Consider the following 128,646-nt stretch of genomic DNA (forward strand, 5'->3'; position numbering starts at 1 on the left):
GCCTTTTCCAAATGCAAGATTTTATTAAAGACAATTTCTTCCTTCTACATCACCGTGTTCGAAGCAGGTATGTTATCTCTCAGTTGTAGGCTGTTGCACTTTAAGAATCTACATAGAGGGGCGCCTGGGTGGCGCAGTCGGTTAAGCGTCCGACTTCAGCCAGGTCACGATCTCGCGGTCCGTGAGTTCGAGCCCCGCGTCGGGCTCTGGGCTGATGGCTCAGAGCCTGGAGCCTGTTTCCGATTCTGCGTCTCCCTCTCTCTCTGCCCCTCCCCCGTTCATGCTCTGTCTCTCTCTGTCCCAAAAATAAAAAAAAAAAAAAAAAAAAAAAAAAAACGTTGAAAAAAAAAAAAAAAAGAATCTACATAGAGACATGGTGGAGATTACCAACCACCCAGAGATTGGGGATTTGGCGGTAGCTGTAGTAACTGAGTGATTCTGTACGTTTGTCCTCCCATAGAAAATGGGTGACAGCATTCCATCCACAGTGGCTATTGGGGAGGAGTCATGTCTAGAGATGGTGAGTGGCCAAAGAGATGGATTCTGGTTAACACTCTGGCAGGCCATCCACAGGCATGTCCAACCTTCTTTTCCCTTGTATACCTTCCAAAGTAGAAGCTGAAAACAACAATGGATATTCTCTTTATCAGCTTCCTTTGCCACTGAGATACAAGGGAAGTCTGGAGGGAAGGCTTCTGGAAAAGTGATCTTTCCAATAAAAGAGGTACACAAGGAGAGGTCTATTCTGCTTCCTTCTTGTGGTTACAGTCATGTGGGGAGTTGATATCTGGAGCTACGGTGGCCATTCTACAACTGAAAAAGCAAGAAAATGGCGCAGATAGAAACCCAGGCCCTGAGACTTGTTGGGAGAGCAAAAGGTGTTCTTAGGATTTCAGTCATTGGGCTTTCAGTTAGCTGTGACTGAATGCGTGTAACTGATCTCATTTCAGACTTCTTTGAGACAAGCATCTACAGTGTCTCCAGTTGATTTGGTTACCTATGTTCATCTGTCTGAAATTAAAAACAACCCAATCTCTATCTTCATATAGATCATATAAAATATTGGAAAGTAAATAAAATTTATAAGACCGTGAGCTAATTATTTCCTTAAGGCTTCATAATTACTAGGTAAGAAATATATCATCTATTCACTCTCGTCAAACTCCAAATCGCTGGTACAGTTGAAAATGCTACTAAGATAAATATCCAGCCTTATGCATTAGATTTAAGATAGTATGCTAGGCCTTGAGATGTTTTCCCAGCCTTCTAGGTAATGGAAGTGGCCAAAGAATGGCAGCAGGACAAAGCCCTGAGGTGTTGGGAAAGGACCTCCCATTTAACCTAACTTTGCACTGGATTCTTCCAACATTTGCACCATGAGAGGGGACAGTGCTCTCTATAGGTACAAAACGAAAACAAAAACAATAAAACAATACTTTGCCTTCCTGCCAAAAGGCTCTAGTTACTGGGGAGAGTCATCTGGCTCAATGACTTTCTAATCTCTACTATTCTTTAGATATCATCCAGTCTGATGCCCTAATTTTACAGATAACAAACTGACGTCCTGAGCTGTGGGGAAGACTTGTTAAGTTTGCTTTGCTTCTTAGTGACAGAACAGGGGTGGGAATTAACCCCAGATCTCTTGCTGTCTGTGGGGTGCCTTATCTACTGAACTTTTCTTTCCAAATGGGCAAGGACAGCATGATCTCTTCCTCTGTCTCACTCCTTCCAAAATATCTAATCCAGAGCTGTTATGGACATCTCTAAGAGATGTCCAACAACGCCTTATGGAAGAAAGGAAGGGATGGAGGGAAGAGGAAGGGCTACGCAGTAAACTTGAGAGAATCACTTTGTGGATTGTTCCAGTTGGACTTGGGAGCCCAAACTTGTTCAGAGATTTTTTTTTTTTAATCCCAAATCACCCCACTGAAATGAAGCACTGTACTCCTACACTATGAGCCTTGGACATCATAGGCACTCAATGAACACTTACTGAATTGAATTGAGTGAATGGAATATACTCTTTATGAGGTCAAAAGTAGCACAGACATACATATTTAGATAAACTTCTTTGCTTTTGAATTACATTATTAACAGAGTCAGTGGAAATGAAGCTTACTAAAAATATTATTAATGGGAGAAGATGAAGATTCTTACATTTCTCAGAAATCCATGAAAAAAGCAAATGCTCTCAATGATCCTTTGAATATGACTCAGTTCAATAAACTTCATAGAGCACCTACTATCTACAAGAGCATGATGGGGCATTGTTGGGTACGCAAGGGTGAAATAGATACAATATCCTCCTGCTCTCAAAGAACTTAAGATCTGATATATGAATAAAACATTGATGTCTGTATCAACAAATAATTGTTTTATAAGCGCTATAGAGAGCAATAAAAGATATATATGTATTTGTGACTTCCCAAGAGAGGGCAGGGTCCTCGGAAGCTATGTTAATGATTGATCTTCATCAGAAGAGAGGCAGAGAGCTATTGACGAATTTTAATTAAATGGTGTTTTGATGTGTATTTTAAAATGCATATTAGTGAAGTGAGGCTGAGATTATTTATTTCACTACATTAGAAATCTACTAATAGCACTGGAATACTGGTGATAGACCTTGCAAACTGTTCTCAGATGAGATTCCTTCTCCAGATTTGATGGTTGTGAAAAACCTCAGGCCCCCTTTGCTGTTCATCATCAGAAAACACTTGAGGAGCACTGACAGTGATCTGGTTGCTGATCTGGGCTGGATAAAAGTCTAGGGCTGTGTTTGTATAATGATAGATTTAATATATGCTGGCTCACGGCATCAACGCTTTATCAGAGGAATAAATGGAAAGTTATTCTGGGCTGAGAGGGTAAAGAGATCAGTTTATGGAAAAGAGAGCCTCCTTATGCACATATTCTGTAAACTACAGATCAAAAGCCAGAAGAGGAGTGCCAGCCATGAATAATGAAATCATACATCCAAAGGTCTGGATGGAGTCAGACATCCTGATGATTTCTTTTTAAGGAAAAATCAAGACTTTTGCCTAGTGCTGAATGCTTTGAAGATAAGTGCTCTGAAGGCAGAGCAAGATAGCTATCATATTTAGTAGAGATAGGTGAACTTTCAAATTGGGTTCATTTAAATGGTGTGCCCTAGAGTATCCTGCCAGACAAGAAAGGTCAGAGTGGCTTTCACTGAATTTGAGGGACACTCTGATCCCCAATAATTTGGTTGTTCCATGATGTCAGGTGGTTAGAGACTAAGCTGACCTTACTGAAGATGTCACTTTGGACTAAAGCCCAAGCCCACATCCTAACCAGTGAAATTCCCAATCTAGTAAAAATTGTCAGAAAAAACACAGCACAACCACGAGAGCCACAATCATACCCACAGGAGTACATTTCTTGATTCCTACGCACTCCCCAACCCATTAAACTTTATCCCTGACTTCTCTCCATCTTCAGTTCCAAAAAACTGCTGATGCTGAGGTAGGAAACCGGCCATCTAGGTGGGCCTGGCATTGCTCTGCAAGGGCTGCATCCAAAGCAGCTCCCCACCCCCGCAGGCATGGGTAAACGAAGATGGTTGGTCACCCTACAGAGGTCACCACTACTTCCCAATGGACACATGCACTGACCCATTTGAATCCCTCGCACTTGACCTCTCAACAACTATGGATGTGGGTTAGTGATTGTGCTTCAAGAAGACTCTTTACTCCTCTGGCTTCCTTGCTTCCCTGCTCTCACATTTTTACTTCCTCTATCTCTCCTCTCATCTCTCCGCTGACACTTCCCTTCTAACCTCCAGAATGTTAGTGCTTCTCAGGATTCTGCCCTTAGCTTTCTTTCATTCTTTTCTTTACCTTTATACTACATTGAATAATGCCTCGCCACACACAATTCATGTTCACTCGGAACTTCAGAATGTGAGCTTATCTGGGACTAGAGTCTTGGCAGGTGCAATTAATTACGTTAAAATGGGGTCATACTGGATTAGGTTGGGTCCTGAATCCAGCACGACTGATGTCCTTATAAGAAAAGGGGAGGACCCACAAAGATAGACAGACGCAGAGGGAAGGCCATGTGACAACAGAGGCAGAGATTGGATTGATGCAGTTGCCAGCCAAGAAAGACCAAAAATTGCCAGCAACTATCAGAAGGTAGGAAGACGCAAGGAAGGATTCTTCTCTAGAGCCTTCAGAGGGAGTGCGGTCCTGGCGAAAACCTGATTTCAGGCATCTAGCCTCCTGCACTATAAGAAGAGAAAACATTTCTGCCCTTTCATGCCACCAAGTTTGTGATAATTTATTCCAGAAGCCCTAGGAAACTGATGCAAGCATCTTGAAATATTTTATCCGGTCTTCGTGGTCTCAGTTCTATCTATTTGCCTGTGACATCTAGCCCTCTCCCAAGTTCTAGAGCTGTGTTCTAAGCATCTGCTAAAACAGCACAACAGTGGATCCCGGGGTCTTTCATGCACTGTCTGTGGTTAAGTCCAACTCTGAATTTATCTTTTACATACCTGCTCTCCCCCTCAATAGGTTTTCTATCTAGGCTTGTGGCCTCACCAAACACCTGCCTCCTCAACCTTAAATCCTGATGTGACCCTTGATTATTTCTCCTCCTTCTCCCCTTCCCCCTCTTCCTGCATTTATCTGGCCATTGAGACCTCACAAACCTCTCCATACAGTATTGAGTGAAGTAGACGGTGTGTCCAGCCAGAGCCCAAATGATCTCCACGTTTTAGACATGTGTCTGAGCTTGTCTGATGCACTCGGGCACCAGCAGGTGGGAGAGATCCAGCCAAGAGCCAGTCTGGGTAAGAGATTTGTGTGAATTTGTGATAGTATAACCTACATGTTTCCTGGTTTCACACGCCTATGATTATAAAACAAGGTCATACTTCCCTTTTACAATCCAAATTATTATGGCAGGAGACCTCATCCTGCTTGCCTGCAGGAGGCAAGTCTTCCTCAAAGTGTCCTCATGTTACTTCCCGAAGTCCCCAGAGGGAGGTGTCATCTGTACTCACAAATCACACTGGCACCTGCTGGCGTCAGAAAGTGCATTAGTCGGGGCCATTTTGCCACTTGTGTCAGAGGGCATCACAAACGAGCTTATGCAAGACGAGAGAATAAATGGGTCCCATGGTTAAGAAAGATGCTGAAGGTTTTCATTTAATTGAGGTGGCAGTGGAGGGCACCAGGGCCCCAAGGACCGGAACCCGTGTTTGGTGCCTCCATAATACTTCTCTCTCCTCCTGTCTCTCACTTCTGCCATCTTTGTTCTTCTTTATGTACTGGCTTCATCTTCTGTCTTCACTCGCATGGCATAGACCATGCCTACGTGAATCAATCCCAGGGACAGACTCTGATGAACTCTATACGGGTCTCATGCCCATGCCTGGGCTCATCACTGTGGCCAGGGAAAGGGAAGCTATGATTATTAGGCCTGGTCCCTTCCCCATCTCTGCAGCTAGGGGACAAAGTCTGTCACTGGGAGAAAGAGAGTGGCAGGCAAAATCAGTCGCTACCCCAGGCCACTACCCGTGTGTCTTCCTTTGTCATCCTTTCCTGCATGTCTGTGTCCACTGCTTCCAAAGCCTCGTGGTAAAACTTCGTCACTACCAATGCCGTCACGAGACCCGGAACACAAGCAACACTATTTAAGGCCCAGTGACGAACTGCATCCCCAAGAAGAGAAGAAGGGCATTCTTTCATGTGAAAATTCATAGTCTGATACCCAAGGACTCCCAGTAAAGTCAGCAGTGCTATCTAGCATTGGATGAGGGAGGAAGTAGGATGAAAACGGTGACAATATCCAGTGTGTGACTCTGCAAGAAGAGGAGGTGAAAGTTTTAGAATCAAGGTCAGTGTCCCAGGACAGGCTTTATGGACAGCTGTTCAGTTAGCACCAAATGAGATAGAGATTTGTGAACTCAGAGATCAAACCAGCAGACGAAGACTTATTGGCCCAGGGGTTTCTTTGAAAGGTGTGTGTGTGTAGGGGGGTGTATCTGTCCTTACAGGGCCAACTAACCCAATGAACAAGCCAGTTATCCTACACAGGTTCAAGATTCAGTAACCTTAGCATCCCTGACTCTTGACGTCTTTCTCAAAACATCAGGTCACAGAGCTTCTCCGGGGGTCCCATTGCAAGTGTTTGCCTTTTGCCTTCAGGCCCCATTGCCACTTGTCCTGGGTAATGACAGTGCAGCCAGATGCCCCATGCCGATTAGGGACAGTAGAGAGCCAGGTGGGGCGGAAATGGAGGTGTGTGAGCAGCCCTGCCTGCTCCCGGAGGGGGAGCCCTGATTCGACCCGCGGCCTGGGTGGGTGGCCACAGAATGTGAGGCAGGTGGTTCTGCCGCAGCCCATTCTGGTCTCGCCAGCCCACTGCAAGCCTTGCCGTGGCCTGAGCCTTGACTATAGACAAGTCAATGGAGCCAAAGTTAGCAGCCAAGGCTGATTTAAAGCTACCATTTAGACTGATTCTCACTTGCGGTGTGAAACACAAATGATCGTTCTTACCGAGAGTTGTTTGGGGAATCGAAGTTTGGGGCTTGACAGAGTGTAATTAACACATCATCGGCACAAAGCCCAAAGATGGACTCCGTAGCATCACCGTGATCACTCCCAGGAAACACACGGTAATTGTATCATCGCATCCAAATATACTGGGACAAGCATTTTGTGTCTGGATGAAAGTCAAGGCAGATTAAGAAGCGCTTATGCCAGAAGCAGCTTCCCTGACCAGCATGAAGAAGCAAGAGGTGAGAGGAACTAGGAGGGCCTGGTAAAGTAAATAATTCCACAGCCACACAATAGAATGTGCTGCATAATTAGGAATTACGTTGCAGGAGAACATATAACAACATGGAAAATTTCCACAGTCCAATATAAAAAGGGAAGAATAAGAAAATTGAAGAAACCATATAATCGCAAGACCCTCAAATGTTTATTATTTTTGTGTGTTTTTTCTGTATTTCTACAAGTTTTCTTGAAACCAACTTTGAACCAACTTTCTTTGTATAAGGAGAAAATCTCAATTGGCCTGATTTGAAAAACAACAGTGAAGGTCAGAAAAACCTTTCTCAAACTAGGAATTTTTCTTTTTCTTTCTTTCTTTCTTTTTTTTTTTTTTTATTCCTGACCTTCTTCCCTAGTCCCTGGCCTGAATCCTACCCAGGAGTCTTGCCTGAGAGGTCAAGGCCTCCTGTCCCCTTTTCTGCCCCTACTAATAGTTGGAGTCACCTGGGAGCAGAAAGTCCCAGGGTCTAATTTGATACGGGACACACACAGAGACAGTAAATAGACAGCCATTCCAATGGGGACTTGAAAAATAAACCCTTTCACTTAATGATGTTCTACAAAAACTGATTACTAAAGAAAATAAATGAGGGGCGCCTGGGTGGCGCAGTCGGTTAAGCGTCCGACTTCAGCCAGGTCACGATCTCGCGGTCCGTGAGTTCGAGCCCCGCGTCGGGCTCTGGGCTGATGGCTCAGAGCCTGGAGCCTGTTTCCGATTCTGTGTCTCCCTCTCTCTCTGCCCCTCCCCCGTTCGTGCTTTGTCTCTCTCTGTCCCAAAAATAAATAAACGTTGGAAAAAAAAAAAAAAAGAAGAAGAAAATAAATGATAACAAAAGCAACACCACAAAGGATGGCCATCTGCTGTGAAGGTCGTTAAGGGATTGTCTGCATGGGGAAGGAGGTTGAGCCAAATTATCTCTAAGGACTCTTCTGGATCTCAAATTCTATGAAATAAATGGTGAGCCCATAATAAAGAGAGGTACAGGGGAAAAAAAAGAGGAGCCACCCCATTCTGCTTTGATACATATTCTGCGACTTCTGGCACCACGGCGTGCTCAGCCTCAGACTGGTCAACTGTCCCGTGTTTCAAAAACACTCCCCCATAGATGGTCTGTTTCCCCTCGAAGGAAACGTGGGCACCACCATGCTCTAGCCCACTCTCCCTCTCTGCCCCTGGGACAGTTCTGATGACCACCCCTCCTTTGTCTCCACCAGCTTCTGTCAACCACCAGGTGCCCAAAGGAGGGCGTCCTCTCTGCAAAGGGCTCAACTTCAATCCTTCTCATGCCTCTTCCCTCATCCCTCGGGCTGAGATATCAAATCCCAGAATGTGGCCGGGGTGGTTTCTCACCGCGCAGAGCAATGGCAAAGAAACAAGCACCGCTCACACTGGAAGGGTTTAGGCCTTCGTGTCACATGTTTTAGGCCAGTGCATTTATGTGTAGTATATGTGGGTTTGTGGCATCATCAGATCTAAAACGGATTTGGGGGGGGGGGGAGGGGCCTGGGTGGCTCAGCTGGTTAAGCATCTGACTTCAGCTCAGGTCATGATCTCACGGTCAGTGAGTTTGAGCCCCGTGTCGGGCTCTGTGCTGACAGCCCGGAGCCTGGAGCCTGCCTTGGATTCTGTGTCTCCCTCCCTCTCTGCCCCTCCCCCCCCCGTCTCTCTCAAAAATAAATCAACATTAAAAATTTTTAAAGAAAGAAAGAGGGGCGCCTGGGTGGCTCAGTCGATTAAGCGTCTGACTTTGGCTCAGGTCACGATCTCACCGTTCATGAGTTCAAGCCCCGCGTTGGGTTCTGTGCTGACAGCTCGGAGCCTGGAGCCTGTTTCAGATTCTGTGTCTCCCTCGCTCTCTGCCCCTGCCCCACTCATGCTCTGTCTCTGTCTCAGAAATAAATAAACATTAAAAAAAATTTTTTTTTAATAATAAATAAATAAATAAATAAAAGAAAGACAGAAAGGAAGGAAGGAAGGAAGAAAGAAAGAGAGAAAGGAAGGAAGGAAAGAAGGAAGGAAGGAAGGAAGGAAGGAAGGAAGGAAGGAGGAAGGAAGGAAGGAAGGAAGGAAGGAAGGAAGGAAGGAAGAAAGTGGATTTTGTCCCTGGCTCATTTGTGAGAAACGAAGGATGAAGGGGTGCTGACACTGGCTGACCGCCAGGGACACCTGTTAGGTGTTTATCTGAATTCATCTTGCTCTTCTCGAGAACTGCATTTTATAGAGCAGGAGCTGGAGATCCTAGAAGACTCGAGGATCTTGCCCAGAGGTACGCAGCCAATAAGTGGCAAAGCAAAGGTTAGAACTGAATTTGTCCAGTTCTTACAGTTTATGTAGCTGGTTGAAAACATACGATTTTGTTAAATTTTCCTGAGTGTCACGCCATTTGAAAAAAAAAAAAAAATAACGCGTGGATGTAAAGGTTATGCTTGTACCTCAACAATATTTCAGTTTAAATTTCAAGTTACATGTAATTAAATTGTATAATTTAGAATATAATGATGCCACTGTATTAGCAAGATAGACACACTTAGTGATGCTTACTACTGAACACAAAAGAGCCATTTAATTTAAACAAGATAATTCAAACATTTGCTTTGCCTAAAGCTCATAAAATGCCATTTCATTAAATCATGTTTTCATTTCTGTAAGATGACTGTCATATCAAAGCTATTTTATTGTTATAGGAGTTAGAACAGTATGGCGTATTGTTATTAAATTATGAACATATAATGAAAAATACTTTTTAGAATAAAATAACACTGGGCTATATTAATTTATTTAGTCACCTAGTAAATACCAGCTGAGTATCCGCTATGTTGTGGGCACAGTCCTAGTTGCCTGGGGCATAGCAGATTGCTCCCACTGAGCAATCGAGGGAGACAAATTGCAGGAGGCACGATAATGCCCCTCCCCCCTCCCCCCTCCCCCAAAATATCAGGCCCTAAATCTCTGGAACCTGTAAATGTCAGCTTGCAAGGAAAGAGGTTCTTTGTAGATGTGATTGAGTTAAGGGTCTTGGTATGGGAGATTATCCTTGATTATCAGAGGGGGCCTCAAATGCAATTATATGCATTCTTCTAAGAGGGAAGAGAGGGAGGTTTTGACACAGACACACAGAGAGGAGGTGACGCGGCCGCGGAGCTGAGAGAGCCGGCCTTGGGGGCTAGAGGGGTGCAGCCGCAAGCCAAGGAATGCTGCCGGCCACCGGAAGGTGGAGGAGAGGCCAGACCAGGTTCTCCTCTAAGAGCCTCCATAGGGAGAATGACCCTGCGGACGGACACCTTGACTTTGGCCCAGGCCCAGCGCTGATTTCGGACTTCCGGCCTGAGTTAACTGTGGGAGAATAAATTGCTGCGGTTTCAAGTCAGCAAGCATGTGCTAATCGGTTTCCGCATCCACAGGAGACGAATACGCACATGTGCAAGTAAACACGAGTACGTTGGTGGCGACTGACAGAACTGTGCATGTGACAGATGGGGACGAGAGGTGCCAGCTCAGGCGACACAGCCGGGGCAGGCCTCGTTTACCAGTGAGCATTTCGGGGGGAGCCCGTGAGCCTGGAAGGATGCTGAGCGAGAGCAGCTGGCACTTGGCGGGAGAGGCAGGGCTCCGTGGGTGTGGGGAGGTGGGAGCCAGGCCGACCAGGGCAGAGGGCTGTGACGCGGGGTCAGACAGACTGGCTGGAGCCACTGCGGGTAGGGTTTTGTCAGCCAGAGTCGGGAACCCAGATTTTTAGAGTTGTGAGCCGTGGAGACGCGCTTTCCATTATGTAGAGCTCCCGGGGGTAAAGGGTGGCTGGTAAGGGGCAGGTGAAAGGAGGCAAAGTAGCAAAAAGCCTCTTGCAGGATTCCAGCCCCAGGGATGCTGGTCCCGGCCACCAGTGCTCCACTTTGCTCTGGGTGCCACCTCCCCCTCTGGGCGTCCCCATTCCAGCGACACCGCTGCTGTTGCCCGGGGTCTATGGCAACACGTTGGATGGGCCTTTTCACTTTTTCTTCTCCCAACCCACCACCCCCCCCCCCCCCCACACTGCCGTCACACAGGACCAGGTGGCCTCTGGGCCCACGGTATCGCAGCCCGCCTCTAGCGCTCCCTACTTTCGCTCAGGCCCTCGATGTGTTTTGCCTGAATAAACAGCTTAGAGCATCTGGCGGCACCCTGGGTCTTCCACCTCTTCGGCGGGTGACCCCAGACAAGTGACTTAACCTCTCTATCCCCCGGTTTTGTTATCTGTAAAATGGTGAAAATGGCAGTCTCCCTCCCAGTGGTGGTGTGGGCATTACCTTAGGGACGCGAGACGTGCTTGAAACAGTGCATGCCATTCTAAGGCTTACCTGCCATCCTCTCCCTCCTCCTCCTCCTCACCATCCTCCTTCTCATGCCTGCCAACCCCGCCGGTCCCCCTTCTTCCTGGCCTTCTGTCCCCCAGTCCGGCAGCCGCCGCTGTGGGACTTGTTTGCGGAAGCACTGCTCTGATCCGGCCGCTCTCCCCAGACACCTTCAATAACCGTGGGGTGTCTCTTGTAGGGCGGCTGACATCCCTAGCCTGGGCTTCCGGCCCCCTGCACGGTCCCGGCTTCCCACGTCCCTACTTACTTCCGGCACCACAGCCTAAGGGTCAGCCCCACCTTTCCCGAACACGCCCGGGATCTGCCTTTTCGCCTCCAGGCCTCTGCCCTCGCGCGGGTTCCTCTGCCTGCACATCCCTCCCCGAGAGCTGCCTCCAGGGTGCATCCTCTGGGGCTGGCCTACATTTAAGCTTTTTTCATCTTTGAAACCTTCAAAAGTTTCTCAGCATTTCCCACGGAGCCCTTACCCTCTATTCCTTGAATCGGTTCACTTATCTACATGTGTATCTGGGGATGAACCAGGGACGCTGCTTCCGGCCTGCTTTTATCAGAAGTCCCGGATCAAGACAGTTTAATCCGAGACAGTGCCCCAGGCCTGGCACCTCGTCTCCATCTCCCTCTGCACCAGCGAGCACCTCCTGATGGCCTTGGAAAGGCACGGGGCCTGGGGGAGTGGGGGAGTGGGGCATGCGCTGTTCCGAAGAAGCAGGACCAAAAGGAGACAAATTGGAAACACGCCCCTTTCTCCAGGTGGGTTCTAGGATCAGGCTGTGTGCTCTCTGAGGAAATCTTGCTAGGTGCGACATCATAGATGGCCTGGTAAAGCGGTCAGCCTGCCCACAGGTTCCCCTGGGCCAGTCAGCAGTCCCCAGCGCACCTGCCCAGCGGCTGTGATGACGGAGCTGGAGACAGCACTGCACATGGAGGCAAAGCTCTAGGTCAGAGGATTCTTGAAGAAACCCTTTAGAAAGGCAGAGCATTTTCCCAGTGCACCTGCGGGGCCCCTGCACTGAGATCTGGGGAGGTGGCCGTAGGGTGGATGACCAGAGGGAAGAAATCCAAGACCAGCGGTGGGGAGGGGGCGACGTGAGGGGACAACCTCCATGTACAGCCCCAAGTCTGGAAGGTGTGGCAGAAGGACACGTCTACCTAGAATTTCAATTGTAATCCTCCCTACATATTTGCAAACGCTCATCGGAGATTTTGTCTGGCAGTTGTTTGTCTTGCCAGGAACATTCCCGGCTGCTTTCCTGCCCCATGCACGTACACGTGTTTGTGGAGGAAAGGGGATTTCCATCCCAAGATCAGAAAGGAGTATTGGAATGCCTATTTTGGTCCTCTTTCTCACCCTTTCTTCACAGTTCCCAAAAGAGGAGGGATTGACCTGATTGATGAGTGGACAGAGGAAGAATTCCTGGGATCCTGTCCCATATACCAGCGGGTAGGCGTACATGGCCTTAAGAGTGGGAAACAGGGGCGCCTGGGTGGCGCAGTCGGTTAAGCGTCCGACTTCAGCCAGGTCACGATCTCGCGGTCCGTGAGTTCGAGCCCCGCGTCGGGCTCTGGGCTGATGGCTCAGAGCCTGGAGCCTGTTTCCGATTCTGTGTCTCCCTCTCTCTCTGCCCCTCCCCTGTTCATGCTCTGTCTCTCTCTGTCCCAAAAATAAATAAACGTTGAAAAAAAAAAAAAAAAGAGTGGGAAACAGGCTCAGCCCCTCTCTTGCTCTCCTGGCCCCTCTTTGCTCAGGCCAAAGGGTCCTTTGTATTCCCAAGCTGCACAGGGATGAGGTCACAAACCAGACAGGCCTGCTGCTGGGAGGCCTGGCTAGGTGTCTGCCCTCCTAGTTCCTTTTCCTTCATCTGTGACTCAGTGGGGGGTCCACTGGCCTTCACCGCAGACCTTATAACTTCACTTCTGGGGAAGGGCGTAAGAAAGCACAACTGGGCCCTGGGTGCCCCACAATGCTATAGCCCAGAGTTGCCCAGAGACCTATATTGTCAGGGTCATTGAGCACCTTCCGGACCCGCAATAAAGCGGATCCAACTTTTTACTTACCAAGGTGGCAATGTGTACCATTTCTGGATTGATTAGAACCTGCAAACAAATAGCCATGCGGTAAAGAATTTCACATATCTACATTGTAGTCTGAAGGAGTGGACCCGGAAGAGGCTGAAGCATAGGTCTATCTCACCTTAGGTGAGACAGACCTGGTCTAGCCCTTTGGGTGGGTTCCTTCTTAGATAAACCATAGAGCCAGCTGCAGAGAAGAGACTCATGACCAGGAGATGCTGGATAAGACTCCAGATTTGGGAGGCAATATGATTAACCTCTTGACTGTCCTCCAAGGATTGGTAAAAATCCCCCTTACGAACAGAAAATGAAGGGACCCTACCACACCTATGCAATTTATCTAATCCCTCTCCATATTATAACCCCCTCATCATTTGCAGCTATGTTTTACTTGTCTTTGTATTCAACTGTCAAGCACTGAGTCTGGCATAAGGTAGGAGATCATTCATCTTTATTGGACTGAATTAAAGCCAGACTGAATAAGACGAACCTCTGGGTGATAGATTTAAGGATGAGGTTGAAGGGCATGGGCTCTGTCAGTATCAAAAAAAAAAAAAGCCACTGCTCATCTCACTTCAGTAAGAAGTAAATGACACCACTAAATGGAAGTAGGATCTTTAAGTACAAAGAACAAGGGGTTGTGAAAGGAGAAACAAAATCATTAAAGGAATTGAGAACCTCTCTAATTAGTTCAATTTTTCATTCTCTTGCCTTCAGTGTATTTTCTTATACATTCTCTAAAAGATTGCAGTGTGGGTCCTCCCTAGTCCTTCAGCTCTGCTGGCTCTGGTTCATGCATGAACACACACACACACACACACACAGGCAGCTGGTCCTCTCAACTGAGTATCTGCTAAGTTGCTATTCAGAAAGGAATCCATGAAGAAATAAAGACCCAATGAGACTAACGTCACAAATCTCTTCCAAGGCACTGGGTCCCTCCTGTCATGGCCTCTTAGGTACACAGCAGTCATCCAGATGCCAGCTATTTGCAAGCGATTAAGAACCAGGTAAGTTAAATTGATGATCTGAGATTCTGCCTTGGGGCATTAACTTCAGTCAATTATTGAAGTTACTGCTAGTTCTGAAATAGTGTTTGCTTTAAATCTCCAATAATGTAAATCTCACAGGCAGGAAGAGTCCCCCAGCAGCCATTCCAGCTCAGTGAGTAGCTGGAAAAGATGCTGAGGAGTTAGGACGCGGTACAGACGAGGGTCTCCCGTTTGACTAACACGATGGCCATCTTTGCCACCCAGAGAAGAGATGAAGACTTTTGTTTTGTAGCATTCGTGCTGCAGAGAGAAGCCACTGATGGGTTTCAGCTGACAGCACAATAATTCACTTCTGCAAATCATAAGTGAGATCATATCATGTCGTAATGAATAAAATATACACACCGATCCAATGCAGGCAGGCATCTCTCCCTTGTTAATTCTTGTATTTTGTTTGTATTTAACATACCATTAAGTTCTAAACTTCTAAAATGTGTCCACTCAACCAATATTTACTCGCAAGCGCTGTGATCTGTGTCGGGGAGTGGGCTGTAGGGAATCTTTGAGCTTTCAGTCTACTGAGTGAGATCGGGTATGCTCACAAGCAAATGCAATTTACAGTCACGCTGTAAGGACCCTAAGAGGCTGGGTTGGTTTGCTAGGACTTCAACAGCACAGTGCCACAATCTGGGTGGCTTAAAACAACAGTGTAATTTTTTCCCTTAGAATTCTAGAGGCTAGAAGTTTAAAATCAAGGTGTCAGTAGGGATCCGGCTTTCTCTGAAGACTCTAGGGGAGGATCCTTCTCTTTCTCTTCCTCGTTTCTTTTTGTCATCGGCAAGCTTTGGCACTCTTTAGCTTGGAAGCTGCGTCGCTCCAACCTCTGCCTTTGTGGCCATATGGCATCACTCCAACCTCTACCTTTGTGGCCACAGGGAGACCTGTGTGTTTCTGTGTATACGTAGCTTTCTTCTTACAAGGACCCCAGTCATATTGGGTTAGGGGCCCACCCTATTCCAGTATGACCTCAGCTGAACTGATGACATCTGTAATGACCCTTTTTTCCTCGTAAGGTCATAACTGAGGTATGGGCGTTAGGACTTCAACTCCCATCTTTTCGGGGTGGGGGGCACAATTCGACCCTTAACAGAGGGATCTCGAAAATGATGCCTTCTGGTGAATGACAGCGAAGCATTAAGGTTTAACTCTTACTCCACTCGCAGGGCTCAAGCATGACTGTAATGTGGCTCATCTGGCCAAAGTGTCAGCAATTGACATCGGGCCCAGTCAGGCATCTGTACTGTGAGTGTCAGGGCTGTCCTTCCAGGGGAGGGCTGACCGGGAGGAAGGAAGGAAACTGTTTATATCTTCCTTCCAGGTTTCTGAATCGGGCTGGAGCTAGAGAGAGGGGAGCAGTTTAAATACGGTGACAGATAACAATTTTGATATCAGATTGTGGTGGAGTTTTTAATGTCTGCTAATAAGAATGGCTATTGTCACCTGGAAATAACCAGAAAAGCTATGCACTCTATGTATCGTCCAAGGGCAGGGAAGAGCGGGATTGAAAGAGAATGGTAAGAAACCATTAAGTGGCACCCCGTCGTGTGCAGCTGAAACATGTATGGTAGTAAGAGGTTTACGATGGAACTGGTAAAAAAGCCTTCAGTGAAGGGTCAGGTGTAGCTCAGAGTAGCACTACCATGTTGGAGAAACAGACGTTCTCTGTAGATTTCACTTGAGCATTGGCTTGCCATGGAAGGAAGGACCACAGACTTGAGTCTGGGAAAGGTTCTGGTAGAAGAGGTGCTTCCCATGGACACCCCCACCCCCGTCCCCCGGCCACCTTCCTTTCTCCCCTGCTCCTGACTCTCCCCGTTGCCCCCACACAGCCCCCTCCTTACAGTTCCCCAGTAAGGGGAACCCCCTCCCCCCCCCCATTCCACCTTGGAAAACCCTACCCTTCCCCAAAGGTGTCTCAACCCTTTGGTTTCTTCCCTTGTGTTGCAAAAATGAGTAGCCAGGGTGCAGCCAGATCCCAGAGGAGATGCCCAGCTCAGTCCTGTTGACACCAGAAAGAGAGGTTGCGTTTATCTTCCTGCGTGAGAGAGACGGTGGGTCCTGGGTGTGCAGCCTGAGCACTGCCTGGGAGCTTGATGGTAAGGAAATATCTTGAGTCTCACCTAAAAACCACTGAACCCAAATCTGCATTTTAACAAGATCCTGTGGGATTCATATGCAAATTAGCATTTGAGAAGCAAAAAAATCAAAACGGCGCTAAAATCTTGTGTTAACAGACACCCCAGATGATGTCCGTGACATTAGGAGAGGAACCCTAAGCCAGACAGCACTTCCTATATCCCATATGTTGAGGGGGAGCCTGTGTATTCAAAAGTCTTGCCCTTCTGGGTCATTCTCTGAAAAGCAACTTCTCAAAATCCAGATGGTGATGATGACGATGATGATTTTTATGTATAATATATCTACATTTTTTTTTAATTAAAATTGTTAAGGTTTCTGTAGTCACGTGCCTTCATCCACCTAGGAGGGCCCACAGCCCTTATCACCTCACAACGGGCTATTGAAATCCATTCTCTAGTAAAGTACTCACACACCACTCAGCCACCTTCTAAGCTCAGTGCGTCATTCAAAAATAGCAGGTTGTGAGGAAGAAAGTTCTGGGCACAGTTGGTGCCACCAAAGCAGTAGAAACTTGAAAATTTCGATTGGATGTTTCTTCAACATTCCTCAGAGAATGCATTTCACAGAGTGACTAGTTTAAAAGAACAAAACAGAACCTCTGGAGGCCAATGTGACATTCTCCCGAATTCAAAATGTGTACAAAATCTAAGTCTGACTTTAAGTTTTGGAGGTTCCCCCCCCCACACCCAGGAAATATCCATAAAGGTCTCAAGATAGGAATGGAGAACTGTTCTCCATTTCCTCCTAGCATATTTTAGCACTTTATTTTAAAATTCTGAACTTTGTTAGGATCTCCTCCCCAGCAACATACAGCATTAAATCAACAGAATCAGCGGTCCCAGCCTCAAACCCCTCATACAGGATGGGGAGCAAGATACATCCCAGATCTACTCCGAGATACATGACACACAAGAACCCCTTGAGTAATCCATGCTCTCACTCTCAAGATGGACTCTAACAAAATGCATGCCCAGACATAACGAGCTCATTTTTTCTCGGCCAAATTGCAATTCAAGTCTAAGAAGTGTATTCGTTTTGCATGAAATATTCTTTCCAAGAAGTTCCTCCCAGGTGAGGAATTTTAAATGCGCCTGCCTCGACTGAGAAGGCAGACAAATGGCTTTGGCTGGTCAAGGGTTATATTTCTCACAGCCAGGATATTCCAAATGGTTTCTTATTCCATGGGATCAATAAACAGCCAGGCTCATATGCATAAAACTGTCTTAACCTCGCCAATGTTAACACAGACCATTTCTTGAGCTTCTCCCAAGGTGGAGCCTTAAAAAAGCCTGACATCACTGAAATATGTACAGTAACAAAAACAATAAAAGGTTGAAGATGAGAGAGACAAACTCAGCTCTGGACATGCCCTCAAGACAGTTGTTCAGTGCAATTCAGGCTTTCTTCTTGTGCAGAAGGAACACAGGCCAAATTTAACTCTGTCAGCAAGAACAAGCCCAGATTTCTGTCACAGTCATCGTCGCCCCAGATAGGACCTATAAAAAACCAGCCGATGTGAAATGAATTAATGTGACAGGGCAATCACTGTTAGTCATAAAACTCCTGGAAGGACCTCAGGCCTGCAGAAGATCACAAAGATCAAAAATGTTTAAATGCCATGATCTCCATTTATAGACCTCGCTAAGTGCTTGAGTGTCAGGTGGCTAGGCTCAAAATCCATGCCACCCCCTCAGCCATAGCCTGTCTGTGAACATCAACCATCAGCTCCACAGCCTGGCCCCTGAAGGGCCAGCGTGCACGTGGGATACCACACTTCCTTTTATACACATATTTCCTTCTGGAAGCAGAACCATGAGAAAATTTTGTCCGTCTACCTCCTGGAAGGTTTTGTGGGAACGTGTGCTCTTTTCAAATATAGGGTGACTTTTTCTATGAAGCTCTTGTGAGGAAATAGGATCAGAACTGATCCGTCATTCTTTCATTGTGTCTTCTAGCCCCTTCTCTTGGTATCCCATCCCTGTATCACTGTGACCGAAAAGACATTGGCCTTAAGATCCTAAGTCTAGGGGCGCCTGGGTGGCGCAGTCGGTTAAGCGTCCGACTTCAGCCAGGTCACGATCTCGCGGTCCGTGAGTTCGAGCCCCGCGTCGGGCTCTGAGCTGATGGCTCAGAGCCTGGAGCCTGTTTCCGATTCTGTGTCTCCCTCTCTCTCTGCCCCTCCCCCGTTCATGCTCTGTCTCTCTCTGTCCCAAAAAAAATAAATAAACGTTGAAAAAAAAAATTAAAAAAAAAAAAAAAAAGATCCTAAGTCTAGGAAGTTAGGCTTCCCGTTGGGTTTGCTTCCCTCCAAAACCTCCCAACAGATGGCAAAGAAGGACAACGGGGAAGACTAGTTTGGGCTTCTGCAAAGATAGCCACTTGTCCATCATTTGACCGCGGAAGAACCTTCTCCCAGTATTGATATTGACCAGTGAGTTGAGCCCTCGGTAAGAACAAACACATATAAAACTCACTGTAAAAAAGTAGATAAGAATGCAGAATACCAGCAGTCACAAATGAGACACACGAACATGACGGCATCCTTGGACATCACTGCACAAATGGGAAAAGACAATTGGAAATTATAACGGCATTCAGTGGCACACATCTATTGAGTCTACCGTGCACTGACCAATATCCGAGGCCATGCAGGTAGAAAGGGACACACTTGATAGAAACACACTGATGCTGACCTTGAGGACCTCAGGGATAAGTGGGAATACAGAAAAGCGAATGTTTCTGCGGCACAGCGGGGTGGCGGGAGCCAGGCGTTGTTTAACAACACAGGTGGGAAGGAAATCGTGCGAGCGCAGAGAGAGATACCTGATCATTTTCAAAGCAACCAGGAATGGTTTCTCAGAGGATGTTTATCACTTAGGAATTTTAGAGGACAGGTTAGTCTAACAAACCAGTCGTGTGTGTGGCATATCTGGCTCCATGAGCAGTTAAAAGCAGTGTTAAAAGTCAAATCGGCCTGGGTTTGAACCCAGGCTCTGACCCACTAGCGGGATTTGCCCTGAGCAAATCACTTCGCCTTGCTGACTCTCTACTTCTGAATCTGTAGGATGGGCAGAGTACTGTGTATCTCCTAGAATTCCTATGGGGATAAAATACCACCATACGTCCAAGATGCTCACTACCGTGCTCGGCACATTCTAGACTTCCAACACAACTTCTGTTCCGTTTCCCACTTTGCGCTTCAGTTCTTAAACTGAGTGGCGGACCACATTCGCGAGAGACCGAGTCCTGAAGGAGAGAAGACTATTGATTTTCACTGCTGCTACCGGTCTGTTGGCAAAAGTCAGGACTGCGATGCTGAACTCCAGAAGGGCAGACTTGGGGAGCTGCAGCTGACCCTTGAGGGGACAGCTGGGGGTCCACCAGTTCTTCTAAGTAATTCAGACTGGAGTCATCAGAGTGCTGAGGGCCAGCACCCAAGGTGGCCAAGACACAGCTCTCCAGGCCAGTTAGTGTCACCGGAGGGGGTTCGGCCCCGGCTGGAGTCCACAGCATCGAAAAGCAACACTTAGTCAATACTACATATTAGGGTTGCCAAACTTAGCACATAAAGACACCCGATGTCCAGTTACATTTGGACTTCGTAGAAACAATGCATGTTTTTTCAGTATAAGTATGTCCCAAATATCCCATGGGACATACTTCTATTAAAAAAAAAAAAAGTCCATCGTTTATCTGAAATCCAAATTTACCTGGGTGTCCTGTTTTTATGTCCCAAATATTTCATGGAACATACTCAGGCTGAAAGATTATCTGTTGTTTATCTGAAGTCCAAATTTAACTGGGTTCCCTGTATTTTATAGCCGGCAAGGCTACAGCATACATATACACAGGCCTAAAGGAAAGAGATATGGTTCTGTCTGCTATAACCCTGCCGTCCAAAGCAGAGAATCGCCCTGAGGAAAAGTCCAAACTTCTCCATCTGGCATTCCAGGATTTCTGCTATGTGCCCTACTCTTTGCCAGCCCTTTTCCTACTCCTTCCCAGTAAAGCAATTCCATTCTAGCCTGGGCAGTCTCCTTCCTGAGCCCTGAACATGTACAAAACAGCCTGCTGTCCCTCACATGGGGACATAAATTTATAGCGTTCTCCCTCCCGCTCACGGGTCCACATCTCAGCCATGCGTCCCAACCTACTCAAATCCCCCCCTCCTCTATGTGTTCCAACATAATCCCTTCCCAACACTCCCTGCACGCCCCCCCACCACCACCCTGAGGTCACCTTGAGGTCACCCTCCCTTGCGTGGAACTCAGGGAACATCTGCTTTCTTCCTCACTCATTTGGCCTTGGGTTGCCTTGCCAGGTAATTTTCCTATTCCTTTGTCAGCTATGAACTGGTGACTCTAACTCTACAGGGCAAGAAATGACTCATTCCCTTTTCTTCTACATCTGCTCTGAGCCATCCCCCCCCCCCCTTGCCCAGCTGGTGGGAAAAGTAATCTCAGTGACCTCGTGGAATTCCACCACAGGACCATACGTGATTCCCAGGCTTGTTAGCACAGACGCACTTGGGGACAGGGTGGGGCAGGGGTGGGGCAGGGATAGATGCTGACTCCGGTCAGTCTTCCAGTCTGCAAACACACCCTGGTACACGCAAATGTCGCCTCCCAAACCACACGGTAGGTCTGGCAACACCTCTTTCCATGGGAGATTGCATTAAGACTACTCAGCCTTTAAGACCAAGCTGATGAAGCATTTTCTGACTTCTTCAGAAAGAAGCCAACACCCACACAAGTGCCTGTAGACCCTCCCTGGTACCCCATCCTCCCTCCCTCTTTGCTGCATTGCCCATTGCTTCCGCTTTGCTCACTCTGCTCCAGCTACCCTGGCTTCTTTGCTCTTTTTCAAACATGCCGTGCATGCTCCCTCCTCATGGTCTCTACCCTTGCCGTTCCCTCCGACTGGAAGGTTCTCCTGCCTGTTATTCACACAGTGCCCTCTCTCTCCCCTGCCGGGTCGTTGCTGGCAACGTTCACTCTTCAGCCAGGTCTGTGCTGACCTCCCTATTTATAATTGCAGCATCCTTCCCAGCCACCCCCATTCCTGTTCCTGCCTCACTGTTCTCCTTCACACTTGTCACCAGGTAACGCACATCAGCTTGTCTTATTTGTTGTTTATTGGACCCCATACTGGACTATAAACTCCCTGAGAGCAGGAATTTTTCAATCTGTTTTGTTTCACTGCTGTAGCCCTAGTCCCAGGACATAAAGATAATCAACACATTTTGTTGAGTGAACAAATGATTTTTTTTTTCAATATGTTCACAAAACATTATACAAAATCTGTAACCCCACCTAGTTTATTTTCTGGTGTCCGTAGGTTGTACCCCCCCCCCAACAGAGCCTTCAGTTTTCTCTAGTGAATGAACAACGAATGTGCCAGGGAATTGAAGCAAAGGAACTATGTCACAGTCCTTAATGTACGGCAGGTACTTGGCAAATACTTGCTGATTAAATAAAAAAGGAAAACGCCAAAAACACATGCACAATTAGAGAGGATCAAATAGGGAATCCTGGAGAAAACCAGCGTTGACCTTTGCAGAGGGCAAAGGCACCACAGGACGTAGCTACATTCTCCAGTAGAGGTGTAGACAGTGTGTTGAACCGTCTATCTCCTGCTGCTCCCTCCTTTCTGTTGGCGTGCCCTCCCCCTAGTGTCACACACACAGGCTCTAGCCAGAGTGGCTGGGCGCAGCCCCTGGCAGTGGAGGAGAGTGAAGTTAACTGGCCCCCAGGGGGATTGAACCCAGACTTTGGCCTCATTAGCACCAGCTGCAACCCACCAGTCACACACAGACTCCACAAAACAAAGAGAGATCACAGGATGGTTGGGCCAGGCCCATGAATAAACCAACACACCCGTAAAGAATGAAATATTTACACGAGCCACAGGATTTAGCAAGACTTCGTGAGGAGAGCATTGAGTGGGAAAGGGAGAGCATCAGGGTTCTTTCCTCTCAACCAGGAAAGGCAACGCCCCCGCTGTGTGTTTTTAAAGTAGGCACCAGGTCTCTTCAGTCTGCGACGGGGTTTTGCTGCTGTTGTTCTTGAGATTATTAAAATACATTTCTTTTCTGTTTTAAGAGAAACTGATTGCAAACACCTTGGGTGCAAAGACGCTTAATTTTCTCCTAGTTCAATGCCTTTGTTGATGAATAAGAAAGGCCCATTACGCTATTTCTTTTCTTATTAAATTTTTTAAATGTTTATTTTTGAGAGACAGAGTGCAAGTCAGGGAGGGGCAGAGGAAGAGGGAGACACAGAATCCGAAGCAGGCTCCAGGCTCCGAGCTGTCAGCACAGAGCCCAACGCGGGGCTCGAACTCACGGACCTCGAGATCATGACCTGAGCGGAAGTTGGACACTAAACAGGCTGAGCCACCCAGGCGCCCCTCATTACACTATTTCTTTTTTTTTTTTTTTTTCAACGTTTATTTATTTTTGGGACAGAGAGAGACAGAGCATGAACGGGGGAGGGGCAGAGAGAGAGGGAGACACAGAATCGGAAACAGGCTCCAGGCTCTGAGCCATCAGCCCAGAGCCCGACGCGGGGCTCGAACTCACGGACCGCGAGATCGTGACCTGGCTGAAGTCGGACGCTTAACCGACTGCGCCACCCAGGCGCCCCTTATTACACTATTTCTTAAGAGCAGTTAACCAACCCTTTCTCACACTTCAGCCTTTAGGAAACTTGCAGCTTCCAGAAATCACTGTAGAGTCAGGGATCCTGCAGCAAATGAAGGCGGGGTGGGCAGGTGGTCTATAGACTCACTGAAAGAGAAGGGTTGCGCTTTTCCCCACCCGTTTATTTGCCTGAAAGCTGTTTAGAGAACATTGCCACAGCCCTGATGACACTTCTAGGTGATTTTCTCAGTCACATCCTCCTTGCAGAGCCTGAGACAAGGATTATAGTACAGCTATTTTCTTTGGGAAGTAAAACCCTAGAGAGGTGGGGGTGAGAAGAAAAGGGGAAGAAGGGCAGAGAAGACAAGAAGCAATGTGATGTCATGGCCACCAGAATGGCTTCTTAGTGGGTGGCCAAAGACATGGGCTGCTCTGTGGTGTGTCCCCTCAGCCTGAGGAACGGCTGTAGGTTTGCCGGGAGACGCCACCCCTCAGAGACAGAATAGGTTCCCCATCTCCAGTTACCTGAGTCTACGTTCACTCGCGGGGAGGCAACATCCTGCTCTTCTGGGTGTCTTCTGGTTCCTGAGCAGCCACTCCAGAAACCAGGTCCCATGCCCCTGGCTGTAGCATGACATCTAAATCCTGGAGTAGACGGCATCTGGAATGAATGTGCTCCACAGTGAGGCTGTGAGGCTTAGGGCCTCAGCTTGGCAAGGGGTCCATTCCAGAGCTTGGCAAAAGCAGCGATGCCATTGGTGGGGGATGTGGGGACGGGCGGCCTCTTCAGAAACAAGGTTCTCCTGAAGGGCATCTGAGGGCGCCTCCGATGTTTGTGTCCCATACAGGGGGGATCTCAAAGAGTTCTTCCTACTTCCAAAGTGGGTGCACAGTTTCTTCACAGAACACTTTTTTGAAATCCGTTGTCATCCCTTTTGGCTAATCTGTTCGCTTAAATCCAAGTCGGGACACAGATTCACTTGGAACAATTCTGCTACCTTCCCCTTCTTAGGCCCACGTTGTTTCGCAATTTTTCAATACCGTATTCCCAAATTCCTCTTGCTTTTGCCCAAGCGACACCTCGTTTTACTCTCCCACCCAGGCCCTTTCCTCAGCAGAGGACTAAAATTCTCCGAGACGACACCTGGGAACCTGGGTTTCAAGACGGTGACTTTGAACGATACACAAGCCTCAAGAAAGATCGTTCGGCCTGTCAAGGTAGCAGTTGCAATTAAGTTGGCTCCCGTGGGAAACGATTCTGAGATGGGAGATGGGGAGAACGAGACTTGGAGGCAGCCCCTCCAGGTTCACGGTCTGTCTCTCGTCATCATTGTCCTAGTGTTCCTTGAGGCTTGAGTGCCCCACTTCTCACTTGCAGAGACTGGCGTCACAGGTAAGCACAGCATCTCTGCGAGGTGCTGGTGAGATGCTGCAGTGACATTTTAATCCACTGACGTCCAAGGCTTCCAGAGAACTCGAGATCTAAGATGAGAAGTGGTTTGGATCCAGTTAGCAGTTTCTTTCAAAAAGGCGATAGAATATGCATATTTTCCCAGATGGAACGCAGGCATGTTCCCACCATTTTCCACAGATCATTGATTATTTTGTACTTGAACGCAGCTAAGGTAAGGGTGTGTGTGTGGGGCGGAGGGGGGGTGCGGTGTACATGCACACGTGTATGAGGGGTTATGAGGCCACAGAATGAGGCAGGAATAAGGTCTGAAAAAGTCTCCACCCCAGCCCCGTGACAACACAAAGGAAATCAATGCAACGCAGTAGGCTATTTTAGAGGCAGCCGATGAATAGAAATCTCTGCGCCATCGCCCTATGCTCAAAAGAGACAGGGACCCCTCCTGCCCTTTCGCTGTTCTGCCTCCAAGACCCATTGTCATGCTTTTTTCGGGAGAAGTTGAAAATTAATTTGGTTTCCCTGCATCTTGTCCTATTTTTGTCTAAGTGCGAAGTGTTCACTCAAAAATAAAAATAAAGGATCACGCAAGATGCATGCAACTGCCTTTTCTACGTAAGGATGAAAACCTGGTTATGAAGGAGGTTAATGCTGTTATTCCAGAGAGATAACCCCGGTTGCTATGGCGAGGAATCTTCTGTCAATCACCCCGATGAAGTTGGCTCTTCTTGTAAGAACAGCCTCGATCAGAGCTACAGTTTGAATATATTTGCCGCTGAGCTTTGACTCAAATGTTTAACTTAGTGGACAGGTCTGTGTTTTAGCACTTGGAATATTGTAGACTTTAAACGTGATGCCTATAGAATGTGGCTGAGTGAAACCTCATGCTCTCAGAACGGGCCAATTTAACCACCAGGCCGGAAATTCTTCAATCTCTGAAAAAGTGTGTAAGGATTTGGGCAAGAATAGAGCTAACCGTTGACCAACGGAGGAAAAGACCCAAAGAATATGTTACAAGATGTGGTGCGATTTGGTTTGTAAAATGGGAGTTCTTCTTCATGGATTAGTTGATTGATTTTTTTTTTTTTTTTTTTTTTAATTTCAATGGTTTTGATCTGTGGTGTTCAGGGCTTAATGATCTGCCATTCCTGCTGAAATTTATTCAGGCAATAATCCACAAGAAATTGGTTGTTTTCAGCGGTTTATGACTTGTTATTTAACATTTAACAGAATGGCTATTTATTTTGGAAACAACCAATTGTGAGAGGTTTATTGCTATTGTAAACCATAATCAACTGCTTGTATCATTGCTAGTTTTGCACGAGATAAAATGGGCAGCTGCGAGGGGAAATTGTTGAGTAGCTTTAAAACATTTGCATCTCCCATCGTACAGGGGAGCCACTTCACCTTGGAGTTCGCCTTACATTCGCGGCAACTACGCACTTGCCTTTGGTGCGAAATATTTGGCCTTCCGGTTAAAATCGGATCCAAAAAAGATAATGCTCCAGAAGGTCTCTGCGATGTTTTTTTTTGCAATCACTTACATGGAAAAAGAAGATATGATTTGGATGAGCTAGGACAATGCTGTAGATTACATTTTGTTTATCCCAGTATCATAGTAGGAATTAAGTTTCACGGCATCTCGAGAAACCCAAGCGTTTGAGTAATTTATTCCACCAAACCCTCAGAGAGCTCCCACTGCCACCAGGGTTTCTGCTTTGGCTCTGGCCATTCCACTTGCTGTAGATTCACTGCAGTGACTAAAACTGCAGACCTGATTAGATCTCTGAGCGGCACTCAGTTTGGAGCCCTGGCCAGCGCATGTGGCCGTAGGTGACAATTTAGAGAGAACACTGTGTGCATTGAAGCCACCCAGACTCTCTGGGGCAAGTTTGGTCTGAGTTGTTTGGAATTCCTTTCTTTCTTTTTTTAATGTTTATTTATTTTGAGAGGGAGAGAGAGAGAGAGAGAGCACGTGCGTGAGAGCAAGCAGGGGAGGGGGAGAGAGGGGGAGAGAGAGAATCTTAAGCAGGCTCCACATTCAGCCTGAAGCTTGACCCAGGACTCAATCTCATGACCCTGAGATCATGACCCTCAGCCAAGATCAAGAGTCAGATGCTTAACCGACTGAGCCACTCAGGAGCCCCTTATTTGGAATTTCTGATGGGAACCAGAGAATCTGGGAGCTGGGGCCATGGAGGGGAGTAAGGGCCTCAAGGTCCCCAGCAGATGGGGGTCCTGGGGCAATGAAACTTCGTGAGGGTGAGCAAATCACGGCATCTCTCTGAGCCTCAATTCCCACCTTCAAAAATGGAGACGATAGTAATAATACCACCTCTCCTACTATAAAAGGGTTACCCTAAGAAACAAAGAGTAGGGTAATAGATCAAAAAATAGATTATGAAAGGGCTAGGATTTTAAATGCAACACTATAATTAAAAACATTTTATTTGTAGTTATTCTGCATGTTTCCAAGCAGACTAAATCAGTTAAACAGCCACAAAGATTTTGTTTCAATACAATTGATATATTTGAAAGTTTGTTTTGTGATGGGACCTCCTCACCCAGAAGGTTTCCCCAGCAAGAGCCCATGTACACTATTTCTCTTTAGGAAAAAGGGCTGTCAGAAGGAAGGGCGCATTTTTTATCTCCTGCCTGGGAAAGAGGAACCATTTGCTGAGGTGCAGCTGCTCCTGCAGCAAATGTCTATCAAGGGTGTGGTGGAGGTTGGGGGGTGGCATGGGTTTTATTAGTAGTTCCAGACCACAGTCCCCAGAGGGGCTTTGAAGACTCCAGGGACACAAGGAGCCAAAGAGTGATAGGCAAGGGAGGAGGGAACAGAAAGAGATGCACAGAAAAAGACACAAATACAGAGAGAGAGAGAGAGAGAGAGAGAGAGAGAGAGGGAGAAGGAGAGGAGGCAGCTCTTTGGGTCCCCCCCAGGTTGCTGACTGAGGCCCTTATTAATAGCTGCTGGATGTGGGGGCACCTGGGTGGCTCAGTTGGTTAAGTGTCCAACTTTGGCTCAGGTCATGATCTTGTGGCTCGTGGGTTCGAGCCCCGCGTTGAGCTCTGTGCTGACAGCTCAGAGCCCGGAGCCTACTTCAAATTCTGTGTCTCCCTTGCTCTCTGCCCCTCCCCTGCTTGCTCTCTCTCTCTCTCTCTCTCTCTCAAAAATAAATAAACATTAAACAAATTTTTAATAAAAAAAATAGCTGCTGGATGTGAAGGGAAAGGAGGAGACAGGGCAACAAAAAGAAAACTGGAGAGTGTGTTTGCTTTGAGTGGGATTGCTGTAAAAGACAAAATCATTTGCAAAAATGACAGACTTATAATTAAAAAAAAAAAAAAATCCCTCCAAACCTCCATAGCTTAAACCAAGAAGTGTAAAATGGTATGAGAAGCCTGGCAGCGTCCTCGTGCAGGGGGCACGCAACGGGGACTTAGCACAACTGCCCTGTGGGCAGAGGGCTGGGGCTTTCAGGATCCAGAAACCACCCCCAGGCCCAGCATCTTCTCATCCCTGTCCCACAGGAAAGGGGACCAAAGTCATAACACAACACGGATGCCAAGGCTCCTTGATCTTTTATTATCCTGAAGATTTCTAGAGCAAAATAACAGTAATTCCCATCTTGTATTAGCATATCTGATGTGCCGAGGACTGTCCTAAATGTTTTTCATGCATTATCTCATTTATTCGTCATACAACCCGGAGAGTAGGCACTATCACTGCTCTCATTTCACAGAAGGGATCACATCTGTCTGAACATATTCTTAACCACTCTGATACATATATATCAGATATATATAAATATATATATCTGTATAATATATATGTGTGTATATATCTGTATATAAATATATATATCAGATATATATAAATATACATATCTGTGTATAAATATATGTATATATCAGATATATAAAAAATATATATGTATATATTTAAGGAATTTTATTTTATTTTTTTATTTTTTATTTTTTTAAAATTTTTTTTTTTTCAACGTTTATTTATTTTTGGGACAGAGAGAGACAGAGCATGAACGGGGGAGGGGCAGAGAGAGAGGGAGACACAGAATCAGAAACAGGCACAGGCTCTGAGCCATCAGCCCAGAGCCTGACGCGGGGCTCGAACTCACGGGCCGCGAGATCGTGACCTGGCTGAAGTCGGACGCTTAACCGACTGCGCCACCCAGGCGCCCCTATTTAAGGAATTTTAGAAGAAAAAAATCCCGTAACTCTCTTTCTCTCTCTCTCTCTCAGGAATAAAGAAACATTAAAAAAAAATTTTTTTTTTTAATTGGGGCGCCTGGGTGGCTCAGTCGGTTAAGTGTCCGAATTCGGCTCAGGTCATGATCTCGCAGTTCGTGAGTTCGAGCCCCGCGTCGGGCTCTGTGCTGACAGCTCAGAGCCTGAAGCCTGCTTTGGATTCTGTGTGTCTCTCTCTCTGTTCCTCCTCCACTCATGCTCTTTCTCCCTCTCTCTCTCTGAGAAATAAAGAAACATTAAAAAAAAATTTAGAAAAAAAGTCCCCGAACTCACACATGCAACCTACTTTTCCATAAGCCCAATGATAATAAGCTTATACCAAATACTCCCATTTTTTTCATACATCATCATGTCATCGTTATTACAGCATCTCCCTCACCCCTAAATGAAAGATATTTGGCATGAACATTATTTGACTGTCCTACATAAAGTTCCTTGGGGTCTGCATTAGCTCTGTGCCAACCCAATGAATGTTGGCTGGGTACTTCCAATGTCAAGTACTGTGCCAGGTCCTGGGTAAGCACAGGGGGCCCCACCGCGAACACGTGTCTCTACATGAGGCAGCCTCTGCCCCTCCTGGGCTGCAGAGCACAGTCCAGGTCCTAGAACCGTGAGCATGATGGTCAGGACTAGATTGAAAGTTGCCTTACTTTTGTTTTCCTAGGAAGCAGCCAACAACAAGCAGTACAAAGGACATAAACAAGACAAAAATGCAGGAGGTTAACTGGGGCTCCCCATACCTCTGCCTATTTCTCACAGGGCACACCCGGCGTTTCCGGATCCTGCCAGCCGGTGTGGATTTGAGGTCCACCAGGATGAAGAAGCACAGAACTACTGCCTCACTGCCTTTGTACTCCTAGCCTCATCAGCCACCAGCAAGATGGATGTGACCAAACAAGGCAGTAATCCTGACACTCAAGGGTTTTTTCAAGGGTTAGGCCAGCATGGTCCAATGGAACTTTCTGCAAGGATGGAACTATTCTGTATCTTTCCTGTGCAAAATGGTAGCCACTTGGTGCAGGTGGCTATTGAACACTGGATATGTGGCTAGTGCACCTGAGAAAATAAATGTTTAATTGTATTTAATGTTAAGTAACTTAAATTCATATTTTAACCACCACGTGTGGCCATTGGCTACCATATTGGACTGTGCAATTCTAGGCTTTGAGATTTCAGGTGGGTCGGTGCTGGAATAGTCTTTCCTCTGTTCAATTCTTCTCTCCATGCCTCTTGGGGACCCTCTGTGGGCAGACCTGAATCATGTCCTTATGTTTTTATACAACCCTGATTTTCATAGTAGGTCAACTTTCCTTCGCTCTGTGTGCAAGCAGCCAGGAGGCAGAGTCGAAGAGCTATGCAAATCAGGCAGGCCCTTTCTTGCAAGCAACCGGAACGAACTCAAGCAGATTTAAGCAGAAAATAAACTCATGACGAGGATATCAAGAGGCACACAGAATCACCAGGAAGGCAGAGGAACCAGGTTCAGGGGCCTGCAGCCAGGACAGTGCCTTGGATCAAATGGGGAGGTCACAGTCTACATTACAGATACTGCTAACGTCAGTCACTGGGTGCCACCAGTCAGGGCCGTTACCAGCGCTTGCCCTCAAAAGGTCGTCCTTCCGCAGCTACTACCAGCACCTACGTTGTCGTAACTCTGGGGCGAGTTAGAGGTCTGCCCACCTGCCAGTTGTAAAGAAGGCTGATGGAGCAAGTAGCTGCCATTTTCAGCTTCTCCAAGGGCAGGCAGGATTTGCCCCAGCTCAGGGAGTTCAACAAGGCTAGGAAGGAGGCTCGGATGCTCGGTAACGAAGACAATGGACATCCTTCACGACCACCACACAACACGTATCCAAATCTCCACTGAGGCCAGAAAGCCCTGCAGTCCCTCTGATTCGGTAAAGCCCATCTGTGAGTCTAGCCAGGCCAACAGAGCCCGTGTAGCCAGATCTGATTGTATCGGCCTCCCCGCAGAAGCGCTTACCCTGAAGGGCACTCGGGTGTGATGCCATAGGGGGACAGTAAAGGATGTCGCATAACACAGCCCCTGAAACATATTGTGTCCGCTCTGAGGATACTGCTGAGGACACTGTTCGTGACCCCTAAAAGGGTTCGGTTGGCTGCTATAAGGCTTAGGGCTGAAGCCGTGGCCCATCTGAAGCCTGAGTAGAAGACCCCAGAGTATGTATTCTACGCATAAACCTCATTCTTCGTTTTTTTTATTCCCTCTCTACCCCTTATTTCCCTGTGCCCTGATTTTGTCACCTACTTTAAAGTATGTGGCTTATTTTACATTTTAATTGTATATTTGAAATCCACCTTACCTCCCTCTTAGAGGACGTCAAAATTAAAAATATACAATAATGAGAACTCACAATTATGTCAAGAGGTCATTTCAATATGCTAAGGATACACAAAGAAGCACCAGCGGGCTCTGCCGGGGTGGGTGAAGGAGGGGCAGTGCTGGGGAAGGCTCCTGAGAGGGGGTGACCTTTGAAGGATGGAGAGGTAGACATTTATTCGCAAAAAGGACAAGGCAAGGGAGAGCCTTCCAGGCAGCATGAATAAAAACCAGTATTTAATTTTGTTGTTCGGCCTTTTTTTTCCTTCTAAAGAATTGCTGTTGCGGTCCGGAGGTGAGTTTGCAACGCACAGGCTCCTGGATGGTTTTCTCTGACTCAGGTTCTTGCCTTCCACGGTTTTCCTATTTCCCGGGGCCCTCGGAACAGAGTGGGAAAGGACTCTGAGGCTAAATTAAGAGGCTATCTGTTGGCCCTGTTTGGATTCCATCTGCCCCATTTGGCCGCCATCCTCTTGACAGGTGGGCCTGGCACGGCACGCAGGCCTTTTGGCTAATCGTGGGCAGCTCTGAAAAGGCCTGTTCACTCACTTCGGAAGGAAACACCCAAATAAATCCACCCTTTTGGGGAGATTTAGCAGCCAAAGTAGCTTTCCGGAGAGCAAGTGGTGCCAGACCTACTTAATTTCCTTGTCTGCTAGAATGAAAGGACACAGAGATAAGGAAGCAACAACAGATGCAATCTCCAAGGACTGCAGGAGAGCTTTCAACTCGGCCCCATGGATACTCCCATCAGCAGAGCAAAATGGCAGGCATGCAGCGCAGTGAAATATGGAGCCGGGTCAAGTGGAGCTTGATGACCAACGTGCCTGAGGCCCACAGAGAGCCCAAGTTCCACGCCAAGATCAAAGTGGGATGCTTCAAAGACTCTCCTGAGACTGGAGGGCTCCTTTCTTTGACAACTTGGTGACCCTGATGGACCTCAAGCAGGCTACAGAGGGTCTCTCACATGCGGGGTTGGTGTGGCTACAGGGACCCATTGGTGGTAGGAAGCACCTTCCGTGGGAAGCAACACCTGTGTTTTAAAGAGCCTGGCCTTGGTTGTCTTGGGTGTCAGGCAGACCCATCAAAGTCTGGATGCCAACTGTGTTCCTTGTTGCTAGCTGGGTGACTGCCAGAAAGTCATTTACCCTCTCTAGCCTTCAGGGTTTTTTTTGGTCTGTGAAATGGGCAGAATTCTTTTCTGTAAATACCTTTTTGTGTATTAATAAGTAGAGGTTAAAGTGAATGTAAAATGCACCGTGCCGAGCACTCACTAAATGTTATTTCCTTTCCCTCCTAACCCCGGGCTTCTCAGTGCTCCCTAAATGGTCTGTGCCCAGTAAACCAGTCAGTTTACATTGACCTAGTTAGACCATTGTTATGAAGGGTCTGTAATGAAATAAAAATCTCTCAGGGGCCTAGAATCCTGGAACCCCAGGCCAAGAACCACGGAATAAGACACAAACAAAAGGTAAAGCCCATGGGTGCATAATCACGTGTGGATAGAGTCAATTGGACTTAATGATTTTCATTGTTGGTTTTTGTTGTTATTGTTGGTCTGGCTTTGTTGAGATATAACTGACATACAACATTGTATATATTTAAGGTATATAAGCTGATAATTGGATCCTCTTATATACTGTCATTGCAGAATAATTACAATAGGCTTAATTAACACTTCCATCACCTCATATAATTACCGTTTTATATTTTTGTGGTAAGAATATTTAAGGTCTACTCTCCTAACAACTTGCATGTATACAACACAGCACTGCTAACTATGGTCACCGTGCTGGACATTAGATCCCCAGAACTTATTCATCTTATAACTGAAAGCTTGTGCCCTTCGACCGACATCTCTCCATTTATCCCATGCACCAGCCCATGGCAACCATTCTACTCCCTGTTTCTACGAGTTTGGTTTTTTAGATTCCACATATAAGTAAGATCATCCAGTATTTGTCTTTCTCTGACTTAGCAAAATGCCTCAAGGTCCATCTGTGCTGTTACAAATGGCAGGATTTCCTTCTTCCTCATAGTTGAATGATTTTCCATTATATATATATATATATATATATATATATATATATATATATAAACCATATCGTCTTAATCATTCATCTGTTGATAGACATTAAGGTTGTTTCTGTATCTTGGTTATTGTGAATAATGCTGTACTGAATAGAGGAGTGCAGACATTTCTTCAATATCCTGATTTCCTTTCCTTTGGATACCCTCCCAGAAATGGTATTGCTCGATCATATGGTAGTTCTATTTTAAATTTTTTGAGGAGTCTCCATATTGTTTTTCTTCACTGCACATTAATTTACACTCCCACCAATAGTGCTCAAGGATTTCCTTTTCTCTACATCCTTGCCGACACTTGTTATCTATTATCTTTCCATTAACAGGTGTAAGGTAATATATCATTGTGGTTTTGATTTGCATTTCCTTGATGAACCTGCTGGCCATCTGTCTTTTCTAGAAGAATATCTATTCAGATCCTCTGCCCATTTTTTAATCAAATTGTTTGGGTTTTTTTTTTTTTTTTTTTTTTTTTGCTATTGAGGTACATGAGTTCTTTCTATATTTGGGACAGTAACCTCTTCTCTGATAAATGATTTGCAAATATTTTCTCCAGTTTGGTAGGCTGCCTTTTCATTTTGTTGATGGTTTCCTTTGCTGTGTAGAAGCTCTTTAGTTTACGTAGTCCCACTTGTGTGTTTTTGCTTTTGTTGCATTTGCTTTTGGTGTCAAATCCAAAAAACCATCACCAAGAGCTTTCTCCCTATGCGTTTTCTATGTATGTTCTATATATGTTCGTTGAATGTATAAGAACTAAGAGATTATAGGTGTTTAGTGAGCCAGCTGATATCACTTCTGCTGCCTTCTTGAGCCAGGACGATGCAGGAGCCCTTAACCTATCCCCCTACACCTGGAGTACACATAGCGGTGTGAAGGTTGAATGCCTGCTTTCCCATTCCTGGCTAGGGTGAGTCTCGACAGCTTTCCTTCACCTCTCTGACACAGAGCAGAATAATTTTCATTCCATAAAACCAGAATAAACCAGAAAGATGCCTGCAGGGAATGCTGACTAGACACAGTGTACAGGGAAAGGCTGGGGGATCCTTTGGTCCGAGTATAGGACAAAGCATGATGATGCCAAGGAGGGCAATCAGGTTGCTTTCATTCGCATCCCTGCTAAGCGTTAGACACATTGGATTCCCTTGTGTAATCATCAAACTTGCAAGGCAGGAGAGGGGTTTCTTAAGCTTTTCTTGTGCCCTGAACCACTAAACCCCTTTTCAGAATAAAGTTTTCAAACACATACATAAAATAAATAAATAAATAAAATTCCAAAGGACACCAATTAGTTTAAAACACGATTTTCAAAAAGATAAAAACATTTACGATGGAGTAATGTGAGTGCCTCGTTATAGTTTAAAAAAAAAATTTTTTTTAAATGTTTAATTTTGAGAGACAGAGACCCACAGTGCGAGTGGGGGAGGTGCAGAGAGAGAGGGAGACAGAATCTGAAACAGGCTCCAGGCTCTGAGCTGTCAGCACAGAGCCCGACTCAGGGCTAGAACTCGCGAACTGCAAGATCATGACCTGAGCTGAAGTCGGAAGCTTAACCGAGCCACCCAGGCGCCCCAGTGCCTCATTATTAATACATTAAATACTGAGAACTAGCAGTGAGTCTAACAACTGTAATTTTGAAGTAGATGAAAACAAACGCATGTAGAGATATCTGCAGCAATGGTAATGTGAGATGTGAATCTCTGTGCCTTCTACTGCTGACAAAGTTGTCGGTTGCTAAAACGCCTGTGGTTTGCTGCCTACATTCCTAGTTAAAAAGCATGCTAAATTTCAGGTATAGATTAGTGAAAATAAAAATGCTTTTGTTCCTACCCAAGTTCACAGACCCCCTGGACTCCATCCACAATTCCCTTGGCAGTCCATTATTATGGTAAAAATATTGACCACCAATTTTCAGATGAGGAAACTAGAGTTCAGAGAAGTTAACTTTTCAAAGATCACTCAGTAAGTGACAGGACCAGGGTTCAAATTCAGAAGCATGTTCACCTCTAAAGCCGGTTTTATTTTTACTGTAGCGGTGCTTCTCCATCTTTAATGAGCGCAAGACTCACTTGGGAACTTTGTTCAAATGCATAGTCCTAGGCCCCATCCCTAGAGATTCTGATTCAGGTTTGCCGAGGGATGCGGGTTTGAGAGTCTGCATTTCTGACTAGCTGCCCGGTGATACCTCTGGTCCTGCGACAGACCACACTGCACTTCCCAATAATGATTTGGAGAGACCCCATTCAGTGTAATGAGTCTATCAGCGGTCCTTGACTCCAGAGGAAGAAAGAGAGGGGAACTCTGGGCACCTTCCACTGAAAGTCAGAGTGCCTGTGATGTCAGGACCTGCGGGGAAAGGCTTGCTCTCACCATCTCCTTCTGCTGTCTCTTCTCCCTCTTTGCATGCCATCTCCCCTTAAGCAGTCTGCTTTGGCCCTGATTCTTTTCCAAGACGCCCTCAAATTCCATGTGAAGCTGGTCTCACTTGGATAAAAGCACTGTGGGGGAAGGAGAGGCCCCAGGGTGATTAACCTCCACCAGGCCCTGGGGACAGCTCTGCCCGCAGCCTCCAGGGAGAGCGGAGAGTCCCTCCCACACTGCACTGCGGCCCTCAGGCCCCACACCTGCTGGAGCTGTGTTCCTACAGAGCCTGGGCACAGGCTGGGTCACTCGTACTATACCCAGCCCTGGGATGCCCAACCTTGGCTGGACAAGGAAATACCAGAAGGGCTTTAAAGAAACTGTTGCCTGGCTCCCATCCCAGAAAGTCTGATCCGGGGTGCTGCCTGGGCATTAAGGGTTGTAAAAGCTACAGACGTGATTCCAAGGAACAGCCCAAATAGAGGAGCCCTGGCTTCGTGAAAGGAAATCGATGATGTGCAGCTAGGGAGTGCTGGCTGTGCACCAGGAGGTTTTGCTCGCATCACTTTCTTTCATCCTCATGGCAATTGTGTGAAGTGGTGACACGATCCCCATTTTACAGATAAGGAAACTGAGGGCTCAGAGAAGTTAAGTAAAGTCTTATTATGATGAGCCCTGAGTAATGTACAGAAGTGTTGAATCACTGTATATTGTACACCTGAAACTAATATAACACTGGGTGTTAACGACGCTGGAACTAACATTTTTTAAATAAATAAATAAAGACCTTGTCAATAAAACAAGAGTGATATAATGGTATATAGCAATAATTTGTGATCTCCTTTTACTTTAAAAGAAATAATTCCTTAAAACTGTAGACCTACATCTTTAAAAAAGAAAGAAAAAAGAAAGAAGTAGTTAAATAACTTGTCCAAAGCCACACAGCAAGGAAGTGTATGAGCCAGAATTTAAAACCACATTAGTCTGTCTCCAAAGCCTGAGTTCTTGGAAGCCTGCCGTTTCCCAACGGAGGGGACTTAAAAGTGGTACCACTCTCTTTTGCCCCCAGGCCTGATGCTATCCCTTTTAACTCACAATGTTTATCCTCTTTGCTGTGATCAAGTGCTTAGAAAATGCCATGGATCTGGAAATCCATCAGACAGCGCCTGGAGGAGGCCTGCAGATCTACAAGGTCTTTTCCCGCTCCAGCTTCAGCTCCTTAAGTCTATTTGTCACAAAAGGGCCTCCGTTCATTTCGCTGGATGCCTCCTCTGGCATCCTGAACGCAACATGACAAGTGACAAATGTCTTCAGAGGTAGGGAGGCCCTTGGACTGTGATCATGTTGGAATGAATGACCACCCCGAGGAGACTTCATAAAATCCCCAGCATCCTCTCTAAGCCAGGACTGAAGTTTTCGGGAACTCAGGCTAAAAGTCTTGAGGGCGAGTTTTGTACTTGGCTGAGAACGCTTCCTGGGAGGCAGCTGGACAAGGGAAAGAGGACAGACTTCGGGGTTAGTCGGATTGGAAGCAGAGGCAACTCCATTCCTTCCTAACTGGGATTCTGAGCAAGTGCTTAAACTCTTGAACTCCCCTATTTATGGATGAAATGGGGATAAAAATACCTAGTTGAGTGGGTTGTTGTAAGGATTAAAGACATCATGTATATAGCATGTTTTGGGGGTGCGTGGGTGGCTCAGTCGGTTAAGTATCGGACTTCAGCTCAGGTCATGATCTCACAGTTCATGGGTTCGAGCCCGCATCGGGCTCTGTACTGACAGCTCAGAGCCTGGAGCCTGCTTTGGATTCTGTGTGTGTGTGTGTGTGTGTGTGTGTGTGTGTGTCTGCCTCTCCCCTGCTCACACTCTCTCTCTCTCTCTGTCTCTCTGGAAAATAAATAAACACTAAAAAAAAAATTTTTTTTTTTAAATACTGTCTGGCACAAATATCAGGCACTCAGTAATTACCAGTTGTCATACCTGGCTTTGCCGTAAAGCTGGCCAAAGGACTGTTTTTTTCTCTAAATTCTCTTGGATCGATTTTTCAGCTGTTAAATAAATAAGAATAAATATTCTTATTTAGTCACAATTATTGATAATCAGTTATTCATTTCAATAAAAACATTCTAATTTTATTACCATGTCATTGTAAAATATAGTTTGATTTCCCATCTAGAGATCTGTGTATTTGTCCACAGGGGTTTTCTAGAAGATAAATTCCTAAGGCTCTATATTAAGATGCACTCGAAGGGGCCCCAGAAAAAAGAAAATGGTTGATGTTCAGATGTTGGAATTATTGGTAATTTGCTATTCATTCTTTTATTCTTTTATTTTTTGTTTGTTTGTTTGTTAAGAGAAAGAGACAGCGCAAGCAGGGGAGGGGCACAGAGAGAGGGAGACAGAATCCCAAGCAGACTCCGCGCTGTCAACCCAGAGCCTGACATGGGCCTCGAACCCACGAACCCTGAGATCATGACCTGAGCCGAAATCAAGAGTCAGTTACTTAACCAACTGAGCTACCCAGGCGCCCGTTATTCATTCTTTAAAAATCATTTAATTGTTATTATGTTTGTGTAGTACTTGAAATAAAAAACTAGTGAAGTCAAAGAGACAAGCAGTAACAATGAACATGTGTGGAAAAGCTACCGTGCACGGGCGCTAACAAGCACGCACATCCGTATCTATGACATCTTTAAATTCTGGAAATAACCCTCTGAGGTACGATATTATACCCATTCTATGGGTCAGGAAACAGAACTTCCACAAGATCACTCTACTAACAGAAGGTGGAGCAGAGATTTAAACTTAGGTCTGTGTGACTCGGAAACAAGTGCTTCTCCATATTGCATGCATCTAAGAAAGCAGCGGATTCAAGTATTTCGAAAAGGCTGTGTCCTGCCCAAAGTCACATAGCTCATTAGCTGCGGAACCAGGGCAGTAAGAACCCAAGTCTTCAGTCCTCAACGTTACAGGAACTCAGGTGTGTTCTTTTCTTGGAGGAAAACCGCCATCTTCAAACACATTGTCGAAAAAGAAAACACAAAATCCTCAAGTAAATCCTTACTGGGTAATTTAGGTCAGACCCACAGGATTATCAGAAATTGCCTTGATAATTAACATAAGGATTTGTCGTCCCATCCCCTCTGAAAGCACTCTGGATGGGCGGATAGTTTTCCAAGAGGCATCTACAGAAATATTAGCATCAGGAAGAGAAACTCGAGGCACCATCCTCGTCTGAAAGCAAATCAAATCAGCAACATGTGTGGGTGCGTCTGCTTAATGGAGTGGGTGGAGAACAAGACCAGAGATGACTCAGTGTCAAGTGAAAAACATCTTCATATAGGGCTGAACATATGCAGATCCCATCAGAGCCACGCGAGTCACTTACAGATGTTACCTGGCAGCTTTGCACCTGGCTCTGTGAAAAATACTAATTGGCTTCCAGGTATAGTTGGACACCTGACTGGCTGGGTTGCCAAGGAAAATTTTAAATCCTTGCGCCTGGCGAGTTTGCAGCATAGACGCACGGAGCATCCTGTGCACAATGGTGTATGTGCTCGACATCAGCTCACACACCCAGCCCTAGGTAGAAAACTTAAAATAAGGCAGTATTATCTCCCGGCCACCCACAAAATGGAGCAAAGATTCATGCCTGAAGCTGGAAATAAAAAATAGCAACTTCAAAGTCTGTGCTATTAGGCGGTGGGCAAGGTACTTCGCCCATTTATAAGAGAAAGGTTCAATTCAACATTCCAACTCTGTACACATGCAAAATGGTTCTCAGATGAAAAAAATCAATGTTGCCATACTTTGCAAAAAATATTAATAATGACTTGAATAAACATCTCTCTTCAAGGTGTCCAGAACATTCAACGTGTCTCTCATTATTTCCCACTCGTTTCTCTTTGGCCTCACCGTCTCACTCTGTGGGCAGGTAGGTGGATGGTATTCCAGCAGGAGCAAACGTGGCGAGGCAGGCTGGGGTGCTGGGCTGTGGGCCCAGAGCTCACCGACGGCCCAGCAGGAATCACGCCCCAGTGCCCCGATGCCGGATGCTGCGGTGGCTCCCAGCCTGATGCAAGTGTGACTGGTATGAAGGTGAAAAAGAGGCCAAGAGTAGGAGATGACAAAGGCAGTTTGGTTTATTAGGAGAAAGAAAAACTCTGACTGCCGCGTTGTGGACGTGTAACTCCCAGACAGCAAAGACCAAAAGCTCGGTTTCAGGCTAGGCAGCCTAAGAACCAGAAACAGATGCTACTGGGGGAACACAGGGGGGACACAAAACCTGAAGTCAAGCAGTCAACTGCTATGCATTTCCTTACTGAATCCAGAAAGTCGAAACCGTTACTGTAACACCAACACTGAGAAGCTTTAAACCTCTTTCGGTTGATCAATATGTCCCCTAAAGTCACATTATTCTATGATTATTCCACCACCGCCGATGAATGGGGCTCTGGACAATTACTGCCTAAACTCCTGCTGATCTCCACTAACTAGGTTGTTTGTGGCTCCAGATGATTCCTTCAAACGGGTGACAGATTTGTCAGCCAGGTTCTTCTTCTTTCCCCAAGAGTAACTTTCAGCCAGGCTTTGGGGGAAAGCACACTATTCCCTGGATAGTAGGAAGTAGGAGAGACCCTCAGACCTCCTGACACCACACTTTACTCACAGCCCTACGGGAAGAAGCTGTTAACAAACTTGAGAGTGTTACTGAGCCATACATCAGACCCTAGGAACTGCCCGCTAGGTATTCTTGCTCTGCGAAAAAAATCCAACCCCAAAAGGAAGATGGTAACATATTAAAATAATGTATTTGTCTTTGTATTTCTGCATAGAACATACGTACTTCACACGTATTCTGAGCAAAAAAATTCAAGTTAATGTTATCAGTTGCATTGTTTTCAGGTTTCTCTGATTTTCCCCTTCGTTACATTTCTTAAAACTTAACATCCCACACACCATACGCATTCTTGCAGTTCTCATACCATGGTAATATGTACTCAATTATGTCTGTACAGAAAATTGATGTTCCATACATAAATCCTATCGGCAGAGCCAAATATAACACGTTCACCGTATGATTCTGTATACTGTTCTTAATTCACCAGACTGCTGTGAAAAACATCCCTCCCCGACGAAACAAAATTCAAGCTTGTATTTTGTGACAGACACACCCTATGTTAGCTCAACACCGTCAGTCCTGGTTCCTCCACCGATCTGAAGAACAGATCACAGGATGGGGCCTCAGGACAACATGAGACCCTCCCAGAACACTTACTTAAGTGACTGCTGCACGCTCTGGCCGTGGGAGGTAATTACGAAGCGACCACTTTATGGGGCACGGCATGTGTGGGGGCGGTGGGATGATGAAGGGCGAGATTGGAGAAACAGAGGGTCCACACCTATCTGGACTCCCCTCCTGTCAGAAGCTAGAAACTGAACAGTAGTAGCCTTATCCTTCACTTACACTAAGTACGGAATCAGGCATCTGTGCCCACATACTCGGTAATACATTCTAGGGGTAACAGTTCGGGTTGTGTCAGCATTTCCACTACCAATGCCTACGTTTCGAGTTGTTTAGGCAGTTAGAAGTGCCGCAGACCAAAAACTGCTAGGGATATACCCGAGGCAAGGAAGAAGGAAACCAAGGGAACAGGCACTCTCTTTGGTATTTGCATTACAAGATACCTATAAAAATAAAATTTAAAGTATTACTGGGCTGATTTCCATTTTTTTTTCCCCCTTGCTTATTTTGGTATGCAGGGTAAAAACCCAAGTTTCACTAACGGCTTCTAAGAAAATCCACATGTTCACAATTTTGGTGCCTGACAGTTATCCTTAGAAGTAAACCAATCAATACCGTGTCCTGAGGGACACCCGGCCAGGCATCTCCTGAAGTGGAAATAAAAGAAATAAAAGCAGCGCCTGCATGAAAGCTCAGTGTAGACGAAGTTACGTTACATATAAGATTAGTGCCTTTTCTACAAGAGTTGTACGACAGAAAAAAATTGAGTGTAAATTCAATTTTAGCAAGTCAGACTTCATTTTAACTGTGCTGGGAAAATGAGACAGCTAAAAGTATCCCACAGTTTATCCTTTACAATTTTAAAGCAAAACAAACACAACAGTGTGTATGTATATATGTATGTATGTATTTAATTTTTACATATTAGGTTAAAAAATCTGCTTGCAAGGGGAGAAAAGCCCAAACAAGTATATAGTATGTAAGTGTAAACCGGGACAGAATCAAGTGCTAACTGAATACCTATGTCCCAAGAAGCTGAGGAACAAGGCATAAAATCGGACCCAAGCAGGGTTAATTAGGGAAGGTTGCATTTCTGTGTGTACATGCGGCTTTCTGCAACACCGTACTATAGAATGTGCCGGCACAATTTGAAAGATAGAGACCACGCAGATACAGTGTGGCATCTCACCATCACAGGACAAACACTATTAGATTTCATCCTACTCCAGAGGCAGAGAAGCCAAAACGTAAACACTTCTGAAGTCAACTCCTGATTATCCACATTTACAGAAGGAAAGAACAAAGACAAGGGTAATCTAAGAGTAGATAGATGGAAGATGCTGGAGTTGGCTTTGGAATGTACTTATTCTTGAATACATGTGTATCTAACATTCAAGGAACGCACAAATCTCCTATGAATAGGAGAGTCATGCATAGTTATAAATCTCTGGAAATTTGAAACCTTTTCACCATTTGATTAGAGCACCTTTCTGAAAGCATAGAAAATTAAGTGATAATCTCAAGACACATTCTTAGATTGGCGACTAAAGAACTATGGGTCCTACTAGACAAGCCTATAACTGTGCAAAATGTAATTTTGGAATTTGGCATAAAAGCGTGGCATGAACAAATAACCCAGTCCACAGCTGGGAATATTGGCAAATGATTTTGAAATGTTCTACTGAGCACTGGCAATTCTCTTTCAAATGCTGTAAGTGATCTTTTCTTGGTTCAGTTGTCTCTCTTGTTAACCTTAATTTTTTCACTACCTCTCTGTTCCTTTCAATAAATTCAGCTTTCTTATTCTCATCTTTATTACACCGAGCAATTTCTTCATTTCTCCCCCAAGGTCTGCTGATTCAATTTCACAAGCCATCTTCTGAACGTTGCTCTAGATGTTTTCGTAGGAAACTTCTGCCCATGAAAGTTTCAAATAAAATCTCATCCCCACTGAAGTCAGAGAAACTCACGCTGCTAAACTCTATAAGTGAACTTTCAGTATGTGCAGTTGGATGGGTATCACAAGCTTCCAGGGCAGAATAAAAGACATTAGGCACTCCTTGTTCATAACGCCAAATGTAACGCCAAATGACACGACCCTTCCCATAAGCCTTTCACAATCTATAACCCAAGGTTCACAAGCAAAGAATGAGTCAAGTCCCTTCATTTTACAACGATTCCCATGTGTCCAGAATTAGTTTAATACAATAGAGCATGTAAAGAGCATGTGCTTCAGAGTCAAGCCAGACTGGACTTGGATCCCAGTTTCACTGCTTACTATGTAATTTTTGGCAAGGTTCCTAAACTCCTCTGACCTTACCTCTCTTTCTCCATCTGTGAAATGGGGGATACAGATAGTAACTATCTCTTAGGGGTACTGTGAAAATTAAAAGAGAAAATGTAGGTAGGAGGCTTGGCACATGGCGTTCAACAAATATTTGCTATTATTAATAAAATCTCTTGAACTTACACTAACAAGCCGATTCTAATTTCTTAGTCTCTAGCACTACTGCCTAGATGTCAATACTGAACCAATATCTCAATGTGATTTCCATCTTGTCAAAATTGAATTAAGTTTCCCACTGTTGATTTAAATTTCCAGGGGCATCTTCCCCCCTTAAGTTGAGGAACTAATGTGAAATTTATGGCCAATTTTAGCCTGAGTGATCATACTCTGCCCATCTGAAATAAAACTCTTTCTTGATGTTGGAGATTGCATATCTATATTATATAATAGTCTGTTCAGACTTAAAGTGTTGACCAGTGCGGCTAGGCACTATTGAATTGAGCAGAGGGGGACAGGGGGTTATTATGGCAGGAAGAGAAATGAATAGTACTTAATGAACTTGCATTTCAATTGAGCAGGATTTTAAAAAAAAAAAATAAATAAAAAGCTTTTTATAAATTCTTTTGCTCAGCAACAATAAAAAAAGGAAAAGAGCACTCAACTGGGAACAATAGCTGCTCAGCTCATAAAAATCATTAGAAGGAACATTTTCTTTGTCTACCATGCCCAGCAATTTTACTGGTGGGCAATGATCCAAATCACTTAGATTCTACCTAAAAAAATGAGTCCAGAGAACTTCTCAACTTTTCCAGCTAATAAGTTAAAATTCTAATTTCCTAATGTGTATAACTCTGCCATAAATAAAATTCAGCTCGTAATTGACGGAATGCTTTTGACAAGTAGATGATACTGATCTAGCGTTAATGGGATATGCTCTTTGGGTTGCCTTTCTGTTAGGAGGGAAGCACAATGCTGACACATTCACTTTGCTATCATCAAATCCTCCTTGGAGCCAGAGGCCTTTAAGGAGATGACTGTGGGCAAGGGGCTGAGTGCCTGTGGATGGCGTGGTTGCCAAAGTGCAAAATGAGCTGATCTAGTTAGATATTTAACTTTGCACCACGGCCCCTGTAGTTCATTCTAAGTGAGTTGAGTCAGGGAAACTTCAGTATTTTTGACATTAAGGGCCTAGCTGATTCATCTTCTCCTACGTATGTCATTAAACCACCTTAAGCTAATTGCCAAATGTGTCGGAAATATGTCATTAAAGGCTCTTTTCTGTGTTCAAGGTTCCCCATGACAACAAAAGAATTTCTGTCCTTGGATATGATACGTTATTTCTAATGACCATGCTGGTCATCACAAGCATGACTGGTAATACGACTCTTAATATTTCTTATTTCAAAAGTATCAGGCAAAAAAAAAAAAAGTTCTCTGTTTTTAAGAATCTGTTTTTCTATTTAGTTTGAGCATATTACACATTTTAAGAATAAATGTATTTTATAACTTTACTGCCTGACATAATTTTCAAACCAAATCAAGGAAATGGTTTGAAGACTAAAACAATGTCTTCCAAAATCACCATACTTTTTTTTTCCTTACTAGACTTCTCTCCACTTTTGACTTTAGGCTGGAGATTGCACCACCAATTATAGTCTAAGTGGCATTCTATGCTCCCTTTAATTAACTGTCCATGTGACTTACACTTTCTCTGGAATCTGGGAAGTAATTGTTTTTTTTTTTTAAAGGTCTTTCCTGCTTCCTCAGATTGCATCTAAGATGTAAGAATAAACAGAAACTGCAGTATCAACAAAGAACCTAATTAAGAAGAATATGCAATGACAGCAAATATGTAAAAGCCATCTTTACTGAGGATAAGTGACGATTCAAATAAGCTTTTTAGATAATAAGAAGTTGAGGGTGGGTAGCTTTTAAAATTCTATTCCATAAGTACAATGCCATTTGCAGAATGACTACTAAATTAATATCTACCTAAAGTAGTAGTTGTGTCATCGGAAACTACTCTAGCTAGTTTACTTGAATTCTACACTCCTGACAACATTTTGAAAGCAATGCCTTAACTGACAAGGAGAGGAAAATCTAAACCCTGCCCTGCTACATATTAAAAATGGCCACTATGGGGCGCCTAGGTGGCTCGGTCGGTTAAGCGTCTGACCTCGGCTCAGGTCATGATCTCGCGGTCCGTGAGTTCGAGCCCCGCGTTGGGCTCTATGCTGACAGCTCAGAGCCTGGAGCCTGTTTCAGATTCTGTGTCTCCCTCTCTCTGACCCTCCCCCGTTCATGCTCTGTCTCTGTCTCAAAAATAAATAAACGTTAAAAAAAAATTATTTAAAAAATGGCCACTAATCCACTAATTCTTTCACTATCCTCTCTATCCTCTCCCTTTGAGACTTGGCATTCTCTGTGCCTATCGGAACCGCTGCCGGTTTTCAGACCCGGCCTCAGTTTGCAGCTTCTACTTCCTGTCTCTTCACTTTCTTTGTAACACGGCCACCAGAATGTGATGATGCTTCTCTCCACAGCTCCATGGAGAAGCCTATTCGGACAGCAACTGAGGCTCCTGGCTGACTTGTCCTGGAGAACTTCCCAGCCAAAGCCGGTCCCGACTTGCCAGCCACATGAAGTGGCTCCTCCAGAGACAGCTGATACTGCATGGAATAGAGACGAACTGTCCCCACCATGTACCCAAACTGCAGATTCAAGAGTAAAATTAACGATTACTGGAACACACCTTCAAACCTTAATTCAAGGTATTGTGAAAGATTTTAAATTAAATGGGCAGTGAACAAAGCAATAATTCTATTTTTTTGAGCATTTGCTATGTGACTAAATGCTTTACATATCCTTATTTCCTACAATAACCTTATTAAATAGGATTATTTTCTCTGTTTTATAAATGAGGTCACTATAGACTTGCAGATTAACTGCCCAAGATCACGTAACAGAAGGAGAGTATTCAAAGCTGTATCTTGTCAGACTCTTAGGCACATGCTTAGCAGGAAAATGGGATGAAGGAAATTCCAAGCTAATGCTACAGGCTCAAATTCTCATAAAATACAGTATGGATTAGAAAATAGCATGTCGGGGCGCCTGGGTGGCTTGGTTGGTTAAGCATCCGACTTCGGCTCAGGTCATGATCTCACGGTCCGTGAGTTCGAGCCCCGCGTCGGGCTCTGTGCTGACAGCTCAGAGCCTGGAGCCTGTTTCCGATTCTGTGTCTCCCTCTCTCTCTGCCCCTCCCCTGTTCATTCTTTGTCTCTCTCTGTCTCAAAAATAAATAAATGTTAAAAAAAAAAATAAAAAAAAAAAAAAAAAGAAAGAAAATAGCATGTCAATTAAAACGTATATCCTGAGGGGCGCCTGGGTGGCTCAGTTGGTTGGGCGTTCGACTTCGGCTCACGTCACAATCTCGCAGTTGGTGGGTTCGAGCCCCGCGTTGAGCTCTGTGCTGACAGCTCAGAGCCTGAAGCCTGCTTCAAATTCTATGTCTCCTCCTCTCTTTGCCCCTCCCATGCTCATGCTCTGTCTCGCTCAGTCTCTCAATAAATAAACGTTAAAAAAAATAATTTTGTTTTTAAAAACCTGTGTCCTGAGAACACCCCAATATTGCTTAAGATAACTTTTAAAATTAGTGGTAGCAGTTTTTAAAACACATTATTTGGAAAACAACATTTTCTCAGTGCTCACAACTTCGTATCTGCTGTGTGCAAGTGCTCCATACTAAAAAGAGGTTATGAAGATGAACGACAAGATTCTTGCTCCAATGGTTCTTGCATTTTTGAGAAATAAGGCATGTTACACAAAGAGTTTTTTTCCACAAGGTACCAAGTTGTAACTATCATGAGTGAGGAATAAAGTGCTATGGGAATTTATTCATTCATTCAACAAATATTTATTGAATGCCAACGCAGCAGTGAACAGATAGATATGGTCCCTGCTCTCAGAGAACTGACAACTCATGGTATTACTTTTGCTGGAAACGCCAGAAAGACAGGGATACATTTTAGCTTGGCCTTGAATATTCCTGGGCTTTTGGCAGGTGGAGATGCAGGGATTAGGGCATTCAAGGTACGGGGATAACAATGACCAGAAAAACGAAAAACCCTAATGCACAAGAAAATTAGGACATCCATGGGGACTTTAAAGTGAGAACAATATTTTAGTGATCCTAAGATTCAACTGATTTTCAGTGAGATCATTATTTTATGTACCAAAGGAAAAAGTACTTAAAATTTACAGCAGTGGCTCTCAACCAGGGGCAATTTTCCCTCCAAGGAACATTTGGCAATGTCTGCAAACATTTCTGGTTGTCACCTGAGGGGGTGCTATTGGCCTTTAGCAGTTAAGGGCAGGGATGTTGCTAATTATCCCACAATGCACAGGAGAGAGGAATTACTCAACTCAAGATGTCAATATTGCGAATATTGAGAACCATCAAACTATATAGGATGCCATAAATTGAGAGATGCAACTAGAATATTAAAAAAGTATTTGAAGACAGATGAAGTATAGTGGCTCAGTTTGCCTGGGATGACCCAGGATTTATAAAGGATTACAGGAAAATATTGCTGGTACCCTGTATCTGAATCCGTTTTCTCAACTTTGGGATAGTAAAGTGATGATGACTGGGGCTCTATGAGATAATAATTCCATGCAGTATAAAAGGCTGGCCCTTCATGATCATGCGTCCATCTATTGCTTTTGAGAAACCTTGTACTGTAATCACACTAATAAATCTTATTTCTGCTCATTGTGACTGATCTCAGGGGAAACAACACTGACTCACCAATCATGTGGTGTATTTCTTACTAATTGTATTTAAAGCCCAGCTCTTAAGCCACTTATTCTCTGAGGCTCCTCCTTATGCTCTCAGCTTAAAATATTCTCTTTTTCTTTGAACTTCTTTAGCATTATCACCTGTACTTCCCTAATAGTGTTCCTGTGATTTATCTTTCCTCTAAATATAATTTTTGGGGGGTCAAGACCCATGGTTAGTTCACACCTGTAACTCTCAGAGGACCCACTATAGTGCCTTCACATCATAGGTGGTCAATAAATACTTGCAAAATGAATAATTGAATAAATATACAGTACTGGAAGGCTATAATTAAAGACAAATTCCTCTGGGGCGCCTGGGTGGCGCAGTCGGTTAAGCGTCCGACTTCAGCCAGGTCACGATCTCGCGGTCCGTGAGTTCGAGCCCCGCATCGGGCTCTGGGCTGATGGCTCAGAGTCTGGAGCCTGTTTCCGATTCTGTGTCTCCCTCTCTCTCTGCCCCTCCCCCGTTCATGCTCTGTCTCTCTCTCTGTCCCAAAAATAAATAAACATTGAAAAAAAAAAATAAATAAACGAAAAGACAAATTCCTCAGACTTTTCCTACGTCTTTTCAGCCTTTCCTCACAGGGCTCATTTTGCAAATCTTTAATCATTTTAGTAGCTCTCCAAGTTCTCATGCTTCACTTACAGGGTCTCAGAGAGAACAGAGTTCTTTAACAAGTCCTAACCACTACTTTACAAAACACTATTTAGTAAATTCGACGGAGTTTCCGATCATTTCCCCATGGGATGGCAGTCAGTGTTTGATCTCAAAACATGTAAAGCACCTTACACAGGCAGAGTACTAAAGTCCTCTGAGGAAACAAGGGACAATGTGAATATAAATAGAAGCAGTAAGAAAATCTCTACTAATTGCTCACAAATCCCACATTACTGATGCTGACACTTGAGTGAGGGAGGGGAGCCGGGGGACCTTAGGACTAATGAACAAAAATCTTACACTGTGTAACTACCACAGAGAAAGGAGGAAAATAAGCAAAGTGTTCCTTTAAAAGATAATGAACAGATAGATTATTAATATTTTATTATTATATACCTTAATATAGAAATAAATGATTGTGGTCAATACAATACATGTACGGAAATTGTGAAGGTCGTGGCTTAGATTAATTTGCAGGACTTTCGTGCTTTAAATTCCCCCTTCTCTTCCTTCAGAGTGCTTCTTGGGCATCAATCAATGTTTGGTGGTTGCTTCCAGCAAGTCTTTTGCTTCATTTATTTTGGTTGCTAAGTAAGGAGATCCACCTAGGAGGACAAAGAAAAAACAAATGGATTAAAACTTCATCACTGACATTTTTAAAAGTCTCAAATAAGGAAAAACACTCGTAAGTGGAATCCTCTGATATTTTCCCACACATTCATCCTGTTGACAAATTATTTTACAAGCTAAGTAGAAATCATAACAGCATAAATTAAATTTGTTTAGTGAAGCGCTACAGATACCCAACAATCAAAGATAACCTCTGAGGAAAATAATGAAAGAAAGCTATGATCAGGAATAATTTGAAAAACACTCACACATTTCATTGGTCAGACACTGCCATTCAAATATTTGATCACAGAATTTTCTGAAATTAAATGGATGGTTAGGTAAATAAAATAATGGTCTCTGTCCAAGACTTTTTTTCTGTAAAGAGAAGAATATTCATCTATGAAGGAGGGTATCTTTCTGAAGGAGGTAAAGCAATCCACAGGAACTTTCAGAGATGTATCAAACCATACATTTCCACAAAAATGAAAAACATGTTAGAAAATCAACTATGTACTATCCAATCCTAAAAATCATATTTACTAATGTAGATGAATGAACTAATAAATGAGTGGTAATAAAAATAATGTTTAAAGGAAATGCTCTCTGTTCTCCAAAATAATCCTATTAGGATACTTATGTATACTTGAGTAGTCTTAGATTCACTGTACCCTAAAATAAAATTACATCAGTTCTTTTTTTTAGAATTCTTTCTAATGCAAATAGTAAGAAGGAAATTGAGCTGATTTTCAAACTCAGAATCATTATAAATCACAAACAGAACCTAACTGACATACAAAAATACTAGCCCCAAACAGTCACATTAGGCTATTTAAGCATTATATGCCTTCTCATTTCTACCCCTGAACATTTTTACTGCTTAACGCTTGAGCTAACAATCATATTATGGTTCACCTAACTCTCTGTGTTTGTTTTTATTTTTTTACTCTCCCCTTGAGTACAAACCATCTATGGCTTTTGAAAACCTTATAAGACCTCACTAGCTTACAAAAAAACAAAATACACCTCGATAGCATTGGTGTGTAAATTGTCCAGGTTTTATCCAAGCCTTTCATTAATATGATACCACCCACTTTATATAGGAATGAAAAAGCAGGGAAACAAATCAACAAACATGGTTATAGCAGAAAGGGCAATGCTGGAGGAAGCTATATTTAGCTTTTTGCCCTTGAGGATAATACTGACATTTTTACATCAAGATTTGAACTGCTATAAACACTTATGGAATATATCAAGGAGTGTCCTTGAATATACAGTAAGAATTACAAGCAACGTTGATGAAAGTTTCCATATGCACTTGGTTATGAAATAAACTGATTTCATGATTATCTTTGAAAATGATCTTAACTTAGGTAATGTCAATCTTGGAAAGCTGTTTAAATGTTTAGAGTTACCAAGGCAATGCCAGGCATTCTGCATGTCCTCAACAAATATTAAAATATTAATTGAATTCAAATATAACCTGTAATTGATTGATATGCACTCTGGATATTGAAATCGTAACATGCTCATTTAGCAATTAGCAGACAGAAAAAAGCCCACACTGGGCTCTGCACAGGGCGTGGAGCCTACTTAAAAACAAATTGAAACTTTCCCCTTATCTCACACCATATACAAAAATTGATTCCAGTTTATTACAAATACAATTATGTCAGGTAAAAGATTTCAGAAATTATCTTCATGACCTTGAGACAGGCGAAAATTTCGTAAACAGATAAAAAATGCACTAGGTATAAAGGAAAAATCTGACAAACTGGACTTTATTAACATTGATATTTTTTCCTTAAGTTTATTTAATTATTTTGAGAGAGAGAGAATGTGTGCAGGTGTGCATGAGTTGGGGAGGGACAGAGAGAGACGGAGAGAGAGAATCCCAAGCAGGCTCTGTGGTGTCAGTGTAGAGCCTGACACGGGGCTCAATCTCACAAACCAGGAGATCATGACCTGAGCTGAAATCAAGAGTCAGATGCTTAGCCAACTGAACCACCCACACACCCCTAAAATTAAGAATTTCTGTTCAGTGAATGGACACCATTAAGAGGCAAAAGCAAGACACAGAGAGAAGATATTTACAACACAAAAGACTCATGTCTAGAATGTTAGAATATATAATGTTCTCAAACGTCAATAAGAAAAGGAGACAACAAAAAATGAATAAATGGAGAATATATATTCGTACCATGGAATACTATACAGCAATACAAATGAATGAATCATTTCTATAACATTCACTGCTACATAAATGAATCTCACAAAGATAATAAATGAAAGAAGATGAATACAGAAGACTGCACACTACAGGATTCCACTTACATGACATTCAAAAAAAGGCAAAGCTAATCTATGGCTATAAAAGCCTGACAGTGGTCACCTCCGAAGAGTGGGGAATGACAGGAAAAGTACCCGAGGAGAGATTTGTATGGTTTTATTTCTTAATCTGGGTAATAGCTGCATAAATGAATTCATTTTGTGACAATTCATTGAGTTGTATACTTATCATCTATGTACTTTCATGAATGTATATTTCAATTTTGAAAAGCTTATTGAAAAATGTACTGAGGTATGTCGACCTCCTGCAGTCTGATGACACTACAAATTCATACTGTCCAAAAATCACTAGGTTCAACAAACCTATGATCAAGACCATGATGATGAGGGTAGTGACTAGGCGTTATTTGGTGTTTCCAATTCTATTTTCATAAATTAAAGAGTCTAAATCACAAAACAAAGTGTAGTAAGTTGCCCAACACCAGCCACAGAGTTCATATGAAGTGGAACCAGGATTCCTAGGAAGCCTGGCTCCTGAGCTGCCCATATTCTTCTTTTTTAAAAGATTTTAAAGTAATCTCTCTACCCAATGTGGGGTCAAACTGACAACCCCAAGATCAAGAGTCATACACTCCACTGACTGGGCCAGCCAGGTACCCCAAGATGGCAATCTTCTTGATCACCATACCACACCATTTTGTTTACAAGATTTCTTGGGTATTAAATTCCTATCATATCGAACATGTGGTTGTTGTAGATCTTTTCTGCTTTCTTCAAGCCCATAATCCCATCCTAGGCCATCCCCTTCCTTCTAGAGAAGATTGAAATCATGAGTGTGATTTATCATTTGAAGCATATATCTATGTACCCATTAGATAATAAATACCTTGAAGAACAACCTTATATCTCTGTATTATCAACACAGCTCTGAGTACACCAGTGGGGCTTGAGGTACTCTTTGTGGAGGAGTAGAAAAAGTGATGAGTTACTATTATTTTCTTAAAAGTTTTTCTTTAAGCTTATTTATTTTGAGAGAAAGAGACAACAAGGGAGTGACAGAGAGAGGCAGAAAGAGAACCTCAAGCAACCTTCACATTGTCAGCATAGAGCTAGACACGGGGCTCAAACTCACCAACGTGTGAGATCATGACCTGAGCTGAAATCAAGAGTCAAACACTTAACTGACCAAGCCCATCCAGGCACCCCATATTATTTTTCTTGCATCAGGTACCAGCTTCATAGAAGAAAAACCACTCCAAAGACCCAAAGATACGGAAAACAGTAACAAGAGTGTCACGAGTAGGTGCTTTAAAAAATAAATGTCTGCAAAACAGCTGAGTAAGAAATCCTAACAAGCACAAAAGAAAATAAATATTCTATAATTAGTAAGTGTTTCAAAGTTAGGTATAATTAATAATTATATATAACTAATAATATTAGTTATAACTTAATAATTATACCTAATTAAGTAGAATAATTGTTACTAATGTGAGTTTCATAATTAGCACACCAATCTGAGGATTAAGAAAATACAAGTTCCCTTATATCCTTGGGCTTTCCTTAGGTAGATCTTTTCATGGGTTTTTACATATTCTTCAACCTTCATTAAAACTTATGAATGTCTACATTCCAAACCTGTAAGACAGAAGTAAAAAGTATTACCATCTGCTGATTTGAAGGATCCTTAAAGGCTACCCACAATTCTTAAAAGAAAGATGTTAAAATCATGTGGAGACAGATGGACTTCTGGCATGAGGAGTTCCACTGATCTGCTCCCCAGTGGAACTGGTGAAAACTATGTAAATAACCCCAGCCACTTAAAACCTCTGAAAATGGTCTTAAAAGCAAAAGTAAAAAAGAAACATCTATTCAAGAAAATCTATGACAATTCAGTAAGAAAGGCAGGAAACTGGTATTTGAACCAAAACAGCTTCCCTCCTCTCCTCTCGGCTCAGCCAGACAAACACTTCTGCTGGACTGATGCAGCCAAAAACACAGGGCTCCCCTCTCTCCCTACCTCCTGGACAAAGGGTTTTCTTTCTGGGAGGAGCATGATCTCCATTATTCCTCTTCCTTCCCCCAGCTGCCTGCTGCTGAGGCTAAGTGCTAAGCAAGTGATACAGAAGCTCTACCTTAAGTGTGGCTCCTTTAGAATACTGGGCCTCAAGAGTCCTCCAGTCCATGAAGCGTGGTGGTTCCACACAAGAGAGGCAAGCTAAGAAGACCTCAGGCTACTGCTCCCTGTGTTGCATGCTTAGATCCTACAGCGGGGGTTTCATTTGGAGAGAAGACTGCCATAGTTCCCAGTCTCAACTCCAGAGCCCTGGCAGATATTTTTCCTATGAAGTAAACAGGCCATGAAACAGAGAGCCCCAAACCTCTTTCCAAAGGAACTGACTTCATTTACAACAGAGCATGGAGGGTGCTCTCAAGGACAGTACAGGGAGGGACAGCAGAGGTTCTGAAAAGCAACTGGGAGAAGATTCATGAATCTAGTGAACATACACAGTGACTGTATGTTCACAGGACAGAAACAGGGAACAAACAGCAGAGAGGAGCCCTCCTGGGTTCAGAACAAACATCAGACACTGACTCCAGAAACCGTTTCATCAAAGGTGCAACTATTTGATTGTATTCATTCGTAGAGAAATTTGTGTCCCAGGGCATTGTTGAGAACAACTGAGCAACTGGTCAGCAATTAGTGGAGTTTACAATTGGGTGTGATCAAGAAAAGAGAGGAAGAGTGCCCGACCAATACCACTGTTATCCCACAGTGGCTGAGTTGCATACCCAAAACTATGCCACCTTGAGGAACAGTGTAAAAAGCTTAACAAGGGGAGGTGGGGGGGGTGAGGGTATCAACTTCACTAAAATAATCCAGTTACTAAACAAATAAATAAAAATAATAAGCCCTCCCTGGGGTGGACAAATACCCTGAGCTGCTACAATACATAATCTAAAATGTTCAGTTTCCAACAAAATACTATGAGGCATACAAATTAACAGGTCATGACAGTATGACCCATACATACACAATGAAAAAGCAGAAACAGAAACTACCTGTGAAAATAATCAGATGTTGGATTTATAGGAAAAGATTCCCAAGAAGCCATTATACATCCACAGAACAAAATTGAAAAATCACTAGAGGTGCTCAAGAGTAGACTTGAACTGGCCTAAGAAAGAAGTAGTGAACTTGAAGGTAGAGCAATTGAGATTACTCAAGCCAAAGATCAAAAAGAAAAAAGAATGAGAAAAAAACAACAGTCTCAGACAAATGTGGGACATCATTAAAACCACAAATATACATGTAATGTGAGTGCCAGAAGATGAGGAGAAAGAAAATGAAAAAAAAAAAAAAATCTTTAAAAAAAATAATGGTTAAAAATGTCCAAAGTTTCCTGAAAAACAATAACCTACTCACCGAAAGAGCTCAACAAACTCCAAGAAGGATAAATAAAAAGAGATCTAAACACAGACCATCACAGTAAAAATGCTGAAAGTCAAAGGCAAGGAGAAAATCTATAAAGCAGTGTTAAATTAATTAAGTAAGGTGGCCATTGTACGGAAGTGGCTTTAATGCCTTAGTAGCCTACATAACCAAACCAAAACCTAAGCCTATAAATCCCTCAACATTAAGAAATTGAAACCTGAGGGCAACTAATCACCAACAGCCAACCAGACTCTTCCAAATAAAGCAAATGCTTAAGCTGTAGTCAATCAAACAATTTTTGTTTTGCTTCTGCCTCTTCTCTATACATGTATTTCCCCTAGCTCCTGTCAGTGGCGTGTTCCTAACCAATTGCAGTTTGGTGCGATTCAAACAGATTTTTGCTCAAATAAACCTTTTTAATATGCCTAGGTTTATCTTTTAATTTTTTAACGTTTATTTATTTTTGAGACAGAGAGAGACAGAGCATGAACGGGGGAGGGTCAGAGAGAGGGAGACACAGAATCTGAAACAGGCTCCAGGCTCTGAGCTGTCAGCACAGAGCCCGACGCGGGGCTCAAACTCATGGACCGCGAGATCATGACCTGAGCCGAAGTCGGACTGACCCACCCAGGTGCCCGCCTAGGTTTATCTTTTAAAAGTAGCAACAGGAAAACAATGTGTCACTTATTTAAAAAACCCTCCAATAAGACTGATAGCTGACTTAACAGAAACAATGGTGGCCAGAAGCAGTGGGATACATACTCAAAGTCCTCAAAGAAAAAAACGGTAGGCCAAGAATCCTAAATTCAGCAAGGCCTTCATTCAGAAATGAAGGCAAAACAAACGCTATCCCATATACACAAAACTAAAAGAATTTGTTGTTAGCAGACCACTTGAGAAGAAATACTAGAGGAATTTCTTTAGGCTGTAAGCAAATGACCATAGACAGCAATCTGAATTCACACACACAAAGAACACTAGGTAGAGATCACCATAATTATAGAAGACAATATAAACACATATTTTTCTTTCTTCTCTTAATTCACTGAAAAGGCAATGAATGGTAGAAGATAATACATACAGAATGTATTGTTGAACCTCTAACATTTAGAAACATATGCAAAATATATTTGCTAGTAATAGTACAAAGGAGGTCTGTGGGAACAAAGCTAATATGGACTAAGGAAATAACATGAGATGATGAGGTAGTAATACTAAGCGTACTGTTGGGTTTGTAACATTAGTAGATATAATACGTGTAACAATAATACCACAAAAAGGGTACACAAGGAATAGAGCTATGTAAGACTAATGTTTCTAAATATTACTGGAATCTAGTACAAATATGAAACAGAGTCTGATAAAGGAAGGGTACATATGAGAAACCCTACAGCAATCACTTTTTAAAAACCTCAGAAACAGTGAAAAAATAATGAAATTAAAATGCTAGAAAATATTCACTCCACGTAAAAGAAAAAAGTAAAGGAGGAACAGAGGAGTAAAAAAAAAAAAAAGACATGAGACATAGAAAACAAAAAGTAAATCAGACATAAATCCAACTATATTATTAGTAATAATACATGTGAATGGGTTAAACAATTCAATTAATCAAAACGTTGTCAGATTTTATTTAAAAAAACATGACCCAACTATATGCTGTTTGCCAGAGACACAAAAACACAGATTGAAAGTAAAAGGATGCAAAAAGATATATCATGAAAAAACCAACCATAGAAAAGCTAGAGTGCATATTCTCAAAATAGACTTTAAAAATGTAAACGAGATTTTTAAAAGGAACACCTAATAGGATCAAATTCATTAAGAAGATATAACAATTATAAACATGTATGCATCTAACAACAGAGGACCAAAATATATGAAACAGAAACTAACAGCATAAAGAAAGAAGCAGACAATTCAACAACAAAATTTAATGCCCCACTTTCAATAATGGATATAACAACTAGAAAAAAGATCAAGAAAACAGAAGAATTGCACAACACTTATACCAACTAGATCTAACAGACATCTACAGAACAAAACACTCCGCCCCCCAAAAAGCAGAATATACATTCTTCTCAAGTGCACATGGAACATTCTCCAGGAGAGACCATATGCTAGGCCATTAAACAAACCTCAATAGGCTAAAAGGATAGAAATAATCACATTATGTTTTCCAAACACAATGGTATGAAACTAGAAATCAATAAGGACAGATTTAGGAAATAAATATGTGGAAATTAAACAACATACTCTTGAACAATCAATGAGTCAAATGAGTCAAAAAAGGGAAATTAGAAAGTACGTGAAGATAAATGAAAATGAAGACACAACATACTCAAACTTATGGAGCACAACTAAAGCAGTGCTTACAAGGCAATTATAGCTATAAATGCCTATGTTAAAAAAAGAAAATCTTGGGGCGCCTGGGTGGCGCAGTCGGTTAGGTGTCAGACTTCAGCCAGGTCATGATCTCGCGGTCCGTGAGTTCGAGCCCCGCGTCAGGCTCTGGGCTGATGGCTCAGAGCCTGGAGCCTGTTTCCGATTCTGTGTCTCCCTCTCTCTGCCCCTCCCCCGTTCGTGCTCTGTCTCTCTCTGTCCCAAAAAAACGTTGAAAAAAAAAAATTAAAAAAAAAAAAAAAAGAAAATCTTAAATCAATGACCTAACCTTCAACCTTAAGACAATGTAAGAAGAAGAATAAACTAAACCCAAAGCAATTACAAGGAAGAAAACAGTAAAAATTAAAACAGAAATTAATGAAAGAGAGAATAGAAAAAAAGGAATTACAGAAAAATCAATGAACCCAAAAGCTGGTTCTTTGAAAAGAAACCTTTAACTTGTTGATCAGCAATAAAAACCTTTTTCTTGTTTGACCAAGAAAAAGAGAACAGATTCAAATTATTGGAATTAGAAACCAGTATTACTATCAACCTTAGAGAAATAAAAAAAGGTTATAAAAGAATACTATGAACAGTTGCATTTCAACAAATTGGATTACTTAGATAAAATGGACGAATTCCTTGGAAGACACAAATTACTGAAACCTGACTCAAGAAGGAATAGACAATCGAATAGACCTATAACAACTTAAGAGATTGAATCAGTAATCAAAAAACTATGCACAAAGAAAAGCCCAGGCCTAGACGGTTTATAGAAGAGGAGGAAACACTTCCTAATTTTATAAGGCCCACATTACCTTGATACTAAAACCAAAGACATCACAATAAAACTACATATCCATATTTCTTATGAATATGTATTCCAAAAACCCAACAAAATACTAGACAACTGAATATAGCAACATATAAAAAAATTATACGCTAGACCAGGTGAAATTTATCCCAGGGATCTGAGGTTGGTTTAACAACTGAAAACCAATTAATGGAATCCATTACATCTACAGAATAAAAAACAAAAATAGAAGGGAATTTCCTAACCTGATAAAGGGCATCCATAAAAAAAACCTACAGATAATACCATACTAATGTGGTAAAGACTGGATGTTTTTCCCTAAGATCAGAAACAAGACAAAAATGTCTGTTCTCACAAGTTCTTTTCAATATATATATATATATATATAAATATATATATATATTCAAACATCAATAAGTACATTAAACATAAAAGAACTAAATACTTGTATTGAAAGTCAAAACCTGTTAGATCTCATTAAAGAACTAAAACCTGCTGCTTAGAAACGTCAAACTTCAAAAGTTAAAAAAAGGCTGAAAGAAAAAGACAGGAAAGGATATACCATGTAAACACTAACCAAAAGAAAGCTGGGGAAGCTACAGTTTCAAATAAAGCAGACTTTATGGCAAGAAGCAATACTAGATATAAAGAAGGATATTTCAAAACGAGGAGTCAATCCACAAGGAAAATATAACAATTCTAAATTATCTGTCCCCAAGTTATATAACCATACCATCACAGTAAGTGAAGCAAAACAAAACTTAAATGGAGAAATAAACAAATACACAACCATAGTGTAAACAAAACATAGGTAAACAAAACAGCAAGGATATAGAAGATCTAATTGACAAAACAATTTACCTTACTCATATATCTTTAATACTGATTTCAAGAATTACAGACTATACAATGTGTTCACAGATTACTTACCAAAAATTAACCATATATATGCTGGATCATAAAGTAAGGTTCAACAACTTCTAAAGAACTGAAACCAGAGTATGTTCTCTTCCCAAGTGGAATGAAGACAGAAATCACTAACACAGATAACTAGAAAATATTCGGTCACTAGGAAATTAGGCAATATATGTTAACACATGAGGGAAAGAAAAATACTTTGAACTAACGGTAGCTAAAACCAATGATCTGAATATTCAGTTTAAAAAATAGAAAAAGAACAGCAGGGTGCCTGCGTGGCTCAGTGGGGTAAGCATCTGACTTTGGCTCAGGTCGTGGTCTCATGGTCTATGGGTTTGGGTCCCGTGTCAGGCTCTGCACTGATAGTGCGGAGCCTTCTTGGGATTCCCTCTCCCTCTCTCTCCCTCTCTCTCTCTGCCCCTCCCCTGCTTGCTCTCTCTCAAAATAAATAAACTTAAAAAAAAAAAAAGGAAAAAGAAAACGAACAGCAAATTAAAACCAAAGTTAGAAGAAATAAAAATAACAATTCATGATACAGAAAATTAACTTACAAATGCAGAATAACAAAATACGACCCTAAGTTTTTAAAAGACTAATACACATATATTGACCTTTAGCATGACCTGTCAAGAGAACAAAGGGGATGATACCAGTGAACAAATTACGTTAACACTGAGAATGAAAAAGTAGTGAAAACCACAGCTACTACAAACATTAAAAAGGTATTAAGGGCAGGGGTGCCTGGGTGGCTCAGTCAGCTGAGTGTCTGACTCTTCATTTCTCTCAGGTATGATCTCACCGTTTGTGAGTTGGGCCCTGAGCTGATAGTGCTGAGCCTGCTTGGGATTCTCTCTCTCTCTGCCCCTCCATCGCTCTCATTCTCTTGTTCTCTCAAAATAAATAAATAAACTTTAAAAGACAAAAAAAGGTAACAAGGGGATATTATAAACAACCTTGTGCCAATCTGAAATTTTAGGTGAACTGGAAAAATTCCTATAAAAACGTTACCCAAAACTAGGGATAAGGAGAAACAGAAAATCTGAAGAGGTGTGTATTTTTTAAATGCTGAATCTGTAATTGTAAACCTTCCCACAAAGAAGTCTCCAAGCCCAGATGGCTTCATTGGTGAATTCTTACAAATATTAAAACAAGAAGTAACACATCTTACACAAACTCATTCAGAGAACAAAGGAGAACACTGCCAATTCCTTTAAGAGGCTAGAGTGACCCTGATAGCAAAATCTATTAACTTTCTAAAAAAGCAAAACTACAGGCTAATTTTTCTCACAAACAGAGGCACATTTTTCCTTTTAAATACCTTAAGTACTATTTATGCCTTATTTAAGAAATCTTTACCTACTCTGTGTTTTGAAATATAGAGATGTATTGCTGTTTCGTATCACACATTTACATTAAAATCCATTAAGAATTAACTTTCTATATGATGTGAGATGGAGTCAACATGCATTTTTCTCATATGGGTCTATGGACACTTTGGTGCCATTGCCTTTACTGGTGTTAAGGCACTAGCAGTTTACACACCAATGATGTTTTTGCAACATCATTACAAATGTCCACACAGGAAAAGGAAAACAGTTTCACCTAAGAGCTCCTGAAAGGGTCTCAGGAACCCCTCGTGGCCCACAGAGCCCACCTTGCTAAGGCTGCTATGTATCAGTGAGAATGAACACACTATTGCTTCACATTACAATATGGATAATTCTCACAAGGATAAATACTGAACGAAAGCAGCCAGGTGCAAAATGACTACACACATTCAAAAGAGGCAAGACGTATTTGTGATACTATGAATCAAGACAGTGGTTCTTTTTAAGAGTGAAGTAGAACTGGAAGGGCTCCTGAAGAGGTTTCAGGGGTGTGGTGATGTTCTAGTTTTTGACGTAGGGCATGGTTATACAGGTGTGTTTGTAAAAACTTCTGTAGATATATACTTATGATTTGTGCACTTTTCTGCTTGTATACTTCAAAACAAAGTATATTTAAAAAAAGAAAAAGAAGCAGAGATTGAGGAGAAAAATTTCTTAAGAAGTAAATTACATCACTCTACTGCTTAAAAGCTGACAGAAACTTCCCACTGTGTTTAGAATCAAGTATTACACACCACCTACAGCATTTCATTATCATATAGCATACCTGCAGTTTTCAAAATGTGGACACCACCTCATCTCCTGCTCTCTCTCCCCTTGCATATTACACCCCTATCATTCTAGTCTTCTTTCAAGTAATTAAATACCCCTAGAACCTTTGCTTATGCTAGTTCCCTGGCCTCGCAAGCATTCTTCACACAGCTGGCTTCTTTTCATCCTTCAGGTCTCCTCACGGAGGCCTTCCCAGCCACTGCATGCAAAGCTGCCTCTTTCTTACACCCTTTACTACAGTAACTACGATGTGAAATAGGTTTACTTCTTTTTTGTCTGTCTCTCCAGTAGAATTCTTGCTCCATGAAGCCAAAGATCCAGTCGTCCTGTTTTACAGTTAAAGCCCCAAGATTTACCACATCTGGCACATTACAGAAGTTAAATAAATACCTTCTGAATGACTGAAAGAATAGTTACAGATGGTTTTATATCAATCAATAAGTATGTAAAATATTTCATATGATCATTATGTATTATCAATCCCAATTCTATTTTACCTGTAAATTTTATTTGTATGCTTGCTTTTTATCCATTTTCTTATTCATTACTCATGAAAAAAAAAGTTCAAGTGTCAGCTATACAGACTATAAAGATGAATAACCCATGTTCTTTTTGTTTTAAAGATCACATCATCTATTTACCAAGGAAAATCAATGTGGATAAAACAAAATCATACATTTACTAAAAAAGTTATTAACTCAAATACACAGCCTTAAATCTAATTAAAATTGTTGAAATAAGGGGAAGAAAAGATGAGCCCTTTGAAACAAGTATGAGTCTAGTACATCTATCAAAAAAGGAAATCAAGCTAATTAAGCACCACTTTTTCTCAGTGAATCCATTTTGACTCTTGGTGATCATGTCTTTCTTTTTATGAATGTTTGCAGTACATCTTCTAAGTGTAACATATTGTAATAAATTGTAATATCTTATTACTAGGGCTATTTGTCAAATTTAGCTTCTTCTACAATGAGAGTAATTAGGGGAAATCCATTCAGTGGTATACTTTGATTTGTCTGTAGCCCCAATATTTAATTTTTATTGAAACACTGTGAAAGAAGAGTGACAATAAACAATGTTTATTGAAAGAGGGCATAAATGAGAAAAGACAGAGAATCTCTGCTGCAGGCAGGTAAACTGCAGCTAAATGTAAGAACTTTCTAGTAGGTAGAGCTGCCTACCAACAGGCTGCTTGTAAAGCAGAAAGCTCTCCATCACTAAAAATCTTTCAGGAGAGCTAACAGGCCATTTTCCCCAGGATGAGCAGAAACAGTCCTGACTTAGGAGGCAACATTGATCAGATCAGTGTCTTTCAAACTATGGTAAACAGCACCTTTTAAAATATTTCCAATTTGTAGTGGACCGATACTTTCACAAATTACAAAAGTATCACCCATTTGGATGTCACCACAATGTCAAATTGCTACAGAGGCTTCTAAATGCTTACTTTGATTTTTGTTTGAAACTCACTGCATACAGGTGACAAGCCGGCCTGCATGCACGAGCAAACTATCCTCTGAGTAGCACTGGATTAGAGAGTTTGTAAGAGATCGTTGAGGTTCTATAGTTTTTCAAATTTACCTAGTCTGTCTTCCTTTCTATATTCATTCATTAGGCATAATATCAAACTACTTATTTCCAAACATCTAGCCTCTCCAGCAATTTCAAAAAGAACATAATCTAATCTGAATACATTAGATCAACTGAGATCTTATCTCCCTAAATTGAATAGCAAAATTTACTTTTTACCAAAGCACATCTGAATGCTTATTTAAAACTGGTTACAAAAAATGTATTTTCAGCCATTACCACACCTACTTTTCTGGTGTCACTTTCTTTGCATAATCTGATAATGAAATGTGTGACAAATTATAGTTGATCACACATCTGAAGTTCTAACTTTGTTTTACTAGCTGGCAGTAAAAGTGACTTGGGGATAAAGTGGGGGTACATTCATGAATTTCAGAAGCATGGAGTAGAGGATTTAAGTTTTTTCAACTACCTATGTAACAGTCAGTGCTGATCTGGCCAAAGCAATATGGTGAAGAATTAGAAAAAGAAGAGACAAAATTAAGAGTTGCCCATTCTCGTATTTCCCCCAATACTTCTGGCTTTCTCTCTCTGAGGACAGTGAGGCATTTTTGTTTAAAATCTGTTATCTTCTTCTCATTCAGAACAAAACAAAACAAAAAAATAAAATAAAACAACCTTCCTTCTCAAGAGACAATTTCAGGATTTATGGACTATTATCTCCCAACTCCATCATCTATGAATATTCTCCCTTCAGTAATTCCAGTATTCCTTAATTCACACTACTTGTACTAGAGCAGGAGTTCTTTTTTATGTTTATTTATTTGAGAGAGAGAGAGAATGTATGTGCATGTATGCAGAAGAGGGTCGGGGGTGGGGGGTGGTACAGAGGATACAAAGCAGGCTCTGTGCTGATAGCACAGAGCCCAATGTGGGGCTTAAACTCAGGAATTGTGAGATCATGACCTGAGCCAAAGTCAGATGTTTAACCAAGTAAGCCACCCAGGTGTCCCTAGAACAGGAGTTCTTAACTGTGAGCATATGGCTGGGTGTTGAGAGGTCTATGAACTCTCTGAAACTCCAAATGTTTTTTAAAATTGTGGGTGAATGAGCAATTATACGGACAAAATGTACACAGTTGCCAACATATTCTTAAAGGGCACAATAATCCAAAATGATTAAAAGTATCTTTCTTAAAAATGTGATCTGGGGGCACCTGGGTGGCTCAGTCGGTTAAGCGTCCAACTCTTGATTTCAGCTCAGGTCATGATCTCACGGTTTGTGAGTGTAAGCCCCACATCAGGCTGTGCTGACAGCATGGAGCCTACTTGGGATTCTCTTTCTCTCCCTCTCTCTGCCTCTCCCCATTCTGTCTTTCTCTCAAAAATGAATAAACTTAAAAAAAAAAAAAAAAAAAGTGATCCGAATAGAAATACAGAGCACAAGGGCACCTGGGTGGCTCAGTCGGTTAAACGTCCAACTTCAGCTCAGGTCATGATCTCACAGTTTGTGGGTTCGAGCCCTGTGTTGGGCTCTGCACTGACAGTTCAGAGCCTGGAGCCTGCCTTGGATTCTGTGTCTCCCTCTCTCTCTGCTCCTCCCTCATTCATGCTCTGTCTCTATCCCTCAAAAATAAATAAAAGTTAAAAAAAGAAAGAAAGAAAAGTACAGACTACAGGTTTTTCATTAATTGAATAGGTATATAAAGATATTACATTCTATAACCAAAAGGACTTTAGAAATAAATCCCTTCATCTTCCAGAACATAAAATTGACATTTGGAGAGTTTAAGGAAGTGTTCAAGGCCATATTGCTGGCTGAAAGGCAGAACCCAGAGAAAAATGCCAGCCACCTCCTTCCAGGTCCCTTCCCTAACATCCTGCCTCCTACACAGGGCCAGACAGGATTATCAGTAAGCATGCTACAGGCAATCAACAATCCCACCTCTGATAAATATATGACCTCAACACAAATCAAGTAATTTTTTGAATACTACTGTATAAGATACACATTTTCTTTTTTCTTTCACTACAGGTATCTAAAAATAGATGTTCTCTTAGATCCATTTTAGAACTGGTTTCCTTGCCAGTAGGCACCGTCAACAACTTGTCAATTGTCTGAAAGACCTGAGTGCCTGATCCCACTGCAATCAATCAGAGAAGGGCACACACTTGACCTGGAAGGGACAAAGGATGTTTAGGAGAAAGAGGGCTTTAAGGAGGCACTTTAAACACGTTTCTGCTTGAGTCAATTACTCAGAAACCCCACAATACAAAGTAATAGTTGAGTAGATCTTTCAGTAACTGTTAAAGCTATTTGGAAATTTTAAGCAAAACCTCTTTTCAAAGTTTATTTTCTGTTTATTCATACTAAAGAATAGCAAATGCAAAAATCAATGATGATGTTTAGTGAAAAGAATTTTTATAGGAAATAATTAAGTAAGAAAACTCAAAAAGAATGCCCTACTTTGGTGTGAGTTAGGATGTGCAGAAATCCAAAATTTGTTTTTAATTTTTTTCAAAATAATTAGAAAACCGAAATCCTGTAAATAAGAATCCAAAAAACCCTTCACTCCCCCCTGCCACCCTTGACTTCTGAAATACAGTGCAACTTTCTACCATCTGTTATTTTAGAGAAGAAACAGTAATGAACATATGGGCTTTCTCTCTCAAGCAGCTGTAGTGTAGTTAAAGTTATAATAATTGTCTTTCTGTAAGATAAATTTACATTAAAAACCTGGCCAGTTAAAAACAAATGGCTCAGTCTCAGAGCCTTCCAGAATAAAATTAAGAAATACAGAATTATCTATGACATATTACAGAGATTTAGAGGATATCCTCTAAATCTTATGTTTTTATGTTTAAGGTTAAACCAACATAACTCATGATGCCCAAATCAGTTTATACAGAGTCTACAATTCATGTTTTCTCTTTCCCAATCAAAATGCTAGGAGCCTCAAACAGTAGTTAGGTACACATACATAAAAATCAGTAACTAAATTCTTGAAAGCTTATGATGGGTCACCCACTTCTGTGGGTCAGTGAACTCTAACCCAAAAGCATATTTATTTATAAGAAAAATCACAATACATGTGGCACATAATCTTCCATTTCAAATATATGTATGTATGTGTGTGTGTGTGTGTGTGTATATATATATCACTTATAATGAGTTTAAGTAAACTGAAAAGAAATTCAGAGCAGATTCACATCCACATATTTTGAAAATTAGGAATTTTGCTTACCTTTATCTGGGTGATTCAAAATCATAATTCTCCTATGAGCTGTTCTAATCTTGGCCTTGCCAGCAGATGGGCTGTAAAAAGAAATTAAAGTGCTTATAATAAATAGTGTCAAATGCAGATTATAAATTAACAGTTTATATGGGTTTTAAGGAATTAAAAACTAATGAGAATTTCACCATCTTGTGGATAAATATGAAATTACAGCTTGTCACTTAATTTTACTAACTATCAAAATAAACCATTGATTCAATGTCACATGCATTTTTCTTCCTTTGTAATGCCAATCTCTATTCTTAATCACTTTAAAAAATAAAACACAATATATAGGGTAGGACAGTCACAGTCTATAGATTATACTCAGTTTGAAAACTTATCCTTCAAGTTATTTGAGGAGAAGGTATTTTATATAGTGTGTAATAGACACATATTCAGACTCCAGAGCTCCTAGACTACCAGATTTTAATCCCATTCCTATTTAGGATAGGGGTAACCTTGGTGAAATTTTTTAACCTCCCCGTACTTCAGTTTTCTCATTGTAAAACAGGGCTCAGAAAGACATATTCCTCACAGAGCAACTGTTAAGGACTGAATCAGTTAAAGCCAACAAAGTGCTAGATCAAGTGTTCCAAACTAGTTAGCTTTTATTATTATTACGTTTCAACAGAGCATCTCAAAACTCTTCATAACTCATAATTTTTTAATATAATTTATTATTAAATTGGTTTCCATACAACACCCAGTGCTCATCCCAAGAAGTGCCCTCTTCCATACCCATCACCCACTTTCCCTCTCCCCTACCCGCCATCAACCCTCAGTTTGTTCTCAGTCCTTAAGAGTCTCTAATGGTTTGCCCCTCTCCGTCTCTGTAACTTTTTTTCCCCTCTTCTCCTCCCCCATGGTCTTCTGTTAGATTTCATAGCTCATAATTTATTTAGCTTGGGAGAAACCTATGGGAAAAGCCTAGCTGTTAGAGCCTATGCTGTAAACAAAAATTAAAGGAGAAAGTTAAATAAACCTAAAATTATTTCAGTAAAAACTAATCTATCCAGTATTGGAAATGTTTCTCACTAGCACATTCTCCAGGCAAGGAAACAAAATTAACACTAACAACAACAAAATTCTGGTATTGCTTATTAATAGCTATATTATCTTATCTAAGCTACTTAGTATTTATGGGTCTCAAATGGGGATAATAGCAACTGACTTAAAGTATAGCATGGCTGTTGCAAAACTCAAAGTAATTTAATTCATATGAATGAACCACACTGCAATAGCTAAAAAGCAGGTACTTTTAGAGAGATATTCAGACATAGGTTTAACATCCAGATTCCACCACTCATTAGCTACAAAACTCTGTCTTGCTCACTTAAACTCTCCTAAGTAAAATGGACACAATAAACCACCTCCCAGGATTATTCTAAGGATATATTAGATAATGCAAGTAAAAGGATTAGCATACCATCATATACAGTGTTCAAAGTGTTCAAAAATAAATAGTTTTTAGTAATTATTATGAAGACAAAGGATGCTTATGAAAGTACATTACATATTTCCTTTCAAAAGTGGGGTATAAATAACCTAATTTGACGTCTCTTGAAGGACTCAAAAGTATTATCATGAGTATAAATTCAGTGCAAAGAAATTCTTAAGGTCTGCAGAGATTTGCTTACCCTTGTTTTAAAGAGTTCTAGAATGCTTTCCATTTAAGTTTTTCTATTTACTTTTAGAACTGCCTCCCTTGCTATCAGCTGTCAAGCCTTGATTCTGCCATTGTTCCAGTCTCTAGCTATTCCTTGACCATTACTTACTACTTCTAATCTTCTGAGGTTAAATACCAGATCACCAAACATGTTAAAGCAATAAGCATATGAAACATTCTTCTATCAATAAAAAATGTCTTGAGTCAAAGACGAAATCAAAAGAGAAAAAATATTGAGACAAAAGAAAATGGAAATATAATGTAACAAATTTATAGGATGCAGCAAAAGCAGTTTTAAGAGGAAAGTTTATAGTAATAAATGCCTATATTAAGAAAAAAGAAAGAGCTCAAATAAATAACCTCCTTTATCCCCCAGGGAACTAGAAAAAAAAGGAAAAACTAAGACCAAACTTAGCTGAAGGAAGGAAATAACAAGGATTAGAGTAAAAATAAATGAAACAGTGACTAAAAAGATGACAAAAGATCAATGAAACTAAGTTATTTTTTTTTTAGATAATCAAAATAGACAAACCATTAGCTATACTCACCAAGAAAAAAGAAGACAGTACTCAAATAAAATCAGAAATGAAAGAGAAGACATTAAAAGTGATACCACAGAAATACAAAGGATCATTAGAGACTATATTAACAATTATACATCCACAAAATGGAAATGTAGAAGAAACAGATAAATCCCAGAAACATACAACCTACCAAGATTGAATCAGGATGAAACAGAAAAGCTGAGCAGACCAATTATTAATACTGAGATTAAATCATTAATCAAAAACCTCCCAACAAAGAAAAGCTCAGGACCTATGGCTTAAATGAAATCTACCAAACATTTAAAGAATACCAATTCCCCTCAAACTTTTCAAAAAACAAGAAGAAACATTTCCAAATTCATTTTATGAGACCAGTATTATCCTGACACCACAAGCGGACAAGGACACTATAGAAAAGAAAATTATAGGTCAATATCCCTGATGAACATAGATGCAAAAGTCCTCAACAAAATATTAGTAAAAGGATCATACATCATGAACAAGTAGGAGTACTCCAGGGACGAAAGGATGGTTCAACATCCACCTATCTATGTGAAACACCATAAATGTGAAACAAAATACAGGATAAAAATCATATGATCTCCCCAAAGACACAGAAAAACCATTTGACAAAATTCAGCACCCACTCATGATAAAAACTCTCAACAAAATGGGTATAGAGGGAACATATTTCAACATGATAAAGGCCATATGACAAATGCATAGCAAATATCACACTCAATGGTGAAAAGCTCAAAGTTTTTCCCCTAAGATCAGATACAACACAAGGTTGCCTGCTCTCACCACTTTTATCCAACATAGTACTAGAAGTCATAGAGCAATTAGGCAAGATAAAGAAATGAAAGGCATCCAAATTGGAAACAAAGAAGTAAAACTGCAGATTACATGATATTATATAAAGAAAACCCTGAAACTTAGAACCGATCAACAAATTCAGTAAAGTTGGAGGATATAAAATCAATATACAAAAATCTGTTACCTTTCTATATACTAATAACAAATAATCAGAAAGAGAAATTAAGAAAACAACCCCACTGGTGCCTGGATGACTCAATCAGTTAGGTATCTGACTCTTGATTTTGACTCGGGTCATGATCTCAGAGTCGTGAGATTAAGCCCCGTATCAGGCTCTGTGCTGGATGTGGAGCCTGCTTAAGACTCTCTCTCTTCCTCTCCCTTTGCCCCTACCCCTGCTCACATGTACACACACACACTCTCTCTCTCCAAAAAAAGAAAAAAAGAAAATGATCCCTTTCACAATTGCATCAAGAAGAATAAAATACCTAGTAATAAACTTAATCAATGAAGTTAAGACCTGTACAATGAAAACTGTAAAATTCTGATGAAAGAAATTGAAAACACTAATAAATAGAAAGATATTCCATGCTCATAAGTTGGAAGAAATTTGTTAACATGTCCATACTATTCAAAGCAATCTACAGATTCAATGAAAGACCTATCAAAATTCCAAAGGCATTTTTCACAAAGATAGAACAAACAATCTTAAAATTTGTATGGAACCACAAAAGACTCCAAACAGCCAAAGATCTTGGTAAATGACAAAGCTGGAGGCATCACACCTCCTGCAATTAAAGTATATTACAAAGCTATAAAAATCAAAACAGTATAATATTAACTTAGAAAGAAACACGCAGATCAATGAAACAGTTCTGAGAGACCTCAGAAATAAACCCATGTATATATGGTCAATTAGTTTATGACAAAGGAGCCAAAAATGTAAAACAAGTAAAAGATAGTCTTGTCAATATGGCGTTGGGAAATTTGGACAGCTGACATGCAAAGGAATAAAACTGGACCCTTATACCATACACAAAATCAACTCAAAATAGATTAAAGCCTTGAACTAAAGACCTGAAACCATAAAACTCCTAGAATAAAACACAGGGGGTAAACTCCTTGACATCGTTCTTGGCAGTAATTTTTAAAATCTGAAATCAAAAGCTAGGCAACAAAATTAAAACAATGGGACTCCATCAAAGTTTAAGAAGTTTCTACACAGAAAGGAAAACCATCAACAAAGTGAAAAAACAACCTATGGAATAAGACAAAATATTTGCAAATCATATATCTGATAAGAGGTTATATCCAAAATATATAAAGAACTCATACAATTCAATAGCAAAGATAGATAGACGGACAGACAGACAGATGATAGATAGATCTCATTTTAAAATGAGTGGAGGATCTCACTAGACATTTTTCCAAAAACATAAAATGGCATACAGGTACACACAAAGGTGATCAGCATCACTGGTCATCAGGGAAAATGCAAATCAAAACAACAATGAAATATCACATCACACCTTCTAGAATGACTACCATCACAAAGACCAGAGACAAACAAGTGTTAGAAAGATGTGAAGGGAACCCCTGTACACTGTTGGTGGAAATGTAGACTGGTACAGCTACTATGGAACAGTATGGAGGCTCTGAAAAAATTAAAAATAAAACTACCACATGATCCAGGAATTCTACTTCTAGGTATATATCTGAAGGAAATAAAATCACTCTCAGGACGCCTGGGTGGTTCAGTCGGTTCACTGTCCAACTCTTGCTTTCGGCTCGGGTCATGATGTCTTGGTTTTGTGAGTTTGAGCCCCTCATTGGGCTCTGTGCTGACAGTGTGGAGCCTGCTCGGGATTCTCTCTCTCCCTCTCTCTGCCCCTCCTCCACTCATGCTGTCTCTGTCTCTCTCAAAAGTAAATGAATAAACTTAAAAAAAAGTATCAGTCTCTCAAAGAGATATCAGCACCCCCATGTTCACTGTAGCAAGACATGGAAACAACCTGTGTCCATGGGCAGATGAATGAATGAAAAATGTCACACACACACACACACACACACACACACACACACACCAGAATATTTTTCAGTCATTAAAAAGAAGAAAATCTTGCTACTTGGTGACAACATGAATTGACCCTGACAGCATTATGCTAAGTAAAAAATCAAAGACAGAAAGACAAATACTGTATGATCTCATTTATATGTGGAATCTAAAAAAGCCAAACTCCCAAAAACAGAACAGACTGGTGGTTGCCAGAGGCAAGAGGAGAAGGGTGGGGGAAATGAGTGAAGGTAGTCAAAAGGTACAACTTACAGTTATAAGATAAGTGAGTCCTGGGGATGGAATATACAGCATGGTGACTACAGTCAACAATGCTGTAGTTTATATTTGAAAGGTGCTAGAACAGTAGATCTTAAAAGTTCTCATCACAAGAAAAAATACATCTGTAACTATGTGAGGTGAAGGATGTTAGCTAAAGTTGTTATGGTAACCATTTTGCAATCTGTACATATTATACATATGTCAAATCATTATGTTATACATCTTAAACTAATATACAATGTTATATGTCAATTATATCTCAATGAAACAAGAGGGAAATTTTTTAAATTAAAAAAACCTTTTTAATAATAAAAAAGTCTTTTAGTATAAGGACTTTAGGGTATTCCTTTTGGCTTATGAAAGTCCTTTGGGGGACCATTTCAAACTTACTTTTTGGTTTGTAGATACTTCCCGGATAATCAAGCCTGATTCTAAAGACTACTAAGTTTTGAAAAATAAGTCATTAAAATTACATCATGGCTGTGAATACTTTATTAATTGCCTATTAAGAAATGGAACACACATTATTTTTTTTAATTCCAGTATGGTTAGTTTCCTGCCGCAAACTTACATTTCTCATTCTCTTGTGTGGTGCTCTACAGCCCTTCTTTCCTTTATTAGTTATACTTTCTAGTTGTTCTGCATGTATTTGACATGTCTTCTTAAGGCAGATACTAAAGAGCAGAAGCTATGATTTGTATCTTAAAATAACATCCAGTATTGAATATGCAATATGTGCTTAATGCATTTTATATAGTCCTCCAAAACAAAATGGCTCTAAAAGGTAAACTCCTTCAAATAATGGCTCTATATTAGTAAACACTGACACTATAAAGGATTACTGTATTGCAGAAAATCTTAAAATGGAAAAAGAGGCGCTTTAAAAAACATTTCATAAAACAAATCAAATGTGAACCACTAGATAATGAAGATGTAAGTTGGGTAAAATCCAAATGTACATTCTATGTTCTTTGGGGGGAGTATAAATGGTAAGTTGCATCTTACCCTGGATATTAAACTTTAATTTAGCATGTAGGACAAAATCTGAAAATTATCCTTGATAATTATATCTCATAGATTATCGTTCATAATCACTTACATTGCCTTTAACACTTGGTTTTGTACATAAAAGCCCATAAAGCATTATGTACAATGTAGTCTGCCAACCACTGAAATATACTGAAGGAAGTAAGAAATGCAAGGAAAGTTTCTATGTACAAGTATGGCCATTCAAAACATTATGCCTTTAAGATAATAATGATCAGAGTCCTAGTGGTGAGCTCTGGGGATAAGGGAAATATTCTTGTGTGCCTGCAGAATTTATTCCCTTTTCCTGACTGCTATATTAAGGCTCTAGGAATTTAATACACTTTAGTACCTTTATTTGTTATTCTAAAGATTAAACGGGATGGGAGAATCCTAGTTCTTAAACAGTACAAAAATTAAATAAAGCTCGGATATATCTCCAGTACGGACAATTTCACCGTGAAATTGAAATATAACTTTAAATATCATGTTGCCTACATCAAGGAATACAAACTGTTCCCAGGAATGCGTGTGACTGGGACTTGGGAAGTGGGGTTCATGGGACTGAGTGGTGTTCTCTAATCTCGTGGCAAATGGAGCAGTTTTGGTTTCATCACTTTTACTATTGGTCTTTTGAATAACATTTAGCTTAACATAATTCCACAGGAGTGTTCAGAAAGTATGAAAATCTCAAATGTGCATCATTTCAGAAAGTAACAAGTATGAACAATAGTTTTCCTGGACCGCTCGGTAAAATATTTTAGGCTTCGAGAAATCAATAAGAATGCATAGACTCATCTAATAGCATATAGAGTATTTTTTTAATAGGTCATCAACAGTCAGCTCCACTGTGCCTCTACCTACTTGTTACATAGTCTAAGTAGTTTAGATTCAATGATCACAGAGAAGGGAGCCACAGCAACGTATTCACATCTTGAAGAGTCTTCTCAAAAACAACACTACCTGACTGAAAGAAAAGGCTAGAGGAAAGCAAATAAGGGTTACCTTTCTGTTTAATATGTAAAGGGCAAATATTTAGCTTCTGCATTTGTGATACAAACGGGAAGAAAGAGGAGCCAACATTTATTTAGCATCTGTTATTTGGTAGGCACTATTATAAAAAGGTATCGTCATATCATTTTATATTATTTCAACAAGGCTAAATATTACTAACTCCATTCAAAAATGAAGAAACTGAAGGGCAGAAAAGCTAAAAATAACTTGACTGGGATCCTATAATGCAGTGCTTCAGTGACAGAAGCAGGATAAGAATCTGTTTGGCTCAGCTGGTATTTGTTGTTATTTGTTAATACATAAGACATTTATTTGTTATTCTAAAGATTAAACAGGATGGGAGAATCCTAGTTCTTAAACACAGTACAAAAATTAAATAAAGCTCGGATGTATCTCCAGTACAGACAATTTCACCATGAAATTGAAATATAACTTTAAATATCATGTTGCCTACATCAAGGAATACAAACTATTCCCCGGAATGCACGTGACTGGGACTTGGGAAGTGGGGTTCATGGGACTGAGTGGCGTTCTCTAATCTTGTGGCACTAAGTGCTGTGTTTACGTGCAGAATTATCTATGTATTGGTCTCCACAACAACCCTACCAGACAGAAACTATTATTATCTCTATTTTACAAATGAGGACACTGAGGTCATGCAGCTAGTAAATGGTAAAACTGGTATTCATAGATTCACCTGTTAAGAGCATATACTTTTCTGTTTACATTGTGAGAGAGAGCACATGTGCATGCAAGTGAGCAGGGGAGGAGCAGAGAGAGAGAGGGAGGGAGAGAATCCCAAGCAGGCTCCACACTGTCAGCGCAGAGCCAGATTCGGGACTCACTCTCATAAACTGTCAGATCATGGCCTGAGCTGAAATCAGGAGTCTGACACTTAACCAAATGAGCCACCCAGACTCCCTGAGAGTATATACGCTTAACCAGCAAATTATCTTTGTGAAATTTTCTACAGTTTCTAGGTTAACAAGATAAACCTTTAAAAACAGAAATCTTAAGTCAACTCTTAATTACCTGTCATAACAACAGGAATGCTTTGGATGATATCGACTGATATTCTCAAAAACCTTTGTGTTTGGTTTTATAGTAAGTTCCATATTCACATTTCAGGACTATGAATGGGATGCTATGGGGGCCCAATAATAGTTCCAGAAAAATAACAAGGCCATCCTGAATAATATTAAAGCAAAGAATGGTCAGAAATAGAGCCAACTTCCTATTTTGGTTCCCTCCCCTACCTAAAACCTATTCTCAGCGAGAAACTTCATCTCTTATATTTAAATAAAGCACCAAGCTCAACCGAACCATTTCCTTTGCTCCCTACCCCTTTTCTTTTCTTGCTAAGTCAAAAGAAATAATAACATGTTTTGGCCTTAAAAATGTGCAAATCTACAAGAGATCCAAAAAACTGTATCAATACAGGACTTTACGACCTATTCTGCTTAATGATGTTGACTAAATCATCATCAGATCTGCTGCAGATGACATACTGTAACCAACCCCCACAAAAATTTGAGTGGGCTCTAAGGGAACATAAGGTAAACAAATGAATATAGCGACTAGCAACTAAATGGCAGGGGGCATATTCTCAACTTTAAGTGTTAAATGTTATCACAGAGCAATCACACAACATCATTAGCTTTCTCCTATGTGGTCCAAAGTCACACAATAGATACTAGGGTGAAACAATTATAATAAAATATGCTAGATGTCAAATTGTGAAAATAGAAAAGAACTGTGAAATAGATCCTATATTATAACAGAAAATATGATATGGGGCGCCTGGGTGGCGCAGTCGGTTAAGCGTCCGACTTCAGCCAGGTCACGATCTCGCGGTCCGGGAGTTCGAGCCCCGCGTCAGGCTCTGGGCTGATGGCTCAGAGCCTGGAGCCTGTTTCCGATTCTGTGTCTCCCTCTCTCTCTGCCCCTCCCCCGTTCATGCTCTGTCTCTCTCTGTCCCAAAAATAAATAAACGTTGAAAAAAAAAAATTAAAAAAAAAAAAATATGATAGATAATAAATTATAAAACTGAGTTCAGAAAGAATGGGGTATCACAGTAAGGGAGATTTTGACAATTGCTTTGAAATTTTAGTACTGTATTCAAACATAAGAGCTCAGAACCCCTTGTTAAGGAATAAGGACACATCACATCTTTGCCTGATATTTTTAGGGATTTGGGCTTTTAAAATGTAAAAATTTTTATTTTTTCCTCTGCTTCCTATTCATAATTTAAAATATAAGGAAAACTTTACTGTAACATTTTCTCCCTTTTTCAAGACAAGCTTGGCCACAGAATAAAATAAGACTTATGTAGCTCACCTACCTTATACCCAAAATAAGACTAGCTTCTCGCCTACTCATTTTCTGTTCAAATCCTCCTTTATAGTAGGATGAAAGGCTCTGTACAGGAAAGAAAGAGCATGAAATAATTAGTTGCATGTATGAGGTGGCAGGACCTCAAACCTATCATAGCTGCAATAAGAGTAATGCATTTTACTACAAGGCAACCTGAAACTGTAGGGGGGGAGGGCACTAAACAATGATCCTTTACAAGAAACTATGACCAAGACGAACTTAAAAAACATTAACAATTTTTTCACATTCAAATACATTAATTTTTCTACACTAAGATATAACAGAATCAAAGCAATCAACAGAAGCAAAGGCTTGAACTCTTCCTAAGCTCTGCAATAATTTTCTCATTGGGTAACCTTGACAAGTCATTTAATATTGATATGACACACATCTTTTTTACCCACTGGACTGGCTGAGAGAGAAGGAAGAGGAAGAGGAGGAACTGACAAAGTGGGGAGGACGTCAGAATAGCAGACAGCAAGGCCAAGAGAGAGCACAAAACTGGACTGAAAGGTCACTGAAAGGTGGCTGGCAATGCATGAGCAAGGAAGACCGTAGTATCAGAGAGGCAACTAGGGGCCAGATTGTGGGGGGCCCTGTAAGTAGCAGCAATCTTTAGGATTCTATTCTCAATGGTAGGAGAAACCAGGGCACTGGAGTCATGTCATTTGGCTTTCGTTTGAAAGGATTACTCTACATACCATGTGAAGAATAGGAAGAAAGGAGCAGGAGAGAATCAGGAGACCAGTTAAGAGCTCTTGAGATAACAATAACCTAGGCAAGAGATGATGGTGGTATGGGCCAACGTGGTAATAGAGGAGGTAGTTTGAAACTGGTCACATTCTAGATGTATTCTGAAAGGAAAACTAATAATTTGCTTGGCAGATTACATAAGGGATATGAATAAGGGATTAAAGATGATGCAGTAAACACTGCTATACACGTGCAGCTCCCCCTTCAGACGTGAAGGACTTACTTCGTGGACGTTGGGGCTGTTGCTGGCACACAGCACTCAGCTGTCAGACTCGTTAGAGGAGTTGCCTTGGCTAAAGAAAGTCAAGCTCAGGCCCCCTTCCCAGGGCAGTTTTCTATTTAATGACTGGTTGATATGAGGGTATAAACATTGTGGTTCATTGAGTTCAGTCCTTAAACTGCCTATCTATATTCACTTATCAAGTGACATCATTCAGTCTTGTGGCTCCTTGCCCCAACCTGGGACAACCACAATGAGCTACCCATGCTTCAGAGCTCACTATGGGGTTGGCTGAGGCCTACTGCAGCCTAAATTGTCCTTCCGTCCTTCCTTCTCTTCCCTTCTGGAGCTGTTGATCCTAAAAGCACTCCCTGATGAACTACCAGCTTGCTAATTTCTGTCTGTCTGCTTTGTCTCAGTTCCAAGGAACTTAAACTGCAAATGACTTTAAGGTTTCTGGCCTAAATTGCCAAACTGCCACTAAATGACTTAGAGAGGGAGCAGTTGTTTATTGAGGGTAATAGGTATCAGGAGACTGGTTTTGGATATATTGAGTTTGAAATGTCTGTTAAATATCTAAATGGAGAAGTCTGACCTGGAGATAACATTTAGGAGTCACGAGTGTATATAGACAGTATGTAAAGCCATGAGACTGAATGAGATCACCTAAGGAGTAAGAGTAGGTAAGAAGTCCAAACAGTGAGCCCTAGAGATTGCAGGTTTTAGGGGCACACAAATGGAGAGGAATCCGTAAGCAGACTGAGTAGGACCAGCAGTAAGGCTGAAGGAAAAGCAGCCCAAAGTAAGGAAGGGAAAAGTTTCAAACACTTCTGTAGGTCAAATCAGATGTGAGCTGAGAACTGACTGCTAGATTTATCAAAGAGGTCAAAGTCCTTGACAAGAGTTGCAGGGAGTAGGAGTGAGAGTCTGATGAGACTGGGTTTGAGAGAGAACAGGAGAGAAGGAATGGGAGACAGCTCTTTAGGAGCTCGTAACAAAGCAACAGGATGCACGAACTCAACTTTAGAAGGAAAAAAAAAAATGCACCGATGACTGTACTGTATACATGTTTCTGAAACATGAAACTTTATTTTTGTAAGGAAAGATAAATAAGTGTATGTTTACATAAAACAAACTCTGAAAGTATATATACACTAAAATGTTACTTCTGGTTGGTGACGTTATGAATAATTTTTTTTTCTTCTTTATTTTTATTTCCTAAGTTTTCAACAATGAACACAGACTATTCGTATAATTTTTTTTAAAAAGGAGGACTAAATAAAAGACCAAGAAAACAAACTTAAAAATGAGTCCCAGGGAGCCAGATCTGGTCATTTATATAAGCTGCTCTCTTTGAACAGCTTGATATAAATTTCCACCTGGGAATAATTCCCTGGCAATTAATTCATTTCACAAACACTTCAGCACCTATTACATGCCAGCAACATTTCAAAAGAGACAGGTCAAGTTCCATCCTTATCACATAGATGCTAATGTATCAATGCACCAGTGCCGTGAGGGATAGGACGTACTATTTCAAGTTTCAAGTAATTTACAATCTAGAAAGAAAACTAAAAATACCCGTCTCTAAGTTGTAAGGGGGGCAAAAGAATCAAATTATGGAAGTACACATAGTAACCTGGACAAATTATACACACACATGCACATGGAGATTATATAAAGAACGAGGGGACTTCACAGAGGAATAACAGCTAGTTTTAAGTTTTCTCTCAACAGATCAAAATTTTTACTAGATACGTACCTTACTCCCTGACATTTCTGTAAGTATTTATTTACCTTAGGGAACTCCAAAATCTCAGCATAATAAACATGATAAACTGATGTTTCATGAAGTGTCACCCCATGAGTCAGAAACTCATTAGCCCTAACAGCAGGTATTGTATCAGAGCAATTGATTTACTTTCTGGTTTGCCCAGGTAGAAAAGGAGACACAGAAAAAACTACTTAAATTTTTTTTTAATTCTTTGTAATGTGTATTTATTTTTGAGAGAAACAGAGACACAGCAGAGTGAGTCAGGGAGGGGCAGAGAGAGACAGAATTCAGATTCCACAGAATCCGAAGCAGGCTCCAGGCTCTGAGCTGTCAGCACAGAGCCTGACACAGAGCTCGAACCCATGGACCGTGAGATCAGGACCTCAGCTGATGCTGGATGCTTAACCAACTGAGCCACCCAGGTGCCCTAGAAAAAGCTACTTAAAATATAGCATCTAGATGAGACTCATACCCTAAAACACTGACCTTCTTATGAATAAGTTAATCTCTGCATATCTATAAGGAACAGTTTAACTATACAAAAACTCCATCAAATAGAGTAAATGGTTATATTTTTCTAACAGAATTTCCAAAAATAGAAACAGGATGCCACGACTTTTATGCTGCCATTTGAAATATACCCTGCACCTTACAAATTATTATTTTGTGTTATTCTATCCATAAATTATATACATAAACAACATACCTCAAAATCATTTTCGTTCTGAAATTAGCATTAAATGCCATGGTGTCACATATTATCAAAGGAGATATGAAATGAACCAAGTTCAACAAAACTTCGTTAATTGGCTCAGCCAAGAGCTTAAAATACAAAAGCCCTCCACACAACCAAAGAAGAACTATATCATTCCATAATCTTAAGAAGAAATAAATTTACCATAAACTATAATCTCCTATTATTTACAATAATCTATTTCGTTTATAGAGCCACAGAGGTACGATTTTAATTTGTGTTGTTTCCATGAAATTCACTTAACCATAAAACAAAAGAAGTCCAATTTTTAAAAACTATATTCAAATAAAGGGACATTTTCACAAATAGAAAAATAAAAGCCTCGGGGCGCCTGGGTGGCTAAGTCGGTTAGATGTCCAACTTGGGCTCAAGTCATGATCATACAGTCCGTGAGTTCGAGCCCCGCATCAGGCTCTGTGCTGACAGCTCGGAGCCCGGAGCCTGCTTTGGATTCTGTGTCTCCCTCTCTCTCTGCCCCTCCCCTGCTCATGCTCTGTCTCTCTCTGTCTCAAAAATAAATAAAAACATTTTAAAAAATTAAAAAGAAAAAGAAAAGCCTCAGAAGAAGATGAGTGACTTGGGTTTCTTCCCCAGGAAAAAAATTAGGGGTAAACACTGACTGAGTTTATAACTGATACTAACTAACATATGAAAGGTCAAGCAAAAAAACTACTGGTTCAAAACAGAAGATTGAATAAAAAAAGGTCTTTTGCTTCCTAAAGTGCCTCTGAAATAAGAAGAGAGATATTTTTAAACAGAAAAGTCCATATGAGGCCTAGAAAACAAGAAATGAGACAAAGAGAAAACCAGAAAGCTGAAAACAGGTAAGATTACAATTAAAGACACAAAAACATCACTGCAGCTTCAAACACGAGAGGAAAGTGGAAAAGCCTTCCCAGGAAATAAAGAAAACACTAACTTTAGAGTCAACAAATATAATAATGACATCAGGATAATTAATTAAACCAGAACAGCAGAGATGACCATTTCTAACTCCATTAACACAGAGCATAAGGGGCCCACCACCTGCCATTTTTGCCCTCTGGCTAAGAAAAACAACTACTAGCCTGAGATGTATCTCATTGTGGGTGGTAGGTCCCAACAGAAGCAAAGGAGAGTACTAGCAGATCACACTACAGAACCCAGGAGGCCAGTGAGGGGGACAGTTATGCCAAGGAATGAAATATACACAGTGCTTAATCTTTCCTCAACCTCTCTCTGGAGGTCTCAAGCCTGCCTCTGGGTTCCTTGCTTTGGAAGACATGCCTGTTGACATAAACCATCTTTGTATTCACAGCCCACTATCAACACTCTCGTTCAATTAAAGTGAATGTACAGGGGCCACCTGGGTGGCTCAGTCCATTAAAGTGTACAACTTTGGCTCAGGTCATGATCTCATGGTCTGTGAGTCCGAGCCCCAGGTCAGGCTCTGTGCTGACAGCTCAGAGCCTGGAGCCTGCTTCAGATTCTATGTCTCCCTCTCTCTCTGCCCCTCCCCTGCTTGTGCTCTGTCTCTCAAAAATAAATAAACATTAAAAAAAATTTTTTTAATAAAGTGAGTTTACCAAACTGTTATACTATTATAACATTTATATTATTCAACTCAGTCCTCACAAACATACACCAATAACCAAGGATTGTCAGACATTTGAACAAATCCAATACCACAGGGGCAATAAAACAGAAGAAAGATGAACAAGTAACAACTGGCTTTTGGAGGAAGGAGGTAAATCAGAAAGCAGAAGAGGACTTGACAATTTTCAAATTAGTATCTTATATCCATAAAAGAGTAAATTGCTATGAAAAGAGATATTAAATATTACTGAAGTAAAACATTTAGTGATGGATTAAATAACAGACTGGCCATTGCTAAAACCCAATCTGGTGATCTGGAAGATAAGCTATGGAAATACTACGGAATGTAAAACAAAAAGATAAGAAGATGAAAAATAAGAAAGAAACTGTTCAGTGACATAAAGGATAGACTCAGAGGTCCAATGTATCTCTAGTAAGAGTTCCAGCAACAGAAAAGAGAGAAAATGTAAAAGAAAAAATAATTAAAGAAAAAGTATAGGAGAATCTTCTAGAATAAAAGATAGGGAGTTTTCACTTAAATTTCACTGAGAATACCTGTGAAATTTCAGAACATCAGTAATAAAGAAAAAAAAAAAACCCAAAACTTCCAGAGTTAAAAAACAAATAAAAATTACCAAAAAACTAAAAACCTAAAACACAAACAACAAAAGAAAACCGAAACAGGCTGCTTACAAAGGAGTAAGAATAAGAACACAAGAAATTCCGGCTGAGAGTCTCAGTTACCAGAAAATGTGGCTGAGAGTATACAGGAAAGCATGTATGTGGGCACTGAGGTTCAGTCTGAGCAGAGATTTTTTTTTAAGTAATCTACACTCAATATGGGGCTCAGACTCATGAGCCTAGAGTTGCAGGCTCCACTGACTGAGCCAGCCAGGTGGCCCCTGAGCAGAAACTTCTGTTCTTCCCTCATACTGGCTCACCAGATTTCCAAGGAGCCAGCAGCTGATGACTAACAATGAGAGAAAAGAAACAAACCGTTTAGTAGAGAAGAACTTAAAACATTCACCATCCATGCATTCCATATGAAAAAATTACTCCAGGTAGTATTCAAGAAAAATGGGGGGGGGGGGGAGGTATGAAAATACAAAGATGAGATTTAAGGACAAAATGATGTTGGGGCGCCTGGGTGGCGCAGTCGGTTAAGCGTCCGACTTCAGCCAGGTCACGATCTCGCGGTCCGTGAGTTCGAGCCCTGCGTCAGGCTCTGGGCTGATGGCTCAGAGCCTGGAGCCTGTTTCCGATTCTGTGTCTCCCTCTCTCTCTGCCCCTTCCCCGTTCATGCTCTGTCTCTCTCTGTCCCAAAAATAAATAAACGTTGAAAAAAAAAAAAAATTTAAAAGGACAAAATGATGTTAAATAAAGTACAGAGAAAACAAACTTCAAGAAGAAATTTAAAAAGAACCCATAGAGGGGCGCCTGGGTGGCTCAGTTGGTTAAGCATCTGACTTTGGTTCAGGTGATGATCTAGCAGTTCCTGTGTTTGAGCCTCACGGGGATGGGGGGGATGGGGGGGGTGGGGCGGCTCTGTGCTGACAGCTCAGAGCTTGGAGCCTGCTTCAGATTCTGTCTCTCTCTCACTGCCCTTCCCCCGCTCACACTCTGTCTCTGTCTCAAAAATAAACATTAAAAAAATTTTTTTTCATTTTTTTAAATTTACTTTTGAGACAGAGAGAGACAGAGCATGAGCAGGGGAGGGGCAAAGAGAGAGGGAGACATAGAATCCTAAGCAGGCTCCAGGTTCTGAGCTGTCAGCACAGAGCCTGAGGCAGGGCTCTAACTCACGGAGTGTGAGATCATGACCTGAGCTGAAGTCAGATGCTTAACCAACTGAGCCACCCAGGCTCCCTTAAAAAAATTGTTTTTTAAAAAACATAGAAACTTGAACCTTGAATGCTTTCCAGGTTCTCTTGAGCGACAGAGATTTAGTGGCACACAGTTACAAATTCCTATTTTTTTAACAACCCTATTTGGTTTAATAATGAATCATATTAATAACATCAAAACATTGTAAATGCTGTGTTTTATGAAGTTTGACTTTTTGGAATCATTAGTGCCAAGAGAAAGCATGCACATGTTTAATTTCTCAGTTTCCCTAGAATTATTAATATTTAAAGAATTGTTTAAAACACCTTATCTTCACAGAGGTATAATTATGATGACAGTGACGATGATAAAGATGTTCTAAAAAATATTTTCACTGCAAACTGCAACAGTAGTATTTTGTGGGGGAAAACAGGGCCAGATTTATCAAAAACTGTTTCTTAACTCAAGCCCACAAAGGAAAAGGGAAGAGGGACACATTATTTCTCTATTTAGTATACCCATGACAATCTCTCAAATTATTCTACCTTATCCGTGAGCCTCCACAGAGCAGTGAAAATTTTCTCATTTTCTTGCTCTCTCTTCCTTTACAATGTTAAATAATGCAGTTCTACAAAACTTGGGAGTCCTTTATTTATAGCATAAATATATCTACTGAATATCACCTTAACAGAAGAGAAATAATTTCTGAAATTCTCTCCATTCATTATTTATAAACATATGGAAAGACATAAGTAACACTGAATTCAGGAACTATGCCACTATTTTCATTCCTGTATTTCAAGCCACCATTATCTATTACCTGAAGTATCTCAATACCCTCTTAACTGGATTGAGAGCTTTTACTCTGGATTGTTCTTATTGACCCTCCATGCAGCAAAGTGATCATCTAAAATGCAAATCACGGGCACCTCGGTGGCTCAGTTGGTTAAGCGTCTGACTTCGGCTCAGGTCATGATCTCATGGTTCATGAGTTCGAGCCCCGCATCGGGTTCTGTGCTGACAGCTCAGAGCCTGGATAGAGCCTGCTTTGGATTCTGTGTCTCCCTCTCTCTCCGCTCCTGCCCCGCTCACATTCTGTCTCTCAAAAATAAGTAAACATTAAAAATAAAATAAAATGCAAATCACGCTGCCCCCATGCTCAAAACCTTCCAAAAGCTTTCCATTATACTTGAAGTAAAATTCACAGTTTTGATCATAGTTTATGGGGCCTCAAATGATCTGGTCCCTATTCTACCACTATTCCCTTTGCATATTTCACTGGGGTTATTCTTGCTGCAAAGCTCATTTCCACTTCAGGACCTCTGCAGTGTTTCAGTCCCTAGATAGCTCTTTCTTCAGAGATTCACATCTGCTCTCTCATCTTCTCAGTGAGGCCTTCCCTGACCCATCTAGTATCAATTCCTCTCTGCTGTTATTCTTTAAACTCTTAGCCTGATTCAGTTTTCTTATAAGCAGTCAACACTTCTACATAGTATATACTTTACTTATTCATTCACTTGTTAATTGTCTGTGTCCACTAAAATATACACTCCTAGGGGCAATATCTTTATATGGTCCTTGACTATACCCCACTCTCCACAGTAATGTCTGGCATGTAGAAGGCCCTTAATGAATAATTACTGAACGAATGCTAAATACCTATTAATACTGTAGCCAAATAAAATATAAATAGGAACACAGAAAAAAAAACACACAATGCTCCCTCTAATCACAGACATACATTTATAGGTCTGCAAAATCACTTGCAGTTCTTTTGGACCTGAGTTTAATTATTTGTATGTCATCCTTTGAAAGTGTGGTCATTGTTCATGGCTAACTAAGCCTCACAAGCCTGTAATGCCTTTGCTAAAACAAGTCATTCATTCTCCAATTGCTGCAAGCCAAGTTGATCTATCCCATATCTGCTTCTATTTCCCAGAAGTCAACGATTATGCTGCAACACTTCAGTGAGTTTTCTTTGCATTGTGTCCAGTAGTTACAAACCAGTCCACTACGCAGTAGCTTTTAAGTATCTACTATCATTCATTCTTCACTTACATTTAGCTCAGCAGAGTAGCTACAATGCCTATAGATGAATGTATAAGCCCTATAGGATTTCAGCATTGGAATCTTATAATTTTATGTTTGAAATGATCAGGCGGTGGTACACGGGGATCAGTTTCAAATTTTATGATGAAATAAACTCTTGGGTAAGCTCCATCAGGGCAAGGAACTTGTCTGTTTTATTCATCAACTATATCCAGCTTCTACCACAAGAATTAATATAGACAATCACTAAAAGAATTAATATTAATTAAACAAGGAAGATAAATTACCTCAAAGTTGGTGTAATACTACTAAGAGAGATATAATAATTAGATGTCAAAAGCAGGAATAAGATTAGAAATAAAAATAACGTGACTAAGAGACTGAAACAAATCAATAAATAGACAAACACCCCAAGGGTATCATGAAGAAAGTAAACTACAAATGTTGAAAAATCTAAGACATTTTCTAAATCACTATCAAATATGGCATATAAACAAAAATCAAAACAAGCCTTCTAACTAAAGCCATCTTTAACTCACAGGAGTGGAAATCTTCTTTGCCGTTTCTGTGATTACTTGTTCTAGAGGTTTCCAGATCTGAAATGCATAGCGACCTAAAAAAACAACAGGAATAAGAGCAAACATATTTTCCATAATATGGAAAGACAACACCCACAAGGTAGTAACTACAATATTTATCGATAGTTTCTTTTCTATGTATTATTTCAATAACTATTTCAAAATTTACCAGAAAGTTCTATTTTTCCAAATGTCTAATTTATTGAATGGAGGAAGCATTTCATTTTAACATAATTAAAATAGTTATTAGATTGAGGGATGGCTGGGTGGCTCAGCTGGTTCAGCATCCAACTCTTGCAGGTCAGGTCATGATCCCAGGGTCGTGGGATCGAGCTCTTGCATTGGGCTCTGTGCTGAGCATAAAACCTGCTTGGGATTCTCTCTTTCTCCCTCTGCCCCTCTCCCCGGCTCGCACATTTTGTCTCTCTCGAAAATAAAAAATAAAATAAAAATAAAGTTATTATTTATCAAGTTCTAATTAATGATTATAAAATTAGAAAATGTCAATGTTTATGTATAATATCTTCTATTTATACGATAGGATAGGTAACCAAAAAAAAAACCAAAAAACATCCTAGTACTCTAACACAAACTATAGATAAAGTCCTTTTATGTATGTGTAGATTCACACATCTGGTTATCTGTACTGATTTTCCCAGTGATAATCACTTTGAAATACTTAAGAGAACAAATACTATTTAGGATCTGTAAAACATAGGAACAATTTTAATGGAATTATCTACAAAGTAAAAAGCAACTATGTAAGAAATATTCACCAAAGATATTTATTGTCAATTTCTCACCAAATTTAACTATTCTCCTGAAAGCATAATTTATTTTGGTGCTTTCTTTTCTTAGATATCCTAATAATTAAAACTCCTGAGTCATCAATAGCAAAACAGGTCCCAAACTATTTTGAGGGCATAGAACAAGAATAAAATATTACCTGATTAATTTACCTTTTGTACCCTAATCAGCATTATGTACCGATCAACAGTAGTGTCTCTCTTCCCAACAGTCTTGCTAGAAAACCCACTATGATACTCTGGATTTTATTCAATTTCCAACCATAACCTTCTTTGCAAATCAAGATTTCCACTGGGAAAGCTCAATTACATACACCTCTTAGAAATTTCCTGTCTAGGGGCGCCTGGGTGGCTCAGTCGGTTAGGCGTCAGACTTTGGCCCAGGTCATGATCCCGCGCTTCATGGGTTCAAGCCCCACGTCGGGCCATGTGCTGACAGCTCAGAGCGTGGAGCCGGCTTCAGATTCTGTGTCTCCCTCTCTCTCTTCCCCTCTCCTGCTTGCACTCTGTCTCCCAAAAGTAAATAAATATTAAAAAAAGAAAACATTAAAAAAAAAAAGAAATTACCTGTCTAAACACACTATTATTCCTGTGCAAACAACATGTGAAAAATAGGATGCTAGATATGGGAGATGGGAAATAGTCAATCCACATAGAAGAGAAAAAGTTCTTGACCTCAAGGAGAGCATTAAATAAAGGGAAATTAAATAAGTTAAATAAGTGACACTGAATAAGTGAGAGCCTAACTTATCCAAACCTCTTGTCCTATAGATGTCAATTTCCATTTGATTCTACAATAGTACACAGTATAGCTTTTAAATTATCTCAAAATTTAAAATATAAAAGCACATATAATCAGGCAGTCTTGATGAAAAAAGTAGGTAAAGTCTTCAACAAGTGACATCTGAAGGTTTACTTTAACCATAAACGAGAAGACCAAGTTCCAACAAGTCTAAGTGTACTTTCTCCTACATTCCATTATTCAGTTGCATTTGGCTCTGGAAGAGAGCTGCCTGCTATTAACATTCTAGTTAGTAATAAGAACTTGGCAAAAGTGTGGTATGTACACAATTCACATACCAATTCTTCTCATTTTAGAAAGAAAACCCTGGCAAAAGTACAGCATCTGTCTTTAATTTCAAATAAAAATCTTCCATTTGAATTTCAAAATAACTATACCAATTCTGCTAAAATAGTTGATACTAAAATTCACGTTTCATGTTTAGGGCCAAGTTTGTCAGAATTCCTCTTTGGACGATAGTCTTCTCAGAAAACCTCAGTGTAGTCATCACGATGAGACACAAGACGTTGATGGCACAAAGACCAAGAGAATATGAACCACTGATCTTGATTTTTAAGTGTTTATGCTTAAGATGCTTTAAGAGAGTTGCGTGAAATTAAGTATCATATAAAACAAAACAAAACAACAATCTTTTATGTCCCATTTTGCAATGGATCTTACCAACTCCATATAACCACAATGGAATGTAGCTTCACTTAAAGAGAAGATCCAACAAACAAAATCAAATCCACGAAACTTAAGAGACACAAATGCTAAAACAAAAAATGTAACGAGAGATGCTCTCAGATCAACACCTGATTAGCAAATAGCTATCCAATTTACAACTGGAAGAGATAACAATTTTGCTTTAAATTTTTATAACTATTCTTTGGTGATTTGGACAGTAAAAGAAATTCTCCCAGGTTTTCAGAAGAAATTACACCAATGTGTTAAAAAAAAAAAATGAAGTAATTAATACATTACAGGGAATAACTATGCTCATCAAAAAAAGTGACTGCTCAGGAAATGTGACATCTTACTGCAAGAAAAAAACAAGAATAAACAAACAAAAAAACAAGGGAGAACAGAGGAACCCCATATCACTTACATTGCTTCATACTGAAGAATGTTTTTAAAGTACATTATAGTTCAAACTAAAAAAAAATACTATGAAGATCAACTATTATTGGGGCTAGTTTTCCTAGTTTTCTTCTTATTGTTAATTTTCTTCACTACACAGTTATCTAGCTTTTGCTACACTGACAAATGTTCAGGGACTATAAATGGAGAAACAAATGAAAATGTATAATGTCTTAAAACCCAAACCTCAGAATACAGAGGGTATCCTCATGAATCACTATAGAAGCTATTTGGAAATATTTCTCCTGCAACATTTATTGAGAAGTATGCTTTACTTATCTTACCTGCAAAGGCAAGAGTTGCAACACCCAGTCCGACAGCTATCAAACTTCTTGCCTGTGAAGGAAAAAAATGATTATCACTTATAGTCTTACACTGGCTTTTTTTTTCTTCAAGTAAACCATTTAAAATAATGAGAATAATTATGTTAAATACTACATTTTACTCAAGCTCTGCTGTGAAAAACAGAATTTTTTTTTTAAATCTGCAGTGTCTATGGGATTCTACCTGCTGTGTACCATATTAGCTAATTTTCAGTAAACTTGGGGCACCTGGGTGGCTCAGTCGGTTAAGCATCCAACTTCGGCTCAGGTCATGATCTCATGGCTCATGAGTCCAAGCCCCGCGTCAGGCTCTGTGCTGACAGCTAACAGCCTGTAGCCCACTTCAGATTCTCTGTCTCCCTCTCTGTCTGCCCCTCCCCTGCTCATGCTCTATATCTCTGTCCTTCTAAATAAATAAACATTAAAAAAATTAATTTTCAGTAAACTAAAATTATTCTAGATTTCACTTAATTTCTGTATATATGAATTCATTCTACCCAAGAGCTTTTATGCTAAAATATTTTCTACAGGTTATTCTTAATAGTGGTTAAATATATTTATCTTCTACAAAGATAGAAGGATCATATTTTCTTTATATTTGCAATAGCATTTGCTATATTTTAAATTTTGATAAAACATTAGATCTATGTTTAGTAAAGAAGTCAAAGTGCCAAAAATTAGTAAGAATTATGAATAATTTAAGTTAGTTTATTTCTACCTTTACAGACCAATGTAAAGTTTTTTAAATAAGAGCCAAGAATTTAGAATCCATAAAGTTATGAGCTCATTCTGATCAAAATCTAATTTAAATTGGTTATATACTCCATATTATTCTATGCTTTTCTCCTTTACCATCTCAGAAAAATATTTAAATCAAAACAGATAAGGTTTACATAACAGAGCTCAATAGCTCCCCCACCCCAACATCCATTCCCCCTTTCTTCTCTAGGATCAGGAATTCCTGTTTTTAGTCAGACATATTTCCAAGCCTCCCTTAGACTATGACTATGTTAACTAAATACTGGCTTATAAGATATAAGCAGGGTGGTATATGCAACTTCTGAGAAGTCCTTTGGGGAATGGAAGAAATGGCCTTCTCCTTTTCTATTCCTCCTTCTTACTGGCTAGAAATGTAGATATTCTACCTAGAGCAGCCATGTTGGATAAAGAAGGCAAAACAATGAAATGAAAGGAGACTGTGCCCCCAGATGATCAGGGAGACGCCATAGCACCCCAGGACTGCCTCTATTTACACAAGATAAAAATAAAATTCTATCTTTGTAAGCCACTATTATTTTTAGGCGCTTGCAGCCAAATTTTGATGGATACAGAACTCAGGAGAGACACGATAGAAATGTTTTTCTCTAATGGTGAGAGGTAAATCTGTAAGATCCAGGAAAGACTAAAAAATACATCTAGAAAAAAAATTTCCTCAGTAGGGAACAGAATGGATTCATTTCACACTGGTGCAGAAGTAGGAAGACAGAGGTTGAGCCTGGAGGGATGTTATGAAAGTGCTCTAACTTTAATATCCAGCATCTGTCTCTTAGAAATCTAGAGCTCTTCATAGACAAGATGAAGGAAGTTCATCTATGGTTCTCCTCCTCAGTTCTAATACTAAGATATACTTTTTTTACCAGGCAGTAACACTGGACACCCTAGTAAAGAAAGATTTTTTTCCCCCAGCAGAGCAGAGGAAGTCCAGAGCTAGCTACCCAGAGAGGCAAAACAGTTTCCAAAGTTCCCTTCAGGTTGTCTAGACAGGTTGTCTGTCCTGAACAGAAGAGAGGTATAGATTTAAAGAGTATAGATTTAAAGAGGATATTCTGTTGAGGTATATGTTTACCATTTTCTAAAGCTTCCCTGAGGCTGTATGGTTTGAAATTTCCAGTCTTATCTTCCACTGGTTCACTTTAATGAACCTCAGTCCTAACAAACTACTCAACTGTTTCATGTGTGAATTTATTCCTTCCTTATAACCTTGTTTAGTCTTTCATCTGTCTAGAAATATTTTTTTTTAATTTTTTTTTCAACGTTTATTTTATTTTTGGGACAGAGAGAGACAGAGCATGAACGGGGGAGGGGCAGAGAGAGAGGGAGACACAGAATCGGAAACAGGCTCCAGGCTCTGAGCCATCAGCCCAGAGCCCGAAGCGGGGCTCGAACTCACGGACCGCGAGATCGTGACCTGGCTGAAGTCGGACGCTCAACCGACTGAGCCACCCAGGCGCCCCTGTCTAGAAATATTTATATTTGCCTACCAGATATGTCCTGTTCTTAACACTTTAGTCTAAATCTGCCACAGAATTGGAGAAGTCATTTGTAACACATAATAGACAATGAGCATATATCCAAAGACATGTACAGAATTCCTCCATATTACTAGTAAGGGAGACAATCCAACAGAACCATGGGCAAAAGGTCAGGGACTTTATAGAAAAAAATCTAAATGGCTAATAAACATATGAAAAGGTACTCAACTAAAAGAATACCTAGGGGACACTAACAACAAAATGCTGCAGAAATATTAATACCAGCACATAAAGACCTTTGGCCTTTGTGGAACTTCTGTCCAGTGAGGCATCTCAAGCGCGAAACAACAGTATCTATACTTCCTAGGGTTATTGTGAGGATAAAATGTAATTATGTATGTAAAGGACTTAACACAGTGGGTTGGCACATAGTAAACTGCTTTTAATATTATCAATAAAATAACTACTATTAATTGAATATAAGTGGTATAGCAGAAAAAAGAACAGTGTTCTGCAAGCACTTAAATTTGTCTAAGGGAAGATTCATAGAAGTAATTTTTGAGGTAGGCCCTAGAAAATGAGTTGGTCTTCTCTAAATTAAATAATACAAATTCTCATATTTCAAAAAACCATATTTGAAAAATATAGTCTTAAAAAGTTGTGTTATTCTAATTTCACATTTTTATAGATTAATAATTGTGTCACTTTTACTGTTTTAACTACTCAAAATACAAATTGTTGCCTCTACAATTCCAAAGAGATTTTCATTTGGAGGTATTTATATCAGAAACATTAAACCATTAGGCATCTGGTCATTTTTCCCTTTAATATGTAAATCTAAAATGTTTAACAATATTCAATTGAATTCAACAAATAAGTATTAAGCACTCTGCTGTCATTCTCCATTTGTCCTTCTAGATTCATTCTCCACCCTTCTCTGACTTGCTCTGTACTTCTGCATCCCCTTATCCACATTATCCAAGTCCTCACTTGCCCACTAGTTTCTGTCTGGGCTTTACCAAAGAGAGGAAGTTTCAAAAAGAACACCAGGCACAGGTGAGCAATCCCAGGAGAGGACTCCAAACACTTCTGCCTGTTGCATCTTGGTATCAAAGTTGCCAAGGAAAACATTACACAGTCAAGCACTGGATAATGCTTTACTTACACGAAAGAAGACAAAGTTCAGCTCCAGCTGTATGCATCAGTCCGTTATGGCTAATGGGTTCCCCCTCCCCCACCCCCAGTGCTAGCTAACTAAGGGAAATGGGCCTACAAACACCCACCCCTCTGGTGGCGCAACAGAAGGACTCACCCCTCTCCACCCCACACCATCCCTGGAGTCTGAAATACTGAAAGCTGAGAGCATATGTGAGAGCCATTGACTATGCTTCAGCAGAACAAATCCCACAAAGGTGGTAATCCCAGCACAGGGTATGTGAACTCCTCATCTCTTGGTAGGGAAGTATTCTGAGCCCAGCACCCACTTTTATGTGGCCAAGTGGGATTGATAACTGTGCACAAAAGACCATCTTCTTAAACAGGAAGCATCAGCAGAAAAGCAAAAGGTGGAAAAAGATAGAAGTAATGGTACAATTTACTTCCTGTTATGTTTCCTTTTCAGCCACAGCTCCTGTTAAAGGGCTTCTCTTCCATGCCCACGACTCTCATTGGGTTCTGGAACATACATAATTCCCATTCTCTTGCCCCTTTCTCTGGGTGGATAACAGTCTCCAACCATTGCTAGTCCCTGGATGATTCATCACCCATTTCTGGTTACCTTAAACCATGCCTACCTCTGCAAATAATCTCTTCATTAAACTATCTTCAAAAAAAAACCATCCATTACTGCCAGGACCCTCACTGACACAAAAATTACTGTACATCAGTCACTGTATTATGCACAACAGACATAGCATGTAGCAAGGCAAAGGTCCATATCAAATGAGTCCTAGGTAGGACCTGAAAAGTGATGGGCCTCCAACGTTTAATCTCCCAAAGACCTTTATTTTTACCCTTATTACAACATTTACTACACTAGTTTATAGTTAGATGTGCTCTGTCTCCTTTAGCTTTTCTACATATAAAGAACCTTTTAAAAATTTGGTGAAATCTATGGGTCACCCCAGAAAACCACACATATATACACACAGCAAATTTTTTATACATAATTTGAAGGGATCCAAAGGTTTCTCTGAAGCCCTTTAGTTCACAAGCCCAACATGAGAACCTCCATAAAAAATATATAAATAAATAAGCTCGCTAAGGTCAAAAAGGGTGTTATCATTTACCTTCATGGTCCTAGAGCACATGAGAAGACCTGCCACATATACTTCACTTTACATTCATTCAACAATACAAGAAAAGTATTAATAATACAATAATATATCAAAATAATACCAGAAAAATAACACTGACGACAGAGTTAACCTCTGTTTCTCAAGACTAACTTTATAGAAAGATAAACATGAAAGGCCTTACAACCTTTGAAATCAAAAAGAAACCAAACCCAAATTAGGTAGATCACTGGCGCAGATAAGAATGTTCAATATATGACCAAAAACTGCAGTCAAATCTTATTTACCCACAGTGAATGGACAAAGCTGTGCACAGCTTTCATCAAAAACTCATCTTTCTGGGGCACCTAGGTGGCTCAGTCGGTTGAGCGTCCGGCTTCGGCTCAGGTCATGATCTCATGGTTTGTGAGTTTGAGCACAGCGTCAGGCTCTGTGCTGACAGCTCAGAACCTGGAGCCTGCTTTGGATTCTCCCTCTTTCTTTGTCCATCCTCCACTCATGCTTGGTCTCTCTCTCTCTCTCAAAAATGAATAAATATTAAAAAAAAACAACCAACCTCATTTTCCTTATTGGAAGAACTATAACTGATTTACCTCTTTAATTATATTTTAATTAATTGATATTAAAATCGTTTACACTTTTTAAGCATAAACCATTTATAACAAATAAAAATACATTATATGGAAATTGAACTCCACTTGAGATTTTCAAAAAATACCATGTATCTTACACAATCAGATCTTAGACTCTGAAATAAGAACATAGGTCTTTCTCATAAAGTTTTCTATGGAAATACTAAAACTGTTAGATATAAAGCAATTAAGTTAAAACTTCAACATTAACTGGTCCAAAATAAGAATATGATCAATTTCCTAGAAAAACACATTTACCTGCTATGTAACAGTTTTTCATGCACTAAAACATCATTGGTATTTTTTTTTTCAGACACAAATTGAGAGAGCTCTAAGGCAACAATAAATTCCCCCAGCCCTCCACATATCTGAATGACCCCAAAGGGGAAAAGAAACTATCTAATTGCAAAAGTAGGAAACAGGAAGTACAGGAGATTGAATCTGAAATCTCAGCAAGTAGTTCACACAGAATTCTTGACAATACCTTTATTCGACTTTAATTTTTAAAAGTAAAAGAACATCTAAAACATACTGGGGCGTTTAAATAGCCCATGGTTCATTTGGCCTAACTCTGTAAATATCAGAGAATTCCATCAACATCTCTAATTTACCACTATTCAAAAAAAATTTCACATATGCTCTATCACTATGCTATTTCACATTTACTTAAATTTCAGTATTATATCCTCAGGCTAACAGGATCTAATTTCTTTCTTTTATATAAGCAACATCATATCTGATCCAGTGTCAAGCACACGATATACTTCAATTTTTATTTTGAATGTGTTTTAAATAATGATTCTTTAAAACTAAATTGCCAGTAACAGAACAACAAAAACGACACTGAAAAGACAATTTAAAAGCAAAATGGTGAATGAGGCACAGCATTACTACCACAAAGACAGTCATTTTCTAACAACTAGGCAATAACCAGGTTAAATGTCTAAAATTGCTCATGCGACTAGACATGGTACATCTGTGATTTCACAGAAAACTAGAGAAATGTTATTTCTTTGACTTAGGAAAATTACAATAGGTGCTGAAAATAGAAGAAATCAGGCAGTGTTCTTTAAAAAGAAAGATGTGTAGGGGCACCTGGGTGTCTCAGTCGATTGAGCATCCGACTCTTGATTTTGGCTCAGGTCATGATCTCACGGTTTGTGAGTTCAAGCCCCACATGGGGCTCTGCGCTGAGTGGGAACCTGCCTGGGATCCTCTCTCTCTCTGCCTCTTCCCAGCTTGTGCTGTCTCTCTCTCTCAAAATAAGTAAACTTAATAAAATAAAAAACTGGGGCGCCTGGGTGGCTCAGTCGGTTAAGTGGCCAACTTTGGCTCAGGTCATGATCTCACAGTCCGTGAGTTCGAGCTCCACATCAGGCTCTGTGCTGACAGCTCGGAGCCTGGAGCCTGTTTCAGATTCTGTGTTTCCTTCTCTCTGACCCTCCCCATTCATGCTCTGTCTCTCTCTGTCTCAAAAATAAACGTTAAAATTTTTTTAAAAAAATAAAAATAAAAAATAAAATAAAAAACTGAAAAGAAATATGTGTATACAACTGTACTCTGACTTAGCTACAACTGTCACAGGTGTCATACATACATAGGAGAGATAAGATGGTAAATATGGATGCTATACAAGGATTTTTGTTATTGTTTTTAGAAATATCCACAAAGCCGCCTTGTGCAAGTTTTAGTTTTGAAACATTTTCTCTGAAGATTAAGATGTATATGGGTTTGAAAAGCAGCTATTATTTTCTAGGTATATAGAAGATCTAAATAAATTCTTAGATACATTTTTCTTTTCTGTACAAAATTAGGCTAGCACATACTTAAAGAAGCTGATCTTTCTATAAAAATGTGCACATATAAGAAATACAAATACCATATAATTTAACTTACGTGGAATTTAAGAAAAAAAACGAATGAACCTGGGCAGTGAGCACCTGGATGGCTCGGTCAGTTAAGTATCTACTTCGGCTCAAGTCATGATCTCCCGGTTCCTGAGTGTGAGCCCAGCGTCAGGCTCTGTGTTGACAGCTCTGTGCTGAGCCTGCTTTGGATTCTGTGTCTCCCACTCTCTCTCTGCCCCTCCCCTGATTGTGCACTCATGCTTTCTCAAAAAATAAACAAACAAACAAACTTTAAAAAAAAGGAACATGGGAAAGGAGAGAGGCAAACCAAGAAACAGACTGTTAACTATACAGAACAAACTGAGGGTTACTGGAAGGGAGATGAGCAAGGGGATGGGTTAAATAGGTGATGGGGATTAAGGACAGCACTTGTGATGAGCACCAGGTGTTGTATGTAAGCGATGAATCACTAAAATCTACACCTGAAACTAATATTACACCATATGTTAACTAACTGGAATTTAAATTAAAACTTGGGGGGAAAATGTTCACCTAAGAAAGAAATCAGTTACAAATCAGTTAAAAATTCCACCAACTAATTCTTTACAACCGGTCCAGACTAGTGTTTGGGAACAGTGGTCTATATATAAGGAAAACAGAAAATATTCTACTTGCACCAAATTTGGAAATTCAGCTCTTAACAATTTCATTATGGTCACCATGGAAAACAAAGACTATATGTATACACATAACAAATGTATGTGATATTGGCCAATGGTATTTAATTAAGTCTTAAAAATTCATGACAATTTTAGATTATATCTGTGAAAAATGCCACAAAGCGGTTTTCACTTTTCATAAAGCATTACCTTTGACCATACACAAAGTATGAATATTTTAAATTTTAAAATGTCCAGGCATATGCATAATAGCATATGCAGAAACCAATGAATGGTAACTTCTCAATGAAATCATTGATTGGTTTCAAAATGGTTAGAGAGTTACCATAGACAATCTTTTCCCTAGACTGCTAAGTCTGGCTGAAGAAAAGTTTTATGTCCACACTAAATGGCATCAGTAGAAAATTATGGCTTCTGATGTCTGCTGACCTTCAAATCTGTTCAGTATCATCATCATCCTCAACCCAAATTCATACCATTCCTCTTTGCCTTTACTATTCTAAATATTTACTTTTTATTTTTTTAAATTTTTTTTTTCAACGTTTATTTATTTTTGGGACAGAGAGAGACAGAGCATGAACGGGGGAGGGGCAGAAAGAGAGGGAGACACAGAATCGGAAACATGCTCCAGGCTCTGAGCCATCAGCCCAGAGCCCGACGCGGGGCTCGAACCCACGGACCGCGAGATCGTGACCTGGCTGAAGTCGGACGCTTAACCGACTGCACCACCCAGGCGCCCCAAATTTACTTTTTAAATAAGACTTCATTCATGTTTTTCATCCATGCAGCAGGTATGAACTCTCTCAATCTTCCACCCTGATTATCCATACATTCCACTCCTGAATGTATAGATAAACATGGGCTTCAAAGTTAATCAGGTTCAAAATCCAAACCAACATTTACCAGTTCTGTTACCCTAAGCTGATCTGTCTGGGCCCATTTCCTCATCAATAAAATGGCAATGTGAATGCCTACGTCATAGGATGCTCAAAATGATTCATGAGACAAGATTATAAAAAATGGCCAGCACACTGTGCAAACAATAGCAGATCTCTGCTAGTCCTTCTTTACTTTTACTCCTTTCTATTCCTCTCTGCTCAGTCCACCTGGAAAATCCCTACTTATTCCTCAACAAATAGCTTTAAGTCATCTCCCAATGAAGCTTTCCCCATTCACCTCCTCACCCAAGCAAACCTCTTTAGTGCCCTCACTAGTGCTCTCACGGTATTTAACAGATCGATTATAATACATGATACATTATTAATAATGGTTTTATCTGTCTACTTCAACCCCTCCTAAAAGGTGAGCTTTCACGGGGCGCCTGGGTGGCGCAGTCGGTTAAGCGTCCGACTTCAGCCAGGTCACGATCTCGCGGTCCGTGAGTTCGAGCCCCGCTTCGGGCTCTGGGCTGATGGCTCAGAGCCTGGAGCCTGTTTCCGATTCTGTGTCTCCCTCTCTCTCTGCCCCTCCCCCGTTCATACTCTGTCTCTCTCTGTCCCAAAAATAAATAAATGTTGGAAAAAAAAATTTAAAAAAAAAAAAAAAAAAAAAAGGTGAGCTTTCTGGAAGTAGGGACTGTTTATCTCTTTGCATTTCCAAAATCTAACGAAGTATCCAGTACATAATAGGTTTTCAAAAACTTGTATAATGAGATAAAAATGACCTTAAGAAGGTTCCCCACTATCCAGATGCCTTTTGGAGTTTGTATGATTTGTGTACTACATTGGTGTCTGCTACTGAATAGAATTTTATTCAAAATAGGAAAATATAATGGACAAGGACAGTCACATTTAATTAAGAAAATAACACATAATCATGTCTCTAAACATCCTGGACCAGATAAATACATATCCAAAAGTCTCATGGATGACCAAGAAAATGAAGTAAAAAGTCGTATGTCAGTAAATTTCATTATGTAAGTGAAGATAATCCACAGGTCCATATAGGAAAACATGAAGATATGATTGAGTTGTTATACAAAGAAAAATAAACTCCCAATAAAAGAGTTAGATATTTTTCAAGTAGCTATTTGGAGGCCATCTCTCATCTCTGACTGGTTGACTGATTTCAATAAATACTCAGTGAGTGCCTACGACATTATATGCCAGTCACAATTCTAAGTCCTGATGATTTATCAGACAAAATCCTTATCCTTCTGAAGCTACATTTTAGCACAAGAAATAGACATTAAACAATATAAATCAGGAAAAGAGACAATAGAAAGTGTTATGTGCTATGGAGAATATTAAGCAGGTAAAGACAAGGATGTGTATTTATATACTGAGAACAGCAAATTTAGAATAAGCAGGGAAAGATTCACTGAAAACGTGATTTTTGGAAAAAAACAAAAATAAAACTGAAGGAAGTCAAGAAGCCATGCCAATATTTAAGGAAGATAGATCACTGGGAAGGTGGAACAAGTTTGAAGGCCCCAAAGCAGGGATATACCTAGTGTGCCTGAGGAATACCCAGAAGGCCAGGGTACACAGAGCAGAACGTGGGCGGGGGGGGGGGGGGGGGGGGGGGGGGGAGGAAAAAGGTAATGAGATCAGAAGATAACATGGGGAACAGCTCATGTCAGGCCTTAAGGATCAACATAAAAACTTTAACTTCTCTCTGAGTGATAGGAGACATGATTGTTTTGAGAAGAGGCCTAACATTATCTTAGTTAGAACTGTAAAATGAAGAATAGAATGTCAAAGCCATAGGTATGGAAATGCGTCAGGAGCCTATTAAAATAATCCAAGAGATAATGGTAGCTGGGACCAAAGTGATTAGTGATGGAGGGGGGGGTCAGATTCTGGATATACTTTCAAGATAAAGGCATTAAGATTTGTTGAGAGACTGTATGAAAGAAACAGTGTCTACTGACAGATGAATGGATAAAGAAAATATGTATATATACAAGGGATATTACTCACCCACAAAAAAGAAGGAAATTCTAACATTTGCCAACAACGTGGATGGGCCTTAAGGGCATTATGCAAAGTGAAATAAGCCAGACACAGAAAGACAAAACTGTAAGATCTCACAGAAGCAGAGTAGAACAGTGATTGCCAGGCTGGGGGTAGGAGAAATGGGGGTGATGTTGGTCAAATTTTTAGTTATAAGATGAGTTAAGTTTTACACTTGACTTTGCTAAGAGTAGGTCTTTGAGTGTCTCACCAGACATATCCACACACACAATGTGAGGTGATGTATGTGTTAATTAGTTTGATTGTGGTAATCATTTCACAATGTGTATCAAATTGCATGTATACCTTACATGTAAACAATTTTTATGTGTCAATTATACCTCAATAAAGCTGGGGGGTAAGAAGAGATGTCAAGGTTATTTGCCTTAAACAACTAGAAAATGAGTTCCCTTTTTGCTGAGAGTAAAGTCTGTGACAGGACTGCAGTCAGAGGAAAGGGAGGCCATAAGCTCTCTTTTGGTACTTATTTTTCTAAAACCATGCCATGATAAAAATACATAAAGCCCAACCAAAGCAGTATGTGAATTCATAACAACTGGAGAGAAAAAAAAAAAAAAAGGTCTCGTCTACGATTGGAAAAGAAGAATGAGCAAGTTGTATCAAAAAACACTCTTTGTTATCCTGCAGTGACTCTCAATTCTCAAGGGTTAATCACAAGCAAATCACTTTCTGCTGAACTCAGAGTTTTATGCTGCCTTATTATTTGGTTCAATTTCTACAAAGAAAGCTCTTTGAATTTAGACAACATGAGTGGAAAAGAAAAAAGAGAGGAAACAAGAAAGACTGCTGGCAAATCAGCAGAATTTGGGAAAGAAAAGTATTGCACATTCAGATCAAAAGAAAGAGAGGAAGAGAATTGACATTCAAGAAAAATGTCGGACATGATAAAATGACATTAGGGAGATAATTTTTACAATTACCCTTCCCTAAAATCTTCAAGCTGGCATGAATTCACAGACTATCATATCTAAATTGGACTAGTCCACATTAATCTACCTGCCTTTACCAGCCATTGTCAAAAACAAACACTCTTGAACCTCTCTCAAAATACCAATTCCCCTGAAAATCTTAAATTACGTAAAAAGTGAAGGCAAAACTAACTACATCTGTATTTCCTCTACTTTAAGGTCACTTGAGGGGCGCATGGGTGGCTCAGTCGGTTAAGCATCCAACTTCAGCTCAGGTCATGATCTCGCGGTTCATGGGTTCGAGACCCGCATCCAGCTCTGTGCTGAGAGCTCAGAGCCTGGAGGTCAGATTCTGTCTCCCTCTCTCTCTGACCCTCCTTTCCTCTCTCTCTCTCTCTCTCTCTCTCTCAAAAATAAAATAAAAACATATTTTGCGGCGCCTGGGTGGCTCAGTCAGTTGAGCGTCCGACTTTGGCTCAGGTCATGATCTCGCAGTCCGTAAGTTCGAGCCCTGCATAGGGCTCTGTGCTGACAGCTCAAAGCCTGGAGCCTGTTTCAGATTCTGTGTCTCCCTCTCTCTCTGACCCTCCCCCGTTCATGCTCTGTCTCTCTCTGTCTCAAAAATAAACGTTAAAAATAAATAAATAAAATAAAAACATTAAAAAAAAATTTTTTAAGTCACTTGATTTATTTTTAACCATAGACAAGCATTAATTTATACAAGACTAGATAGTAAATCAAAGGGCAAAACAATAACAAAGCAAAACAATAAAACAAAACAAAGCCAAAGTCAAACATAGTTAAGAAACAAAACTCAGGCATGGCCCAATTGAGTATTTCTCCACTTTCTAATATAATTAAAATCCCCAAACTGAAATCGTTGCTGTAAATAGTGATTTCTTAAGAATAGTCTTCAGGTACTATTTTGCATTTCTTCAGTGACCCACTGATGTAAACCTTATCTCCCCTTTTCCTAATAAGATAAGCAGCTTTCTTTTTCACATTCAACATAGCTTGTCAAAATCCTGCCCCAGTATCAACCTAGCCCTGGATGCCTCAGAGAGCACAAAGAGCTCCTGGGCTCATCACAGGTTTGCCAAACCAGGCTGTACATTTGGTTTCATGTCCTTAAACCTAAAGACACTGTGATGGTTCATTTCATATGTCCATTTGGCTACGTCAGTCATTTAAACACTACTGTGTAGGTATTTCATACTTGTGGCTAGTGCGTATTATCTTTAAAGAAATTTATCTTTGATAATATTGGTGGGTCTCACACAATCAGCTGAAAGGCACTAAGACTAAGAACAAAACTGAGGTTCCCCTAAGGAAGCAGAAATTCTGCCTCAAGAATAAGCTGCTGTCTGAAAGCTTCCAGCCTGCAGGCCCGCCCTACAAATTTTAGACTTGCCAGTCCACGTAACTATTTAAGCCAAATCATCAAAATAAATAAATAAATAATGCATACTACTTGGTTCTGTTTTCTGGAAAATGTATCCTGTATGTAAAATGTATCTGTATCCTGACTGATACAGATTTCTGCTTTAGGACCAGAAAATAAAGCTTTTAGGCATATGCCCTTGATTCATATATTATTCACTAATTAAATCAACATTTAAACATTTAATCTGGGTGCCTACTACAGACCAGACACTGCAGTAGGGATAGAGAAACAGATCAGTAAGATGACCTCACAAAGGTTACAAACTGATTCACAATCTTAAACCATGCATGCCTTCAAATTTTACTAGTTTGCTTTCATTATTTTATTTATCCATAAGTATATTTAATTCCTTTTAAAACTTACTAGATTTTTAGCTAGAAATACTTCTTGGGTAATAAAGGTATGCTAATACTAGTTGTCAATGATTCTCAAAAGTTGACGCATAGGACGACACTTCCATTCTTAGGCTCAGATTTTAAGTCAGATTATGGACCATATATAAAGCATGCTCTAGGCTACTTGCAAAAGCACATGGTTGTAAACCCCATCCATTTTCTCATGTTGCTATATTAATATGTGGGAACATCAAAGTTAAGATCCACTGCTTTATACAATTATACTTAGATAACCAGAGCGCTAAGAATAATCTAGTACACATACTTTGCTAGTGTTAACACAGTTCATCAGTAAATTTTGGAACAAGGATGCACTAACTAAAAACTATTCTGTGTATAAAATTATAATCATATAGTAATTGGAATTAGAAATTTTGTGATAACTTTCACTTTAACACTAGATATAACTTGAGAGGGGAAGACTTCATTTTAATATCTTTATTTCATTTTCGTTGATGTAGTAGGGAGCAACGGAATTGAGAGGCTGAAAGAGGGCTTTTGCAGATATTTGACAGAGGCTGCCAATAAGAAACCTGTACCTACTCTTACACATTTTCCGTAGGAGCTGGTCCCAACCCTGTATCTGGAACACGGCACTTTTTATCAAAATAAGTTCTCTCTCCTCTGAAGCTGCTGGCTGTGAGCAAGGGAACAGAGGTACCTGAGTCATATCCCCACCACCCTCACTGACTCCACTAGTCCGGGCCCTTCTATGTCACCACCCTTCACGAAAAGGTGATATGATCAATCCTTATCCCTAACAGAGAAGAATGTTGTGAACATGGCTTTTCAGCTACTAAACAGGAAAGAAGAAAAATGGAACTACTCTAGACAGGCAGCAAGATCAAGTAAACTCTCAAATATGAAAGAAATCAATGTCATTGGAATCTCCCCTATTCCAACATCAATACCACCTCTCTATCTCCCAGTTTATTTCTCCATTGTGATCCCAGAATTGTCTCCCTTACTAAATCATGAGCCTCTAGAGAGCAAAAAGTAGGCTTTATTCATCTTTATATTCCCCAAATATAGTATGGGCTAAATAAGCTAGTAGTTAGTTGACAGGATGGATGTATATGGGGACAGATGGTTAGACAGACAGATGGCCAGCTGATTGAGTACTCTGCTTCTGGGCAATAGATGGCTTCTGAGAAGAGTCCAGATAAAGCTGAAGGACACAGTCAAGGTTAGGCCAAAGAGGAAAAAGGGAAGGTATAGGGACAAAATAAAGGTTAGAAGCTGGGAAACCTGACTTCTGACTAGGGTTCTGCCCTTAACTCATTGTGACCTTTGGTCATCCCAAGTGAATGTGTATGTGTGACAGAGGGCAGGGATCATCTATAGAATATATTAAATATCTATAAAATGTTAAATACAGATTAGACTAGTTACCTATGGAATATTTTAAACAGATTAGATCAGACAACTCATAAAACATAAAGTCAACCTTCCATCTATTTAACAATATTGAATCATCTCAAGATTAAGCAGACAGACCAAAAACAGACAAGATTTTTGAAGCAAAATTCTGATCAGAAAGCTCAGAATGATACTGAAAAATAACCACAGCATTTGGAAAATACCTGTTAAAAAGTAATAACTATCATAGGCTCTGTATTCTTCCTTTGTAGCTCTTGATGTTAAACACATCAAATCTAGGGGCGCCTGGGTGGCGCAGTCGGTTGGGCGTCCGACTTCAGCCAGGTCGCGATCTCGCGGTCCGTGGGTTCGGGCCCCGCGTCGGGCTCTGGGCTGATGGCTCGGAGCCTGGAGCCTGTTTCCGATTCTGTGTCTCCCTCTCTCTCTGCCCCTCCCCCGTTCATGCTCTGTCTCTCTCTGTCCCAAAAATGAATAAAAACATTGAAGAAAAAAAAAAAAAATTAAAAAAAAAAAAAACACATCAAATCTATAAATACAACTTCTGAAATGTGTTCTTTGATCTGAAGCTTCAGATATACCTCTTCTCAAAAGCTGGGTCTTCTGGGCACTTCAAGGTTCATTTAGGTCTAAGAGTTAGTTTAACTTGTTCATCACTGCTATTTAATTTGCTGGCCCTAAATTGATCTCTTTTATGTTTAAGGAGTATCCTCAGTTCTGTTTCCAAAAATTTGGAGGAAAGGGACTTTTTTTACCCAATGGATATCCTTTACCATTTCATTACTGTACTTTTATTAAATTATTTCCATGTCCAGTGATGTCCTGAATTAAGAGTTCTAAACTATCCTTGAATTACAGTTCTAAACAAATTTTGCCTTTCTTCAAATGAGCTTTCCCTTCCCCACACCTCCACACTCAATACATACTTCTCCCCTCAATACATCTCTTTCTGGAAAGTTTCCATTTCTCTTTAAAAATGTTTTTTTCAACTGAGAACAAACTGAGGGTTGATGGGGGGTGGGAGGGAGGGGAGGGTGGGTGATGGGTATTGAGGAGGGCACCTTTTGGGATGAGCACTGGGTGTTGTATGGAAACCAATTTGACAATAAATTTCATATATTGAAAATAAATAAATAAACAAACAAACATTAAAGGAAAAAATAAAAATGTTTTTTTCATGTTTATTATTTATTTTTGAGAGCAAGAGAGACAGAGCACGAGCGGGGGAAGGGCAGAGAGAGAGAAGACACAGAATTTGAAGCAGCTTCCAGGCTCTGAGCTGTCAGCCCAGAACCTGATGTGGGGCTCAAACCCACAAACTGTAAGATCATGACCTGAGCCGAAGTCGGACACTGTACTCCCTGAGCCACCCAGGCATCCCTGGAAAATTTCCATTTCTATTTGACTGTTTTAAAAGGTACAAGCAGAAATACACAAATTATTCTAGATATAGAGACACCATACTTTTATACAAAAAGATACGTTTCTGTTTTGCTTTATTTCCAACAGCTTCCATAGGGTGTCCAATGTTTTGTTGTCGTTTCTAATACAGTAAGTCAATGTCACAATCATAGAGCTGAAAGGAATTACAGAAAACATCTAGCATAGAAAAACCCACATTTTATAGAGGAAGACACTGATGTCCTAAAAAGTGACATTCCTTGTCCAAGGTTTAGCATTGGTCATTAGTGTCTGCACCTGGACTAAAATACAAGTATCCTAATTCCAGACCAGACCCTATGTCTTCAAGCAACAATTTAAAATTATTGCCATGCCCTCTCCTGCTTGCACTCTATCTCTCTCAAAAATAAATAATAAACATTAAAAAAAATTTTTTAAAAAAATGGGGCACCTGCGTGGCTCAGTCGGTTAAGCATCCAACTTCGGCTCGTGTTTCATGGGTTCGAGCCCCGCCTTGGGCTCTGTGCTGATAACTCAGAGCCTGAAGCCTGCTTCGGATTCTGTGTCTCCCTTTCTCTCTGCCCCTCACCTATTGGCACTCTGTCTCTCTATTTCTCCCAAAAATAAATAATAAACACTAAAAAAAATTTAAGTTATTGCCATGCTCTTTTAAAAGATTATAAAAATTCGTCAATCTTTCCAGTGTGAGCTGATAGGCAATGAAACATCCCTATCTGACTTCAACACCCATTCACAAACACCTTATAATGTCTTATTCTATTTATTAGTTTTTTAATGACCTAGAGAACATAATGTCATTTAATTATTTCATGCCAAACTAGATTCTAGCACCGGTCCTTGATGCCCTTACTCCTCATAATTCCCTATTTTTTCACAAAATTTTATATTCCCTCACCCACTCCCAATAAGTTGTATTTTCAATACTTTCACATTTAATATAAAATCATTCCGTTTTTAAGTATGGAAGCAGATAAAACTGACCACTTCAATAAGCAAATAAGTGGAATTACTCATATTTCCTTCAACTTTTCTTCTGGATGGGAACATGTGGCACTCTGTCATTCTTTCAGTATAAAGACCAGTACTAACGAAAGGCACACAATTTAGCCAACAACTGAAAGTCTTACAAGTTGTTGAGGGAGTAACTCAATGAACAATCTCATGAACTGATGCTGGGAATGCAAATTGGGACAATCTGTCTTGAAAGTAATTTCAGCATAGGAATCAACAGCCTTAAATATATGCAAGACACTAGGCTCGGTAACTACAATTAGAAAAAATTACACTAAGAAAATAATCAGAGAGGTGCATAAAAACTTATATATGAGAATATTTATAACTGCACTATTCATAATATAAAAAGTTGGAAACAATTAGAATACCCAACAACAGGGGATAATTAAATAAATTAGGGCATATGTGAAACATGCACTGACCTATCTACTTACAAATAAACTTTAAAAACAAATTCTTCCTGGCACTCTCCAATAAAAACAAATGAACTGATCTCTGGCATCTCCCTTTTTATCCTTGCACTTAAGTTTGCACCCTGAGCATAAAAATGATCTTGCTGAATCTCTAGCTGGCCTCTTCTCTATCATGTACTCCTACAAGCTTTTATTACACTGACTTTAGAGGCCCTGGGCAAGTACTCCCTAAACTCTCTTAGATTACATCTGATGTACACCTTACCTGCAACACTGTAGCTTTGCTTATTCTTCTTGCTTGGCAAATCATGCCACTTTCTAAAAGCTACTTTTACTCCCTTACAAGAACCTATTTTACTTTAGGCAACAATTTCTTAGAGTGGTAATACTCACAGCTTAAATTTCATTACACAGGATTCTTTTCTTCCTTTCTGAGTTAAGGTGAGATAAAATTAACTCTGCTTCAAGGTTTAAGAATTTTAAACTATCTTGAAGCATCTGAAGACTCTGAAAATTACCACAAATATCAGGGCTATAAATCATTTCTTGGAGTTGGATTTCATCAATTTCCGATATCTAAATGATGAAGCAGCAATATAATTTAGTGAAAAAGTCAAGGACTTCCAAAGTCAAAATTGGTTTCGCCACTTACTAGCTATATGACCTTGAGAACTCTTTGGTCCTCGGTTTTCTTATATGTAAGAAAAGTAGCATCTAACTTCACAGGGTTATGATGAGAAATGGGACAATGTAATCACAGTGTTTGGTACTTAGCAGACATTAACTGTTAGTTTACTCCCTCCTTAACCATTTGCATGCACATCATGCACTCAGTACATTCATGCATATCATACAGTTTTATCTTCTTTTCATACATGCAATGAATAAAAATAGAAAATATTACTAATATTATGGAAGCAGGAGGAGACAGGTATGAAATTTTTCATTTTATAAAAGAACTTACATTTGAAAAGATTAAGAGGCAGTGTTTTGGGGCAAACAAATCTGGAAAAAACTTGTACTGGCCAAAAGTGAATTAAAAAAAAAACAACTCCTTTATTTATTTTTAATGTTTATTTTTGAGAGAGAGAGAGACAGAGTGTGAGTGGGGGTGGGACAGAGAGAGAGGGAGACACAGAATCTGAAGCAGGCTCCAGGCTCTGAGCTGTTAGCACAGAGCCCAACACAGGGCTCAAACTCACGAAATATGAGATCACGACCTGAGCTGAAGTCGGATGCTTAACAACTGAACCACCCAGGCGCCCCCAAAAGTGAAAAAGTAATCCTCTACAAAATCTCAGAGTCAAAAACTCTATGACACCAATATAGACAACTTTAGTATCAGAAATAGATGTGTTAGGGGCACCTGGGTGGCTCAGTTGGTTAAGCATCCAACTTTAGCTCAGGTCATGATCTCACGGTTTTTGAGTTCAAGCCCTGCATTGGGCTCTGTGCTGACAGCTCAGAGCCTGGAGCCTGCTTCAGATTCTGTGTCTCCCTCTCTCTCTGCCCCTACCCTTCTCTCTCTCTCTCTCTCTCTCTCTCTCTCTCTCTCTGTCTCTCTCTCTCAAAAATAAATATTTTTTAAAAATTAAAAAAAAAGAAATAGATGTGTTGACACTTAGAAATGAGAATGAATGAGTCAACAGTTCTAAACTACATGATATTCCATGTAGTTTAAATAGAATAGTACAAGTTTTCCAGAATGGAGGGAAAGGCTGAAACGGGCTACCCTGAATCAGTTAAAGGAATATACAAACTGGGTATCAATTCAGAGCCTTTTTTAAAACTTCTATTTAAAATTCTTCACAGGGGTGCCTGGGTGGCTCAGTCGCTTAAGCATCCGACTCTTGATCTCAGCTCAGGTCTTGATCTCAGGGTCATGAGTTCAAGCCACACATTGGAAAAGGGGTGTCAGTTGAGTGTCTGACTCTTGATTTCAGCTCAGGTCATGATTGCAGGGTTGTAGGATCGAGCCCTGCATCAGACTCCATGCTGATGGGGAGCCTGCTTAAGATTCTCTCTCTCCATCTGCCCCTCTCCCCTACTTGCATGCTGTCTAAAATAAATAAATAAATAAATAAATAAATAAATAAATAAATAAATAAATAAATAAAAATAAAAGATTCTCTCTCTCTCTCCCTCCCTCTGTCCCTCTCCCCTGCTCATGTTCTCTCTCTCTCTAAAAAAATAAATAAATAAATCTACTCTTTTTGTAATTTTACAAAAACCATATATTTAGAAATATTATTAAATAATATATAATAATAAAGTTTTCGGTGAATAAAAACAGTAACATCATTGTATGTAGGCAGTATTTGAGGGGAAAAGTGCTGTTTGTAGTACCGTCTGTAACTGATTTCATGGCTGGCTTAGTTCTTATCTCCTCAGTTCTATATGCCTGCTATACAAAACTAATTTTTTAATGTTTATTTATTTTTGAGGGAGAGAGACAGCACAACGGGGGAAGGGGTAGAGAGAGGAGGACAGAAGATCCAAAGTGGGCCATGCGCTGACAGCAGAAGTCGGATGTGGGCTCGAACTAACAAACCAGGAGAGTATGACCTGAGCAGAAGTCGGACGTTTTAACCGACTGAGCCACCCAGGCACCCCCAAAACTATTTTTTCAGTTGTGATGGTGATGATAGTTATTGTGAAATTCCAGAGATACCAAAAGGAAGTGGAATTATTCTCTAGAAGACCATAATAAATTACTTAGAGGAATATGTGATATTTTACCATATCCCTGGACATAGGCACTTCTGTTCACTGACCTGGTAAAACTATAACAAACTTGAAATATAATGATAAATACAGAACAATTGATGAATCTCTCTCTCTCTCTCTCTCTCTCTCTCTGATTTCACAATCCCCTGACACTCTCTGTTGGCAGATACTGAAAAACAAAAATAAAGCCAAACCAACAAAGCAAAAAAGTGCATTGCTGAAGCTGTAGGAGAAATGCCACATTCTCTAGTGGACTAAAAGCAAAGCCACTTACTCCAAGACAAGGAAATCTTTTACTATCATACTTCATCAGCTACACAAGCGGAAGATAAGGAAAATGGGGACAAGTTGGGTAAGAGGATAAAAATGAAACTATTAGGATCCAGAGTTGTGACCCAGAATGAAGTTTCTCATGAGATAAAATGTTATACACACAAGGCTTCTTAGAGAAATGGCTGATTCTAGGACAGGAGCAAGAAATGTACAAAATAAGCCTAGAACGCCTTATAGTGCCAGAAGTAAGGAAGTGCTCAAAAAAACTCCACAATAATGGGGTATGTCAAAGGTATATGGGAATCAACTGAAAGAGATACCAAGGCCGAAGGAAGAATAATTTAAACAACAAAATAAACAATACTGTTATAACCCAAAGTATAAATATCCATGAATCCAGGCCAATATAAATACATGATGGAATAAATAAATAAATGGGGGAGAAGAGACAAATCTCCTGTGCAGAAAAATTCCAAATACTTTCATAAAGAACTCCACCCTCAAGGAGGGGAAGCATAACTCCCTACTCCTTAAATGTAGGCCATACATAGTGACTTCCTTTCAAAAAGTACAGTAGGGAAAGGGAAAGGGGAAAAAACAGCTAACTCTACAGTGGAGAAGCCAGACAAATGCTACGTCATCAGATTAGTTCAAGGAGAACCTAAGTAGTGAGAAATCATGTTTCTAGTACGTGCCTTCCATATGGACAAATTCCAGTGGAGGGGCACTACAAAATATCGGAATAGCATTCCTCAAATCTGTCAGGCGCATCAAAAACAAGGCAAGTCTGAGAAACTGTCGGCCAAGGGGAGCCAAAAGAGACATGAAAACTACATGTAATGTGATCTCCTGGATGAGATCCTGGAATACATTAGAAGGGCTGTAGGTAAAAACCAAGAGATTCTGAATAAAGTAGGGACTCTGGTTAATAATGTACGAAGCAACAATGGTTTGTTAATTATAAGAAATGTACCATACTAACACAAGATGTTAAAAGGGGAAACTGAGATTCTGTGTGCTCTCTTCTCACTTTTCTGTAAATCTAAAACTGTAGTTGAAAAAACATCTAATTTTAAAAGAAAAAAAAATGTTATATGTGATTAGATTTTCACGAGAGCTAATAATGTTTATTGAATCCCTAACAGCATTTAGATAACATTCAGAGCACATAAGACAGTGAAAATGGAGTTCCTGAAATACTCTGTCTTACGCTGTGAGTTACATAGACCTGTGGGCTAAGGGAATGCACACCATTTATAAACTAGTGTTTGGTAACACTGCTTGTAGGAGACTATGCTTTCAAATTTCTCACATCTGTGAAATTCAAATCACCTTACAGCTGAAAATAGATAAAAGTGAGTGTGTTGGTCCCAGACCTGTTTGCATTCACTGGTCCATTTCCCGGCTTTTCCCTACTCTGTTCTTTTGGGAGGAGAGCTGAGTCCTGCAGGCTCCTGTGTCACCTGGCTCCAGTTGAGTCTGATGAATGGGGCTCAATGGTGGGAGACAGGAGGGTGGGAAAAAAGGGAAGTCCACGGTATTTCTCCCCTTTCCTCTGCCTTGTAGCAGCAGCTCTCGCAGCAGCCGCGTCCCGAGGCTCCAGCTCCCTCCTGCACAGACCCCCACGGTCTAGTTACAGAACAGTGGTTATGAAAACACCTCTTCCTTTTGACCCTGCAGCCGAAGAGCGCTAGCGGCTTTTTCCTGTTCTCAGCCTCTGCACTGCCTCACAATCCCATCTTCTCAACAACTCCTTCACCTGTAAAACCAACTCTCTACATTCCATTTCCTTTGTTTTACATAATTTAAATGTGTCTGTTTTCCTAGTTACACCTTGAGGACACAGACAGGTTGAAGGGCAATGGAGATGGAATATATTTTGAGTAAAAGCAGAGTAAAGAAAACAGAATTCCGGGGTGCCTGGGTGGCTCAGTTGGTTAAGTGACCGACTTCGGCTCATGTCATGGTCTTGCAGCTCGTGAGTTCGAGCCTCATGTCGGGCTCCATGCTGACAGCTCAGAGCCTGGAGACTGCTTCGGATTCTGTGTCTCCCTCGCTCTCTGCCCCCCGCCTGCTCATGCTCTGGCTCTCTCTCAAAAATAAATAAACATTAAAATAAAAAAAACTAAAAAAAAAAAAGAAAGAAAAGAAAAGAAAGCAGAACACCTTTGGAGCTCATCCACACATCAACTGTGTGGCCCTGGGCAAATTATTTCACTGCTTTAAGCTTTGATTCGTTCATCCATCAGTGGGGGATTATAACAGTATCTACATTTCACCCGGTTATTACATGGACTAAATTGGTTCATGCATTTAAAGAACTAGCCTAATGCCTGGTACAAAACATTTAGCTACCACCACTATTACAGCTGCCATTACGGCTTCTAGACTCCAGAGGACTGTCCACTGTAATACAATCTTAACTGGTCTTGCCCTCTTCTGCTTCTCTATCCTCTACCCTTCTTGAACAATGCCCTAGGCTTTATCTTCCTGAAGCCCACTACTGATCACACAGCTCCTACAAAACTGCAACAGCCTATAGATAAGGTACTCGTTCCTTAACCTGCCACTCAGGTATATCCACAATCTTATCCCAACATATTTTCCCTTATTTTTTCCCCCTTAATATAAGCTACAGTTGGTTTTCTCTCTTTCTAGCTTCTCTTGAAAAATGAGATATTTTTCAAGGCTCTTGAGGAGAAACCCATGTTTGATTCATCTTTGTACTTACTACAGCACTTAGCCTCAGTACTTTACCTAATAAAATGGGACTCCGTATCTCACATTTAGGTAGTTTTGCTTTTGTCTCTCTTGCCCGAAGAGACATATCTAAAACATGTTGCTAAGGCCAACATCAAAGAAATTGCTGCCCATGTTTTTTCTTCTAGGAGTTTTAAAGTAGGACAGCACTTAATAGAATCGGTCTTGCATTAGGTATTTAAATTTGATCCAATTTACCCTCTCGAGCAGTGACGGGCAAACTTAAAGCCCACGGGCCAAATGTGGCCCTCCAACTATTTTGTTGGATAAATAAAGTTTTATTGGAATAAATATTTTTTGGAATACAGCCATATTTATGCATTATCTATGGCTACTTTTGGCTTTACAATGGCAGAGTTCGGTAGTGTAGTAGCGACCCTATGGCTGCAAAGCCTAAAATACTATTTAGCCCTCTACAAAATAAATTTGCTGACATCCGTCCTTGAGAGTGGCAATCCTGGTTTATCCATATCCTCCCCACAGACATCTAGTATATAGCTTCCATATATCTGATGTTCAAAAAAAATTTTTTTTTAATTTTTTTTTTTAACGTTTATTTATTTTTGAGACAGAGAGAGACACAGCATGAAAGGGGGAGGGGCAGAGAGAGAGGGAGACACAGAATCAGAAGCAGGCTCCAGGCTCTGAGCCATCAGCCCAGAGCCCGACGCGGGGCTCGAACTCACGGACCGCGAGATTGTGACCTGAGCTGAAGTCGGACGCTTAACTGACTGAGCCACCCAGGCGCCCCCAAAATTTTTTTAATTAAACTGAATTGACAAACTTTGAAAACAGAGTTGGAGACTGTGTTATTGGAGGTAATAAGCAATAAAATTACCAAAACCTGGAAAAGCACATCAGAAGTCAGAGTATTATGTATACTCTGACTACACATACTCTTACTTATATTTTAGCCCTCTCTTTACCATTAAAAAGTGAAACAAGAGAGTCTCATTTATCTTATTCTTTTTTATTCCTTAGGGCTATCAGTTCATAATTCTATAAAACATTTCTCTCATCTTCTATTTTATTCCTATCCAGTTGTTTTCATTCAATTGCTAATTTAAACATTCAATAAAAATTTATGGAGCAGTAACCAGGTTACTGGTACTATGTTGAGAGCTGAGAGAATGGGGATCCTTAAAACTTGGTCCCTGCCTATGAAGGCTATCTAATCTTAGTTTAAAAGACATATTTCGAAAAGGAGAAGCACTATTTAAATACCAGCAAATCAACAAGTGGGTCAAGTCTGGTATCTGTTACTGTCACCTAATTTCAAATCTTCACCAGAAAAAAAAAACAAACAAAAAAACCAAACAAACCAAAAAATTTAAATGTTCCACTACTATGAATCCAAGTATTTCTGAAAATTGGGAAAACAGCTCACTCCATCACAACTGCCACTGCTGGGGGAGGGGAAAAAGAGCATCAAATTTGTTTACTAATTCCCTAAGGCATTTTATTCTTCCAAAACAGCATAAGCAGTAAATAACCCTCTCAATAAATATAAGTTGCCTGAAAGTGTTATAAAATGCTGAAACTTCCATGGAGACTATAACACTTAAGTTCAAGATAGACAATAGCTGTACCAGTGGGAAATTAAGAAGGAAAAAAATCATTCTGCCTCAGAAAGAGGCAGAACTGGCGATGCAGAGAGTAAAGATGGAGACTATTCACTCATACCACAAATATTTATTTAGCATTTACCATATACATATACAAACATTTACTCAGCATGCACCAGGCCCGGTGCTAAGTAAGACAAAGACTCCTGTTCTCCCTCAGAGGCTAACATAAAGGAGAAATCCTACAGAAAAAACACATTCATCAATGTCAGAATCAAACATTCATGTTTAAGTCACTCAACAGTAATAAAGTTAACAGCTGTTCATTTAATAAACAATTAAGTGACTACCCTGGGTCAATTACAGTGCAATCACAGAAGCATAAAAAAGTTCTTGCTCAGAAGACTTCACAGCCTGGGTGCTTATACAAAGATGAGTAACTTTTTAAAGTTTATTTATGTATTTTGAGAGAGAGAGTGCACATGCAGAGAGAAGGGGCACAGAAAGAGAGGGAGAGAGAGAATCCCAAGCAGACTCTGCACTGTCAGCATAGAGTCCGACACAGGGCTTGAACTCAAACTGTGAGGTCATGACCTGAGCCGAAATCAAGAGTCGGATGCTTAACTGACTGAGCCACCCTAACACCCCAACGATGAATAATTTTGATAGATGAAATATTTCAAAAAACTGTACAACTTTCTGAGGAAGTACACAAGAGGAAACATTACTAGGGAGAGGGAACTTGAGTCAGGCAAGGCTTCACATCAGTAACCTGAGTCTCACAAAATGAACAGGAGTTTGCCAGGCAAAGAATTTCAGACAGAGGAGAAAACCACACCAAGTGAAGTCAGAGCACAGGGTACAGTGCAGTGTGGGGAATGGAAAATAGGGTTGGGGTAAGTTGTTTGGGGGTCAGTTGATAGAAAGCCCTGTATACCACCCCGAGGAAAGTTTGGACCATGGTAAACTTATAAAAAGGTTATAAAAATAACTGATGGCAGTGTGAAGTTTAAAAAGGATAAAGTACCAGAAGCCAAGAGGACTGTTTTTTAAAGGCTATTACAATAGGCCAGGGGAGAGATGATAAAGACTAACAGAATAGCAGTGGCAAGGTCAGAGAAAGAAATCAGAGATCAGGATAACGGACTAACAGAAGAAACCTGGAGATAGAGAAGAAACCAGAAGTGATAATGGCATTGTTCACGATAGGGGAAAGAAGAGAATCAGCTCGTATGGGGAGAGAACATAATAAGCTACATTTTAGGCAGCTGAAGTTTGTATTTTTGTTTGTAGGACTCAGTGGTGAGACAAGTGGAAATTCTTATTAACTCCATTCACTGAGAGAATAGTTCTCATTCCTTCCCATTCCAGAATAACATTTATTCATTCAGCAATTTCTTTTTGGAAAGCTTATCACATATCAGGCACCATTATAAATGCTGGAAAAACACAGACAGCAAGCAAAGTCCCTGGCCATGGAGCTTAGATTTCAGCCTCCTCTTATCATATAAAGTTAACCTCCGCTTATGATAACAGTGAGGGAAAAAATCAGATAAAATTAAAAATATGGATATACAATATGTAAGTCATGTGATTTCTTCAAAGGGAAGCTTCAAGGCAAACATTTTAACTCAAATTGCAATGAAAAATACTAGAAGTGATTTGTTTTGGTAATAAGTAGTTAATGACTTACATGTTTTATAGGTTTTCATTTCCAAGCTGGCCTATACTGAAATGTGTATGTGTGGGGCGCCTGGGTGGCGCAGTCGGTTAAGCGTCCGACTTCAGCCAGGTCACGATCTCACGGTCCGGGAGTTCGAGCCCCGCGTCGGGCTCTGGGCTGATGGCTCAGAGCCTGGAGCCTGTTTCCGATTCTGTGTCTCCCTCTCTCTCTGCCCCTCCCCCGTTCATGCTCTGTCTCTCTCTGTCCCAAAAATAAATAAACGTTGAAATGTGTACGTGGCTAATTACATGTTACACTATGCTACTGACACTAGGAGTTACGCTTTTTGGGAAAGTACTGAAAACTGAAGGCTATCATTTCATACAAACCGATTTTTTTCAAAATGCTTTAAAAATTGGTAATATTCTCTTCCTAACATTCAAGTTTCTTCTCTACTTTTTCATAAGAATTAGTTTTGCTTCAAAGCAAAATCTGACCATGACCTCTATTAAAGAATTAATTTTAAGCTACTGTTTTATTCAAGGTATGACACAGGTATTTTTGCCTATATTTTTATCTTTTTAATCTCCTAAACTGGTTATTGCACATTAATTCCTAGTCTCTAAAGGGAAGTTTACCTGAGAAAGAGTTATTTAACATCTACAGCTGCTTTAGTATATTTCAACAACTTTAAAATAAATTGGATCCTTTTAAGAAACAATGTAAAAAAAAATTTCTTCTTCAACTCCTTGATATTTTATTTTTTACTATTTCCTAAGATTACCCATATGTCCCACTCCTGGGTTGTTTCTTTTTTCCTAACACTCTTTGTCAGCTTCCCATCACTTTCAGTACTTCCAAGCTCTCCCAAAATTATTACTATCAGTTCTCTTATCTTCGAACACATCATTGGTCATTGCCTGGACCAATGATTCCAACAGAAGCAGAACAGATCCTTAGGGGCATTTTGAAAATCTGTGAGGACCTTTTGGTTGTCACAATCATTTGGATAGGACGGAGGGTATTTGGTGGATGGGGAACTATTCATCCTAGAAGTCCTAAAATGTGTAAGACAACCCTGTATAACAGAGAACTGTCTGCATCCCTCAGGATTTTAAAAGATCTGCTGGGCATTAAGTAGGTGAAAAGTTTATTTATGATCATCTTAGTCTAAACTTTTATAATATAGTATATATAAAACATATCATTTTTGTGCTATTTTAAAGAAGACCAAATTTTTCAGAAGTGCAACTATTACTTATGTAAATTGAGGGAAGTATCCACTTTGTTGTGTTCAAAATTTTACCAAACATTGTTGACAATTTGGGAAAAATCAGTTTGTCAATGATGATGGCCCTTACGGTATCTGAAATGCCAGAATGCATGTGAAATCAGTCTGTTTATAGTTGTCACATTCATAGTGATTCTTTGCAATATGCCAGCAATTGATTACTTCATTTTATCTTCTAATATAATCACGTCTGAGCATTTACATACCTAAATAGCAAACATGTTATTTTCTAATAAAATATTTCACGTTTATGTTTCAATTAAAGCACTACATTGTTGTTGTTGTTGTTGTTTAATTGATTTATGTTGAGAGAGGGGGAGGGAGGGAAGGAGAGGGAGAGAGGGCGAAGACCGAATCCCAAGCAGGCTCTGTGATGTCAGTGCAGAGTCCCACGCGGGGCTTGATCTCACGAACCCGTGCAATCATGACCTAATCTGAAAACAAGAGTCAGACGCCACTTAACCAACTGAGCCACCCAGGTGCCCTGCATGGCGTTGACTTTTAAAAGTTATTTTTATGAGTATATTTCATTGTCTATGATGATCATTTTAGGATATTACAGAAGACTTTACAAACTATTTATTATAAAAAAGGGGGCACTAGGTAGGACAGGAATCACTTTAGAATCACTGGCCCACACTTTAGCCTTCATGTGCCTGGACTACTGAAGACATCTAACTAATATCTTAAATTCTACACATACCCTCTTCCAAATGAAGTACCTACAGATGTGAAAGATCACCAATATTACTTCTACCTTCAAAATACCACAGAGCTGCCAACTGCCTTGCAAGACGGTCCAGTACTGAGATTTCTACAATTCTCCATAAACATATTCCTCTACCTAAGAACTTACCCGTTCTACATCACAGACTGAATATTACCCTCAAAAAGCCTTATTTCTAAGAAGTCAGCAAGTCACGGTGGAAGGGTAGAGGGAATCCTAGGTCTGCCCCTTACTTATTATGACAATGATCCTTGGGTAAGTTACCACTTTTTTTTTTTTTTTTAATGTTTTTATTTATTTTTGAGACAGAGAGAGACAGAGCATGAGCAGGGGAGGGGCAGACACAGAATCTGAAGCGGGCTCCAGGCTGTCAGCACAGAGCCCGACGCGGGACTCGAACTCACAAACCGTGAAATCATGACCTGAGCTGAAGTCGGACGCTTAACCGACTGAGCCACCCAGGCGCCCCTACTTACCACTTTCTGAATCTCCTCATTTCTTAAATGAGAAAAAGAACCTTCCTCCCAAGGTTGTGGTAGGAAATGACTCAAACAAGTAAGAGCTCAGAGCTTACTACTTCAAACTTTCACCTGTTTTGTTTACTCACCTATCCCAAGGCCTTAGAATAATAACTGGCACCTAGCAGTATTCAAGAAGTGTCTGTTGAATGAAAACACATTGCTTGCGGAAACCTTCCCAGGCAAGCCCAATCTGACCGCTCCAGAAATGTATCAGTTAATCAAGTAAGGATAACTGAGTGCCCACAAAGTGAGTGGTTACTAGAAGAAAATCCCCAGTCCCTGCTCTTAGGAAACTTAGAAAAATACCGGAAAACGTAGGTCAACATAAAAAATGTCATAGTACAGTAGTCAACAAAGGGTATGGGACAGTTAAGTGCTGTGCATCTAAAGGCAAGGTCTACATCACGGCAGGCTGGCACAGCATGGAATGCCACGTGAAAAAGAAACAAAACAGCCATGTTTCTAGACTTCTTCCACTCTTCTTACACAAAGCCTGAGAGAACTTTACAACAGCCAAACCTGTCACTTCTCTGCTTAAAGCTCATCAAAATGGTATCACTGCCCTCAGGATATCCTAACTTGTTCACCTGTTTTATCAGATACTTCGCATGTTCTAGCCCCCACTTATATCTGGCAACTGCACGGATTAATAATGTAGCCACTAGCTTACATGTGGCTGAGCGCTTGAAATGTGGCTAGTCTCAGGTAAGATGTGCCATTAGTGTAAAACACACACTGGATTTCAACGACTTGGTACGATAAAAAAAGGACATAAATAAAAAATACCTCAACAATTTTATATTGATTACATGTCAAAATATCAACGTGGATACACGGGGCTAAATAAAATACATTGTTAAAACTAAATTCACCTGGGGCACCTGGGTAGCTCAGTCGGTTAAACATCCGACTTCCGCTCAGGTCATGATGATCTCCCGGTTTGTGAGTTCGAGCCCCCTATCAGGCTCTGTGTTGACAGCTCAGAGCCTTGAGCCTACTTCCGATTCTGTGTCTCCCTCTCTCTCTGCCCCTCCCCCGCGCTCTCTCTCTCTCTCTCAAAAATAAACATTAAAAAGATAATTAAATTAACTTCACCTGTTTTTCACGTTTTAAAAATGGCTACAGAAAACTTAAAGATCTGTATGTATTATGCTTGCATTATGCTTCTACTGGACACTTACTTTTCCCAGCTCTACATTTTAGCCTGAAGAAACCACTTGCAATTTCCAACTGGGCCCTGTTTCTCTGGCTTACGACTCTGTAGACACTACTACCGGTGCCTGAAACACTTTTTCCTCTTCCTTTCGCTGAGTTATCTGCCACTCATTCTTCAGATCTTAGTTTTTAACCGTCTTTCTCCAAGAAGCCTCCTCTGACTTCACCCCTTACCCCCGCAAGGCTGGAGTGGGGTCCACTCTAGGCGATAGGTGAATCCATCCTACCTAGGATGATGGGTGATCGGCGAATCCATCCTACCGTACTTATCACGCGGTATCTGCAACTGCCTGTCTCCTGGTCTATCTCCCCGCAAGACTGTAAGCTCCTTGAGGGAACAGAGGCTACACACGCCTACTCGTCCACGCCCGGCACCGAGCACAGCTCGGCGCACGAAAGAGGGGGTGGGACAAGGACGTGAACGCCGGGACTACCACCGTCGGAAGGGAGAGAAGGGTGAGGAGTGACGCACGGCCTACAGGAGTCCGCGGGGTGCCAGCAGGCAGGCCCGGAGACGGGCGGGAACGGCAGGCGGGACTCACCAGTCCGTGGTCGATGTCCGCATCGGCCCTTTTGGTCGCCGGCGGCGAATACTCGGCGTAACGCAGACCTTCGCCGGCAGGAGCGACGCCGCCACCGGCAGCCATGGCAATGGGAGGCGGGGAGGACTCCGGGCGCCGGGGCGTCGCCTACGAGACGGCCGCAGGGACAAACTAGTTAGGGCGGTTCACTCGCGGGTTTAGTTGGCACCGCCCCTCGCTGCCCCAAAGGAGGGCGTGGCCCCAGAAGACCTCGTTCTCACCCAGGCGGGGACCGTTTTGTCCCAGCGAAACTTGGGGTCAGACTCCGAGCTGAGACCCCCTAGGACGAGTAGGGTTTTTTGTTTGACGGAGATTCGGAGACCCAAAGTCAAGGTTGGGCCTCCTGGGCATTGTGTGGTGGAGCTGGCTCTTCCCCAACCCTCCTTCCTACCAGGGGCCAGGACTTAAGCCCTATGGTCTGATATTATTCTCATCAAATTGCTATTCAAGGGAGACCCGGAGGCTCCAACTGCAATGCCTATAGGTCTCTGACCCACACCAGACCTTTCTTCCCACCCCCAACTACTGATCATACTTCTGTTTAATGCCGCAATTCTCCAACCCATGAAAGCAATAGAAGTGGTAATTTGCGTATTCTACCCTTCGCTCCGCATGGACAGTTATATTTAAGATGAAATTACAAAGAAGAAACATAAGCAAGGAAATAAACCTCACTCCCCACAAATGGTTTTGTGCTGACTTGGATGTAGAAAGACCCATTTTATTATTAATGTTTAAGTGAAGCCTTTTGGTGCAAAAATTAACCAACAGATGAAGCCAGTGAAGGGTTTTCCAACTCCTGAACCCACTTGGCCCCTCTTTTGCCATTTGTAACCATTGGAAGAGGTGTGAGTTCTAGTGTATGGTCTATCATTTTTCTGGGCTTGTGTCCCTGAAATACCCATTTACCTCTCCAAATCTCTCCTTATCTGTGGAAGGGGAATGACATTGCCCAACATTCAGACTCAGGGAAGTTGCAAGGATAAAATGAAAAAAGGCGGGGGGGGGGGGGGGGGGAGGAGAGAAGGATATGGAGGCAGTTTGTACATGCAGTTACCGTATACTACACACAGTTACTACCACAATGCTGTTGGTATTTATGGGAGGGCATAGTCACTTTTAACAGGGATCTTCAGAGAAGGGTCTGATGACTCCAATTTTATTTATTTATTTATTTTTTTAATTTTAACGTTTATTTATTTTTGAGACAGAGAGAGACAGAGCATGAACAGGGGAGGGGCAGAGAGAGAGGGAGACACAGAATCTGAAATAGGCTCCAGGCTCTGAGCAGTCAGCACAGAGCCCGATGAGGGGCTTGAACTCACGGACTGTGAGATCATGACCTGAGCCGAAGTCGGATGCTTAACCGACCGAGCCACCCAGGCGCCCCAGATGACTCCAATTTTAAAGAAAAACTTTCCACAGAGACTATCAGCTCTCAGCTTTTGGTTCGTTGCTAAGGTCACCCTCACCCCCAAGGAAAGGGTGGAAATGAACAATTAAGTCCCCTCTCACCTCACACAGATGTCTTAAGCTAAATTCACTTCTCTGGTTTCCCCGAGAACGAAAAGGAATGTTTTTTGTGAAACCCAAAAAGGAAGGCACATTAAATTTTCATCAGCCCGTTTTTATTAGTTACACCATTTTAAGGACAGGTTACATTATGTTCAATAGACTTTGTAAAAGAAAGGCAGGTGCTGGTAATATATCTTAGAAACATTTTGGTAAAAGATGTCTTAAACATTTGTTGCTTAAGAATACTTTTAGCAAAAAAAAAAAAAAAGACCTCTGTGTGCCTCAGTCTCCTCATCAGGAAAATGGGAGATGATAATAGAACTTCCGTGGTGAGGATTATATGGGTTTTGTAAAGCTCTTATTTTTTTTTTAATGTTTTATTTGTTTTTGAGAGAGCACAAGTGGGGAAGGAGCAGAGAGAGGGAGACAGAGGATCTGAAGTGGGCTGTCTGCTGAGAGCAGTGAGCCCAACATGGGGCTTAAACTCACTAACTGAGAGATCATGACCTGAGGTCAAGTCAGACGCTCATCCCTCTGAGGCACCCAGGTGCCCCGGCTTTTGTAAAGCTCTTAAAACAGTGCTGGATGCCTTGTAAATTCTATGAAAGTGTTAGTTACTATTTTCTGTTTATTTCTTCTTTCACCTATTTGTTTCCTATGTATTTTCTCATTGATGCCCCCTGCCCCCGCCAGCAATTGTGTTTGATCTCCAAGTGATTGTCCTGTCTTTAAAATGATAAAATGTAATTAAACATTATATATAATGAGAAAGTGTAAGTGTGGGGAGAGAAAAATTTATTTTTATGAAAATGAAATTAAATGCATTAGAAATACTTCATAAAAAGCAACTTATGCATATATATTTTTTTAAAAAACAACTCAGGGGTGCCTGGGTGGCTCTGTCAGTTAAGCCTCCAACTCTTTTTTTTTTTTAACGTTTTATTTATTTTTGAGACAGAGAGAGACAGAGCATGAACGGGGGAGGGGCAGAGAGAGAGGGAGACACAGAATCTGAAGCAGGCTCCAGGCTCTGAGCCATCAGCCCAGAGCCCGACGCGGGTATCGAACTCATGGACCGCGAGATCGTGACCTGAGCTGAAGTCGGACACTTAACCGACTGAGCCACCCAGGCACCCCAAGCCTCCAACTCTTAATTTCAGCTCAGGTCATGATGTGGTTTGTGGAATCCAGCCAGATGTTGGGCTCTGTGCTGACAACAGGGAGTCTGCTTCGGATTCTCTCTCTGCCCCTCCCCCACCAAAATAAATAAATGAACATTAAAAAAATAAAAATAAAATAATAGGGGTGCCTAGGTGGCTCAATCAGTTAAGTGACTGACTTCTGCTTAAGTCATGATCTCACAGTTTGTGAGTTCAAGCCCTGTGTCTGGCTCTGTGCTGACAGCTCAGAGCCTGGAGCCTATTTAGGATTCTGTGTCTTCCTCACTCTCTGCTCCTACCCCGCTAGTGCTCTCTCTTGCTCTCTCTCAAAAATAATAAATAAACATTTAAAAATAAAGTAAAATAAAATGCTGCTAAATGGTAGGCATGGGGTGAGAATCGTAACAGTGGAGCATGATTCTACATTCAGTTTGTTTTTCAAATGTTTTGTTCCCCCTCTATTTTAAAGGAACCCAAATTGAGAATCATATCGGAAGATTATCTATGCGGAAGAAATCTGAGGCAGAGGACCCACATCCATATAAAAGGCCTTAACCCTGAAGATCGACATGGAGCACATGAATAGATACAGTGTGTGTCTGTTGTGTTATCAAAATTTCATAGGCAATGGGAGGAAGGATGCTTTTAGGATAAAAATCAAAGTCTGAAAAAGCTCTTTAGTGAGGGGTACCTGGCTGGCTCAGTTGGTAGAGCATGAGACCCTTGATCTCTGGGTGGTGAGTTTAAGCTTCACGATGCGCATAGAGGTTACTTAGGAAAAAAAGAAGAAGAAGAAGAAGAAGAAGAAGAAGAAGAAGAAGAAGAAGAAGAAGAAGAAGAAATCTCCTTAGTGAGAAATAGTGATTTATAAGGGGTCCTTAAAAAATAATGTTTAGGGGCACCTGGGTGGCTCAGTCAGTTAAGCAGCCAACTCTTGATTTAGGCTTAGGTCACGATCCCAGGGTCATAGGATCAAGCCCCGTGTTGGGCTCCACACTCAGCAGGGAGATTCCCTCTCTCTCTCTCTCTCTCTCTCTCTCCCTCTGCCCCTCACCCCAGCTTGCACTCTCTCCTTGTCTCTCTAAAAATAAAATAAAATAAAATAAAACAAAATATTAATAATAATGTTTAAAGCATATGTCATTATCGTTATGATCCCTGATTTACTTAGTTTTTCAATGAACCCATCAACCACTATCCTGGTCTGGTCAGAAAAGAGGGCTCTCCTGTGTGGCAAGTGCAGCGAGCATAAAGGAGGATGGGTCTAAAAAAAGAGGAAAGGATTTACAGAAGACAGCGTTCAAGCTGACTATGGGAAAATGAATACAGATTTGCTGGATTGATAAGACTGAGACAGGCTTGGGGGAACAAGGGATGAGAAAGCAATGTGTACGAACGGTACTACAAGTAATTCAGTTCTGCTAAAGCTTAAAGTATAGACAAGAGAATATAGATAGATGAGAGTGGACAGATAACCAGAGGAGGGCCAGATATTAAACAGCTTTACTTAATAAGAAAAGGCATTTGGAATTGACCTTATAGGTAAAGCCAAGACATTAAAACATGTAGACTGTGGCAGTGACACGATCAGATCTACACGCTAAGAAGATCATTCTGGTAGTGGTGTGGGATTGATGGGTCAAAACAAAGGGAGGGATATCTGCAAGAAAGTTATTTCAAAAGTCTCAGTAAGAAATGTCGGGTGCTGAACTAGGAACGTAGGCAGACACGGCAAGGAGGGATATGGTGACCTTTATTAGTTTCCTCCCCACTTCAATCCCTCTTGGCCCCACCCAAAGGGACCCAAGGATTGACTCTGCCCCCAACTGTCAGCGTCGGTCCTGAGTAACCTAAGCCAACCATGGTATCACATCATTCTAAGCATATGTTTGTTTCATGGATGGCACATATCTCTTCTAGGACATTGGGGTTATAGAAAATATTTGCTGGGTGCTTCTGGGAGAGCAGCTTTTTCTCTCTTCTGCTAGACATGAACAGAGAAGCGTAAAGACCTAATTGTGGTTGGCAATCGTGGGACAACCATGAGCTACGGTTGTCCCGTAGCTCCATTTTACTTCCCATCTCAAACTAGGTTACAGGTGAATGAAAGTCAGTGCTATATAATTACATTAGGACTTTAGGATGAAGCAAACACCGTTGAAAGCCACAAGGAGATTAAAAAGAAACTGATGATATTAGCTACTCATGATATTAACTACTATTTCAAGTTTCAATTAAAGTCTACCTCATCTCTGAACTTCTTAGTTTAAAGTAAAAATTCCCTTTGTTTTAATTTCTCTTTAAGTATTTAAAAAGCATAAAGATAGTAGAATGAACCCTCATATTCCTCAAATCCAGATTCAACAATTGTCAAGATTCTGCTGCAATTCTTCATCTACTTTCCTTTTCTGATGAAGTATTTTAAAGAAAATCAAGGTATCATGTCATTTCTGATTATTTCTGATTATTTCAGTAGGCGTTTCAGTGTGGACATGTTCTAATGTCACGTCATTGTGAACCTAACAAAAATTGTTGATAGCCTTTTGTGTTGTCAGGGAGGAAGACTGTCCTCTGCCTTTCACAGTTCTTCTAGCTGGACTTGGCATCAAATTGACATGAGATGGATTACGAGGAGAAAATCAAATTTAACAGGTGTACGTATGAGGAATCCATGCAGACATCGAATTCCAAAGACAATGAGGCAACATGAAGTTTATATGAGCTAAGGAGAGGGGTAGGGTCTGAGAAGACAAAAAGTAGGAAGGCCACTAGCAGGAAGGTGAAAGGAGATGTTTTGGAAAAAGTTTGCTCTATTATACAGGTAAGTTTCTTAGGTAAATGGGAGTTTCTGTTAATAGCTCCCTTTCTGGTACGGGCTCTTCTTTCCAATGTATATCCAGGCGGTTGAGAATCAGGAAGAGGGCTTTTCCTCCATCTGCTGTGTTCAGATTATATTTAACTCAAAATAGTGTTCATGCCAAGGAAACCCACCTTGGGGCAGCCTGCCCTTGTACAGTACAGTGTCATCTAATATCCAGTACTTATCCAAATTTCCCTGATTGTTACAAACAAAAACTTTAAAATAGCTGGTTTGCTCATGTTGGGATCTGAACAAAATCCAAACAAACATGCAGCAGCTGATGTTTATGTCACATTAGTCGCATTTAATCACAAAAATCCCTTTCCCAACATTTTTCATACCATTGACTTGTTGAAGAAACCATCACCCTAGTTTTAAGCCAGGTTTTAGTGGGATTTTCCATATTTGTCACCGAAGTAGTTTTACTAATCCAAGGGGAGAAATCTAAGGAGTGAAGAGATAGTGTCAAGAAGACAGGGGATTGAGCAGATAGAAGGGAAAAGGAAAAGGGAAGAGTTCAAAGTGATTCTTAGATTTCTGCCAGTGGCAACTACTGGGGTAGGAAAACACATATAGAACAAAAAAAAAAAAAAAAGAAAGAAAGAAAGGATTAGACTCTGTGCATACCAAGACTGAGAAAGCAGATGGGAGGAAGGGAGAGAGGAAGGAAACTATGAATTAAAAGCCAGAAAGGTAGAAGAGGTAGAAGTCAGGAGAGAGTGGGGTCATGGAAACCAAGGAAATTTCAAAAAGGATGAAACAGTGGAAAATTCCAGATACCTGTAGGTAAACCAAGTAAGATGAGGGTCTAATGTGCCCACTGAATTTGACAAGTAGGTATGACATAGGCAGGCCAGCCCCGAGGACCCAGAAGGGGTCCCATAGGACCAGCCAAGGGGGTCCTTGGCTTCACGTAGGATAGAAATCAAACATCAGCTGGAAGGAAGTGAGAGCATTTCTTTATTGAAGATAGAGAAAGAATGCAGATACAGACAGAGCATCTGGGAAATTGGGAAAGGAAAGGAGAGTGAGTCTCTCCTTTGCTTGGGGTCTGCGGGGTTTTTTGAGGATTGTGGTCTCATGTACGTGTCCTCTCAGGCAACCAGGAACAAAGACAAAGACAAGTATCTAGGCATCCTCCGCAAGTCATTTATGCCCTGCAGCCGGTGGTGGTTGTGTCAGGTATCTGGAGTCAGGGGTCTGGAAAACACACATGACAGTCTTAAAGTGACCTGGTCGCTCCTCAGATGTTATCTACTGTGCTGGAAGCTTCCAAAGAAATCATGAACTCTTTGACCCTTACAAAGAGGACATACCTATTATAAAGCGTGTGTGTGTCGGGGGGGGGGGGGGGGGGGAGGGGGGAGGGGTGTGCAGGTCCCAGCAAAAAAAAAAAGGCAGGAAAATGAACAAAAAAAAAAGCAATTCTTCATGGAGTCCCCTTAGTTTCCCTATCTCAGGTGCTCACTTGTGACCAGAGCAAAAATAGTTTCATCCATCACCTCCCATCACACACTCTAGAATATTCTAAAAAATATTCTTCTAAAAAAAAAGTATGAGTTGAGCTATGTGGAATCCTATTCCCCTGTGCACTGATATCAGATAGTTTACATAGCACAAAGAGAAGGCAAAAAACGAGTTAATTTGGATTTTATCATCCATCAGATGATTAGTTTTGTAAAATGACTATTGCTCACTCCATGATGGCTTGGATAATTGCTACAAAGTTCATCCCTTGGAACTTAAGTAGGAAGACAGTGAAATACTCTGCCTTCTTCCCCGTAATAAAATTCACTGAACTACCTAAGGCAAAGAAATACAGCTGAGGCGTGGTTTCAGGACTGTATTTCTAATCTGATAGGAGATTTTAAAAACAAAGAAATAAGCCTCCAGGAAGTCACTAGGGGATAAGCCAAACAAAAATGCATTTTCAGTTTTTCGCTTCAACACGTATTTTCAGTTGACTGACTGCCAGTAGCTGGAAAGCTGGTTCTGGTCTATGTCAAAGGCAGTGAAGTAAATGCCCTTCATGGAGGTGTCCACTCATGGAAAATGGGAATCTACATCATGTAGGCTCGTCTAATGGTCACCCAGAGCAGCTTCTGCTGTTCAGGTGCCAGCTAGAGATAATCCCATGAAAGAAAAGCTGGCACCCGTACACACGTGTTATTTTCTGGAGCCAATTTACATTTTGTGCTTTTGTCTATCTGAGCCAGAACAGCATAAACAATGCCAAACCCGGTTTTCTGATTATTTTCAGGCTGATTGAATCTGGCACATGACATGGTTTTATCTAATTAACCCACATGTGGTACAAAACAAAACAAATTTGAAATGGAAAGCTCTTTCTGCTTTTATTGAAAGACGGAGGTGAATATATAATTATTTTGTCCTTGTCTCTCAGCCAGATTTATAGTTGAGAGAGGAGGTCTTTTTCTACCAGAGAGCAAAACAAGTTCTTTGTATTACCTGACTATTATAATTAGAATTTATTATATTTGACATGTTCCTGAATGTGGCCCTTCCTTTTTCTCTCTCTGTTCCAAAAGGAGAAGAAATGTGTGGAAGACGGGTTCCTAATTGTGGTATAATAAGAAATATAGTTGAACTTTGCCCCTGGTTCCTGTCACAGATCTCCTAAAACCCTCGGAATTGCTTCAGCAATACAGAGGAGCATCTCTTGTTATCCAAACTAAATTGCTTTGGAGCAGTCTGAGTTTATGCTAATGAGTGGCTTAGGGTGGAGTCCCTGGATAGCCTCAGGCTAAGGGGGTCACAAAAACCAAGTAATTAGAAGGTTGCAAATGTCAGCCCCACCCACCAACCTCTGTGAAGGAGAAAGGGGCTGGAGGCTGCACCTTAGGCTGTTAAAAAGTGCTGAACTAGGAGATTTTTTTTTTTTTAATTTTTTTTTTCAACTTTTATTTATTTTTGGGACAGAGAGAGACAGAGCATGAACGGGGGAGGGGCAGAGAGAGAGGGAGACACAGAATCAGAAACAGGCTCCAGGCTCTGAGCCATCAGCCCAGAGCCTGACGCGGGGCTCGAACTCCCGGACCGCGAGATCGTGACCTGGCTGAAGTCAGACGCTTAACCGACTGCGCCACCCAGGCGCCCCTGAACTAGGAGATTTGATGAGCTTCCAGGTCGGTGAACTCAGGAGCATCCTGCACCCCAGTTCTAAGGGGATAGAAACTCCTGTGCTTGGCACTCTTCTGGACTTTATCCTATGCACCTCTTTATCTGGTTGCTCATCTGTATCCTCTATAGCATCCTTTAGAGGAAACTCGTTAACAAAAGTAAATGTTTCTCTGAGTTCTGTGACTTACTCTAGTAAATTAATCAAACCCAAGGAGGCAGTCTTAGGAACCTCCAAATTCTAGCCAGTCTATCAGAAGCACAGGTAACAACCTGGACTTGTATTTGGCATCTGAAGTGAGACTGGGGTTGCAATTTTGTGGGTCTGAGCCCTTGGCCTATGAGAGGTACAGATACAAAAAAGGGAAGATCAGAAAAACCCTGTGGTGTTCAATCAGAATCAGTGTAAATTCCGCTTTATATTTATCTCATAGTCTATCTGTATAAGTTTCTATTGCTACTATAAAATTACCACAAATTCAGTGACTTAAAACAACACTCATTTATTAATTGGCTCTTAGTTCTGTAGGTCAGAAATCCAAGGGAGTTCAGTTGGGTTCTATGTTCAAGGTCTCACAAGACTAACATCGAGGTGTCCGTCAGGCTAGGCTTTTATCTGGAGGCTCTGGGAAAGAATCTGTTTTGGTCAGGTTGTTGACAGAATTTAGTTCCTTGTGGTTGTAGGACTGAGGTCCC

The 128,646-nt window shown here is 40.7% G+C and overlaps 1 protein-coding gene across 1 annotated transcript; it reads right to left on the minus strand.

Moving 5' to 3' along the window:
* Positions 1-48,908: 48,908 nt before the first annotated feature.
* On the minus strand, positions 48,909-119,378 carry DNAJC15 (DnaJ heat shock protein family (Hsp40) member C15). Its single transcript, XM_045477522.1, has 6 exons — positions 119,239-119,378; positions 88,263-88,314; positions 85,213-85,286; positions 75,693-75,769; positions 65,917-65,987; positions 48,909-49,146 (listed from the first exon to the last, which is right to left on the minus strand). Exons 1-6 carry the CDS (start codon positions 119,341-119,343, stop codon positions 49,076-49,078), a joined length of 450 nt encoding a protein of 149 aa, XP_045333478.1. The 5' UTR covers positions 119,344-119,378; the 3' UTR covers positions 48,909-49,075.
* Between the last annotated feature and the right edge of the window lie 9,268 nt (positions 119,379-128,646).

This window comes from Leopardus geoffroyi, chromosome A1 (assembly GCF_018350155.1).
Source record: "Leopardus geoffroyi isolate Oge1 chromosome A1, O.geoffroyi_Oge1_pat1.0, whole genome shotgun sequence".
NCBI lineage: Eukaryota > Metazoa > Chordata > Mammalia > Carnivora > Felidae > Leopardus > Leopardus geoffroyi.

Excerpts from the sequence above, each read along its gene's own strand:
- DNAJC15 (XM_045477522.1), bottom strand. The coding sequence starts at position 119,343 with ATGGCTGCCGGTGGCGGCGTCGCTCCTGCCGGCGAAGGTCTGCGTTAC. Across the intron at positions 88,315-119,238 it reads CGGACATCGACCACGGACTG|GCAAGAAGTTTGATAGCTGT; the intron begins GTGAGTCCCGCC and ends TTTCCTTCACAG. Across the intron at positions 49,147-65,916 it reads TTTGAATCACCCAGATAAAG|GTGGATCTCCTTACTTAGCA; the intron begins GTAAGCAAAATT and ends TTGTCCTCCTAG.